Source organism: Cherax quadricarinatus, chromosome 32, assembly GCF_038502225.1.
Source record: "Cherax quadricarinatus isolate ZL_2023a chromosome 32, ASM3850222v1, whole genome shotgun sequence".
Taxonomy (NCBI): Eukaryota; Metazoa; Arthropoda; class Malacostraca; order Decapoda; family Parastacidae; genus Cherax; species Cherax quadricarinatus.
In genome coordinates this window covers 34,206,648-34,350,826 of record NC_091323.1, presented here as the reverse complement: position 1 = coordinate 34,350,826, position 144,179 = coordinate 34,206,648, and the positions used below count along the sequence as shown (strand labels likewise).

General features: G+C 39.0%; 3 protein-coding genes across 12 annotated transcripts in view; 1 reads left to right on the top strand and 2 right to left on the bottom strand.

Annotated features, from left to right (window-relative positions):
• Dnaaf5 (Dynein axonemal assembly factor 5) overlaps nt 1–30,183 on the bottom strand; it is a 55,575-nt gene extending 25,392 nt beyond the window's left edge. The window contains exons 1-8 of the mRNA XM_070090675.1: nt 29,556–30,183; nt 28,736–28,916; nt 15,621–15,763; nt 15,237–15,473; nt 10,851–10,857; nt 9,483–10,006; nt 7,480–7,662; nt 2,929–3,051 (exon numbers count right to left, since the gene is read on the bottom strand). Coding sequence (XP_069946776.1) covers nt 2,929–3,051; nt 7,480–7,662; nt 9,483–10,006; nt 10,851–10,857; nt 15,237–15,473; nt 15,621–15,763; nt 28,736–28,916; nt 29,556–30,183 — 2,026 coding nt within the window. The remainder of the gene's footprint in view (nt 1–2,928; nt 3,052–7,479; nt 7,663–9,482; nt 10,007–10,850; nt 10,858–15,236; nt 15,474–15,620; nt 15,764–28,735; nt 28,917–29,555) is intronic.
• A 13,060-nt stretch (nt 30,184–43,243) lies between these two features.
• Nucleotides 43,244–83,921, top strand: LOC128690233 (heparan sulfate 2-O-sulfotransferase 1). Its single transcript, XM_053778804.2, has 9 exons — nt 43,244–43,334; nt 48,794–48,927; nt 53,089–53,294; nt 55,188–55,273; nt 55,444–55,582; nt 63,782–63,879; nt 71,196–71,353; nt 80,133–80,212; nt 82,530–83,921. Exons 2-9 carry the CDS (start codon nt 48,795–48,797, stop codon nt 82,680–82,682), a joined length of 1,053 nt encoding a protein of 350 aa, XP_053634779.1. The 5' UTR covers nt 43,244–43,334; nt 48,794; the 3' UTR covers nt 82,683–83,921.
• On the bottom strand, nt 55,177–133,468 carry LOC128690100 (uncharacterized). Of its 10 annotated transcripts, none has more exons than XR_011392691.1 (11): nt 133,224–133,465; nt 131,153–131,303; nt 122,810–122,964; nt 115,142–115,198; nt 109,389–109,527; nt 109,084–109,212; nt 104,993–105,122; nt 104,484–104,689; nt 97,416–97,502; nt 96,731–96,855; nt 55,177–55,280 (listed from the first exon to the last, which is right to left on the bottom strand). XR_011392691.1 is itself a non-coding variant. In XM_070090636.1 (8 exons), the coding sequence occupies exons 2-7, from the start codon at nt 131,271–131,273 to the stop codon at nt 105,019–105,021; spliced, it is 705 nt and encodes a 234-aa protein (XP_069946737.1). In that variant the 5' UTR covers nt 131,274–131,303; nt 133,224–133,465; the 3' UTR covers nt 103,181–104,689; nt 104,993–105,018. The 10 variants fall into 10 exon arrangements, 1 of the variants encoding a protein (XP_069946737.1); XR_011392690.1 differs by lacking the exon at nt 55,177–55,280 and adding an exon at nt 70,943–71,361; XR_011392692.1 differs by lacking the exon at nt 55,177–55,280 and adding an exon at nt 82,061–82,079.
• Nucleotides 133,469–144,179: the final 10,711 nt, after the last annotated feature.

Below are 144,179 nucleotides of genomic sequence, written 5' to 3'. Positions count from 1 at the left end.
AAACACTGGCACCCACGGAACAAGTGAGGCGGGCTCAGGCCGCACATGGAAGCATCTCGAACGAATCGCATTGAGCGAGTTTTTTAGCGCTAACCGAGGCAAAATTTTTGCGTTAAAATGTATCGCTAAGCGATTTAACGTTACGCAATGCGTTCGTTAGGCGAGGGTCCACTGTATAACCCTACCGTACACTTTTCCTGGTATACTCAGTAAACTTATTCCTCTATAATTTTTACAATCTCTTTTGTCCCCCTTCCCTATATATAAAGGGACTATACATGCTCTCCGCCAATCCCTAGGTACCTTCCCCTCTTTCATACATTTATTAAACAAAAGTACCAGCCACTCCAACACTATATTCCCCCCTGCTTTTAACATTTCTGTCATGATCCCATCAGTTCCAGCTGCTTTACCCCCTTTCATTCTATGTAATGCCTCACGTACCTCCCCCACACTTACATTCTGCTCTTCTTCACTCCTAAAAGATGGTATACCTCCCTGGCCAGTGCATGAAATTACCACCTCCCTTTCTTCCTCAACATTTAAAAGTTCCTCAAAATATTCTCGCCATCTACCTAATACCTCCCTCTCCCCATCTACTAACTCCCCTACTCTGTTTTTAACTGACAAATCCATACGTTCCCTAGGCTTTCTTAACTTGTTTAACTCACTCCAAAAATTTTTCTTATTTTCATTAAAATTTCTTGACAGTGCCTCTCCCATTCTATCATCTGCTCTCCTTTTGCACTCTATCACCACTCTCTTCACCTTTCTTTTACTCTCCATATACTCTGCTCTTCTTATAACACTTCTGCTTTGTAAAAACCTCTCATAAGCTAACTTTTTCTCTTTTATCACACCCTTTACTTCATCATTCCACCAATCACTCCTCTTTCCTCCTGCCCCCACCCTCCTATAACCACAAACTTCTGCCCCACATTCTAATACTGCATTTGTAAAACTCATCCAACCCTCTTCAACCCCCCACTACTCATCTTTGCACTAGCCCACCTTTCTGCCAATAGTCGCTCATATCTCACCCGAACTTCCTCCTCCCTTAGTTTATACACTTTCACTTCCCTCTTACTTGTTGTTGCCACCTTCCTCTTGTCCCATCTATCTCTTACTCTAACTGTAGCTACAACTAAATAATGATCCGATATAGCAGTTGCCCCACTATAAACATGTACATCCTGGAGCTTACCCATCAACCTTTTATCCACCAATACATAATCTAACAAACTACTTTCATTACGTGCTACATCATACCTTGTATATTTATTTATCCTCTTTTTTCATAAAATATGTATTACTTATTACCAAATCTCTTTCTACACATAGCTCAATTAAAGGCTCCCCATTTACATTTACCCCTGGCACCCCAAATTTACCTACTACTCCCTCCACAACATTTTTCCCACTTTAGCACTGAAATTCCCAACCACAAGTACTCTCACACTTGGTTCAAAACTCCCCATGCATTCACTCAACATTTCCAAAAATCTCTTTCTTTCCTCTACACTTCTTGCTTCTCCAGGTGCATATACGCTTACTATAACCCACTTTTCACATCCAACCTTTATTTTACTCCACATAATCCTTGAATTAATACATTTATAGTCCCTCTTTTCCTGCCATATCTTATCCTTCAACATTATTGCTACTCCTTCTTTAGCTCTAACTCTATCTGAAATCCCTGATCTAATCCCATTTATTCCTCTCCATTGAAACTTTCCCACCCCCTTCAGCTTTGTTTTACTTAAAGCCAGGACATCCAGCTTCTTCTCATTCATAACATCCACAATCATCTCTTTCTTATCATTTGCACAACATCCACGCACATTCAGACTTCCCACTTTGACAATTTTCTTTTTAGTAATCTTTACAGGAAAAGGGGTTACTAGCCCATTGTTCCCGGCATTTTAGTTGACTTTTACAACACGCATGGCTTACGGAGGAAAGATTCTTAGTCCACTTCCCCATGGATATAAAAGGAAAAGTAATAAGACCAAGAACTATTAAGATAAAATCAAAGAAAACTCAGATGAGTGTGTATAAATAAACATGTACATGTATGTGTAGTGTGACCTAAGTGTAAGTAGAAGTAGCAAGACATGCCTGTAATCTTGCATATTTATGAGACAGACAAAAGACACCAGCAATCCTACCATCATGTAAAACAATTACAGGCTTTCGTTTTACACTCACTTGGCAGGACGGTAGTACCTCCCTGGGTGGTTGCTGTCTACCAACCTACTACCTATATACTACATAATACGTACGTAATAATAATTCAGAATGCTGCCACTAGTTGGCACAGCTGATGCCAAAACATTGCTGTAGGAGCAGTTCTCTCATGCTTGCTTGCATTTTTTTTACAGTCATCTGGCCAAATTTCTTTTTTCTAACCATGGGTCCTAAGAAAATAAGTCCAAAGGACAGTGCTGAGAAGAAAAAGACGATTTCCATGGACTTAGCCAGACAATACCAGCTTAGTACATCTACGATATGTAGATACTAAACCTGTATCAGTTATGTTCAGTGATTAAACAATATGTAGATACTAAAGCTGTATCAGTTATGTTCAGTGATTAAAGAAAACAAATTGTATCAGTTAAGTTCAGCGCTCAAACAAAACAATGTTGTTGTTGGAGGTTTACAGGGCCACTGACATCATACGCCACAGCCTCAACCTCTCCCCCCTAAACCTTCCCCATCCTCAACATCCCCGAGCCCACAAAGCTAGGGAAACCCAAACAGCACAATGTTACACAGTACAAGAGTCTACTGTACAGAGAATATAAGATGACAATGTATAAACTACAAGCAATGTGAACTTTTATTTCTGTGCAAAGAAAAACTCAATAAATCTGTTATACAAAAGAGATTAAATATTATGCTTTTTGAAACAATACTTGACCACTCTACCTTCAATTACCCGGATTTCAGACACGCCAATTTTGCAAACACCCTCTAAACAGGCTACAGAGGCTGTTCTCAGAGCTTCAGCTGTAGCACCAGCATGCCATGACAAAAAAACTGCAATGCATTCTGAGGAACAAGCAAAACAAAACAAAAATTCAGCAATTAATTACAGTACCAAACAATAATGAATAATGTTTTGCCCTGAAAATTAATTTCCTCTGTGTGTGGCAAGATTCTGATTTTTTTATATAGACTGAAAGAGTGCATTTTTATGAAACAAATAAGACTAAAGTGAGTGGAATCTGATAAAAATTTATGATTTTATGGTATGGTGAAGCTGGCAAAAAAAAATTTCACTTATTGGTAACAGCAGAATGAATGCACCAGTGATATTTACATTTTACAATTAACTGATGTCAAATTATAATTGTTTTTCAGTTTTATTGTTTTTAATGTTTAACATTATGTACACTAGTTTCTTAAAATATTAGATGTGTTTCAAGGTGTTTTAGTATTTCAAACATGGGAAATGCATAGCTCAACATTGATCCAGTTGGAATATGTAGTTTAAATTGGAACAAATAATAGTTTTTATTCTATTTTTTACTACTTTGGTATTCTAACACCACGTTCAAGAAACACTTATGATATAGGGTGTAAAATTCCTCAAAACATGGAAATAAATCAGTCTGATTATACTGGGTTATCATAGGGTAATTAGTATGTTATACTGAGTATGTAGGTTCAAGGAAATATCTTGGTTATACAGTAGGGCCCCCTTTTTCGGCATTTCGCCTTACAGCATTCCGCTAATACGGCGATCTCAAATTATGACCAAAACTTTCTATACGGCAAGTGGACTTTCAAATACGGCACGGGCCACCCGATTTGTTTACATTCTCCATGAGCACATCTCTATTATGTAATAATAATCACTCTTGGGCACATTAAATGCCTAATTTTACGTCAATATAGACATTTTCATTAACCCTTTCAGGGTTGGTGCCGTACTAGCACGGCTTGCACGCCAGGATTAGTGCCGTGCTAGTACACATAAATTCTAGCGCCTTCAAATCTAGTGAGAGAAAGCTGGTAGGCCTACTTATGAAAGAATGGGTCTATGTGGTCAGTGTGAGAAAAAAAAATCCTACCATGTTTTTGGTTTAAAACAGCTACGTATGCTATTTATGGTTGTATTCTAGTTTTCCTGGTCTCATTTTATAGAATGGAAATCGAGATGATTTTTATTGGTTTCACAATGAAAAGTACCTTGAAATTGAGCTCAAAGTAGCAGAAATGTTTGATTTTTGCCAAAGTTCAAAAGTAATTAAATCAAGCCATGTGTCCAATACACGTCAACTGGTGAGTCTAATATTCTTTCACAAGTGTGCTGATATTATTTATACCATTTCTACACTAATGCAGTAGTCTGCATAACAGTAAATCTTCTATTTTTTTGTGAGAATAAAAATTCAAAGTGGACAGCAAAAGAAATGTAACAAAGGCCTGGGGACATGACTAATGAACAGAGGAATGTTATTTTAGTGCCAGGAATGTCTGTCTTGTTTATTCTGAACCCTATTTGGAAATTGGCATCTTTTGAAATTTGTGTGAAATTGGCAAAATTGCCAATTTCGAACCACTTTATTGGACAGTTGAAATCGGTAAGTGGGTGGTTTCTTGTACTCATTCGACAGAAAAAATGAAGTTCTAGCGAAATAATTATTATTTCTGTCGACTGGAACTGGCTGAAAATAGGGCTCAAAGTGAGTGAAATCACCGATGCATAAACATCTTCAAGACCTCTAACATCGCGAGAGCATAATTCCTTAAGTTTTCCATCAAATTTCATACCTTTGGTGTCATTATGATCGGGAAAAGATTCTCTATCATTTCATAAGAAAAAATAATAATATATATTTTTTTAAATTTCTGACCCTGAGAACAAGTTTTGGAGACGGACTGCCGACCCTGAAAGGGTTAATCCATCTATGATGTTTTCTTCAAAATTATATAAGAAACATGTTACACAGCATATAAACATGCTGTTTATATGCTATAAAGGTGTGGTTGCTGGGTGGAGGGAAAACATTACGTAATGCTAATAATAATCACTCTTGGGCACATTAAATGTCTTATTTTACGTTAATATAAACATTTTCATTAATCTATATTTTCTTCAGAATTATATAAGAAACATGTTACATAACACATAAACATTTTGTTTATATACTGTGGAGGTGTGGTAGCCAGGCGGAGGGAAAAACATTACGTCACTCCCCTTAACCCGTAAACGGTCCAAACGTATATATACATTCACTACCGTACTGCCCCAACTTTTTTGAGAAAAAAAAAAAACATTGTTTTTTTAATAGGAAAAAAGAGCATATTGTACCCAGGCATCCCCAATTATTTTAATATGGCACACAGTGAGTGCTCACACCCATTCTCTCATGTCTAGGTGACTCAGGCTTATCGTGGCAATGTTAAATGTGTGACACATAAAACGTATATATACGTTTGGGGCACTAGCGGTAAAAACGCATATATACGTTTGGACCGTTTACGGGTTAATACATAATGCTTTTGTTTACAATTCTCGGTATGAATTATTCATTACTTCACCCTTTGTTCATGATGGCATCTAAAGGTAGTTGTTAGAAATGATTAAACTCAGTGAACATAGTATGTCGATGGTAATAATATGGCTCTGGGCCACATTAAATATCGTGTAGCTATGTAGGTAGGTGTAGGTATGTACCCCAGGCGGACTACATACCTACATTATTATTATAACCGATACTTATACTTATGTGTACCTGTACCTAAGTAAACTTACACACTGTGCTAGCATGCAGGTACACATTAAAATCACTAAGAGTGTCTTATTAGTCTTGAAGATGCCATATTGATAATGATAATAATAATAACTCAATAATAATCACTGTAAGGAGCACTAAATATCGTATAAAACATTAATATAGACATTTTGCTTAATCCATCTAAATACACCTCGCAATAGAATAAATTAACATAAATACGAGATGTGGAAGCCAGGCGACTTGTGGGACTTGTGGTAGCCAGGCAACTTGTAGGACTTGTGACGAAAACCAGACGCATTCATCTGGTTTGTTTACATTATGTGTGGGTGGGGTGGGGAGGGCTGGCCTACCTGGCTACCCATACGTCCCAACCTGACTTCATACAAATAAAACTCACCTCTCACCTTATATTAAGACTACAAATATTTTAAGGTAATTAATGAGTGTACTATATATGCATTTTATCGCTCTATAGAGCCTAATGTTGTAGTAGGTATAAGTGGCTGGGTAGGATACCATACCTCCCACACGACTTTCTACAAATAAATACCTTTCACCTCTCACCCTACATTAAGACGATTAAGACTACAAATATTTTAAGGTAAGTAATGAGTGTACTGTACTATATGAATTTTATCGCTCTAGGGAGCTTTAAGCATCCTAGTATAGTATGTGTGGGTGGGGTGGCCAGGAGGGCTACTCACCTTTTGCCCTACATTAAGACCAAAAATATTATGAGGTAAATAATGGATGTATTGTGTGTGTATTTTACTTTTTAATGCCTAGTTCTATTGCTAACTTGATATATGTTACTGTAAACTTGTTATCTGGCATTTATATGCATTTATAAATGGAAAAAATGGAGTTCTGCTTTCCGGTGAAGTTTGCTTTCCGGCAGTAGCCTGAAACCTAACCTGCCGAATAAGTGGGGCCCTACTGTATAAACAAAGTAATTTGTGTCCAAAACACCTGTGCACCTTCAAGACTATTATAATATAAATTTACAAGAAAATTTTATATTACCATTATTTTAAGGTGTAATACTTATCGAAACATGGAAATAAGTCACTTTGGCTATACTATTGGGTTATCCTAAGTTAATCTACATAGTGAGCTTTTTTTTGGCTGAATTCCACTATTTGCTGGTAGGGAAGTTGATACTTGAACAACAGGCCCTGGTTTCATTGTTTACCTATTAACATCTGCTCTGGAACAGTGACAAATATTCAATACACTACTGCAACCATTAGTTCTAAATAGGTTTAACATTTTCTCCATGTCTATACTTCCTTCTTGCCACACCTGAAGAGCTTACAAAGGTATTTTAGGTTTGGAATGTTGTATATTACTTTTATTAAATTTCAACTAAAAATTACATTATGGTATTGTATGTTGACTATTCTTTCTCAGCATTCTATCACTTTTAGATAGTATGTAAACATTTTCAACAAAAAATTATTATAAACAGTATAAGTGTTTCTGATATAACATAGTATGTTATATTCTATTTTAAAATCATTACACAATGAAATGCTCATTTCTAAAAACAATAACTTTGTCCTTTATCGTCAGACTTTGTCTGTTGTCCAAATCTTGTCTGTTAAATCCAAAATTCATTAAATTAAGGTCAGTTAAATTGAGATTCTACTGTAATAGCCTTTATAATAAAGATTTGGATTTGACACCACAAGATATCAATCATATTACAAGCTAAAGAAAACTATTTACTAACCTGAGACAAGATCAGGGAGCCATAATCCAAGCTGACCACTTGACTCAAGTGGGTGATCTTCTTGCAACAGAAGCATTCGTAGTTTTGTTAAGCAACGCAAACTGACATATGGATCTTGTTTCTTTGGAACACAGGCTATAAGCACTTTGACAAAAAGCTCCATTTCATAACTTAGGCTCTGACCTGGAAAAAATATTAATAACCATTATCAAAATATAATTATTTCTTGAATTATCATAGCTTGGGCCAGATAGCCTATTGCAGTTCTTCTCTGCCCTCTAGTGTTGAGATACTGCAGCTTAATCTCCATCCTCATTACTCTATCATTAGTCCTGCCCAGGAAGGTCTGAGGTCCAGTAGATCTCTTGCAGTGCTCCTTTGTTTTTTTGGACTACTACTACCACTACTACAAATTCTTTCACTACCATTACACTATTACTTCTATCACTACTAATGCTATTACCTCCATATAATTATTGCCACTACTACTACTTTTACTACTACTATACCTACTTATTTTACATCCACTACTACTACTGTTGCTATTATACCACTTGCTTCTTACCCTGCCCCCACCATATGGTCTTTTGGCATTCTCTATTTTCCTGCCCCAGTTGTGACTTGACAATGCTCCAGGACAGAATAAAACATTGTGATGAGGTTCCTCTCCCAAGTGTGAGTTTTTGAAGAAGAAAATAAAAATAAGCAAATGCATGAATTACAAATCATGCAGTCATCCAAACAAATTCACTGGAAATAGCATTCCTAGAAGTCTCACAAAACAGTAGAAATTGTGAATAATGTAATTTCATATTTTTTTTTTTTTAGCCTCAATGACTGTTTCCTGCCATGGCATGTGACACAAAGAAAACACATTCACTATCATTCATTCAATCACCGGCTTTTCAGAAGTGTGCTGATAACACAATTCACATCCATTGCCCTTTCCAACTCTAGGACTCAAGTCTGGCTACACCACTTTCCCTGAATCCCTTCATAAATGTTATCATGCTCACATTCCAACATCATGCTCATTAAAAACCATTGTCTCCATTCACACTAATCTAACATGCTCACACAAGCCTGCTGGATGGTCAAGCCTCTAAAACTAAGTCTCTTTTACCCCCTTCCTCCAACCATTCCTGGGACCCTTCCTTCCCCTCCTTCTTTTCATCCCACATTAATATACCCTTTTTGTCAACCTATCCCTCTCCATCCTCTCTACAAGCCCAAAAAACCTCAACAACCCCTCCTGAGCCCTCTGAATTATGCCGTTCGTGATCACGCATTGCCTTTAAATTTCCACTCTCCAAATTCTCTGCACATTATTCACACCACACGATGTTGCTCTCAAGCATTACATCTCTACTTTCTCCAGCCTCCTCTTCACTGCAATATTCAAAACTAATGCCTCACATTCATATAAAAGTGTTGGTGTCACTATATTCTGGTACATTCCCTTTTTCACCTCCACAGCAAAAACTTTTCTTTCCATAGATACTTCAACACACCACCTACTGTTTACCCCCTCATGTATTCCATGGTTTACCTAATCTTTCATATTCACACACATGTACAGTAATCTCGATGAAGAAGTGAAAAAGAAGCCTTCCTTTGTAAGCCATGTGTGTCGTAAGAGGTTACTAAAATGCCTGAAGCAAAGGGCTAGTAACCCCTTCTTCTGTATAAATTATTAAATGTAAAAAGAAAAAAAATTTTTTTTTTAGGTCACCTTGCTTCGGTGTGATATGGCTGGTTCGCTGAAAAAAAAAAAAAACTATGTATATACATTAATGAATATGTATGCAGGGTATTTACTGGTTTTGTCACTGAATTACCTATAAAAGAATGCTTATATTAAGAAGGCTAGTGTGATGTGCTAGTTACAGGCATGAGTAGGGATATGGGGCTTGGCAAACTTAGATGGCCCAATATGAAATACTGCATGTAGATGCAGAAAAACTACTCTAGTGTTTTATACTGTAACATGAAAATTACTTTACCTGCTAGCTCCATCAGGCCAACAAACATCAAAAATTGTGGGGTATTTTCAGTCCAGCAATTGGCAGATAATAGTAGTGTCTTCAAGGCTGCATTAAGGTGTCTTTGATATAATTCACTTGTTTCTGCACATTTAGTCTTACTTGCAAAAGCATCCAACTGTTCTAGAGCAGTGTTAACATTATTATCTGCTTCCGAGGACGATGCAATAAACAGTAAAATGCGAAAAATATCAAAACTGACTTCACTTGGATCACACTTGGTTATTATTACTTTAATCAACTGTAGAAGAGCTCTTTGGTGTTCATACTGTGACTTATAAGCTATGTCCTCAATAGAAACAGCTTCAATGATATCTTTAATACTTTCCTGAAGTATATTACTTTTTGTGCCTTCTGCCATGGAAGCCAATATTGTTATTGGATGCTCCCCATTACTAACTGTACTCAACCTGGGTAAGATGAGTGGCAGGTATGTCGCTGGAGGAAGAAAGTGGCCAAGGTCCTTACCCAAGCAAAGCTCAGCACTCGACAAAACAAATACGTCGGCCGTCTCCCACATTTTTTGGCGTTTTTTGTATTATTTGTATTAATAAGTCACAAGGCAGGGTGACCCAAAAATTGGTTGGGAAAAGAAAATCCTCAAAAAGAAAATACTTTAATCATCATTCAATTCTTTCACCTCACTCACACATAATCACTGTTTTTGCAGAGGTGCTCAGAACACAACAGCTTAGCCATGTACGTATCAAGATACTCAACATATCCCTCCAAACTGTCAATATCCCGAACCCCTCCTTTAGAGTGCAGGCATTGTACTTCCCATTTCCAGGACTCAAGTCCGTCTATAACCGGTTTCCCTAAATCCCTTCACTAAATATTACCCTGCTCACACTCCAACAGATCGTCAGGTCCCAAATACCATTCGTCTCCATTCAATCCTATCAAACACGCTCATGCACGCCTGCTGGAAGATAAAGCCCCTCGCCCACAAAACCTCCCTTACCCCTTCCTTCCAACCTTTTCGAAAACGACCCCTACCCCGCCTTCCTTCCCCTACAGATGTAAATGCTCTCCATGTCATTCTACTTTGATCCACTCTCTCTAAATGACCAAACCACCTCAACAACCCCTCTTCAGCCCTCTGACTAATACTTTTATTAACTCCACACCTTCTCCTACTTTCCACACTCCGAATTTTCTGCATAATATTTACACCACACATTGCCCTTAGACAGGACATCTCCACTGCCTCCAACCGCCTTCTCGCTTCACACCCATGTAAGAGTGTTGGTACTACTATACTTTCATACATTCCATTCTTTGCCTCCATAGATAATGTTTTTTGTCTCCACATATACCTCAATGCACCACTCACCTTTTTCCCTCATCAGTTCTATGATTAACCTCATCCTTCATAAATCCATCAGCTGGACACGACACGTATCTGAAAACATTCACTTTTTCCATACTCCTCCTCCCCAATTTGATATCCAATTTTTCTTTATGTAAATCATTTGATACCCTCATCACCTTGCTCTTTTCTATGTTCACTTTCAACTTTCTACCTTTACACACACTCCCAATCTCGTCCACTAACCTTTGCATTTTGTCTTTAGAATCTCCCATAAGCACAGTATCATCAGCAAAAAGCAACTGTGTCAATTCCCATTTTGTATTTGATTCCCCATAATTTAATCCCACCCCTCTCCCGAACACCCTAGCATTTACTTCTTTTACAATTCCATCTATAAATATATTAAACAACCATGGTGACATTACACATCCCTGTCTAAGACCTACTTTTACCGGGAAGTAGGCTCCCTCTCTTCTACACACCCTAACCTGAGCCTCACTATCCTCACAAAAACTCTTTACAGCATTTAGTAACTTACCACCTATTCCATGTACTTGCAACATCTGCCACATTGCTCCCTTATCCACTCTGTCATATGCCTTTTCTAAATCCATAAATGCAATAAAAACTTTCCTATCTTTATCTAAATACTGTTCACATATATGCTTCAATGTAAACACTTGATCTACACATCCCCTACCTACTCTAAAACCTCCTTGCTCATCCGCAATCCTACATTCTGTCTTACCTCTAATTCTTTCAATTATAATCCTACTGTACACTTTTCCTGGTATACTCAGTAAACTTATTCCTCTATAATTTTTACAACCTCTTTTGTGCCCCTTCCCTTCATATAAAGGGACTATACATGCTCTCCGCCAATCTCTAGGTACCTTCCCCTCTTCCATACATTTATTAAACAAAAATACCAACCACTCCAACACCATATCCCCCCCTGCTTTTAACATTTCTGTCATGATCCTGGCAGTTCCAGCTGCTTTACCCCCTTTCATTCTACGTAATGCCTCACTCACCTTCCCCACACTCACATCCTGTTCTTCTTCACTCCTAAAAGATGGTATACCTCCCTGTCCAGTGCATGAAATTACCGATTCTCTTTCTTCGTCGACATTTAAAAGTTCCTCAAAATATTCTCCCCATCTACCCAAAATCTCTCTCTCCCCATCTACTACCTCCCCTACTCTGTTTTTAACTTACAAATCCATTTGTTCCCTAGGCTTTCTTAACTTGTTTAACTCACTCCAAAATTTTTTCTTATTTTCATTAAAATTTCTTGACAGTGCCTCTCCCACTCTATCATCTGCTCTCCTTTTGCACTCTCTCACCACTCTCTTCACCTTTCTTTTACTCTCCATATTCTCTACTCTTCTTATAACACTTCTGCTTTGTAAAAACCTCTCATAAGCTAACTTTTTCTCTTTTATCACGCCCTTTACTTCATCATTCCACCAATCACTCCTCTTTCCTCCTGCACCCACCCTCCTATAACCACAAACTTCTGCCCCCACATTCTAATACTGCATTTTTAAAACTATTCCAACCTTCTTCAGCCCCCCTCCCCCCACTGCTCATACTTGCACCAGTCAATCTTTCTGCCAGTAATTGCTTATACCTCACCCGAACTTCCTCCTCCCTTAGTTTATATACACTTTCACTTCCCTCTTACTTATTGTTGCCATTTTCCTCTTTTCCCTTCTACCTCTTACTCTAACTGTAGCTACAACTAAATAATGATCCGATATATCAGTTGCCCCTCTTTATACGTGTACATCCTGGAGCCTTCCCATCAACCATTTATCCACCAATACATAATCTAACAAACTACTTTCATTACGTGCTATATCATACCTTGTATATTTATTTATCCTCTTCTTCATAAAATATGTATTACTTATTACTAAACCTCTTTCTACACATAGCTCAATTAAAGGCTTCCCATTTTCATTTACCCCTGGCACCCCAAATTTACCTACTACTCCCTCCACAACATTTTTGCCCACTTTAGCATTGAAATCCCCAACCACCATTACTCTCACACTTGATTCAAAACTCCCCACGCATTCACTCAACATTTCCCAAAATCTCTCTCACTCTCCTCTACACTTCTCTATTGTCCAGGTGCACACACACTTACTATAACCCACTTTTCACATCCAACCTTTATTTTACTCCACATAATCCTTGAATTAATACATTTATAGTCCCTCTTTTCCTGCCATAACTTATCCTTCAACATTCCTTCTTTAGCTCTAACTCTATTTGAAACCCCTGACCTAATCCCATTTATTCCTCTCCACTGAAATTCTCTTACCCCCTTCATCTTTGTTTCACTTAAAGCCAGGACATCCAGCTTCTTCTCATTCATAACATCCACAATCATCTTTTTCTTATTTGCACAACATCCACGCACATTCAGACTTCCCACTTGACAATTTTCTTCTTCTTATTCTTTTTAGTAATTATTACAGGAAAAGGGGTTTCTAGCCCATTTTTCCCGACATTTTAGTTGACTTTTACAACACGCATGGCTTATGGTGGAAAGATTCTTATTCCACTTCCCCATGGATATAACAGGAAAAGTAATAAGAGCAAGAACTATTAAGATAAAATCAAAGAAAACTCAGATGTGTATAAATAAACATGTACCTGTATGTGTAGTGTGACCTAAGTGTAAGTAGAAGTAGCAAGACGTACCTGAAATCTTGCGTGTTTTATGAGACAGAAAAAGGACACCAGCAGTCCTACCATCATGTAAAACAATTACAGGTTTCCGTTTTATACTCACTTGGCAGGACGGTAGTACCTCCCTGGGTGGTTGCTGTCTACCAACCTACTACCATATACCATATTTAGGTACCATATTTAGGTACAGTCTAAGCTGCACTTGCGAGCGCAACCACGTGTGAGTTTTTCCAAATAAGAGCAGTCGATCGGTTGATTTTTTGCTTCCATACGCGAGCGAAATTTCCATAAGTGAGCTGACCTCAAGGGAGGTTCCTTGACACTGGTAAGGGGCTCTTAATCTAGGGAATTAGATCTCATTTGTTTGTTGGATTATCTTATTGAAACTTGGGCAATGTATGATGGAAGAATGCTTTTTAACATACACCAAAAATGAAAGAAATCAAACCATAAATAATGGAGTTCACTTCTCAGCAATTAGCCCCCCCTTAGTATTTTCGTATGGTTTTTATTGTTGTATTCTCAAATGACGTCACTGTCCATTCCAATATGCAGTCGTGAATGGGTTGACATTATTTATACAATTATTACAATACTGCAGTAGTCTGCATAACAGTAAATCTTATATTTTTTGTGTGAATAAAAATTACAAATTATTTATATTGTAATAATAATAATAATAGTATAATAATGTAATAATAATAATAGTATAATAATGTAATAATAATAATAGTATAATAACAGTATAATAATAGTATAATAATAACAGTATAATAATAGTATAATAATAACAGTATAATAATATAATAATAATATAGTATGTAGTATTATAATAATACATGTATAATAATAATGTACTACATAATAATAATTATAACAACAGATGGCTTCAATAGGCCATCACTAGATGGCAGTGTTTACCACAGCAAAACGGGAGGGGTTGTGGCCGCCTCCACCTGTTACACAATGACATATTTTATTCATTCTAGAGTATATATCAGGTTTCTGTGTTATTTATATTGTTTATTATGTCATATTAGATGAACTGTGATAGATAAATAAGCCGTATAGATGATATTAGGGAAATTACTGAAGTATTTTCTTGTACCTGGAATTACACTGGAATGGATTAATTGCATTTCAGTTAATTTAAATGAGGAAAACTGACTCTGCAAACGAGCAAATCCAGATGCGAGCAAGGTCACGGAACGGATTAAATTCACAAGTCGAGGTTCCACTGTATTAGGAAATAGATATGTTTGCAATAGATGTATAAAAGGCAAAGTTAATCAAAGAATAGACAAGAAAAAAAGTTGTGTGTAGTGTAGAAGCCTGTGTGAGAGAAAAAAAAAAAGTCTAGCAATTCATGCAAAAAAGGAAAATGTACCAGAGTACAGTGGATCCAAATTACATTTTTATGGGTGTGAGGGTCTTTGAATGTTGCAGCAAGGCAGAGGCTGTGGAGATGTCATGTCTGAGAACAAAGAGAATGAGAACAAAGAGTGCAGAAATAAGATGGTATAAGGATATGAAAAGCATAATTCAGGAATAAGTGGTATTTTTAGTGATGGTTTGGCTACCTATAAAGGATGGAGCAAGATAGGTTGAGCAAGAGGGTGTTAAGTCTGAGTTTGATGGAAGGTGTAGTAGACATACCAGGACTACTTGAAGGCAAAAAATTAGTTTCAATGCTCCACTGACCTGTTTGACAATATTTTCCTCTCGATCACCTGCTGCTAAATGGAGTCCCACAAGAACCTTTTCTGCATACTGAGTTATTCCTAGATCAGCATTGAGAATTAAGACAGCCAAAAGTTTAGCTGCTTGAAACCTGGGTCCTGCCTGCCAATCATCCAAGTCATTCATCAGGCCAGGAAGAATATGATACAGTGCTCGCTGAACTAGAACCCGACACCCAACCCTAGGTCGCACTTCTGAAAAAGAATCTCGTGTTAATTTATTTAGCAAAAAGGAGTTTTAAAATATTGCATATACAAAAAGTAAGAGTAAAGTATTGCAATTTTCATTCCTATAACTTAAGTTAGATAATTTATTAGAATTAGTAACTGTTTATAATTTACCTCCAGAAGGATAGTTTTCCATAGTAATATCAAAATCAATATCTTTCTTCAGCTGATCAATGTTCTCTCTTTCATACTGGAGTCCAACTTTCACCCAGAGTTCCTCAGCCTTCTGTCTCACATCAGCATCATCATCTCTTAGACTGCAATGGTCATTTAAAATGTTGTGAATTATCTACATAGCAATCCTTTTCAAGCTTAACAAAATATTTTGTTTGCCTAAGCAACTGTTCTATTTGTAACTTCTAATTAGTCTATTTTATTTTTTGTTCCAACTTAATTTTTTTTTAATACACTGGCTGTCTCCCAATGAGGCAAATGTGACCTGAAAAAGAAACACTTTCACCCTCATTCACACTACGTATAGCTTTCTTAAATATTATTATTAATTCCCTTATCAGCACAGTGTGCCATTCATCTAACTAACTTCTGAATCTGGAGACACACTGTAGATGTAGGTTACCCAACAATGGGGATAAAAATAAAAACAGTGATTCTATTTACAAAGTCCCACAGTGTGACTTTGTAAATGGTCCAAGTCGGACCGAAATGTTGTTGTAAGCTCCCCTCTCCTATGTGCGGGTTATTTGTGTATTGTGCCTTTTTGTTATTTATTTAAAAACAGTGATTCATTGTAGACAGCATTCCATTTGTTTTCACCAACCTTTTCCAAATGTTTAAAAAAAATTTTTAATGAACAAGGCAAACTAAAAAAAAAAAAAAAAAAAATGGATGAGCTCAGATTGCCAACATAACCTGCTTGACACTCTAGTAAAACTTTTAGATGACATGTTCTCATGATACATGATGTGATGATGTATAGGCACTGACAGCCACCCACATAACTGATGTATGACACATAGTTTGCATCCTGTCACTCATGATTCATTAAAAATTAAATCTGATACTGTACCTCTAACATATTCTAGGTAGTAGGTTGGTAAACAGCAACCGCCCAGGGAGGTACTACCGTCCTGCCAAGTGAGTGTAAAACGAAAGCCTGTAATTATTTTACATGATGGTAAGATTGCTGGTGTCCTTTTTTCTGTCTCATTAACATGCAAGATTTCAGGTATGTCTTGCTACTTCTACTTACACTTAGGTCACACTACACATACATGTACAAGCATATACAGTGGACCCCCGCTTAACGATCACCTCCCAATGCGACCAATTATGTAAGTGTATTTATGTAAGTGCGTTTGTACGTGTATGTTTGGGGGTCTGAAATGGACTAATCTACTTCGCAATATTTCTTATGGGAACAAATTCTGTCAGTACTGGCACCTGAACATACTTCTGGAATGAAAAAATATCGTTAACCGGGGGTCCACTGTATATACACACACCCCTCTGGGTTTTCTTCTATTTTCTTTCTAGTTCTTATTCTTGTTTATTTCCTCTTATCTCCATGGTGAAGTGGAACAGAATTCTTCCTCCGTAAGCCATGCGTGTTGTAAGAGCCGACTAAGATGTAAGAGCCGACTAAGATGCCGGTAGCAAGGGGCTAGTAACCTCTTCTCCTGTATATATTACTAAATATAAAAGGAGAAACTTTCGTTTTCCCTGCCTCGGTGGAATATGGCCAGTGTGTTGAAAGAAGACCCCTAACATATATTACCATACACATTTACTTATTTCTGTAATGATGTTTATGTAGCTGTAACTGGAGTGTGTATACCACTTTTGTTCCTACCATGGCTTCCAGTTTAATAACGGTTTACATTCAGGCAACTGACAATCATGTATTAAGGTTCATTAAAGGCTAGTGACATGGCAGCTGGATAGCAGCCAGTTTATTGGTTATAGTGTGTTGGCTTTGCTTACATAAACCTATGAAAGCGTGTATACATGGTACCTGCAGTTTTATTCTAAATTCAAATTTTGCTTAAAACATAACTGTTAAAATACATACAAAAATCAGTTTTGCGTACATATATGATAACTGAACTGATTGTTTTTATAGTTTCATAGTTAATCTATGTAACATCAACATGTTCACCTCTAATGGCCAGATTTTTTATTATTATTATACTGAGAGGTAATGAAACGTAACTAGGTTCGAGCCAAGGAAGGGGCAAACAAGTCCAATTCCTTGCTCAAGAATCCCTCAGTGGCATTACATAAGCTTCCTTGAAAGGCTAGAGGCCTATAACACATCACATCAATACAGTATGCTAGTTCATTTCATGTAGTGGCCAACATATTCAGTGTGAAATTTCTGATGCCATCATTTATTCTAGCACAGTGTTTTAACGTCGGCTGCTGTTATCAGGAAAAACCATTCCTTCACAAACCCTCAAGAGAAGAGCTTTAAAGGTAAGATATCAGGAAAGCATGGGGCCATTTGATGGGACCATCATGCCCAATCCATCCACCAGCAAACCATCATGTTACTATAATTACTAGTATATACAGAGAATTGCAGTTTCATATCCTGTACCATATTATTGTAGTAAACTTTTGAGAACAGAAAAAGAATTTATGGATATCATGCATACTAGCCATAAATGATAACACCGAAAATAAACAGCAGTTATACATGTCAGCATGATGCTCCTCACACAGCTACTGGTAGGGACAGAATCAGTATTTTTTTACTGGGGACTTAGGGGAGCTAGCTGGTTGGATAGAAGGCTAGCAGGATTTGTGTTCTCAGAGCAAGCACACTATCTTTACTCAAATTGTGTATTACAGATCAAATAAAATAACAATGCTTTCACACTTTATAAGAGTGAAGAAAAACAAATGTCCACATCAAAGATTTTTTTTTGTTTTTTTTAATAATAACAAACCAACTGTCTCCCACTGAGGACGGGTGGGAGATGGCCTGTTTGAAAATTACATCAGTATATAACTTGCTAGGTTAGGTGATCACAGCACTAGGTGTTAGGACAATAAGCCAGTAGTAATAATGCTGCTACAATTCCCAACATTACATTGGGTAAAAGAACACATTCAACTAATGATATTCTCCTGCAGCAACGTTTCGGTCTCTAGGAATTTGTCGAGCTCAACAAGCCCTTGGAGAGCAAAACACTGCCGCAATAAAATGTCTCATCAGTTGCATGTGTCCTGTTACCTAACAAAATATCAGATGGCTTCTGCAGTGTTCCTCCATTCTTAAATTTGTTAGATTATGTATTGGTGGATAAAAGGTTGATGGGTAGGCTCCAGGATGTACATGTTTATAGAGGGGTAACTGATATATCGGATCATTATTTAGTTGTAGCTAAAGTTAGAGTAAGAGGTAGAGGGGAAAAGAGGAAGGTGGCAACAACAAGTAAGAGGGAGGTGAAAGTGTATAAACTAAGGGAGGAGGAAGTTCGGGTGAGATATAAGCGACTATTGGCAGAAAGGTGAGCTAGTGCAAAGATGAGTAGTGGGGGGGTTGAAGAGGGTTGGAATAGTTTTAAAAATGCAGTATTAGAATGTGGGGCAGAAGTTTGTGGTTATAGGAGGGTGGGGGCAGGAGGAAAGAGGAGTGATTGGTGGAATGATGAAGTAAAGGGTGTGATAAAAGAGAAAAAGGAAGCTTATGAGAGGTTTTTACAAAGCAGAAGTGTTATAAGAAGAGCAGAGTATATGGAGAGTAAAAGAAAGGTGAAGAGAGTGGTGAGAGAGTGCAAAAGGAGAGCAGATGATAAGAGTGGGAGAGGCACTGTCAAGAAATTTTAATGAAAATAAGAAAAAATTTTGGAGTGAGTTAAACAAGTTAAGAAAGCCTAGGGAAAGTATGGATTTGTCAGCTAAAAACAGAGTAGGGGAGCTAGTAGATGGGGAGATGGAGGTATTAGGTAGATGGCGAGAATATTTTGAGGAACTTTTAAATGTTAAGGAAGAAACAGAGGCAGTAATTTCATGCACTGGTCAGGGAGGTATACCATCTCTTAGGAGTGAAGAAGAGCAGAATGTACGTGTGGGGGAGGTACGCGAGGCATTACGTAAAATGAAAGGGGGTAAAGCAGCTGGAACTGATGGGATCATGACAGAAATGTTAAAAGCAGGGGGGGATATAGTGTTGGAGTGGTTGGTACTTTTGTTTAATAAATGTATGAAAGAGGGGAAGGTACCTAGGGATTGGCGGAGAGCATGTATAGTCCCTTTATATAAAGGGAAAGGGGACAAAAGAGACTGTAAAAATTATAGAGGAATAAGTTTACTGAGTAATACATATTTTAAGAAAAAGAGGATAAATAAGTATACACGATATGATGTAGGGCGAAATGACAGTAGTTTGTTGGATTATGTATTGGTAGATAAAAGACTGTTGAGTAGACTTCAGGATGTACATGTTTATAGAGGGGCCACAGATATATCAGATCACTTTCTAGTTGTAGCTACACTGAGAGTAAAAGGTAGATGGGATACAAGGAGAATAGAAGCATCAGGGAAGAGAGAGGTGAAGGTTTATAAACTAAAAGAGGAGGCAGTTAGGGTAAGATATAAACAGCTATTGGAGGATAGATGGGCTAATGAGAGCATAGGCAATGGGGTCGAAGAGGTATGGGGTAGGTTTAAAAATGTAGTGTTAGAGTGTTCAGCAGAAGTTTGTGGTTACAGGAAAGTGGGTGCAGGAGGGAAGAGGAGCGATTGGTGGAATGATGATGTAAAGAGAGTAGTAAGGGAGAAAAAGTTAGCATATGAGAAGTTTTTACAAAGTAGAAGTGATGCAAGGAGGGAAGAGTATATGGAGAAAAAGAGAGAAGTTAAGAGAGTGGTGAAGCAATGTAAAAAGAGAGCAAATGAGAGAGTGGGTGAGATGTTATCAACAAATTTTGTTGAAAATAAGAAAAAGTTTTGGAGTGAGATTAACAAGTTAAGAAAGCCTAGAGAACAAATGGATTTGTCAGTTAAAAATAGGAGAGGAGAGTTATTAAATGGAGAGTTAGAGGTATTGGGAAGATGGAAGGAATATTTTGAGGAATTGTTAAATGTTGATGAAGATAGGGAAGCTGTGATTTCGTGTATAGGGCAAGGAGGAATAACATCTTGTAGGAGTGAGGAAGAGCCAGTTGTGAGTGTGGGGGAAGTTCGTGAGGCAGTAGGTAAAATGAAAGGGGGTAAGGCAGCCGGGATTGATGGGATAAAGATAGAAATGTTAAAAGCAGGTGGGGATATAGTTTTGGAGTGGTTGGTGCAATTATTTAATAAATGTATGGAAGAGGGTAAGGTACCTAGGGATTGGCAGAGAGCATGCATAGTTCCTTTGTATAAAGGCAAAGGGGATAAAAGAGAGTGCAAAAATTATAGGGGGATAAGTCTGTTGAGTGTACCTGGTAAAGTGTATGGTAGAGTTATAATTGAAAGAATTAAGAGTAAGACGGAGAATAGGATAGCAGATGAACAAGGAGGCTTTAGGAAAGGTAGGGGGTGTGTGGACCAGGTGTTTACAGTGAAACATATAAGTGAACAGTATTTAGATAAGGCTAAAGAGGTCTTTGTGGCATTTATGGATTTGGAAAAGGCGTATGACAGGGTGGATAGGGGGGCAATGTGGCAGATGTTGCAAGTGTATGGTGTAGGAGGTAGGTTACTGAAAGCAGTGAAGAGTTTTTACGAGGATAGTGAGGCTCAAGTTAGAGTATGTAGGAAAGAGGGAAATTTTTTCCCAGTAAAAGTAGGCCTTAGACAAGGATGTGTGATGTCACCGTGGTTGTTTAATATATTTATAGATGGGGTTGTAAGAGAAGTAAATGCGAGGGTCTTGGCAAGAGGCGTGGAGTTAAAAGATAAAGAATCACACACAAAGTGGGAGTTGTCACAGCTGCTCTTTGCTGATGACACTGTGCTCTTGGGAGATTCTGAAGAGAAGTTGCAGAGATTGGTGGATGAATTTGGTAGGGTGTGCAAAAGAAGAAAATTAAAGGTGAATACAGGAAAGAGTAAGGTTATGAGGATAACAAAAAGATTAGGTGATGAAAGATTGAATATCAGATTGGAGGGAGAGAGTATGGAGGAGGTGAATGTATTCAGATATTTGGGAGTGGACGTGTCAGCGGACGGGTCTATGAAAGATGAGGTGAATCATAGAATTGATGAGGGAAAAAGAGTGAGTGGTGCACTTAGGAGTCTGTGGAGACAAAGAACTTTGTCCTTGGAGGCAAAGAGGGGAATGTATGAGAGTATAGTTTTACCAACGCTTTTATATGGGTGTGAAGCGTGGGTGATGAATGTTGCAGCGAGGAGAAGGCTGGAGGCAGTGGAGATGTCATGTCTGAGGGCAATGTGTGGTGTGAATATAATGCAGAGAATTCGTAGTTTGGAAGTTAGGAGGAGGTGCGGGATTACCAAAACTGTTGTCCAGAGGGCTGAGGAAGGGTTGTTGAGGTGGTTCGGACATGTAGAGAGAATGGAGCGAAACAGAATGACTTCAAGAGTGTATCAGTCTGTAGTGGAAGGAAGGCGGGGTAGGGGTCGGCCTAGGAAGGGTTGGAGGGAGGGGGTAAAGGAGGTTTTGTGTGCGAGGGGCTTGGACTTCCAGCAGGCATGCGTGAGCGTGTTTGATAGGAGTGAATGGAGACAAATGGTTTTTAATACTTGACGTGCTGTTGGAGTGTGAGCAAAGTAACATTTATGAAGGGATTCAGGGAAACCGGCAGGCCGGACTTGAGTCCTGGAGATGGGAAGTACAGTGCCTGCACTCTGAAGGAGGGGTGTTAATGTCGCAGTTTAAAAACTGTAGTGTAAAGCACCCTTCTGGCAAGACAGTGATGGAGTGAATGATGGTGAAAGTTTTTCTTTTTCGGGCCACCCTGCCTTGGTGGGAATCGGCCGGTGTGATAATAAATAAATAAATATTTAGTTGTAGCTAAAGTTAGAGTAAGAGGTAGAGGGGAAAAGAGGAAGGTGGCAACAACAAGTAAGAGGGAGGTGAAAGTGTATAAACTAAGGGAGGAGGAAGTTCGGGTGAGATATAAGCGACTATTGGCAGAAAGGTGAGCTAGTGCAAAGATGAGTAGTGGGGGGGTTGAAGAGGGTTGGAATAGTTTTAAAAATGCAGTATTAGAATGTGGGGCAGAAGTTTGTGGTTATAGGAGGGTGGGGGCAGGAGGAAAGAGGAGTGATTGGTGGAATGATGAAGTAAAGGGTGTGATAAAAGAGAAAAAGGAAGCTTATGAGAGGTTTTTACAAAGCAGAAGTGTTATAAGAAGAGCAGAGTATATGGAGAGTAAAAGAAAGGTGAAGAGAGTGGTGAGAGAGTGCAAAAGGAGAGCAGATGATAAGAGTGGGAGAGGCACTGTCAAGAAATTTTAATGAAAATAAGAAAAAATTTTGGAGTGAGTTAAACAAGTTAAGAAAGCCTAGGGAAAGTATGGATTTGTCAGTTAAAAACAGAGTAGGGGAGCTAGTAGATGGGGAGATGGAGGTATTAGGTAGATGGCGAGAATATTTTGAGGAACTTTTAAATGTTAAGGAAGAAACAGAGGCAGTAATTTCATGCACTGGTCAGGGAGGTATACCATCTCTTAGGAGTGAAGAAGAGCAGAATGTACGTGTGGGGGAGGTACGCGAGGCATTACGTAAAATGAAAGGGGGTAAAGCAGCTGGAACTGATGGGATCATGACAGAAATGTTAAAAGCAGGGGGGGATATAGTGTTGGAGTGGTTGGTACTTTTGTTTAATAAATGTATGAAAGAGGGGAAGGTACCTAGGGATTGGCGGAGAGCATGTATAGTCCCTTTATATAAAGGGAAAGGGGACAAAAGAGACTGTAAAAATTATAGAGGAATAAGTTTACTGAGTATACCAGGAAAAGTGTACAGTAGGGTTATAATTGAAAGAATTAGAGGTAAGACAGAATGTAGGATTGCGGATGAGCAAGGAGGTTTCAGAGTGGGTAGGGGATGTGTAGATCAAGTGTTTACATTGAAGCATATATGTGAACAGTATTTAGATAAAGGTAGGAAAGTTTTTATTGCATTTATGGATTTAGAAAAGGCATATGATAGAGTGGATAGAGGAGCAATGTGGCAGATGTTGCAAGTATATGGAATAGGTGGTAAGTTATTAAATGCTGTAAAGAGTTTTTTATGAGGATAGTGAGGCTCAGGTTAGGGTGTGTAGAAGAGAGGGAGACTACTTCCCGGTAAAAGTAGGTCTTAGACAGGGATGTGTAATGTCACCATGGTTGTTTAATATATTTATAGATGGGGATGTAAAGGAAGTAAATGCTAGGGTGTTCGGGAGAGGGGTGGGATTAAATTTTGGGGAATCAAATTCAAAATGGGAATTGACACAGTTACTTTTTGCTGATGATACTGTGCTTATGGGAGATTCTAAAGAAAAATTGCAAAGGTTAGTGGATGAGTTTGGGAATGTGTGTAAAGGTAGAAAGTTGAAAGTGAACATAGAAAAGAGTAAGGTGATGAGGGTGTCAAATGATTTAGATAAAGAAAAATTGGATATCAAATTGGGGAGGAGGAGTATGGAAGAAGTGAATGTTTTCAGATACTTGGGAGTTGACGTGTCGGCGGATGGATTTATGAAGGATGAGGTTAATCATAGAATTGATGAGGGAAAAAAGGTGAGTGGTGCATTGAGGTATATGTGGAGTCAAAAAACGTTATCTATGGAGGCAAAGAAGGGAATGTATGAAAGTATAGTAGTACCAACACTCTTATATGGGTGTGAAGCTTGGGTGGTAAATGCAGCAGCGAGGAGACGGTTGGAGGCAGTGGAGATGTCCTGTTTAAGGGCAATGTGTGGTGTAAATATTATGCAGAAAATTCGGAGTGTGGAAATTAGGAAAAGGTGTGGAGTTAATAAAAGTATTAGTCAGAGGGCAGAAGAGGGGTTGTTGAGGTGGTTTGGTCATTTAGAGAGAATGGATCAAAGTAGAATGACATGGAAAGCATATAAATCTATAGGGGAAGGAAGGCGGGGTAGGGGTCGTCCTCGAAAGGGTTGGAGAGAGGGGGTAAAGGAGGTTTTGTGGGCAAGGGGCTTGGACTTCCAGCAAGCGTGCGTGAGCGTGTTAGATAGGAGTGAATGGAGACGAATGGTACTTGGGACCTGACGATCTGTTGGAGTGTGAGCAGGGTAATATTTAGTGAAGGGATTCAGAGAAACCGGTTATTTTCATATAGTCGGACTTGGGTCCTGGAAATGGGAAGCACAATGCCTGCACTTTAAAGGAGGGGTTTGGGATATTGGCAGTTTGGAGGGATATGTTGTGTATCTTTATATGTGTATGCTTCTAAACTGTTGTATTCTGAGCACCTCTGCAAAAACAGTGATAATGTGCGAGTGTGGTGAAAGTGTTGAATGATGATGAAAGTATTTTCTTTTTGGGGATTTTCTTTCTTTTTTGGGTCACCCTGCCTCGGTGGGAGACGGCCGACTTTTTGAAAAAAAAAAAAAATTAACATCTAATATAGACAGTGATTTATACCTAAGAATATGTTGTTTATTTGATGATTTTCATCAAAGAAGGCGTTGTTGGTGGCTGAAGGAAATTAAGGCAACATGGGGGCCTTGTGCCACCATTGGCTACCGACTCAAAAATTTTTTATACAAAGAAATACTACAGCCAGCATTCGAACCCATGTTAGATTCTGTCCATGAGTGTTATTTAGTTTCCAACATGACACCTTAACCCCTTGACTGTCGCAACCCCAAATCCTGAGGTGTCTCCTGGTGTCGCAAAATTTAAAAAAAAAAAAAAAAATTCTGATGAAATGATAGAGAATCTTTTCCCGATTGTAATGACACCAAAAGAATGAAATTTGATGGAAAACTGATGGAATTACGCTCTTGCAAAGTTAGCAACCGCAGCGATATTTACGAATCGGTGATTTCGCCCACTTTGAGCCCTATTTTTGGCTAATTCCATTGTTCCAGTCGACCAAACTCATAGCTATTTCTTTAGAACTCCATTATTTCTATCGATTGAGTACAAGAAACTGCCCATTTACCGATTTGAACTACCCAATAATGTAGTCAGAAATTTGCAATTTGGCCAATTTCACAAAAATTAAAAAATATGACAATTTTAAAATAGGGTCCAGAATGAACAATGCAGACATTCCTGGCTTTAAAATAACATTTTCTTTGTTGAATTTTTATTCAAACAAAAAATAGAAGATTTACTGTTATGCAGACTACTGCAATATTGTAATAATTGTATAAATAATGTCAACCCATTCATGACTGCATATTAGAATGGCTACTTGGACATTTATTGGAAAATGACATCATTTGTTTACCTTTGAACATTGGCAAAAATCAAATATTTCCCCTATTTTGAGCTCCATTTCAAGGTTCTTTTCATAGCAAAACCAATCAAAATCACCTCTGTTCCTATAATATGTTTTCCATTCTATCAAATGAGACCAAGAAAATGAGAATACAACCATAAATACTATATGAAAATAGACCACAAGGTCGGCATTTTAATGAAAAAACACGGTTGGAGCTTTTTTCTCATTATGCACTGCATAATGCAGGATTTTTTTTATATGGTGCACACTGACCACACAGACCCATTCTCTCACATGTGGGCCTACCAGCTTTCTCCTGCTTGATTTGAAGCTGCTAGAATTTATGAGTATATATACATCAAAAACGATGGCTCGTAAGACGTATATATATATACAACCAAAACAGTCAAAGGGTTAAACCACTTAGGTACAGATGCTTCATAACCTTTGGTAGCCTGCTTGACTGCAAGCCATGTTTCTTTCTAATGCCAGGCACACCAGTGAGCCTCAAGCATGGTCTCCAGCTATTTCATTCTCCTTCTTTATGTATTTGATTATGTTCATGCACCTGGCTGCTGGTCCAATAGCCTTGGCCAGTTTATATTTATACATTTATTTATTTATTTAGAAATTTTAGCATACAAACAGAGGTACAAAAAATACAGGTAAGAGCAGCATGCCAAAGCCACTTATATGCATAGCATTACGGGCTGGCTTAAAATTAACTTAAGATTAACTAAGCAATGATGAAATCAGTGATAAGACATTATTGTAAACAGATAACTATAAAATACAAATGAGTATTACAAAGACAGGTCATATGGTTGCATGCACTGCTGTTCATTCAGTAGAATGGAGTATTCTGTTAGGTAGTGTATTTAAAAAAAATAACAAAGTTAGGTTTAACATTTGTGTGATATAATTGTGAGTAACATTTAGGATATACAATTTATATGGTTCAGTTATTCAGTATTTAATTGGTTTTGAGTGAGTAAGTGAACTTTGAGAAGAGACTTGAATTTATAAACAGGTAGTGTTTCTTTTATATTTACAGGTAATGAATTCCAGATTTTAGGGCCTTTTATGTGCATTGAGTTTTTGCATAGCGTGAGATGGACACGAGGAACATCAAAGTGTGATCTGTGCCTTGTATTATGGTCATGTGTTCTGTTGAGGTTGGCAAGGAGATGTTTGAGGGGAGGGTTAATATCAGAGTTAAGTGTTCTATGTATGTAATAAGTGCAATAATAAGTATGGATGTTTTGTATGGTGAGTAGGTTGAGTGTTTTGAATATTGGTGGAGTGTGCTGCCTGTAGTGAGAATTTGTTATCATTCTAACTGCAGCCTTTTGTTGGGTAATTAGTGGTCTGAGATGGTTAGTTGTTGTTGAGCCCCATGCACAAATTCCATAGGTGAGATAGGGGTAAATAAGAGAGTGATAAAGGGCCAGGAGGGCTGACTGTGGAACATAGTACCGTATCTTCGATAGTATGCCTACAGTCTTGGAAATTTTCTTAGAAATTTGTTGTATATGTGTATGAAATTTGATTCTATTATCGAGGTGGATTCCTAAGAATTTTCCCTCTGTTAGCTTTGTGATAAGTGATCCGTTTATCGTTATGTTAAGAGGTACATCTGTAGCTCTGCTACCAAACTGAATGAAGTAGGTTTTGTTAATGTTTAGTGTAAGTTTGTTAGTCCTCATCCAGGTAGATATTTTCTGTAATTCGGTGTTTACAGTATTGGCTAGCGTGACTGGGCTCGGGTGAGAGAAGACGTATGTGGTGTCATCTGCAAAAAGTGTGGGTTTGAGTAATTGTGAATCATTTGGTAGGTCATTTATGTATAGGAGAAAGAGAAGAGGGCCAAGGACACTTCCCTGTGGGACACCAACTGTAATTGGTTGTGCGGAAGAGCTTGCCCCATTTGCGTACACATATTGGCTTCTGTTGCTGAGGTAAGACTTGAGGTAGTTGAGGGAGTGCCCTCTAATACCATAGTGTGACAATTTTACGTGGAGCAAGTCATGGTCAACTGTATCAAAAGCTTTACGTAAGTCAATGAAGATCCCCAGTGGGACTTCTTTTTTCTCTATTGCAGTGTATATATGTTCTAGCATGTGTATAATAGCATCATTAGTATTTTTATTAGGCCTGAATCCAAATTGGCAGGGGTTGAGAATGTTATAGGAGATGAGGTAGGAGTGGATTCGTTTATGAATTAATTTTTCGAAGATTTTTGAGAGAGGGTGTAAATTGGATATTGGCCTATAGTTATTCAACTCTGGTCTCCTTCTTTATGGATCGGGGTGACCCTTGCTATTTTGAGAACTGTAGGGAAGGTGGAGGATTCAATGGATTTGTTAAAGAGTGTTGCAATGATTGGTGATAGTACTTGTGACGCTTTTTTGTATATAAAGGGTGGTAAGGTATTTAAATCTCCTGCCTTGTTTTTCAGTGCGTTGATAATAAGGGAGACTTCGTATGGGTTAGTCGGAGCTAGGAACAGTGTGTTTGGGTAGTTGCCAGTGAGGTAGTCATTTGGTGGGGTATCTGAGCTTGGGATATTATTGGCAAGGTTTTGACCTATAGTGGAGAAGAAATCATTGAGTCTGTTTGCTGTTTCTGTTGGTGGGAGTTGGGGTTCATCTGATTTTGCTAATTTTATTTCGCTAATTTTATTCATATATGTATGTGTGTGTGTGTGTGTATGTGTGTAGGTGAGTGTGTAAGACTTGATTTCTTTAAAGTTTTTGGAACTGGTTAAACATCTAGGCCAATGTTACTTGAAAGTAATTCTCGCACAGCCTCTAACTCAACAACCATTTACACTTTGGCACCTAGCCGCTGGTTCAATAGCCTCGGATAAACAATATAGTACTCAATTACCGAATTCTTGTATTAAATATTACCCAAATAGAAGTAAGGGAAGAATACGATGCCAGTACGAATAGCGATCAGGCATCTGTAGTGCTAAAGCTCCACCAACTGCTACCAGTACCAAACGAACTTGTGGAAGATCCATCGCACACTTGGCTAAGGGACCACTGACGTCTTGAATGACACTACCGTCTCCATACAAGAGCAGATCACCTGTGAAATATTATAGGCACTGTAAAATATATCCTTAGAATAGGGTATGAATAACATTTTATAAAATTAGGGTAAGTACATCATATAACTTTTAAGACTGTTTCTGAAATAGTAAAGCATTTGCTAATTAAGACTGTTCCTGCAATTTCTATAGTGTTTTGATATAAAATATATTCAAATAAAGATTTTTCAGTACTGTATATCAATGGACTGAGTATCCATGACCTCACTGACGTTCCCAAATCACCGATTAGTCAGTAATCTTTGATACTGTTCTATATAAACAAATCTACATATTTAGCCAAAGTATTGGTTGCTATTAATCCAAAACGTATAAACTAACCTATACCTAAGTTACATTATTGGATATTATTATTACAATCAAAACTAAACACTAAACTCACAAGGGCCATACAGCACTGCTCATTATTGGATATATTATGTAATTATTATTATAACCATAAGTAAGGTTATATTTCACCAAGACCCAGAGTCTGTCACCTGGATAACTCACCGACATGGAAATTGGGCAAGTTCACCAGATACTCCACAGTTTATTAAACTAAATATTTAATGTACACACTATTAGACAATACATTTAAACACGTGGGTTTCTCTGTAAATTTTAAAAGCTCTTACCCAAGGCATTTAAGGAAGCTATTCTGTTCTTAAAGCGTTGATGGTGGAGAGCTTTGATGAGCGGCTCCACCAGTGACTTAGACTGCATGTGGAACTTCTCTCTCGTAGCTCTGGCATACACACTCACACACTCACTGGATACTTTCCGTACATCTGGACTACCATCCACTACCGTCCTTTTAAGAATATTAACCACTTCGTTCATAAACGGAATTAATTTAGCTTCAAAGCTAAGCGTTAACACTTTAATAATATTGACCAGTATTAGCCTGACCTCTTCACTTTCCTCCAAAAGCGGAATAACAGCCAATCTATGGTGAATAGTAGGAATTATATCAATTAACTGATTTTGCGACACAACGCCTCCTTCAGCAAATTTCAAGACAATATTTGCGGCATTAATTCTATTGATCTCAGATACGTCAGACAAACCAGTCACCAGCAACCTCAATGAAAACCCAAAAATTTCCGATAGGCTGTCCTTATTAAGCTCCCCCCCACTCTCAAAAACAACTTGCTGGTATTTCTCAAGCCCCTTCCTCCTTTTAGCCTTATTGTCACTCTGTATTTCACTCAAAATCGGGTTGAGTTGTGAGAGAGAGTCAGGTTCAGACTGCTGGGTCGCCATGTTGGACTCAACGTAAACAAACATAAAACAAAACACATTAACTTCGCGTTTCTCTCTTCTAAATAATAATAAATATCTTTATTTCTACAAGGTATACAGGCCTAGTTGACATCTGTGACATATTACTATATTGAAAGCCACTTGTTATGCAGAACATTTCCCTCAAATTAATTAAATTTTGTCCCAGGATGCGACCCACACCAGTCCACTATCACTCAGGTACTCATTTTATACTGATGGGTGAACAGGGGCAGCAGGTGTCTTATGGAAATATGTCCCTAATGTTTTCCAGCCGTACCGGAGATTTGAACTCCGGACCTCAGTGTGTGAGTTGAGTGCGCTAGTGCTCCAGCTATTGGCACTAACAGTCGAGTTACAGGACATTTATTTATTTAGTTAGTTAGTTAGTTAGCTAGTTAGCTAGTTAGTTAGTTAAGTTCATTTAGGCACAGGTACACATAATTACAATTATTATACATAGTGTAGATAACCTAGGTTAACCCATAACCTGGAGTTTACCTGGAGAGAGTTCCGGGAGTCAACGCCCCCGCGGCCCGGTCTGTGACCAGGCCTCATGGTGGATCAGAGCCTGATCAACCAAGCTGTTACTGCTGGTTGCACGCAATCCAACGTACGAGTTACAGCCCGGCTGGTCAGGTACCGACTTTAGGTGCTTGTCCAGAGCCTGCTTGAAGACAGCCAGGAGTCTATTGGTAATCCCCCTTATGTATACTGGGAGGCAGTTGAACAGTCTCGGGCCCCTGACACTTATTGTATGGTCTCTTAACGTGCTAGTGACACCCCTGCTTTTCATTGGGGGGATGTTGCATCGTCTGCCGAGTCTTTTCCTTTCGTTGTTTACCTGGAGTTTACCTGGAGAGAGTTCCGGGGGTCAACGCCCCCGCGGCCCGGTCTGTGACCAGGCCTCCTGGTGGATCAGAGCCTGATCAACCAGGCTGTTACTGCTGGCTGCACGCAAACCAACGTACGAGCCACAGCCCGGCTGATCAGGAACCGACTTTAGGTGCTTGTCCAGTGCCAGCTTGAAGACTGCCAGGGATCTGTTGGTAATCCCCCTTATGTATGCTGGGAGGCAGTTGAACAGTCTCGGGCCCCTGACACTTATTGTATGGTCTCTTAACGTGCTAGTGACACCCCTGCTTTTCATTGGGGGGATGTTGCATCGTCTGCCAAGTCTTTTGCTTTCGTTGTGAGTGATTTTCGTGTGCAAGTTCGGTACTAGTCCCTCTAGGATTTTCCAGGTGTATATAATCATGTATCTCTCCCACCTGCGTTCCAGGGAATACAAGTTCAGGAACCTCAAGCGCTCCCAGTAATTGAGGTGTTTTATCTCCGTTATGCGCGCCGTGAAGGTTCTCTGTACATTTTCTAGGTCAGCAATTTCACCTGCCTTGAAAGGTGCTGTTAGTGTGCAGCAATATTCCAGCCTAGATAGAACAAGTGACCTGAAGAGTGTCATCATGGGCTTGGCATCCCTCGTTTTGAAGGTTCTCATTATCCATCCTGTCATTTTTTTACATGGTAAGACACATATGCAATAGTTAGGTATCTTTATTATGAAACGTTTCGCCTACACAGAAGGCTTCTTCAGTCGAGTACAGAGTTCAATCTGTCAGACACTGCAACACAGGGGTATCTTGGTACAGACCTGCAATCAACTTCGACAACTTCCACTAGTGAGAGCGGCTGGATTTGAGAGGGACCTGACCTCTCAACATCTGAGTTCTTACCTCTTCTAGTGACCTACGTCTCACCTCTTGGCGCTATATAAAGCTCCATCCTGTCACTTCATCTCCATATTGTTTCATACTATGGAACAATGCTCTTCTCCAGACTGAGGGACTGACCACCTCAAAACTTTAAGGGTGATGGACTGATTACATCGTCTTCAAGTATCTTCTGCTTCTATCAACTTTTCTGTACTCGACTGAAGAAGCCTTCTGTGTAGGCGAAACGTTTCATAATAAAGATACCTAACTGTTGCATATGTGTCTTACCTAACAACCTGTCGGTATTTTATACCATTTTATTGTTCATTTTTTTACATGCTTGGCTAGGTGTGGGTTCCAAACTGGTGCCGCATACTCTAATATGGGCCTAACGTACACGGTGTACAGGGTCCTGAATGATTCCTTATTAAGATGTCGGAATGCTGTTCTGAGGTTTGCCAGGCGCCCATATGCTGCGGCAGTTATTTGGTTGATGTGCGCTTCAGGAGATGTGCCTGGTGTTATACTCACCCCAAGATCTTTTTCCTTGAGTGATGTTTGTAGTCTCTGGCCCCCTAGACTGTACTCTGTCTGCGATCTTCTTTGCCCTTCCCCAATCCTCATGACTTTGCACTTGGTGGGATTGAACTCCAGGAGCCAATTGCTGGACCAGGTCTGCAGCCTGTCCAGATCCCTTTGTAGTTCTGCCTGGTCTTCGATCGAATGAATTCTCATCAACTTCACGTCATCTGCAAACAGGGACACCTCGGAGTCTATTCCGTCATGTTGTTCACAAATACCAGAAACAGCACTGGTCTTAGGACTGACCCCTGTGGGACCCCGCTGGTCACAGGTGCCCACTCTGACACCTCGCTACGTACCATTACTCGCTGCTGTCTTCCTGACAAGTATTCCCTGATCCATTGTAGTGCCTTCCCTGTAATCCCTGATTGGTCCTCCATATTTTGCACTAATCTCTTGTGTGGTACCGTGTCAAACGCCTTCTTGCAGTTCAAGAAAATGCAATCCACCCACCCCTCTCTCTCTTGTCTTACTGCTGTCACCATGTCATAGAACTCCAGTTGGTTTGTGACACAGGATTTCCCGTCCCTGAAACCATGTTGGCTGCTGTTGATGAAATCATTCCTTTCTAGGTGTGTACTCACCTAATTGTGGTTGCAGGGGTCGAGACTCAGCTCCTGGCCCCGCCTGTGTGTGTGTGTGTGTATGTGTGTGTGTGTGTGTGTGTGTGTGTGTGTGTGTGTGTGTGTGTGTGTGTGTGTGTGTGTGTGTACTCACCTAGTTGTACTCACCTAGTTGAGGTTGCGGGGGTCGAGTCCGAGCTCCTGGCCCCGCCTCTTCACTGATCGCTACTAGGTCACTCTCCCTGAGCCGTGAGCTTTATCGTACCTCTGCTTAAAGCTATGTATGGATCCTGCCTCCACTACATCGCTTCCCAAACTATTCCACTTACTGACTACTCTGTGGCTGAAGAAATACTTCCTAACATCCCTGTGATTCATCTGTGTCTTTAGCTTCCAACTGTGTCCCCTTGTTACTGTGTCCAATCTCTGGAACATCCTGTTTTTGTCCACCTTGTCAATTCCTCTCAGTATTTTGTATGTCGTTATCATGTCCCCCCTATCTCTCCTGTCCTCCAGTGTCGTCAGGTTGATTTCCCTTAACCTCTCCTCGTAGGACATACCTCTTAGCTCTGGGACTAGTCTTGTTGCAAACCTTTGCACTTTCTCTAGTTTCTTTACGTGCTTGGCTAGGTGTGGGTTCCAAACTGGTGCCGCATACTCCAATATGGGCCTAACGTATACGGTGTACAGGGTCCTGAACGATTCCTTATTAAGATGTCGGAATGCTGTTCTGAGGTTTGCTAGGCGCCCATATGCTGCAGCAGTTATTTGGTTGATGTGCGCTTCAGGAGATGTGCCTGGTGTTATACTCACCCCAAGATCTTTTTCCTTGAGTGAGGTTTGTAGTCTCTGACCCCCTAGACTGTACTCCGTTTGCGGCCTTCTTTGCCCTTCCCCAATCTTCATGACTTTGCACTTGGTGGGATTGAACTCCAGGAGCCAATTGCTGGACCAGTTCTGCAGCCTGTCCAGATCCCTTTGTAGTTCTGCCTGGTCTTCGATCGAGTGTATTCTTCTCATCAACTTCACGTCATCTGCAAACAGGGACACCTCAGAGTCTATTCCTTCCGTCATGTCGTTCACAAATACCAGAAACAGCACTGGTCCTAGGACTGACCCCTGCGGGACCCCGCTGGTCACAGGTGCCCACTCTGACGTGTGTGTGTGTGTGTGTACTCACCTAATTGTACTCACCTAATTGTGGTTGCAGGGGTCGAGACTCAGCTCCTGGCCCCGCCTCTTCACTGATTGCTACTAGGTCCTCTCTCTCTCTGCTTCCTGAGCTTATCATACCTCTTCTTAAAACTATGTATGGTTCCTGCCTCCACTACTTCAGTTGCTAGGCTATTCCACTTCCTGACGACTCTATGACTGAAGAAATACTTCCTAACGTCCCTGTGACTCGTCTGGGTCTTCAGCTTCCAGCTGTGACCCCTTGTTCCTGTGTCACCTCTCTGGAACATCCTATCTCTGTCCACCTTGTCTATTCCCCGCAGTATCTTGTATGTCGTTATTATGTCTCCCCTGACTCTTCTGTCCTCCAGTGTCGTCAGTCCGATTTCCCTCAACCTTTCCTAGTACGACATCCCCCTGAGCTCTGGGACTAGCCTTGTTGCAAACCTTTGTACTTTCTCTAACTTCTTGATGTGCTTGACCAGGTGTGGGTTCCAGACTGGTGCTGCATACTCCAGTATGGGCCTAACATACACAGTGTACAGTGTCTTGAATGATTCCTTATTAAGGTATCGGAACGCTATTCTCAGGTTTGCCAGGCGCCCGTATACTGCAGCAGTTATTTGGTTGATGTGTGCCTCCGGTGACGTGCTCGGTGTTATGGTCACCCCGAGGTCTTTCTCCCTGAGTGAGGTCTTTAGTCTTTGTCCACCTAGCCTATACTCTGTCTGCGGTCTTCTTTGCCCCTCCCCAATCTTCATGACTTTGCATTTGGCAGGATTGAATTCGAGAAGCCAGTTTCTGGACCACATGTCCAGCCTGTCCAGGTCTCTTTGCAGTCCTGCCTCATCCTCATCCGATTTAATTCTTCTCATCAACTTCACATCATCTGCGAATAGGGACACTTCAGAGTCTATTCCTTCCATCATGTCGTTCGCATATATCAAAAATAGCACTGGCCCTAGAACTGATCCCTGTGGGACCCCGCTTGTCACAGGCGCCCACTGTGATACCTCTTCACGTACCATGACTCGTTGCTGCCTCCCTGTCAGGTATTCCCAGATCCATTGCAGTGCCCTCCCTGTTACATGCGCCTGATCCTCCGGCTTCTGCACTAATCTCTTGTGGGGAACTGTGTCAAAGGCCTTCCTGCAGTCTAGGAAAATGCAATCAACCATCCCCTCTCTCTTGTGTCTTACTTCTGTTACCTTGTCATAACCCTCCAGGAGGTTTGTGATACAAGATTTGCCTTCCATGAACCCATGCTGGTTTTCATTTATAATCTTGTTCCGTTCCAGGTGTTCGACCACTCTCCTCCTGATAATCTTCTCCATGACTTTGCACACAATACATGTCAGAGACACAGGTCTGTAGTTTAGTGCCTCGTTTCTGTTTCCTTTCTTAAATATGGGGACTACATTTGCTGTCTTCCATTTCTCAGGTAGTTGCCCAGTTTCAAGGGATGTGTTGAAGATTGTGGTTAGAGGCACGCACAGCATCTCTGCTCCTTCTCTAAGGACCCATGGGGAGATGTTGTCCGGTCCCATCGCCTTTGAGGTATCAAGGTCACTTAGCAGCTTCTTCACCTCCTCCTCGGTTGTTCGTATGTCATCCAACACTTGGTGGTATATTCCCTCTTGATGTTCCCTTCTGTGCTGACTTCCCACAGCCCTTCCTGTCTCTACTGTAAAAACTTCCTTAAATCTCCTGTTTAGCTCCTCACATACCTACTGGTCATTTCTTGTGAGTTCTCCCCCTTCTGTCCATAATCTGATCACCTGGTCTTTGACTGTTGTCTTCCTCCTGATGTGGCTATACAACAGTGTGTGTGTGTGTGTGTGTGTGTACTCACCTATTTGTACTCACCTATTTGTGGTTGCAGGGGTCGAGTCATAGCTCCTGGCCTCGCCTCTTCACTGATTGCTACTAGGTCCTCTCTCTCCCTGCTCCATGAGCTTTATCATACCTCGCCTTAAAACTATGTATGGTTCCCGCCTCCACTACTTCACTTTCTAGGCTATTCCACAGCTTGACTACTCTATGACTGAAGAAATACTTCCTAACATCCCTTTGATTCATCTGAGTCTTCAACTTCCAATTGTGACCTCTTGTGTCTGTGTCCCATCTGTGTGTGTGTGTGTGTGTGTGTGTGTGTGTGTGTGTGTGTGTGTGTGTGTGTGTGTGTGTGTGTGTGTGTGTGTGTGTGTGTGTGTGTGTGTGTGTGTGTGTGTGTGTGTGTGTGTGTGTGTGTGTGTGTTTGTGTGTGTGTGTGTGTGTGTGTACTCACCTAATTGTGGTTTCAGGGGTCGAGACTCAGCTCCTGGCCCCGCCTCTTCACTGATTGCTACTAGGTCCTCTCTCTCTCTGCTTCCTGAGCTTTATCATACCTCTTCTTAAAACTATGTATGGTTCCTGCCTCCACTACTTCACTTGCTAAGCTATTCCACTTCCTGACGACTCTATGACTGAAGAAATACTTCCTAACGTCCCTGTGACTCGTCTGGGTCTTCAGCTTCCAGTTGTGACCCCTTGTTCCTGTGTTCCCTCTCTGGAACATCCTATCTCTGTCCACCTTGTCTATTCCCCGTAGTATCTTGTATGTCGTTATTATGTCTCCCCTGACCCTTCTGTCCTCCAGTGTCATCAGTTCGAGTTCCCTCAACCTTTCCTCGTACGACATTCCCCTGAGCTCTGGGACTAGCCTTGTTGCAAACCTTTGTACTTTCTCTAACTTCTTGACGTGCTTGACCAGGTGTGGGTTCCAGACTGGTGCTGCATACTCCAGTATGGGCCTAACATACACAGCGTACAGTGTCTTGAACGATTTCTTATTAAGGAATCGGAACGCTATTCTCAGGTTTGCCAGGCGCCCGTATGCTGCAGCAGTTATTTGGTTGATGTGTGCCTCCGGTGACGTGCTCGGTGTTATGGTCACCCCGAGGTCTTTCTCCCTGAGTGAGGTCTGTAGTCTTTGTCCACCTAGCCTATACCCTGTCTGCGGTCTTCTTTGCCCCTCCCCAATCTTCATGACTTTGCATTTGGCAGGATTGAATTCGAGAAGCCAGTTACTGGACCACATGTCCAGCCTGTCCAGGTCTCTTTGCAGTCCTGCCTCATCCTCATCCGATTTAATTCTTCTCATCAACTTCACATCATCTGCGAATAGGGACACTTCAGAGTCTATTCCTTCCATCAGATTAGATTTTTAGATTTTGCCACCGAAGTGGCTAGTTTATTGCGCACCCCATATCCATCCTGTGGACGGTAGCGCGAGAGCATATGGATACACAAAAGGCCTAGGAACTAGGCCCCAAAGGGTTAACAGGAATACATATGGATTTGTATCAACATATCTATAGTTCACTTATCTGTTACAAGCAAATTTAGGAAATTTGCTTAGTATATCTGGTATCTTAATCTTATTTTCATTAATAAGATATCTTGACATGTCACATAGGTTATTATACTGTCTGTCTCTGTATTCCTCAATAAGTGGACAATTAAGCACATAGTGTTCAAGAGAGTGACCATATGCCTGATCACATAATTTACATTTAGTTTGATCATCATCTGTGTGTCTCCCAAACTGCCAGAAGTACTTGTAACCAAGCCTAAGCCTGGCCACTACAACATCAGTCAGTCTGTTCACATTGCAAGTTGCTCCATAAACATACTTATCTACGTTCATGTTATCATAGTGGGTTATAGATCTACTCAGGCTTCTAACTGCATTCCTATAACAATCATCTTCATTATTTACTTCTCTCCTAATATTATTCCTAATGCTAGACACAGTTATACCAAAGTTATATTCTACATTCTCCTTCTGGATACTCTTCTTGGCTATCATATCAACTTTATCATGAAGGAGTAATCCAATGTGTGATGGGATTAGATTTTGCCACCGAAGTGGCTAGTTTATTGTGCATCCCATATCCATCCTGTGGACGGTAGCGCGAGAGCATATGGATACACAAAAGGCCTAGGAACTAGGCCCCAAAGGGTTAACAGGAATACATATGGATTTATATCTACATATCTATAGTTCACTTATCTGTTACAAGCAAATTTAGGAAATTTGCTTAGTATATCTGGTATCTTATTTTCATTAATAAGATATCTTGACATGTCACATAGGTTATTATACTGTCTGTCTCTGTATTCCTCAATAAGTGGACAATTAAGCACATAGTGTTCAAGAGAGTGACCATATGCCTGATCACATAATTTACATTTAGTTTGATCATCATCTGTGTGTCTCCCAAACTGCCAGAAGTACTTGTAACCAAGCCTAAGCCTGGCCACTACAACATCAGTCAGTCTGTTCACATTGCAAGTTGCTCCATAAACATACTTATCTACGTTCATGTTATCATAGTGGGTTATAGATCTACTCAGGCTTCTAACTGCATTCCTATAACAATCATCTTCATTATTTACTTCTCTCCTAATATTATTCCTAATGCTAGACACAGTTATACCAAAGTTATATTCTACATTCTCCTTCTGGATACTCTTCTTGGCTAACATATCAACTTTATCATGAAGGAGTAATCCAATGTGTGATGGGATCCATAGCAATTGTACATTAATTCCTTTGTCCCTAATTTTTGAGTATCTATACCTGGCTTCCCCAATGAGCATGTTGTTGGAGTCATTATATGAGCCAAGAGCCTTCAATGATGACATAGAATCAGTAATGATGATAGAGTCAAGCTCAGTGTCATAGGTTAGCTTTAGCGCCATTAGGATTGCAAACAATTCAGTTTGCAGTGTAGACGCCCAGTTGTTAATTCTTATGCCTAACTCAACAAATTTATTATCGTTCTTAACTAGGGAGGTGGCAACAAGAGCAGATGCAGCCCTGCCAGAAGACTCCTGTTTAGATCCATCAGTGTATATAACTTGTCCTTCCATCATGTCGTTCACATATATCAAAAATAGCACGGGTCCTGTGTGTGTGTGTGTGTTAGTTACCATTTGGTCCTAGGCACATGTCGATTAGACACTAGGCCTGATGTGTGTGTGTGTGTGTGTGTGTGTGTGTGTGTGTGTATATATATATATATATATATATATATATATATATATATATATATATATATATATATATATATATATATATATATATATATATATATATATATATATATATATATATATATATATATATATATATGTGTGTGTGTGTGTGTGTGTGTGTGTGTGTGTGTGTGTGTGTGTGTGTGTGTGTGTGTGTGTGTGTGTGTGTGTGTGCGTGTGTGAACCAGCAATTAAAATTTGCACCAATAACTCATTATAGTTGTGACCGGGTGTGGATGTGTGAATTGCTCATTACTCTATAATTTGTTCATTTTGCATTAACTCCAAGGTTCGGAGAGAACATTCTCTAGCTAATATCAAAATGGGAGCAGCATAATCAATTAAGGACCTAACATAGGCTATGTACATCATTCTCACCATTCTTACACTAACACCATAGTTGGGGCTGTAGCCAGCAACAGCTTTAAGAGCATTTAGCCTATCTTTGCATTTCTTATTTAGTTGTGATATGGTGGAATATTGCTGCACACTAACAGCACCTTTCAAGGCAGGTGAAATTGCTGACCTAGAAAATGTACAGAGAACCTTCACGGCTCGCATAACGGAGATAAAACACCTCAATTACTGGGAGCGCTTGAGGTTCCTAAACCTGTATTCCCTGGAACGCAGGCGGGAGAGATACATGATTATATACACCTGGAAAATCCTAGAGGGACTAGTACCGAACTTGCACACGAAAATCACTCACTACGAAAGCAAAAGACTTGGCAGACGATGCAACATCCCCCCCAATGAAAAGCAGGGGTGTCACTAGCACGTTAAGAGACCATACAATAAGTGTCAGGGGCCCGAGACTGTTCAACTGCCTCCCAGCATACATAAGGGGGATTATCATACATAGCAGCATATGTGTAAAGTACCTAGAATAACTCAAAAAAGTCAGACAAAGTGACTTATTTCCAGATGGGTGGGGGACGTCGTTTGCTTGTTAATATCTTTGTTTTAGAGGAAGATATGAGGCCTAGACGATTACAAATTGCTTGAACTTCATTAAGAATGGTACTCATCTGCTTATGCCCTGTTGTATGGATCATGATGTCATCAGCATAGTTTATATCCATATGTTTAAGTGAGGCAGGTAGAGCATTTAGGAGAGCATTAATCAGAACATTAAACAATTGATACCACGGGCGGGGATAGTTAGTTAGTTAGTTTAATATGTTTATTATGCACCCCATACCCATCCTGTGGGCGGCAGTCAAAAGATTACAGAGGTACATAATTGGTCCAGGGACTGGACTCCAAAGTTTTGATAGCTGAGCAAGTTACAGAGGTAATGAACTCACAATTTACAAAGGTAATGAACTCACAATTTACAAAGGTAATGAACTCACAATTTACAAAGGTAATGAACTCCAGGTAAGTCTGGTCACAATCATGACAAGTTACAAAGGTATTTACAGATTACAGAGGTACGTAATGGGTCCAGGGACTGGGCCCCCAAAGTTTTGATAGCTGAACTAGGTACAAAGGTAATGAGCTCACAAGTTACAAAGGTAATGAATTCTGTAGAATGGTTACTTACGTTTATACTTTGGCTACAATCATGAACAAATTATAGAGTAATGAGCAATTCACACTTCCACACCCGGTCACAACTGTAATGAGTTATTGGTGCAAATATTGATTGTTGAGTCACACACCACACATACACACACACACACACACACACACACACACACACACACACACACACACACACACACACACACACACACACTTTAGTTTAATATCTTTATGCACCCCATACCCATCCTGTGGGCGGTAGTCAAAAGATTACAAAGGTACATAATGGGTCCAGTGACTGGACCCCAAAGTTATGATAGCTGAACTAGTTACAAAGGTAATGAACTCCAGGTAGATCTGGTCACTAATCATGGCAAGTTACAGAGGTAATTAATCAGCTTCACTCCTATACGGGGATAGAACCCGCGATCAGAGAGTCTCAAAACTCCAGACCGTGTCATTACGATTTCATGAGTCAAGTAACATTAAACAGCATGGGACTGAGAACTCCTCCCTGCGGTGTACCTAGGGGCTTTTCTTTACACTCGCTTCTACAACCTTGGTAGAGGACAGAGGATACTCTATTTTATTTATTTATTTATTTATTTAATAATTTGAACATACAGAGGTACAAAAAATACAGGTAAGAGCAGTATGCCAAAGCCACTTGTATGCATAGCATTACGGGCTGGCTTAAAATTAACTTAACATTAACTAAACAATGATGTAATCAGTGATAAAACAATATTGTAAAAAGATAACAATAAAGCACAAATGAGTATTACACAGACAGGTCATATTTGACAGGTATCCTATTATCCAACAGAGTAAGCTACCACCAATATTCATTTTGGCTAGTTCATGTAGGATAAGCGCTCTGTTTTCGATATCAAATGCAATTTTTTTTTTCAATTCAAAGTTTATTCTCTAGTTTACAGAAATTTGGTTATTGTTTGGTTTACATGTAGTAAAATTGTGATTACAGAGTGTACCACTAGAACGCTTAGCATGGCTAGGCATTTCGGGCATACTTAGTTTTATTCTTAATTGTAAAATATTACAAATTATGAGGTAAGTTGGTATTATGGCTAAGTGACTAAATACTAGTTTATGAGTTTAGCAATGTGAATGCTTTTGTTTTGGCACAGTATATAGTTTCAGTATTGGAGTATCACAGGATTCATTATTTTAAGACTGAGATTAATATTTCTGTTTATGGTCAAATGAGTGAGCGAGTGTAAGTGTGAACCACCAGGTGGTATTCGTGTAGTTAGTTGACGGGGTGTATCAGGGAGATAAGATGTTTTCTAATGGTAGTTTTGAAGGTGATGAATGTGTCTGCAGTTCTAGAGTTCTCAGGTAGGGTATTCCAGATTTTAGGGCCTTTGACATACATTGACATACAGTGTATTGTGTTATGGCTGTAACAGTACATTATGAATGTAACAGTACATTATGAATGTAACAGTACATTATGAATGTAGTAGTACATTATGAATGTAACAGTACATTATGAATGTAACAGTACATTATGAATGTAACAGTACATTATGAATGTAACAGTACATTATGAATGTAACAGTACATTATGAATGTAACAGTACATTATGAATGTAACAGTACATTATGAATGTAACAGTACATTATGAATGTAACAGTACATTATGAATGTAACAGTACATTATGAATGTAACAGTACATTATGAATGTAACAGTACATTATGAATGTAACAGTACATTATGAATGTAACAGTACATTATGAATGTAACAGTACATTATGAATGTAACAGTACATTATGAATGTAACAGTACATTATGAATGTAACAGTACATTATGAATGTAATAGTACATTATGAATGTAACAGTACATTATGAATGTAACAGTACATTATGAATGTAACAGTACATTATGAATGTAACAGTACATTATGAATGTAACAGTACATTATGAATGTAACAGTACATTATGAATGTAACAGTACATTATGAATGTAACAGTACATTATGAATGTAACAGTACATTATGAATGTAACAGTACATTATGAATGTAACAGTACATTATGAATGTAACAGTACATTATGAATGTAACAGTACATTATGAATGTAACAGTACATTATGAATGTAATAGTACATTATGAATGTAACAGTACATTATGAATGTAACAGTACATTATGAATGTAACAGTACATTATGAATGTAACAGTACATTATGAATGTAACAGTACATTATGAATGTAACAGTACATTATGAATGTAACAGTACATTATGAATGTAACAGTACATTATGAATGTAACAGTACATTATGAATGTAACAGTACATAATGAATGAAACAGTACATTGTACATATAAGAGTACATTATATATACTAATAAGACGTAACTTGGAACGTAGGCGCCCCAGGGTAGTCTTGCCAAGTGTCGCAATGTTTTGAAAGACAAGTGGGTGAGCCCGCAAGCTAATTTGCGGTCATAACCCCTATTTTGAGGTGAGATTTCACCGTCCCTTCTTGTATATTGTATACATGGACTTTGATGTGTGTTGAGGTACATAATGGAGGCAAGTTATGCATGCATATAGTGATGTATGGTGGGTGAGAGGTGGATGTGCCGTACCCACGTCCAACCTGATTTATTGACGCATATTTAAAGGTCTTTAGGGAGAAAATTATTACTTAAGCTTCACTCTTGATTGACAGTAATTAGGCAAAAAATAATTGCCTCGGGATAAAGTAGAGGGTTATGATGATGCTGAGGTTTCTGTGGTACAGTTCCCAGTAATGTTAGGTTGTAATGTCTGGTGTAAAGGTCACTTCTATCTATATGCACACAAATGTTTGTCTTTTACTTTATTTATCTGTAGGAACAATTAAAATATTTATTACGTTAGGTATACAGGTGTTTTGTGGCCTTGATAACCAGTGTGCCATAGCACCTTTAACTTCAACTTTCTCATGCTATTTTGTTTTGTTAAATTATCCAAGGTTAAATTATCATAATTTACCACCATTATGTCACCAGTAATCATGTGCGTTATGCAGCCATTGTTTAAATTTAAATTAGCAGTCTGCATACCTAACCTATTTATTTATTTATTAATTTGAACATGATACAGTGAAGTACACAGTTGTTACAGTGTAACATGCCAAAGCCACTTGTATGTAGAGCATTATGGGCAGCTTAAAACTAACTTAAGATTAACTAAGCAATGATATATTCAGTGGTAGAAACATTATTGTAAACAGATAACAATTTTGCACAAATGAGTATTACAAAGACAGGTCATAGGGCCATTTACTGTGTTGCTGAACATTCAGTAGAATGGAGTATTATGTTAGGTAATGTAATTAAAAAATAAAGTTTGATTGGGTCACAGGTTAGACATTTATGAGATACAATAATGAGAAACATTTACGAGATACAATTTCTGATATAATTATTCAGTATTTATTTAGTTGTGGGTGAGTAAGTGATTTTTGAGAAGAGACTTGAATTTATAAACAGACAGTGTTTCTTTTATATTCACAGGTAATGAATTCCAGATTTTAGGGCCTTTTATGTGCATTGAGTTTTTGCATAGCGTGAGATGGACTCGAGGAACATCAAAGAGTGATCTGTGCCTTGTGTTATGGTCGTGTGTTCTGTTGAGGTTGGTAAGGAGACGTTTGAGGGGAGGGTTTATATCAGAATTAAGTGTTCTATGAATGTAGTAGGTGCAGTAATAAGTATGGGTGTTTTGTATGGTGAGTAGGTTTAGAGTTTTGAATATTGGTGGAGTGTGCTGTCTGTAGTGGAAATTTGTTATCATTCTGACTGCAGCCTTTTGTTGGGTAATTAATGGTCTGAGATGGTTTATTGTTGTTGAGCCCCATGCACAAATTCCATAGGTGAGATAGGGGTAAATAAGTGAGTGATATAGGGCCAGGAGGGCTGACTGTGGAACATAGTACCGTATCTTCGATAGTATGCCTACGGTTTTGGAAATTTTTTGGGAAATTTGTTGTATATGTGTTTGAAATTTGAGTCTATTATCAAGGTGGAGTCCTAAGAATTTTTCCTCTGTGAGTTTTGTGATAGGTGATCCGTTTATCTTTATGTTAACCCTTTATCGTGTTTGGCCGGAAAAATTCGGTATTAATTACGTGTTTTGGGGGCGTGTCATACTCCGTGGCCCGCGCGGCCAGCTTCCCGTTCTTTAGTTCCAACCAATCACAAGCCTTCCCTGAGTCTCCTCAGCTAAGTACAGTTCGCTTCTGCCGCCTTCCCATTGGTTGAGAGATCAAAATATAAACAATGGTGGCTTGGCTCCGCCCACACACGCATTTTTCCCTCCACCCTTACTAATCTACTGTTGGATTATACATTCTACAATGTCGGTAAGTACTGATTGTTGTGTTTAGTGCTTACATGAATAGTTTAGGCATATTTTGATATATACCTAAAGTCCGTGTGAAGCATAATATGAGTGTAGCATGCAGTTGAAAAAAGTGCAAACATTTTATACCGAATTATTTCGGTCTTGCACGAGTTTCCGGGAATGTCCAATTTTAGTCAAATAAATATTTATAAAAAAAATTCAATTGCATATATGAACTCTGTAGTGGTCTGGATCTATACAGGAGGTTTCTATTGTCCTTCCAGATCAATGAGAAGTTGTTTTATGGGGAGCAGTCCACCAGCAGGTCGAGGTATGTCTGCGTTTCTGAAGAGAGTGACTCAGAAGCAGAGGTAGATGAACCAGAATTGCTGGATAGTGGTGATGAATACTTGCCACCGGATGCACAGGTGTCAAGTGATGATGAGGAGGAAGAAAGGCCAGCCAAAAAACAGAAATTAGTGAAGAAAAAGTAAGGTATTACGATTGCAACTATTGCAGCCACTCGAAGAAATTGGTCACATCCTCATTCCAGTGTTCTGTATGCAAAGTAAATCTGGATAAAGAGCGACAGAAATTGCTTCAGCGACTACCATACCATCAATTAGCAATATAGAATAATTGGTCATCCAAATGAATCTCAGGAATATAGGGATTGAAAGTTGCATCCCTTTGCAATTTGTCATTGTTGAGATTTCCTTCCTTTTTATATTTTTGTAACAATTAAAAAATGTTTTGATTCAAGTTCCATTTATGTTTTTTATATTGTCTGTTTGTATATTAAATTTAAAAAATTGTTTTGGTGTGTTTTATTAACAATTGCAAGTTTTGCAACATAAAATTTTTTAATCACTTTGTCGGGCGCAGCCGGATATTTTTGGTCTCCGGAGATTAGCAATTGCTCGAAAACTAACCATCAGAAATCAATTTATATGGGATCATTGAACTTGTATTGAGTTACTCTATCCACCATAGGGAGTTCAGTTCGAATTTCAAATTTTCGGACCCCTTGCGCGATGAAGGGTTAAGAGGGACGTCTGTAGCTCTGTTACCAAACTGAATGAAGTAGGTTTTGTCAATGTTTAGAGTAAGTTTGTTAGTACTCATCCAGGTAGATATTTTCTGTAATTCGGTATTTACAGTATTGGCTAGCGTGACTGGGCTCGGGTGAGAGAAGACGTTTGTAGTGTCATCTGCAAATAGTGTGGGTTTGAGTAGTTGCGATGCATTTGGTAGGTCATTTATGTATATGAGAAAGAGAAGAGGGCCTAGGACACTTCCCTGTGGGACACCAACTGTAATTGGCTGTGCTGAAGAGTTTGCCCTGTTTGTGTACACATATTGGCTTCTGTTACTGAGGTAAGACTTTAGGTAGTTGAGGGAGTGCCCTCTTATACCATAGTGCGACAATTTTATATGTCTTTGCAAATAGTACATTGAGATTTTGTATTTACAATAATGGGTTGCGATGCAGAGAGAGCCCCTATTATGCTTAGGCATATGGGCCGACTTAACATTATTGGCTTACAGACTACTTAACACTACAGTATATATATTATTCTTGCTTCCGATTCCCCACCTCTACGACCCCCTCTGGGTTTAACGCTAAGTCTTTATGTAATAATATTAACCTGTGACAACCCTAAAACTGAAATGGAATAATATTAAGATACATTTTGCAGAACAAACTTTTATTGGGACAGTATTTAGATCTGTTCACTTCTTGATCAAGTCCTGACTTAATAAAAGCAGATTTAAACCTGTTTGCTGTAGTGGATTTGATCCTGTTTGCTATATTTGACAGCAAGATTTAAATAGATTTGAACCTGTATGCCATAGTGGGCAGCATGCCATTGAGTAGGTTCCATGCTGGACACTTAGCTGCTTGGCTTGGGAAAAACCTTGTTGAATTAAATGCCCTCTGTCTCCACTGCATGTTAAGAGATAACACAGTAAGTGTCAGGGGCCCAAGACTGTTCAACTGCTTCCCAGCATACATCAGGGGGATTACCAATAGACCCCTGGCTGTCTTCAAGCAGGCACTGGACAGGCATCTAAAGTCAGTATCTGATCAGATGGGTTGTGGTTCGTACGTTGGATTACATGCGGCCAACAGTAACAGCCTGATTGATCAGGCCTTGATCCACCGTTAGGCCTGGTCACAGACCGGGCCGCAGGGGCATTGACCCCCGGAACTCTCTCCAGGTATACAGTGTAATTTAATACATTAATATTTTGATTGTTTCTTTTTAAAAACTGAAATACTCTGTGCCCCTTTCAAAATTATAACCCTCTTAGAAAAACTATACAGTATATCACAAGTTTGGATTAGCTAAGTTTTTGTGGCTAGAATATTTACAAAGATGTTAATAGATGCAAAATTCTCATGTCATTTTTCCATTTTTGAATGGAAGTTTTGTATAGCCTAGAATTCTTTCACAGATTTTATTTCACTACATTACATTAATGTTATTTTATTTTGTCTGTTACATAGCTAGTAGCAGTATATCATTACATTAAGCCAAATGAAGAGTGATTTGGACTTTCAACCTAACATAAAACCTTCTTATATTATTGATCATGAATGTAACCAGCTTAAGAAGTTATGGATGTACACTCAGGTTACAGCCAGCACTAGCCTTTATAACCTTTGCTTTTATTATATTTTCTTAAGATAATGATTTCCATATAACGCACCTTTGTTTTGAACAGTTGGTAGGATTACATAAGCAAAATATTTAAATCTTGGTTATATCTGATGTTGAATGTTATAATCTTTATCATAGTGGCCAGTTCCCATCATGTGTTGTTTTAGGCTTTATACAGTCTATTACATTTTGTACAGGGGATCTTGTAGGTACACTATTCAGAATTCTCTGGGAGATACTTCATCAAGAAGTTTTTAATGTCTAAATTTTTAAGTGCAACATTAATGTACAGTATTTTGATTAAAGGAGGAACCTCAAGTTAGTTTAAATTATGTGTTTCTACAGTACCAACATGGTTCCTTATCACTTCCAGGAAGGTGCCTTTATGCTGGTGAATAGCTCTTGATTCAAAGAATTGGAGCTACTATCATCTTCATTGGACTGAATGTGATTACCTCCCATTTCCCAAGGCACTGCATAGCCCCTGTGGGTTTACCACTATCCCATTAAATAAATAGAGTAAATAATTTTTTTTTATCTCCTGGCTATTAAAAGTTGCTTGTGCAATTTTCTAAGGTTTATCAATAAAACATAAAAGGCTGGAATATTGGATTATTTTCATATGTTAATTGCAGCACTTTACATAAGACTTTATAAGGATGAGCCTCATTGTTTCATTTGTCATTTTTCTAGAACCTTCAAGTGCTCTGTGAAAAATTGAGGCACAAATTAACTAAAGTACGTACAATGTTCAGAATGGGGATAGTGTACACTGATTTATAAATGCTTTAGTATGTACTGTATTGTACAGTAGTTGTAGGTAGGATCACATAAAATACCCACAAGCATTTTTTTTATGCGGTGTAAAAAAATTTAATAACTATTAATTATGTGACTTACAGGTTGTGTATACGTTTTTTTTCAGCATGAACAGCTCTCGAATGAAGAGTTCACGTGTGGTCGTGCTTTTGATGGTGGGTGTGAGTGCAGTGGTAATGCTGTTGTATCTTCACTTAGCAACAGAAGTCGCACACCTTCGAAATACCATACACTCTCATTGTAAGCTGTTATATAATGAAATATCTTGATCTGGTGAAGAATTTTTAATGAGTTTAGGGATTTAAAATATGTATTATAAATATTTCAGTGCTTAGGTTCTCTGTATTACAACTCTTCTAGAAATCTACTCAGGAATTTGTATGTTCACTTACTGTTGTTATGTACAGTGGTCCCTCATTTATCGTCCGTAATCCGTTCCTGGAAGTGCGACGATTATCGAAAATGACGATTTTCGAATCAATTTTCCCCATAAGAAATAATGTAAATACAATTAATCTGTTCCTGACACCCAAAAGTATTAAAATAAAATTTTTTTTACATAAAATATAGATGTAGTACATACACAATACAATGGGACACGATGAATGAAACATTAACAGCATAACACTTACCTTTATTGGCGATTCTTCTTAGTGTATGGAAGACTGGAGGAGGAGAGACATTGAATTACTGTTTGGAAGGGGAATCCCCTTAAATAACAAAAAGGCACAATACCGTGACTGGAACGATACACAAATAACCCGCACATAAAAGACAGAAGCTTGCGACGACGTTTCGGTCCGACTTGGACCATTGACAAAGTCATTGACTTTGTCAATGGTCCAAGTCGGACCGAAACGTCGTCGCAAGCTTCTGTCTTTTATGTGCGGGTTATTTGTGTATGGGAATCCCCTTCCCTCAACACCTCAGGTACCAAGTGCTTTTCTGGGGTTACTTCTCTTCTCTGCTTCTTAATGCCACTAGGACCAGCTTTAGAGTCACTGGAGTCCTGTCTCACAAAAAAGTGCCCAGAGAGCTCTGTTTCTGGCATCTCTGTAAAACTTCCCTAAAATGGGCCAAGACTCTGTCACTGTACAAGTTGCTGATATGGCTTGGAACATCCTTCTCAAGGTGATGTTTCTCCATAAATCTTTCCATCCTACCCCACATTTCAAAAATCTCCTTAATTTCTGAAGAAGGCACCTTCTTCCATCTCTCTTCCTCCTCCTCTGCAGCAAGACTCTGAGCTGCGATCTGGTGCTGTTCCTGCTGAAGCTCTTGCAGCTCCTCAGTGGTTAGCTCTTCCTTGTGGCCCTACACCAACTCTTCCACATTCTCCAAACTCACATCCAACCCCATGGAACTCCCCAATGCCACAATAGAGTTCACAACTGACATAGACTCATACGCCACTTTCATATTATTCAATGATGTTTTTCTTGTATTCAATCACATTTCTCACTTTCTTTACCAAAGGAGCTTTCTTTGGAGCCATGGTAGCTTATTTAGCACTTGCAAGCACTAAAATGAATGGAATATTATGAAATATTTCGTGTGAACAAGTGGGGGGGACCGTCGCTCACTGGTAAACAATGGCACACTGGCTGGGAAGGGAGGCCGAGGCGGCTCAGAGCGTGAGTACGCGTCCCAGACAAAGGACGATTAGCGAGTAAACCGACCATTTGCGAGCCAATGTTTGGACGAGAATAACGTGACGATTTCCGAAAAGGACGACTATCGAGCCGGACGATTATTGAGGGACTACTGTATTTCATTTTACATAAATACTTTTATGCTCTTAGATTATCTTATTAATTGGCACTACAATGTATAAAGTACTTATTATTCTTTAGGATTACAGTATTGTACACCTGTATACCAATTGTATCTCTTCTTGTGTAAATGAAAATTATTACCGAGGTTTTGTATCTCAAGATTACTGTCTTAATTTTTTTTTATAAAATACAGGATTCTTATACACCATTAAATTAATAAGAGGAAGACTATTTTTCATAATACGGTACAGTCTTGTTTCATCTGGTTCAAGAGTTTTTAGATGACAAGATAAATGAAGTATATTATTAATTGTTTAATACTGACCACAGGTGTTTTTTAAATATAAGTAAACCCTCAATTTAATAGACTTCAGGAGTAATGGACAAAATCTGCTAAGTAGAATGTACTTTTAACTTATTATTTTCAGTGTTTATTATGTCAGTAAGTTGTGCATATTGTACTGTATTATACGCACAAAAGTGTTCTGTAGTGTCTTTTTTTTACATTCAGATTTAACTGACTCAGACAATCCTTCCCCAATGCTCCCTCAAAGTATTATTTACCGACTTGGGTAATTTCTTCCACAAAGATAGTGATCCAGAAAAGGAAACAAATTCATTATCATTTACTCAACATCTGTGTTGCCAGAAGTGCACAGATCTCACAGTTCAATTGATCCTGCAAACTGCAACATCTCCACACTTGTTCACACTCCAGCAGCATGTAAAGTCTTAAAAGCTACTTGTCTCCACTTCAGTTTAATAAGCTCACACAAGACTGCTGGATTCTCAAGCCTCTATGACTCAGCCACTTTTACCTTCTCCCTCTAACCTTTCTAGGAATGAGCCCTACCTTTCCTTTCTTTTGATCTAAATATATACACTGTTTTGGTCATCCTGTTCTGCTCCATCTCAAAATGCCCAGACCACTTTAACTCCTCCTCTGCCTCCTTAATTATACCCTTGTGTAACTCCCACAACATCTTCTAATTTCTGTTCTCTGATTTCTCTGCATAATATTTGTACCAAAACATTGCTTTCAAACATGTCTTCACTACCTCCTGCTTACTGCATCTTTTAAAGCCCTGCCTCGCACCCATGTAAGAGAAGAGCGTTACAATAAATCCTCAATCTAACAAATTTCAGAAATTCAGGACAAAATCTAATTGGTCATTTGAATTTGAAAGTCACAAAGTTCATTGCTTATGGAATTACCCATTGTTGTTGCAATGACAGCAAAACATTCTTATCTCTATCCACCACAGTTGCTATTACTAGCCACTTGCTCTTCCCTATTAGTCTGTTCAGTCAAGAGTTCAACTTACCACTGTACTATAGTACATTTCCCTTGTTGCTTTCATATATACTCTTTCAACACTTCATGTAACTTTTTATCCCCCCCCATCTATCTTATGATTTATCTCATTTTTTATAGATCCCTTTGCCAACATGTTCACTCCAAAATATCTAAATACATTCACTTTATGCTCACTCCTTCCAATCTGATATCCAATCTTTCATTGCCTAGACTATTTTATTACTTTCATCACTTTGTTCTTTTCTATGTTCATATTTAATTTCCTTGTTTTTACACACCTCAAATTCTTACACCAATCTTTGCAACTTTTCTTCCAAACTTCTGTGTCATCAGCAAAGATCAATTGTGACAATTTTCACTTTGTATTGGATTCATTAATTTATAATCTCACACTTTTTCCCAGTACCCTAACATTCAACTCTGTTACACATCCATCTGCAAATATGTTAACCATGGTAGAATCACACACCTACTTTTACTGGAAAATAGCACACAAACTACTCCCAAACATCCCCACCTGCCTTTAATATTTCTGTCTTCATCCCATCTATCCACTTTCATTCTAATCAGTGCTTCACACTCTTCCCACACACTCACATCTGGTTCTTCCTCACTCTTACAAGATCATGACATCTGTCAACCCCAGATGCATAAACACTTACTGTAATCTACTTCTTGCATCCCACCTTTATTTTTTTTTTTTTTATTTTATTTTTTTTTTTTTCAACAAGTCGGTCGTCTCCCACCGAGGCAGGGTGACCCAAAAAAAAAAAGAAAGAAAATCCCCAAAAAGAAAATACTTTCATCATCATTCAACACTTTCACCACACTCACACATTATCACTGCTTTTGCAGAGGTGCTCAGAATATAACAGTTTAGAAGCATATACATATAGAGATACACAACATATCCCTCCAAACTGCCAATATCCCAAACCCCTCCTTTAAAGTGCAGGCATTGTACTTCCCATTTCCAGGACTCAAGTCCGACTATATGAAAATAACCGGTTTCCCTGAATCCCTTCACTAAATATTACCCTGCTCACACTCCAACAGATCGTCAGGTCCCAAGTATCATTCGTCTCCATTCACTCCTATCTAACACTACATCTCTTCCTTTTTTTCTATAGGTAATCATTTAATATTCCTTTTATGCCTTCTTTAGCCTTTGTTCTCTTAGATGTACTCAATTTAACCCTATTCATTTCTCCCGTTTGAAATTCTCTTTGACCTTTTAACTTTGTTTTGTTTAGGAAGTATTAATATAATAATATACTATACGAAGTAATTTAAAAAATTTCTTTTCAGCTTCCTTGAGTTACCAGGAAGGTATTCCATCATTAGGCAGCCGTGTGATAGATCCTGACAGCTTAGTGATCATATATAATAGAGTTCCAAAGACTGGATCCACTTCCTTCATTGGGCTAGCTTATGACCTTTGTTCCAAAAATAAATTTAATGTAATTCACATGAATACAACCCGGAACACTCCAACACTGTCTCTAACAGATCAGGTGAGAACTGCTACCATTAGTAGGTGTACTGAAATAATATTTTACTGAGTAGTAGTATTTTGCTGCATGATTACAATTGTGTATATGCTATTTAGTTGACTACCAAAGGGGAGGCATAAGGAATAGTATTTCTTCTATTGATGGTTTAGTTGTTTGGTTTCACACAATTGCTCCTTTTGGCAAATTATTACACTTTTTCCACATTTTTTTCATTTTCTCAATGCATTACATTCATTGTCTTTTTTTTTCTCCTAGTATTTATCAGCTACTTGCTGTTGCTTTCTTTTTTGACATTTACACTTTACAGTACAGCATGTATGTAGGTATGTACTGTATTGATTCTCATTGCATGTAGAGGGCAGCTTCTTTGCCTGTATTAGAGCCAAACCATCATGTAGACTGCTAACTGCCTTTAAGAGGTAAATTGATTAGTTTGTTAAACAAATTCCTAATCATCCTGGCAATAATGCTTAAGTTAGACTGCATGTAGTGAGCACCAACAGCCTGACTGAACAATCCATCAACAGGGAGGCCTGTTTTGGAACCAGCTGCAGGGGGCAGTAATCCCTGGTACCATCTACAAGTGAGCTACAGGTAAACAAATGAGTTTATAATAGTCATCCATTTTTTTTTCCTTTTCGGAATTGGGGACATGGCACCACTTGGTGATGACATGGCTGAAATAAATGTTTAGAAGTCAGTTTTGTTTGTTGCTTGCAGTTCTTATAGCAAGAGGATGTCTTTTAAGTGTTGTTCTCCATTCAGAGTGAGGGTGCTGCTCAAAAACCCTATTTTTTTTAATGGGTTGTTCCTATTTGTCAGTCTAACTCTGGAAATAAAACGGAAGTCCTAATTTGAGTACTGTATGGGGAAAAATGGTATAAAATACTGACACGATGGAAAAATAAACACAAATACACTATAATGTGATCCTTTATTGACAACATTTTGCCCACACAGTGGGAGAAATATTTGTGACTTGATAAAACCCACTGTGTGGGCAAAACATTGTTAATAAAGGATCACATTATAGTGCATTTGTGTTTGTTGTTTCATTGAGTACTGTACCTAATCTTCACTTTCATGTACACCAAATATCTACACTGGTCATTACTTGACCAGTTTTTATCATTTCCACCCACCAAATACTATGTAATCTCTCCATTTACTGCACTTCTATCAGATTTTTTGCTAACTAATATTCCTAATTTAATCACCTTTCTGCAGTTTCATTTTTCTTTCCCAAAGAGCTTCTTATTCAATGCCATAGTTAGGTTATGACACACTATACTTCTATCTGGGTTGTTGGAGGATCATGCCTTACACACCTATTTTTTTTAAATTTTTGGATGCCCCTTTCTTCCTTGTAATCTTTTTATTCACTGATTTTTTTGTGTAGGACTAGCTTTTTCATCATATTCCTTTAGTCTTATCATATTTTCATTTTGTGATCTGTCTTTCCCCTCTCATTCAGGATCCAATTTTTTCTTTTGTTAGCATCTGCTGTTTTATTTTTCTCAGCCCACCAATCACTTTCTAACTTTCATTCCTTTGTACTTTCTGAATTTGTTGAATGTTTCCTTAATCAAAATTATGTTAATGTTTTCCTGATCAACTGAGGAGTCAGCCTACTTCTAGAAAATTTTTCAACTTTTTTTTTTTATACATACTTGAACTAGCATTCAGAGTCCTTCGGTTGAAATTTATGATAGCTTATCAAGTACAGTACTAATCAGTTATAAAAGAGTGGGGAGATATGCAGTGACTAAAACATTTTAGGAAAATTTTGGTAGTGTCACATTTCACAGATGGTGTTAACTTACGAAGTGTGAATATGCATACTGTATAGAGCAAAAAACATGTTTCATTAAATAATTTTTATCTCTGCTGCAGATGCGGTTTGTGTACAATGTATCCAACTGGGTGGAAAAAAAGCCGGGAATTTATCATGGACATCTTGCCTATCTTGATTTTAACAGGTACTGTCTGTGGAGAGAGAACAGGAGTATATTTTTAAATCACACCAAAAGAATTTTGTTCACATTTTTATATGTGAAATTAATGGTAAGCAGTATATTATATTTTGACAAATAAAAAAAATGACTTGAACTTCAGCTGTTATTTACTAAAAATATATTTTTCCATCTAGGTTTGGTGTCAACCAGCAACCAATCTATATTAATATATTACGAAAGCCATTGGAGCGTCTCGTGTCTTATTATTATTTTGTCCGTTATGGCGATGATCTTCGGCCTTATCATGTTCGAAGAAGAATGGGAGATAAAATGGTAAGCTAATAGCATCTATTTCTTTGTTAAAATAAATTAATACATAATATGTGAATCATTTGCAAGTGATTAATTGTTCGACTTTACTTGAAGTTTTTAACGATATTATGTAAATAACTTCTATCCAAAGGAACAACTTTACTGTGGTTGGATATGGGATGTGGATGTTGGAAAAAAGAGCCTTGCTTTAAAAATTCAGTTTTACATACAGGGTTTCCTCATTAAAACTTGTGGTGAAGTCTCTGAGTATTCATCAGTAGTTAACAACAGTCTTAAAATCCATTATTGATACTTGCATTATAATGTATGTAATTCTGCTCTTAATATAGGTTCTGTAAGTCTGCCCCATGAAGATAAAAAAACATTATGGATTATTACAAAAATACCCACGTCATACTCTATTGAACAGTCATCTCTTTTCACTCGTTTGTATTTTTGTCTCATTCGAAGCTTTAGAAACTCTTTTTTGCCAAGTCTGTTGTAGGAGTTTGTTTCATTAATGTTTTTGACTGTTGCAACCCCAAATCCTGAAGTGTCTCCTGGTGTCACAAAGTTTTGGAAAAAAAAAATGAATTTTTTGTATGAAATGATAGAGGATCTTTTCCCGATATTAATGACACCAAAAATATGAAATTTGATTGAAAACTTATGGAATTACGCTCCCGCGAAGTTAGCAATCTCGGCAATATGTACACATTAGCGATTTCACCGACTTTGAGCCCTATTTTCGGCCAATTCCATTGTTCCAGGCAACCAGACTCATAGCTATTTCTTTAGAACTCCATTTTTTTGTATCAATTGAGTACAAGAAACTGCCCATTTACTGATTTCAACTACCCAATATAGTGGTCAGAAATTGGCAGTTTGGCCAATTTCATACAAATTAAAAAAGATGCCAATTTCAAAATAGGGTCCAGAATAAACAATGCAGACATTCTTGGCACTAAAATAACATATCCTCTGTTCATTAGTCACGTCTCCAGGCCCCTCTTATATTACTCTTGCATTCTGTGTTTATTTTTTATTCACACAAAAAATAGAAGATTTACTGTTAGGCAGACTACTGTATTATTCTAAAAATGGTATAAATAATATCAGTGCACTAGTGAAAGAATATTAGTCTCCCCAGTTGACGTGTATTGGACATGTGGTGTGATTTGCTTACTCTTGAACATAGGTAAATATCGAACATTTCCTCTACTTTGAGCTAAATTTTAAGGTCATTTTCATTGTGAAAGTAATCAAAATCATCACTATTTCTGTAATATGTTTTCCATTCTATCAAATGAGACCAAGAAAACAGGAATATAACCATAAATACTAAATGAAAATACACCTCAAAGTTGGCATGTTAATCCAAAAACACGGTCTGAGTTTTTTTTTTCTCATTATGCACTGCGTGCTGCAGGATTTTTTTTATACAGTGCACACTGACCACACAGACCCATTCTCTCACATGTGGGCCTACCAGCTTTCTCCTGCTTGATTTGAAGCCACTAGAATTTTTTTTTTTTTTCAACAAGTCGGCCGTCTCCCACCGAGGCAGGGTGACCCAAAAAAAAAAAGAAAGAAAATCCCCAAAAAGAAAATACTTTCATCATCATTCAACACTTTCACCACACTCACACATTATCACTGTTTTTGCAGAGGTGCTCAGAATACCACAGTTTAGAAGCATATACATATAAAGATACACAACATATCTCTCCAAACTGCCAATATCCCAAACCCCTCCTTTAAAGTGCAGGCATTGTACTTCCCATTTCCAGGACTCAAGTCCGACTATATGAAAATAATACGGCCAAAACAGTCGAAGGGTTAAAGAAGTACCATATCAGTCTCCAAAACTCGTTCTGTAACCTTGACATGGCATCCTGTCTTGCCTACATATGCTTTTCAAGTCTGGTTCTCTTTCAGCTTGCCAAACTGTAAAATCCCTTGGCTTGCCAAATGTCATGGAAACTCCACATATCCTCCCTGAAAACTACATGTCTTAGTAGATTGAATTTATTTTGATTTTTTTGTCCTAGGACACCAGTTAACTCCTCTTTGTCTTCACTCAGCCTGCAAGGGCTAGGTGCAGTACAGTTCCCTACTGCTGGAAGCTACTCTTTTGAGACTGAATGTCTTTCATCATCTGGGATTGCATTTATGTCTAAAGGGCTTTTAGTTGTACCCCTTTGAAAGGCTGTACACACATTCTAATATTTTTTCATTATTGGATTTCTGAGATACCAATTGTCTCCATTATTTTGTTAAGTTCAATGGGTTTAATGATGCTGTAACCCCTAGAATTCTTTCAGACATAAATATTGCTTATATAGTGCAGCATTACAATTTTAATCATCTCTCTATTATGCCCCTTGTATCTACACCTCTAAATTCTTATTTACAGGCAGTTCCTGTTTTACAGTGCTTCACTTTACAGCATTTTGCTAATACATGTACAGCAGTTTTCAGTTATTCCCATTCTTCATTTATTCAGACTTCCTACAATAAATATGTTCACCACTTACTATAATCTAAGGATGAAAATATTTTAAGGTAAGTAATGTTAGTAGGTAGTAGGTTGGTAGACATCGACCACTTAGGGAGGTACAGTGGTACCTCAAGTTTCGTACAGCTCCCAACTGTAACAATTATGTAAGCGCATTTTTATAAGTGCTTTTGTAAGTTGGTTTAGAAAGACACGTAAGTGTATTTTTGGGGGTCTGAAACAGACTAATCTAATTTATATTATTCCTTATGGGAACAAATTCATTCGGTAACGGCACTCGAACAGCCTCTTGGAACGAACTAAGTTTGTAACTTGAGGTACTGCTGTACTACCGTTCTACCAAGTGAGTGTAAAATGAAAGCCTGTATTTGTTTTACATGATGGTAGAATTGCTGGTGTCTTTTCTGTCTCATAAACATGCAAGATTTCAGGTACATCTTGCTACTTCTACTTACACTTAGGTCACACTTCACATGCATATACAAGCATATATATACACACCTCTCTGGGTTTTCTTCTTTTTTATTTCTAGTTCTTGTTCTTGTTTATTTCCTCTTATCTCCATGGGGAAGTGGAACAGAATTCTTCCTCCTGTAAGAGGCGACTGAAATGCTGGGAGCAAGAGGCTAGTAACCTCTTCTACTGTATATATTACTAAAGTTAAAAGGAGAAACTTTTGTTTTCTTTTTTGGGCCACCCTGCCTCGGTGGGATATGGCTGGTGCGTTGAAAAAAAGAAGATCCATGGGGAAGTTTAATAAGAATCTTTCCTCCATAAGCCATGTGTGTTGTCAAAGTCAACTAAAATGCTGGGAGCAGTGGGCTAGTAACTCCTTTACCCACATGACTTACTAAGAAGAAAAGAAAACCGTCAAAGTGGGATATTTGAATGTGCGTGGTTGTTGTGTGAATGGTAAGAAAGAGATGATTGTGGATGTTATGAATAAGAAGAAGCTGAAGAGGGTAGGAGAGTATGAGTGGGGAGAAATAAATGTGATTAGGTCAGTGGTTTCTAATAGAGCTAAGGAAGGAGTAGCAATAATGCTGAAGGATAAGTTATGGCAGGAGAAGAGGGAATATAAATGTATAAATTCAAGGATTATGTGGAGTGAAAGAAGGGTTGGATGTGAAAAGTGGGTTAAAGTAAGGTTTATGCACCTGGGGAAGACAGATGTGTGGAGGAGAGAGATTTTGGGTAATGTTGAGTGCGTAGGGAGTTTTGTACCAAGTGAGAGAGTACTTGTGGTTGGGGATCTTAATGCTAAAGTGGGTAAAAATGTTGTGGAGAAAGTAGTAGGTAAATTTGGGGTGCCAGGGGTAAATGAAAATGGGGAGCCTTTAATTGAGGTATGTGTAGAAAGAGGTTTGGTAATGAGTAATACATATTCTATGAAAAAGAGGATAAATAAATATACAAGGTATGATATAGCACATAATGTAAGTAGTATGTTAGATTATATATTGGTGGATAAAAGGTTGATGGGTAGGCTTCAGGATGTACATGTTTATAGAGGGGCAACTGATATATCGGATCATTATTTAGTTGTTGCTACGATTAGATAAGAGGTAGATGGGACAAAAGGAAAATGGCAACAAGTAAGAGAGAAGTGAAAGTGTATAAATTAAGGGAGAAAGAAGTTCGGGTGAGATATAAGCAACTATTGGCAGAAAGGTGGGCTAGTGCAAGTGTGGGTAGTGGGGGGAGGGGGTTGAAGAAGGATGTGATAGTTTTAAAAATGCAGTATTAGAATGTGGAGCAGAAGTTTGTGGCTATAGGAGGGTGGGTGCAGGAGGAAAGAGGAGTGATTGGTGGAATGTTGAAGTAAAGGGTGTGATAAAAGAGAAAAAGGTAGATTATGAGAGGTTTTTACAAAGCAGAAGTGTTATAAGAAGAGCAGAGTATATGGAGAGTAAAAGAAAGGTGAAGAGAGTGGTGAGAGGATGTAAAATGAGAGCAGATGATAGAGTGGGAGAGGCACTGTCAAGAAATTTTGATTAAAATAAGAAAAAATCTTGGAGTGAGATAAACAAGTTAAGAAAGCCTAGGGAATGAATGGATTTGTCAGTTAAAAACAGAGTAGGGGAGTTAGTAGATGGGGAGATGGAGGTATTAGGTAGATGGCGGGAATATTTTGAGGAACTTAAATGTCGACGAAGAAAGGGAGGCGGTAAGTTCATGCACTGGCCAGGGAGGCATACCATCTTTTAGGAGTGAAGAAGAGCAGGATGTGAGTGTGGGGGAGGTGCGTGAGGCATTACGTAGAATTAAAGGGGGTAAAGCAGCTGGAACTGATGGGATCATGACAGAAATGTTAAAAGCAGGGGAGGGGAGGGGGGATATTGTGCTGGAGTGGTTGTTTTTTTTTGTTTAATAAATGTATGAAAGAGGGGAAGGTACCTAGGGATTGGCAGAGAGGATGTATAATTCCTTTATATAAAGGGAAGGAGGACAAAAGAGAGTGTAAAAATTATAGAGGAATAAGTTTACTGAGTATACCAGGAAAAGTGTATGGTAGGGTTATTATTGAAAGAATTAGAGGCAAAACAGAATGTAGGATTGCAGATGAGCAAGGAGGTTTTAGAGTGGGTAGGGGATGTGTAGATCAAGTGTTTACATTGAAGCATATATGTGAGCAGTATTTAGATAAAGGTAGGGAAGTTTTCATTGCATTTACGGATTTACAAAAAGCATATGATAGTGGATAGGGGAGCAATGTGCCAGATGTTGCAAGTACATGGAATAGGTGGTAAGTTATTAAATGCTGTAAAGAGTTTTTATGAGGATAGTGAGGCTCAGGTTAGGGTGTGTAGAAGAGAGGGAGAATACTTCCCGGTAAAGGTAGGTCTTAGATATGGATGTGTAATGTCACCATGGTTGTTTAATATATTTATAGATGGGGTTGTAAAAGAAGTAAATGCTAGGGTGTTTGGGAGAGGGGTGGGGTTAAATTATGGGGAATCAAATTCAAAATGGGAATTGACACAGTTACTTTTTGCTGATGATACTGTGCTTATGGGAGATTCTAAAGAAAAATTGCAAAGGTTAGTGGATGAGTTTGAGAATGTGTGTAAAGGTAGAAAGTTGAAAGTGAACATAGAAAAGAGTAAGGTGATGAGGGTATCAAATGATTTAGATAAAGAAAAATTGGATATCAAATTGGGGAGGAGGAGTATGGAAGAAGTGAATGTTTTCAGATACTTGGGAGTTGACGTGTCGGTGGATGGATTTATGAAGGATGAGGTTAATCATAGAATTGATGAGGGAAAAAAGGTGAGTGGTGCGTTGAGGTATATGTGGAGTCAAAAAACGTTATCTATGGAGGCAAAGAAGGGAATGTATGAAAGTATAGTAGTAACAACACTCTTATATGGATGTGAAGCTTGGGTGGTAAATGCAGCAGCGAGGAGACGGTTGGAGGCAGTGGAGATGTCCAGTCTAAGGGCAATGTGTGGTGTAAATATTATGCAGAAAATTCGGAGTGTGGAAATTAGGAGAAGGTGTGGAGTTAATAAAAGCATTAGTCAGAGGGAAGAAGAGGGGTTGTTGAGGTGGTTTGGTCATTTAGAGAGAATGGATCAAAGTAGAATGACATGGAAAGCATATAAATCTATAGGGGAAGGAACTAGGGGTAGGGGTCGTCCTTGAAAGGGTTGGAAAGAGGGGGTAAAGGAGGTTTTGTGGGAGAGGGGCTTGGACTTCCAGCAAGCATGCATGAGCATGTTAGATAGGAGTGAATGGAGACGAATGATACTTGGGACCTGACGATCTGTTGGAGTGTGAGCAGGGTAATATTTAGCGAAGGGATTCAGGGAAACCGGTTATTTTCATATAGTCGGACTTGAGTCCTGGAAATGGGAAGTACAATGCCTGCACTTTAAAGGAGGGGTTTGGGATATTGGCAGTTTGGAGGGATATGTTGTGTATCTTTATACGTATATGCTTCTAAACTGTTTAATTCTGAGCACCTCTGCAAAAACAGTGATAATGTGTGAGTGTGGTGAAAGTGTTGAATGATGATGAAAGTATTTTCTTTTTGGGGATTTCTTTCTTTTTTGGGTAACCCTGCCTCGGTGGGAGACGGCCGACTTGTTGAAAAAAAAAAAATATATATATATATATACAGTATATATATATATATATAATTTTTTTTTTTTTTTTTTTTTTTTTTCAACAAGTTGGTCGTCTCCCACCGAGGCAGGGTGATCCAAGAAAGAAAGAAAATCCCCAAAAAGAAAATACTTTCATCATCATTCAACACTTTCATCACACTCGCGCATTATCACTGTTTTTGCAGAGGTGCTCAGAATACAACAGTTTAGAAGCATATACGTATAAAGATACACAACATATCCCTCCAAACCGCCAATATCCCAAACCCCTCCTTTAAAGTGCAGGCATTGAACTTCCCATTTCCAGGACTCAAGTCCGACTATATGAAAATAACCGGTTTCCCTGAATCCCTTCACTAAATATTACCCTGCTCACACTCCAACAGATCGTCAGGTCCCAAGTACCATTCGTCTCCATTCACTCCTATCTAACACGCTCACGCACGCTTACTGGAAGTCCAAGCCCCTCGCCCACAAAACCTCCTTTACGCCCTCTCTCCAACCCTTTCGAGGACGACCCCTACCCCGCCTTCCTTCCCCTATAGATTTATATGCTTTCCATGTCATTCTACTTTGATCCATTCTCTCTAAATGACCAAACCACCTCAACAACCCCCTCTTCTGCCCTCTGACTAATACTTTTATTAACTCCACACCTTTTCCTAATTTCCACACTCCAAATTTTCTGCATAATATTTACACCACACATTGCCCTTAAACAGGACATCTCCACTGCCTCCAACCGTCTCTTCGCTGCTGCATTTACCACCCAAGCTTCACACCCATATAAGAGTGTTGGTACTTCTATACTTTCATACATTCCCTTCTTTGCCTCCATAGATAACGTTTTTTTGACTCCACATATACCTTAATACACCATTCGCCTTTTTTCTCTCATCAATTCTATGATTAACCTCATCCTTCATAAATCCATCCGCTGACACGTCAACTACCGTCCTGCCAAGTGAGTGTTAAACGAAAGCCTGTAATTGTTGTACATGATGGTAGGATTACTGGTGTCCTTTTTTCTGTCTCATGAACATGCAAAATTTCAGGTACGTCTTGCTACTTCTACTTACACTTAGGTCACACTACACGTACATGTACAAGCATATGTATACATACACCTCTGGGTTTTCTTCTATTTTCTTTCTAGTTCTTATTCTTCTTTATTTCTTCTTATCTCCATAGGGAAGTGGAACAGAATTCTTCCTCCGTAAGCCATGTGTGTTGTAAGACACGACTAAAATGCCGGGAGCAAGGGGCTAGTAACCCCTTCTCCTGTGTAAATTACTAAATTAAAAAAGTGAAATTTTAATTTTTCTTTTTGGGCCACCCTGCCTCTGTGGGATACGGCCGGTTTGTTGAAAGAAGAAAGAAGTATCTATAGGGGTGTTAATGTTGCAGTTTAAAAACTGTAGTGTAAAGCACCCTTCTGGCAAGACAGTGATGGAGTGAATGATGGTGAAAGTTTTTCTTTTTCGGGCCACCCTGCCTTGGTGGGAATCGGCCAGTGTGTTAATAAAAAAAAAATCTGTTAATCAAATGCAGATTGGTATTGGTATTTAGCTACTTACGTATTATTGTTTTTAGACTTTGGATGAGTGTGTAGCCATCGAACATCCGGACTGCTCTACAACTCATCTGTGGGTGCAAGTTCCCTTCTTTTGTGGTCACCATGCTGAGTGCTGGTAAGCTTTCCTCGAGTTCTCTAGGGAATGCCTTCTCTCTGCATTTGTTCCTTTGTAAATATACAGTACTTCGCTGCTAATTTGAAGTGTATTTAAAGGTTAGTTTATTTAACCCCATTTCTGGCAGTGCCTGTCATTCCTTATTTTTTCAACTGTATATGTTGTTTCTGATTATTTCATTCTGTTCATATTTTAACTTGCCAAAATGCACATTTATTTCTCCCCAGAACCATATTTCATAATGTAAACCAATTGTTCAAAGGTTCAGTAAGTCATGTTAGATTGAAAAATAAGCAACAGTTTAATAAACTGAAGATATTAGTTTCAGATATTTATGATAAAATTAACTGTAATTAAAATTGGCAAGTTAGTAGTGTCAAGTTTAGTACTAGATTTAATTTTTTTTATCTCATTCTTAAGTGTCTTTTTAACCCTTTCACTTTCGAGATCCCTGCTCACAAACTTGCTCTCGGTGTTAAAGAATTTAAAAAAAAAAATTCTTATGAAATGATAGAGAATCTTTTTCCGGTGGTAATGACAAAAAAAATACGAAGTTTGGTGGAAAACTTGTGGAATTACGCTCTCGTGAAGTTAGCTGTCTTGGCGATATACAGGTCCCCCTCAGCATTCGCGTTTTCAACTTTCGCGGGCTTCACACATTCGCGAATTCCCAACCGCCAAATTCCCAGCTGCCAAATCATATTTAAGTTTACCGCCACGAGTCCTTACTACCCTCCCTCCGACCCCTGCAACTGGCAGCCAGCCCTCCCACCACTGTGTGGTGAGTGTTTTGTTTGTTCATTATTTGCTATTAAACTACAGTATAAATAATGTAAACCCATCCATGACTGCATACTAGAATGGCTATTCGGACAGGTATTGGAAGGTGACATCATGTGTTTACTCTTGAACACAGCAAAGAATCAAACATTTCTGCTACTGCTAATAATAATAATAATAATATTAATATAATAATAATAATAATAATAATAATAATAATAATAAAAATAAATACGATAGAATTGAAGAAGGAAATTGTACAAAAATACGAGGGCTGAAGCAGTGGTGGAGGAAGTGGTTGACGCAGCGTCAGTGTGGCTTTGTTTATGCTGGAGTGAGTATTAGTCTCTGTGCTCTTCCAAACATTTCACAATAATTCATTGTATTTGGTGCTTGTAGATTGAGTGTGACTGGAGTGGTTGAGGCAGTGGTAGAGGCAGTGATAGAGGCAGTGGGTGAGGCAGTGGTAAAGGCAGTGGGTGAGGCAGTGGTAGAGGCAGTGATAGAGGCAGTGGGTGAGGCAGCATTTGAGGCATTGGGTGAGACAGTGGTAGAGGCAGTGATATTTACTAACATATATGTTATAAATAATAATAGTACATTATGAATAACATTTATTATTATTATTATTATAAATGTTATTAATATTAACATGTACTATTATTATTTATAACATACATGTATATGTTAGTAAATACCACTGCCTCACCCACTGCCTCTATCACTGCCTCTACCACTGCCTCACCCACTGCCTCACCCACTGCCTCTATCACTGCCTCTACCACTGCCTCTACCACTGCCTCACCCACTGCCTCACCCACTGCCTCACCCACTGCCTCACCCACTGCCTCACCCACTGCCTCACCCACTGCCTCTATCACTGCCTCTACCACTGCCTCAACCACTCCAGTCACACTCAATCTACAAGCACCAAATACAGTGAATTATTGTGAAATGTTTGGAAGAGCACAGAGACTAATACTCCAGCATAAACAAAGCCACACTGACACTGCGTCAACCACTTCCTCCACCACTGCTTCAGCCCTCGTATTTTTGTACAATTTCCTTCTTCAATTCTATCGTATTTATTATTATTATTATTATTATTATTATTATTATTATTATTATTATTATTATTATTATTATTATGCACCTGGAGAAGAGAGGAATGTAGAGGAGAGAGAGATTTTGGGAGATGTTAAGTGAATGTATAGGAGCCTTTGAACCAAGTGAGAGAGTAATTGTGGTAGGGGATCTGAATGCTATAAGTAGGAGAAACTTTTAGACAGGGTGTGGTAGGTAAGTTTGGGGTACCAGGTGTAAATGATAATGGGAGCCCTTTGATTGAACTTTGTATAGAAAGGGGTTTAGTTATAGGTAATACATATTTTAAGGAAAAGAGGATAAATAAGTATACAAGATATGATGTAGGGCGAAATGACAGTAGTTTGTTGGATTATGTATTGGTAGATAAAAGACTGTTGAGTAGACTTCAGGATGTACATGTTTATAGAGGGGCCACAGATATATCAGATCACTTTCTAGTTGTAGCTACACTGAGAGTAAAAGGTAGATGGGATACAAGGAGAATAGAAGCATCAGGGAAGAGAGAGGTGAAGGTTTATAAACTAAAAGAGGAGGCAGTTAGGGTAAGATATAAACAGTTATTGGAGGATAGATGGGCTAATGAGAGCATAGGCAATGGGGTCGAAGAGGTATGGGGTAGGTTTAAAAATGTAGTGTTAGAGTGTTCAGCAGAAGTTTGTGGTTACAGGAAAGTGGGTGCGGGAGGGAAGAGGAGCGATTGGTGGAATGATGATGTAAAGAGAGTAGTAAGGGAGAAAAAGTTAGCTTATGAGAAGTTTTTACAAAGTAGAAGTGATGCAAGGAGGGAAGAGTATATGGAGAAAAAGAGAGAGGTTAAGAGAGTGGTGAAGCAATGTAAAAAGAGAGCAAATGAGAGAGTGGGTGAGATGTTATCAACAAATTTTGTTGAAAATAAGAAAAAGTTTTGGAGTGAGATTAACAAGTTAAGGAAGCCTAGAGAACAAATGGATTTGTCAGTTAAAAATAGGAGAGGAGAGTTATTAAATGGAGAGTTAGAGGTATTGGGAAGATGGAGGGAATATTTTGAGGAATTGTTAAATGTTGATGAAGATAGGGAAGCTGTGATTTCGTGTATAGGGCAAGGAGGAATAACATCTTGTAGGAGTGAGGAAGAGCCAGTTGTGAGTGTGGGGGAAGTTCGTGAGGCAGTAGGTAAAATGAAAGGGGGTAAGGCAGCCGGGATTGATGGGATAAAGATAGAAATGTTAAAAGCAGGTGGGGATATAGTTTTGGAGTGGTTGGTGCAATTATTTAATAAATGTATGGAAGAGGGTAAGGTACCTAGGGATTGGCAGAGAGCATGCATAGTTTCTTTGTATAAAGGCAAAGGGGACAAAAGAGAGTGCAAAAATTATAGGGGGATAAGTCTGTTGAGTATACCTGGTAAAGTGTATGGTAGAGTTGTTATTGAAAGAATTAAGAGTAAGACGGAGAATAGGATAGCAGATGAACAAGAAGGCTTTAGGAAAGGTAGGGGGTGTGTGGACCAGGTGTTTACAGTGAAACATATAAGTGAACAGTATTTAGATAAGGCTAAAGAGGTCTTTGTGGCAATATATGGATTTGGAAAAGGCGTATGACAGGGTGGATAGGGGGGCAATGTGGCAGATGTTGCAGGTGTATGGTGTAGGAGGTAGGTTACTGAAAGCAGTGAAGAGTTTTTACGAGGATAGTGAGGTTCAAGTTAGAGTATGTAGGAAAGAGGAAAATTATTTCCCAGTAAATGTAGACCTTAGACAAGGATGTGTGATGTCACCGTGATTGTTTAATATATTTATAGATGGGGTTGTAAGAGAAGTAAATGCGAGGGTCTTGGCAAGAGGCGTGGAGTTAAAAGATAAAGAATCACACATAAAGTGGGAGTTGTCACAGTTGCTCTTTGCTGATGACACTGAGCTCTTGGGAGATTCTGAAGAGAAGTTGCAGAGATTGGTGGATGAATTTGGTAGGGTGTGCAAAAGAAGAAAATTAAAAGTGAATACAGGAAAGAGTAAGGTTATGAGGATAACAAAAAGATTAGGTGATGAAAGATTGGATGTAAGATTGGAGGGAGAGAGTATGGAGGAGGTGAATGTATTCAGATATTTGGGAGTGGATGTGTCAGCAGATGGGTCTATGAAAGATGAGGTGAATCATAGAATTGATGAGGGGAAAAGGGTGAGTGGTGCACTTAGGAGTCTGTGGAGACAAAGAACTTTGTCCTTGGAGGCAAAGAGGGGAATGTATGAGAGTATGGTTTTATCAACGCTCTTATATGGGTGTGAAGCATGGGTGATGAATGTTGCAGCGAGGAGAAGGCTGGAGGCAGTGGAAATGTCATGTCTGAGGGCAATGTGTGGTGTGAATATAATGCAGAGAATTCGTAGTTTGGAAGTTAGGAGGAGGTGCGGGATTACCAAAACTGTTGTCCAGAGGGCTGAGGAAGGGTTGTTGAGGTGGTTCGGACATGTAGAGAGAATGGAGCGAAACAGAATGACTTCAAGAGTGTATCAGTCTGTAGTGGAAGGAAGGCGGGGTAGGGGTCGGCCTAGGAAAGGTTGGAGGGAGGGGGTAAAGGAGGTTTTGTGTGCGAGGGGCTTGGACTTCCAGCAGGCATGCGTGAGCGTGTTTGATAGGAGTGAATGGAGACAAATGGTTTTTAATACTTGACGTGCTGTTGGAGTGTGAGCAAAGTAACATTTATGAAGGGATTCAGGGAAACCGGCAGGCCGGACTTGAGTCCTGGAGATGGGAAGTACAGTGCCTGCACTCTGAAGGAGGGGTGTTAATGTTGCAGTTTAAAAACTGTAGTGTAAAGCACCCTTCTGGCAAGACAGTGATGGAGTGAATGATGGTGAAAGTTTTTCTTTTTTGGGCCACCCTGCCTTGGTGGGAATCGGCCAGTGTGATAATAAATAAAATAAAATAATTATTATTATCATTATTATTATTATTATTATTATTATTAGCAGTAGCAGAAATGTTTGATTCTTTGCTGTGTTCAAGAGTAAACACATGATGTCACCTTCCAATACCTGTCCGAATAGCCATTCTAATATGCAGTCATGGATGGGTTTACATTATTTATACTGTAGTTTAATAGCAAATAATGAACAAACAAAACACTCACCACACAGTGGTGGGAGGGCTGGCTGCCAGTTGTGGGGGGTCGGAGGGAGGGTAGTAGGGACTTGCAGTGGTATTTAATAACATACATGTTGTTAAGGCATAACGCATGTGTATTTACGTAGTACAATTTATGACGTTTTCATGTATTTTATGATTGTTCATGGTTCAACAAGTTAAGTAAGCAGTATTGTATTATATTTCCCTACAATATATTGGGGCACCAAACATTCACGGTTTTTCAATATTCGCGAGGCTCTTGATCCCCTAACCCTCGTGAATGTTGAGGGAGACCTGTATACGCATCAGCGATTTCGCCCACTTTGATCCCTATTTTCGGCCAATTCCATTGTTCCAGTCAACCAAACTCATAGCTATTTCACTAGAACTCCATATGTTCTATTAACTGAGTACAAGAAACTGCCCATTTACAGATTTCAGCTACCCTATAAAGTGGTCAGATTGACAATTTGGCCAATTTCACACAAATTTCAAAAGATGCCAATTTCAAAATATGGTCCAGAATAAACAGTGCAGATATTTCTGGTACTAAAATAACATTTTCTCTGTTCATTAGTCACATCTCCAGGCCCCTCGTTTATTACTCATGCTTTTCATTTTGAATTTTTATTACTGCAGACTACTGCATTATTGTAATAATTGTATAAATAATGTCAACCCATTCGTGACTGCGTATTAGACTGTCCAGTTGGACACGTATTGGATGGTGAAGTCATTTGTTTACTCTTGAACATTGGTGAAAATCGAACATTTCTGCTACTTTGAGCTCACTTTCAAGGTACTTTTCATCATGAAACCAATCAAAATCATCTCTCTTTCTGAAATATATCTTCCATTCTATCAGATAAAACCAAGAAAATGAGAATACAACCATAAATACCATACGAAAATACACCTCAAAGTCGGCGTTTTAAACCAAAAACACGGTTGGAGTTTTTTTTTTTTCTCATGCACTGCGTGCTGTAAGATTTTTTTTGTACTGTGGATACTAACCACACAGACCCATTCTCTCACATGTAGATCTACCAGCTTTCTGCCACTAGATCTGAAGCCACTAGAATTTTGGCGTAATACTACGGCACCAACACTGGCTTGTAAGCCATAGTACTACAGCACTGACAGTGAAAGGGTTAAACTAAAATTTAAAAGACAAATGCAAGGTTCTGATGATTTTTTTTTTTTTGTAATGAATTGATTAAAAGTCACTATATATGTTCTGAGATTTGTGTTAGTCAGTTTCATACATCAGAATTTGTGAACATTTGTGTTTATTTCCCAGAAAAATGTAGAGAAAGTCGCTAAAAATCACTTCTTGAGACTACCACAAATTATTATCTTCAGGTTGAGGGATTTAATACTGACAGTTGATGGGTAAAACATTTTATTCTTGGAATGATAACATTTACAGGTAAAAATATTTTACCTTGGCTACTGATTAAACTCTAGGTCTTTCAGACATTGCATGAATTGTAATTAAGACTTGGGAATAATGAAGAATACGGTAATGTATGTGGAATTATTCACAACTCACATAAGCATTGATGTAGATATGGACAATTGAGAGGAGTTGCCATTGTAATGGTTAGTAATGACTTAATTAATATTACATAGTATGTACATGTATTTTTTATTAATCTCAGGAGCTGTGTTATACAGTATGTGTTTGATGAAAACACAACTTCCCAAATCTAAAAGAACATCAGTGATGTTGCTTTAGATTTGGATTCTCTGTCCATAATGGCAGGCTACAGAATGAAGGGTATGTGTATACACCTTACCTCAAACAACATGGGGCTCAGTGGAGCTTAGTATGAAATTCAAAACTTGGTACCTCACACTATCTGTGGAGTTTACAGTTCAAAGTTATAACAGTTATTCTTATAACATTAGAATTGCAAGGACTTATAATAATAAATGTAATTAGATATAGTTAAAACATTAGAATTATAGGGACTTACAATAATCTTTCTCTTTCAACACACTGGCCGTATCCCTGTATACCGGAAACCTTGCATGTTTATGAGACGAAAAATGGACACCAGCAATACTACCATCATGTAAAACAATTACAGGCTTTTGTTTTACACTCACTTGGCAGAACGGTAGTACGTACCTCCCTGGTTTCCCGTAGGAAACCAGATTAAAATGCTTTCTTTATAGGCTGCTTATTTTGAAGCTAACTAAAAGGGTCTAGTTATCTCTCTTTAGTAAATGACCAAAACACAAGGGTTCTTTGTATATATAACTTGTTATTTAATATTTTTCATTAGAAACTATCCAGTGTAATTACTGTATTTTCCTAGGGTTCCAGGATCTGGCTGGGCTCTTGATCAAGCCAAGAATAACCTACTTCACAGTTATTTTCTGGTTGGGGTTACTGAGGAAATTGCAGATTTTGTAGCCATGCTCGAATACTCACTGCCACGATTTTTCAGAGGTGCTTACGACCTCTATCTCTCAGGTAAGTATCTGGGAATATAAATGTATGTAAAACATTTTGAATTACATGGGATATATTTATAATAAGGTGATATGAAGGGAGATAAGGGTAAAATATGGCAAATTTTTAAGATGGCATAATTTATGTATATCGTATTTTTAAGTGAAAAAAGCTAAATGGGTAGCAAAATTTTCAGAAATGGGATTAGGTCATGTGTACCTGAAAACATTAGAACTAAAGAAGGAGTAGCAGTAATGTTGAAAGAGAATACAGGTCTCCCTCAACATTCACGAGGGTTAGGGGATCAAGAGCCTCGCGAATGTTGAAAAACCATGAATGTTTGGTGCCCCAATATATTGTAGGGAAATATATTACAATACTGCTTCCTTAACTTGTTGAACCATGAATAATCATAAAATACATGAAAACGTCGTAAATTGTACTAAATATATACATGTTATGCTTTAATAACGTATGTTATTTAATAACATGTATGTTAATAACATGTATGTTATTAAATACTACAGACTCCACCACTGCCTCCACCACTGCCTCCACCACTGCGAGTCCCTACTATCCTCCCTCCGACCCCCGCAACTGGCAGCCAGCCCTCCCACCACTCAGTGTGGTGAGTGTTTTGCTTGTTCATTATTTGCTATTAAACTACAGTATAAATAATGTAAACCCATTCATGACTGCATATTGGAGTGGCTATTAGGAAAGGTATTAGACGGTGACATCATGTGTTTACTCTTGAACACTGCAAAGAATCGAACATTTCTGCTATTGCTAATAATAACAATAGTAATAATAATAATGATAATAACAATAGTAATAATAATAATAATAATAATAATAAATACGATATAATTGAAGAAGGAAATTGTACAAAAATACGAGGGAGTGGTTGACACATCGTCAGTGTGACTTTGTTTATGCTGGAGTGAACATTAGTCTCCCTGCTCTTCCAAGCATTTCACAATAATTCAGCAATTATTATTTATAACATATATGTTATAAATAATAATAGTACATGTTGTTATTAATAACATGTATTATTATTAACATGTATGTATTTAATAACATATATGCTATAAATAATAATAGTACAGTACATATTATTAATAACATGTATTATTATTAACATGTATGTTATTAAATACCATTGCCTCAATCACTGCCTCTACCACTCCAGTCACACTCAATCTACAAGCACCAAACACAATGAATTATTGTGAAATGTTTGGAAGAGCAGGGAGACTAATGTTCACTCCAGCATAAACAAAGTCACACTGACGATGTGTCAACCACTCCCTCATATTTTTGTACAATTTCCTTTTTCAATTATATTATATTTATTATTATTATTATTATTATTACTATTACTATTGTTATTATTAGCTGTAGCAGAAATGTTTAATTCTTTGCAGTGTTCAAGAGTAAACACATGATGTCACCGTCTAATACCTTTCCTAATAGCCATTCCAATATGCAGTCATGAATGGGTTTACATTATTTATACTGTAGTTTAATAGCAAATAATGAACAAACAAAACACTCACCACACCGAGTGGTGGGAGGGCTGGCTGCCAGTTGCGGGGGTCGGAGGGAGGGTAGTAGGGACTCACAGGTGGCGGGAAACTTAAATATGATTTGGCGGCTGGGAATTTGGCGGTTGGGAATTCGCGAATGTGTGAAGCCCGTGAAAGTTGAAAACGTGAATGTTGAGGGAGACCTGTATAAATGTATAAATTCAAAGATTATGAGATTAAAATAAGGGTGAGATGTAAAAAGTGGGTTATACTAAGTGTTTATGTACCTCAGGAAGCAGCTCAGATGAAAATTTACACACACACATAAGCTATTAAATCTCTGCACCAAATTCACCTTAAACCAGCAAATATTAGAGCCTGCAAGACTAGAAAATATACTGGACTTCATCTTCACTAACAACGATGCTCTGATACTTAATATAACCGTATCAAAGACAATACACTCAGACCACAACATAATAGAGGTACAGACGTGTATGCACAGGGCTCCTAACCAGCAAAATGTGATCAGTCATGAAGGTGTCTTCACAAAATTCAATTTCAGTAACAAACATACAATGGGAACAAGTCAACCATGTTCTAAATGAAACAAGCTGGTAAGATATCCTAAACAACATAGATCTGAACCTAAGATATCCTAAACAACATAGATCTGAACCTTTGCCTAGAAAAAATAAACTGGTTCTTGAGATCTGCTCAAGGCACATCCCATTAAGAAAAAGAAAGATGTTCCCTATACAGATGAAGGCGAAGAGTCACAGAGTTGCTGAGAGGGGCCAATACAGTGGAATCTCTACTTACGAGTTTAGTCTGTTCTGTGACCTTGCTCGCATCTCGATTTGCTTGTTTGTTGAGTCAATTTTCCTCATTTAAATTAATTGAAATGGAATTAATCCGTTGCAGTGGAATTCCAGGCATGACAAAATAGTTCGGTATTTCTCTAATATCAACTCTACAGCTTATTTATCTACCAAAATTCGTCTAATGTGACATAATATAAATAACATAGAAACCTGATATAAACTCTAGAATGAATAAAATGTCATTATGTGTCAGGTGGAGGCGGCCATAACTGCTCCTGCATTGTTGTGGTATTCACTGCCATCTAGTGACGGCCTGTCAAAGCCGTCTATTATTATAATTGTAGTACATTATTATTTTTTTTTTTTTTTTTTTTTTTTTTTCAACAAGTCGGCCGTCTCCCACCGAGGCAGGGTGACCCAAAAAAGAAAGAAAATCCCCAAAAAGAAAATACTTTCATCATCATTCAACACTTTCACCACACTCGCACATTATCACTGTTTTTGCAGAGGTGCTCAGAATACAACAGTCTAGAAGCATAAACATATAAAGATACACAACATATCCCTCCAAACTGCCAATATCCCAAACCCCTCCTTTAAAGTGCAGGCATTGTACTTCCCATTTCCAGGACTCAAGTCCGACTATATGAAAATAACCGGTTTCCCTGAATCCCTTCACTAAATATTACCCTGCTCACACTCCAACAGATCGTCAGGTCCCAAGTACCATTCGTCTCCATTCACTCCTATCTAACACGCTCACGCACGCTTGCTGGAAGTCCAAGCCCCTTACCCACAAAACCTCCTTTACCCCCTCTCTCCAACCCTTTCGAGGACGACCCCTACCCCGCCTTCCTTCCCCTATAGATTTATATGCTTTCCATGTCATTCTACTGTGATCCATTCTCTCTAAATGACCAAACCACCTCAACAACCCCTCTTCTGCCCTCTGACTAATACTTTTATTAACTCCACACCTTCTCCTAATTTCCACACTCCGAATTTTCTGCATAATATTTACACCACACATTGCCCTTAAACAGGACATCTCCGCTGCCTCCAACCGTCTCCTCGCTGCTGCATTTACCACCCAAGCTTCACACCCATATAAGAGTGTTGGTACTACTATACTTTCATACATTCCCTTCTTTGCCTCCATAGATAACGTTTTTTGACTCCACATATACCTCAACGCACCACTCACCTTTTTTCCCTCATCAATTCTATGATTAACCTCATCCTTCATAAATCCATCCGCCGACACGTCAACTCCCAAGTATCTGAAAACATTCACTTCTTCCATACTCCTCCTCCCCAATTTGATATCCAATTTTTCTTTATCTAAATCATTTGACACCCTCATCACCTTACTCTTTTCTATGTTCACTTTCAACTTTCTACCTTTACACACATTCCCAAACTCATCCACTAACCTTTGCAATTTTTCTTTAGAATCTCCCATAAGCACAGTATCATCAGCAAAAAGTAACTGTGTCAATTCCCATTTTGAATTTGATTCCCCATAATTTAATCCCACCCCTCTCCCAAACACCCTAGCAATTACTTCCTTTACAACCCCATCTATAAATATATTAAACAACCATGGTGACATTACACATCCCTGTCTAAGACCTACTTTTACCGGGAAGTAGTCTCCCTCTCTTCTACACACCCTAACCTGAGCCTCACTATCCTCATAAAAACTCTTTACAGCATTTAATAACTTACCACCTATTCCATATACTTGCAACATCTGCCACATTGCTCCTCTATCCACTCTATCATATGCCTTTTCTAAATCCATAAATGCAATAAAAACTTCCCTATCTTTATCTAAATACTGTTCACATATATGCTTCAATGTAAACACCTGATCTACACATCCCCTACCCACTCTAAAACCTCCTTGCTCATCCGCAATCCTACATTCTGTCTTACCTCTAATTCTTTCAATTATAACCCTACCGTACACTTTTCCTGGTATACTCAGTAAGCTTATTCCTCTATAATTTTTACAGTCTCTTTTGTCCCCTTTCCCTTTATATAAAGGGACTATACATGCTCTCTGCCAATCCCTAGGTACCTTCCCCTCTTTCATACATTTATTAAACAAAAGTACCAACCACTCCAACACTATATCCCCCCCTGCTTTTAACATTTCTGTCATGATCCCATCAGTTCCAGCTGCTTTACCCCCTTTCATTTTACGTAATGCCTCACGTACCTCCCCCACACTTACATTCTGCTCTTCTTCACTCCTAAAAGATGGTATACCTATTATTATGTGTATTAGTTTTATTATTATTATTATTATTATTATTATTATTATTATTAATTAGTACGTACATATTCTTATAATAATACAGTGGACCCTCGACCAACGATATTAATCCGTTCCAGAGAGCTTGTCCTTAGCCGAATTTATCATTAGCCGAATTAATTTTACCCATAAGAAGTAATGGAAATCCAATTAATCCATTCCAGACAGCCAAAATTATTAAAAAAAAAAATTCATGAAATATACATTTCCCTACAAAGAAAACAATGAGACATGCACAATAGCTACATAAATAAATGCTAAAATGACACTTACCTTTATTGAAGAGTATTGATGAGTGATGAGACACTTTTTCTTGAACACACTGGGATTTTCAGAGTGATACATGAGTAAAGGCTTCACTTTGCAATCCCCACTAGCATTACAACACAACATGAGAGTTAGCATGTCTTTTATAGGCTTGTGTCCTGGGAGGGCCTTTTCCTCCTGAGTAATGTAGGTCCTGTTTGGCATTTTCTTCCAGAACAGGCTTGTTTCATTACAATGGAACACTTGTTGGGGTTAGAATTTTTCAGTTTCGCCACGCCTTATCACACTGTGTATGCTACTACGATTCTTAAATCTCTCAAACCAACCTTTGCTGGCCTTAAATTCACCAATATGAGCACTAGTTCCAGGCATTTTTTCCTGTTCACCTGGGTGTTAGTTGACTGGTGTGGGTCACATCCTGGGGAACAAGATTAAAGACCCAAGTGGAAATAAGTTAGTCCTCGATGACGCACTCACTCTCTTGGGTTATCCTGGATGGCTAACCCTCTGGGGTTAATTGTTCCTCAGTAATTGCTTCTCGTTAAGCCACACCTACAACACACACTTCACATCTTCGAGTAGTACACCTGACGGTGGTGCAGCAGCAGCTGATGGTGGTGCAGCAATAGCAGCAGCTGACAGTGGTACAGCAGCAGCTGACTGTGGTATAGCAGCAGCTGACGGTGGTATAGCAGCAGCTGATGGTGGTACAGCAGCAGCTGACGGTGGTACAGCAGCAGCTGATGGTGGTACATTAGCAGCCGACAGTGGTGCAGCAACAGCAGCAGCTGGCCATGGCACAGCAGCAGCTGACAGTGGTACAGCAGCAGCTGACGGTGGTGCAGCAACAGCTGACCATGGTACGATAGTATTTTGATAGTATTTCTCACCCTTTTTACCACAGGGTTGGCACTAGAAGCTTTCTTTGGGCCCATGGTGGCTTATTTAGCAGTTACAAGCACTAAAAATAATGGAATAATACAAAACATATCGCATGTATGCATGAAACTCTCCGCCATGGCTTGTAAACATTGGCACACTAGCTGAAGACAGGGCAGCTGAAGTGCTCAGGCTGGACGGCGGAAGACGGACGCATTCGGGACGAATGTCCTTACCTGAGTGTTTCATCGTTGTTGAGCCAATATTTTTATGTAGAAACGCATCGTTAGGTGATTTTATCGTTAGATGATGCCAGTGTTTGTTGAGGGTCCACTGTACTCATGCTTGCCATTTGGAATTTTTATTCACACAAAAGATAGAAGATTTACTGTTATGCACACTACTGCATTATTGTAATAATTGTATAAATAATGTCAACCCATTCGTGATTGCGTATTGGAATGGTCAGTCAGGCAGGTATGGGATGGTGACATCATTTGTTTACTCTTGAACATCACCAAAGAATCGAACATTTCTGCTACTTTGAGCTCAATTTCAAGGTAGTTTTCATTGTGAAACCAATCAAAATCATATCTATATCTTTAATATATCTTCCATTCTATCAAATGAGACCAAAAAAGTGAGAATACAACCAAAAAAACCATATGAGAATATACTAAGGGGCGGCTAATGGCTGAGAAGCGAACTCTGTTATTTATTGTCCGATTTCTTTCAATTTTGGTGTACTTTAAGAAGCATCTCTCCATCATACATTGCCCAAGTTTCAATAAGATAGTCCAACAAAGAACTGAGATCCAGTTCCCTAGATCAAGAGCAAGAGCCCCTCACCAGCGTCAAGGAACCTCCCTTGAGGCCCACTCGCATCTTGAAATTTTACTCGCATCTGGAAGCATAAAATCGACCTACCAACTGCTCATATCTTGAAAAACTTGCACGTTGGGGCACTCGTAAGTACAGGCTCCACTGTATATCTGATATACGAAGGGAGGCATTGGTTAATGAAATTGCAATATCGAACTTAAACTGAAGGAATCTTACAGGAGACAAGAATCACAGGAAGAACTAAAAGCCAAAAGGAAATTGAAATAACCCAAAATACTTCTTTTATGCCAAATCTAAGGGAAAAGCAACATCCAGCATTGGGCCCTTGCTTAGGCAAGATGGGACACACACAGATGACTGTCAAGAAATGAGTGAGATACGAAGGTCCCAATACGACTCAGTGTTCAACAAGCCACTGCCCAGACTAAAGGCCAATAATCCAAATGATTTCTTTGTGAACGATACCCAAAATTTGGTCATCTCAAAAATCTTGGATATTACCTAACACCGCAAGACTTTGAAAAGGCAATAAATGACATGCCCATGCACTCTGCCCCAGGCCCAGACTCGTGGAACTCCGTGTTCATCAAGAACAGCAAGAAGCCCCTGTTGCGTGCCTTCACCATTCTATGGAGAGGGAGCATAGAGACAGTGGTCATCCCACACTCACTAAAAACAACAGACATAGCCCCACTCTACAAAGGTGGCAGTAAACCAGTTGCAAAGAAATACAGACCAGTAGCACTAACATCCCATATCATAAAAATCTTTGAAAGGGTTCTAAGAAGTAAGATCGCCAACCACCTAGATACCCATCAGTTACACAACCCAAGGCAACACAGGTTTAGAGCAGGTCGCTCCTGCCTGTCCCAACTACTGGATCACTATGACAAGGTCCTGGATGCTGTAAAGGATAAACAGAATACGGATGTAGTATACACAGACTTTGCAAAAGCTTTCGACAAGTGTGACCATGGTGTAATAGCACACAAAATGCGTGATGATGAAAAGTTGGTAGATGGATCTACAACTTCCGGACAAGTAGAACACAAAGAGTAATAGTAAACAGAGTAAAGTCTGAGGCAGCTACTGTGAAAAGCTCTGTTCCACAGGGCACAGTACTCTCTCCCATTCTATTCCTCATCCTCATATCTGACAGACAGAGAGATGTAAGCCGTAGCCCTGTGTCTGCCTTTGCTGATGACACCTGGATTGCCATGACAGTGACTTCCATTGAAGACACTGCAAGACTCCAAGCGGACATAAACCAAATCTTCAAATGGGCCACTCGGAACAATTTGAAGTTCAATGAGGAGAAATTTCAACTACTCAGATATGGAGAACTTGAGGAAATTAAACCTGTATCAGGGTATATGACAAATTCTAACCATACAATAGAGTGAAAAAGTAATACGAAGGACTTGGGAGTGATAATGTCAGAGGATCTCGCCTTCAAAGACCACAACAATGTATCTACCGCATCTGCTAGAAAAATAATAGGATGAATTATGAGAACCTTCAAAACTATGGATGCCAAGCCCATGATTCTCTTCAAATCGCTTGTTCTCTCTAGGCTGGAATACTGCTGTACACTAACTGCTCCCTTCAAGGCAGGGGAAATTGCTGACCTGGAGATTGTACAAAGAACTTTCACTGCACACATAAGTATGATAAGGCATCTAAATTACTGGGAACGGTTGAAGGCCCTTGATCTGTATTCTGTATTCCCTAAAGTCAGTGCCTGACCAACCGGGCTATGGTTTGTACATCAGTTTGCATGTGGCCAGCAGCAACAGCTTGGTTGATCAGACCCTGATCCACCACGAGGCCTGGTCTCAGACCGAGCTGCTGGGGCGTTGATCCCCAGAACCCTCTCCAGGTAAATGACTCATTTAGGGAAACCAATTAGTATCTGGATTTGAGTTCTGGAGGTGAGAAGTAGTGTCTGCACTCTGAGGGCTGAGTGGGAACACTGTAGATCAGGGGTCATTTGAATGGGATGTCTGTGTGTTTCTGGCAAGACAGCTGTTGAATGAATGATGGTAAATTTATTTCCATTTTTTTATGGGAAAATGGACCATGTGTTAAAAAAATGAGATGTGTATTTGTTGTAGGTTTCTCACCTTTCTTTATAGGTTCCAAGTCTCATCTAAGAAAAACTGTTAAGAAAATCCAACCTTCTGAAGAAACTATAGCAAAACTTCAAAATACTAAGGTAAGATAGATTATGGTATTGCATTTTACACAGTAAAATATTTTTTCTTTTCATAAGAACATAACATAAGAAAGAAGGAACACTGCAACAGGCCTACTGACCCATGCAGAGCAGGTCCATGTCCCCCCCCTGGATTAGACCAATGACCCACCCCCTGGATTATCCCAATGACCCACCCAGTCTGGTCATCCCCACTCAAGGATGGAGCACTGTACCAGACCCAGCAGCACAAGCTAGTCAGGTCCAACTCACACCCGCTCATGTATTTATCTAACCTATTTTTAAAACTACACAATGTTTTAGCCTCAATAACTGTACTCGGGAGCTTGTTCCACTCATCCACAACTCTATTACCAAACCAGTGCTTTCCTATATAATTCCTGAATCTGAATTTTTCCAACTTGAAGCCGTTGCTGCGAGTCCTGTCTTGGCTGGAAATTTTCAGCACACTATTTACATTCCCTTCATTTATTCCTGTTTTCCATTTATACACCTCGATCATATCTCCCCTAATTCTATGCCTTTCGAAAGAGTGCAGATTCAGGGCCTTCAGTCTATCCTCATAGGGAAGATTTCTGATACATGGGATCATCTTCGTCATCCTCCTTTGTACGTTTTCCAGAGCATTTATGTCCATTCTGTAATACGGTGACCAGAACTGAGCAGCATAGCCTAAATGAGGCCTAACCAAGGATATATGGAGTTGAAGAACAACCTGAGGACTTCTATTATTTATACTTCTAGATATGAAGCCAAGAATTCTGTTAGCTTTATTGCAAACACTAATGCACTGTTGTCTTGGTTTTAGGTTACTGCTAACCAGAACTCCTAAATCCTTTTTGCAATCGGTAGTATTAAGATCTACATTATTTAGTTTATATGTGGCATGGTTATTTTCCTGTCCAACATTTAGAACTTTGCATTTGTCAATATTATGATTGTATTGATCTGTTATCTGTGAAAAAAAATTCTTATAGATACATGGCAACATTTAATCTCCCACATGTGCTTCCTTAACCTGCCTACCATGACCATTTGGAGAAAATAATTTCTTGTACAAGAGGAATGTGTCAGTGTATATTGATACCAATACATTTATATGGGTGTGAAGCATAGGTTTTAACAGTTGCAGTGAGGAGGAGGAGGAGGTTGTATGAAGTGGAGGTGCTGTGTCTGAGGGCAATGTGTGGTGTGAATATTATGCAGAGAATTTATAGCTTGTAGATTAAAAGGTGCAGGTTACTAAAAGTATTATCCAGAGGGCTGAGGAGGGGTTATGGAGGTCGTTTGGACATTTAACCCTTAAATGGTCCAAACATATATATACGTTTTTTCAGCATCTGAAAGTATGTAAAAAAATGTAGATCTTTTTTGTTTTACATTTGAAAATGTGTAAAAAAAACTTTTATCTACATTTTTTTTTGTTATATTTGAAAATATGTAAAAAAAAAAGTAGATCTACTTTTGTAGCACTACGAATTTGAGCGTCGATCTGTTTGGACCGTTTAAGGGTTAAAGAGGATGGAGTAAAATAGGATGACTTGGGTGTATAATTCTGTTGTGGAGGGAAGGCAGGGTAGGGGTCATCCTAGCAGTTGTTGGAGGGAGAGAGTTCAGGAGGTTTTGTTTGCAAGGGGCTTGGACATCCAACAGGCATGTGTTAGCTTGTTAGAAGAAGTGAGTGGATGCATGTGGCTTTTATGACTTGATGTACTGTTGGAGTGTGAAAAAGGTACTATGAGTGGACTCGCAGAAATCAGTTGGCCGAACTTGAGTTTTCAAAGTGGAAGGTACAGTGCCTGCTCTGGAGGAGGGGTGGGGACAGTACAGTTTGGAGAGGCATCAGAACTGTAATGTCAGCGATTCTCTGGGAAGACGGTGATGGAATGAATAATGGTGAAAATGCTTTTTCTTCTTTTTTGGATCACCCTACTTCAGTGGGAGATGGCTGATGTGTTAAAAAAGTAAATCAGCAATTCATCAGTATTCACTCACTAAGATGGTCTGTAAGGTAAGATCTTCAATTGTGTTTATGTACTTTCACTTCCTCTTTGTTTTTTTTTTTTTTTAACAAGTCGGCCGTCTCCCACCGAGGCAGGGTGACCCAAAAAGAAAGAAAATCCCCAAAAAGAAAATACTTTCATCATCATTCAACACTTTCACCTCACACATAATCACTGTTTTTGCAGAAGTGCTCAGAATACAACATTTTATAATCATATACGTACGTACAAAGATACACAACATATCCCTCCAAATTGCCAATATTCCAAACTTCTTGTTTTATAATAAATAATGATGTGTACTGTGATTTCAGGTTTGGAGGTTGGAAAATGAATTTTACAACTTCGCATTAGATCATTTCCATTTTTTACGGAAGAAGACACTAATAGAGACTGAAGGTACTGGACGTTTGATGGACAGAGGACAGAAGTTTGCGTATGAGAAAATTAAACCCAGAAAAAGCTAGGGTACATTATAAGGTAAAATTTTACTAATGAAGCATTTAAGGTAATTGTTTTCAGTCTTTTTCTTTGTAATCAACCAATAATTACATGCAATACACTGAAGTGCCTATATCATTATTTAATAACAGTTCAGACCTTTATTTTTTCATTAGCTACAGTGTGAGAAGCAAGTTCTTGTGTATAGTACTGTATAGTACTTTACAGCAGTCTTGCACTTAATATTGAGACAGTACAATGATGATATGCATGTTGTCTCAATATTAATTTTGTCTTTCCTCTTTCTTGAGCTAAGCTATTCTCAGGATTTTGATATTGTCTCAATAATATTTTTTGTCTTTCCTCTTTCTTGAGCAAAGTTTTTCTCAGAGTTTTATTATAATATTTTGACAAGTATTATTTTTGTATGTTTTCTATTGAGTATAATATATTTTGGAGGTGCAGTAAAGATTTATTTTCTTCATATACTGCTTACTATTTTTCAGGCATGATTCCATATATAACCTTTATTTCCACATTCAGTTGCACCAAGTGCAAACATATATGTAAATAAAATAGCACTGTAATAATTTCTGTTTATTTATTAAATGTTTTAAAGTTGTTGAAGAATTGCTGATTGTCTCTTTGATAGGATATCAGTATATATGCATTATATATATTGTTTGACTTCTTTGTATCCACAGATAAGAATGTAAAACTGGTATGATAGTATTATGTAGGATTTTGCACAGTTTCTGCACAGTTGAGAATTATAGTATTATATAGTATTTTGCACAGTTTGTATAGTTGGGTAATACTGGGACATTTTTATATATTGCACATGAGTTATTAGTAAAATATTTGTGATGGTGTGCTTCAATGCTATGTATCTTTAAGAAGGTCAGTTTGTGAGCAAGAAGTTATCCAATGCAAATTTTATATTATCTGTTTTATATTCCAAATATTCTTGGAAAGAATTTCCCAGTTCCTTTGCTATGCATATAATACCTTTAAGTGTTTATGCTTATATCATGGTCTATAACAGAAGTCACCAGCCTGCAATCCTTGGGCTACATGCAGACCTTTAACAGATTTTGCATGACTCAAAATGTTTCAGATTTAACTGATCTGTAGACTGCACTACAAGGTTAATTTTGAATCAGGATTTATATCCAAAGATCAGGATTGTCAGTAATTAAGTTTGTATTTATATTTATTAGAATACTGACTATATTAAAATTGTGATTAGTTTTCACTCTGCATCACTTTGTTTTTGAAGTATGAGACCTTTAGAAATTATTATGACCCAGTTGAACAAAAGAAGGTTGGTGACCCCTAACCTGTAATATTTGACTAATTGGATTTATACACATATCAGATTAAAGTGGTAAAAGGTTTACTGTTTTCCCAAATTTCTTGTAAACACAAGCTGATATTTAGTGAAGCTACTCCATTAATGATGCCAATAACTAATAAAGAATACAGTACATCCAGTCACCTGAGGAAGGAAAGGAGGGAGGCAACATTAGTGCAGCAAAAGTACCTAATTAATCTAATTTCATACTGTATTAATGTACCCTTCCAGTAATGCATTACTGATTAAAGTATGAACTTACACGGGTCCTCACAGATAGCTTTTAAATACTACAGTACCTTATTCTTTACGAAAAGTGTATGAAAGATATACAAGTATTCCCAACAGCGTGCATGTTTTAATACACCAGCCCTCTCATTCACTTGTTCACACACTGTTGCCCTAAGAAGTAGGTTTTTCAACACTTGAGTCATCTCCACAGCTCTATTTTTATGGTAAGCAGAAAGAAAAAGTTTTGGAGTGAGATTAACAAGTTAAGAAAGCCTAGAGAACAAATGGATTTGTCAGTTAAAAATAGGAGAGGAGAGTTATTAAATGGAGGGTTAGAGGTATTGGGAAGATGGAGGGAATATTTTGAGGAACTGTTAACCCTTTCAGGGTCCGTCCCGTAGATCTACGGCTTTACGGTGAGTGTCCAAATTGTAGATCTACGCCAAAATTCTAGTGCCGTCAAATTTAGCGCAAAAGCGCTCATAGGCCTACATGTGAGAGAATGGGTCTGCGCCATGGGTGTGCGCTGTAAACAAAAAATCTAGGCACCTGCATAGCATTGTGGGAACGCCGGCTCAGTCACCCTTGTTCACCATGCCTCGTCGCAAGTCAGCTCTCACTCCCCGGAAAATTGGGACTCTCCTCTTCCTGTCTGATAGTTCTGACACTGATGGAAGTGGAAATGAAGACGAATTCTACGGCTTTGATAAGTTAGTGACCGAAAATAATGACCAGGATATCGATAATGGTGCAGAAAACCCCGACGATCCTCGACCTTCTACCTCTGGTGTGGGCACTCGTGACTCACGGTCGGGTGTTCCTAAACGTAAGAGAAAACTAATATTTTCGCGTGGCCAGGCCTCTGACTTCAGTAATGACGATGATTCTGACGTGGATTGTGATTTTATTGCGCTCGACGATCATTCGAGTAGTGATAGTGAGGAATCATATTCACCAGTGAAGCGTCGGTATGTTCGCCGCCGCATGCGCTCGGGTAGTGTACCCTATGCTGTGCCCAGACGGGTACACGGAGTACATCCCGGAGTACATCCCGTGGCCCTACACCCATTTTAGGTAGTGATAGTGAGGATGATGTGGCTACACTTGGCATGGACGGGCCACAGGCATCAGTGGATGGTGTAGTGGTGCTAGTGGTGGTAGTGGCACCGCCATGCGTGACTCACCGTGCCACGCGGGGACCCACGCTGCTGACTCGTCAGTTCAAGGACAAAGCGGAGCGTCAGCCACCAGCCCGCCACAACCACAACCAACCGTACAACCAGCCTATGATGTCCAGTATCCACCACAAAACTGTATGTGGGATTGGCAGCAAAATCCCAATTTTGTTCCCAAGCCTCACCACTTTGATGACTCTCAAAGTGGAATTCTACCTACCTGTCCCCTTGGAACCACGGCCAATGAACTGGAATTCTTTGAATTATTCTTTGACCAGCCATTGATGGAAATTATTGCCAGGGAAAGTAATAAGTATTTTCAGTACACCATGGCAAATACGATCTTATCACCACAGTCAAGACTACACAAGTGGAAAGAGACGACTGTTGCAGAAATGTATTTGCTTTTTGCAACAATAATGCTTATGCCTCACGTCTATAAGCATAATATAAAAGCATACTGGTCCACAGATCGGCTAATTTCTACCCCATCCTTCAGTGAAATAATACCAGTGAATAGGTTTATCTTACTGTTACGTATGTTGCACTTCTCTGACAAAACCAGTCCTGACAGAAGTGACAGGTTATACAAGATTAGAAATGTTTTCATGTATCTCAAACAAAAGTTCAGGATATACTTTTATCCATTCAAGAATCTTGTAATTGACGAGTCTTTGATTTTGTTCAAAGGTAGACTGTCATTCAAGCAGTATATACCGAGCAAGAGGAACCGCTTTGGTATAAAATTGTTTGTACTCTGTGATTGTGACAGTGGCCTGGTGTTGGATATTGTTGTATACACGGGTAGTAAAACATTGAAAGATACCAAGATGTTATTGGGTATCTCAGGTGACGTAGTGAGAAACATGATGGCACCTTATCTTGGTAAGGGCCATACATTATATACCGATAACTGGTACACAAGCCCATTACTCAGTGATTTCATGCGAGTGAACAAGACAGATGTGTGTGGCACAGTGCGTTCTAATCGTAAACATATGCCCAGGCTCAATGCAGGTGTTTGTGGTGATGACGTGCAGGTGTTTACTGCCAATGACATCATGGCATTACGGTGGCATGACAAACGAGATGTCACATTGTTGACAACCATTCACCGTAATGAAATGCAAGACAGTGGCAAAGTTGATCGAGTGACTAATGAATGTATTCGAAAACCAGTGTCAGTGATTGATTATACACAAAACATGCTCTTGGTTGACAAGTGTGACATGCAGATTGGTTTTGTTGACTGTGTTCGTAAGAGTTACAAGTGGTACATGAAACTTTTCTTCCATCTCATGGACATTTCAATGCTGAATGCATATAATATGTACCAAATAAAGACTGGTAACAGACCACCGTATGGTGAATTTTGTTTGTCTGTTGTCAGACAACTCATAATGAAGTACCAGGTAACAACACCTGCAATACAACATGGTCCTCGAATTCATCACGATATACCCAAGCGTTTGAGGAGAGAAGGTGATCATTTCATAATACAGCTTCCTTCAACTCAAAAGAAATTTGCTCAGAAGAGATGCATTGTCTGTGCACAAACAAAACGACGGCAACAAAGACGCAAAGACACTCGGTTTATGTGTGAGGAATGTAAGGTGCCTCTGTGCATGGTGCCTTGTTTCAAGGAGTTCCACAAGCTCCAGCAGTTCTAAAACCATGTCCAGTGATTGTAAATATGTAAATATATGATAGAACATTAGTATTATACAATATTTGTGCATGTTTATTGTAATAAACAACAGTGGTAAACAATAATATGATAATAACTTTAGTGCGGTTATTGTGTTCAATACAGTGAGTTTATATATATCAATTATATACAGTATTGGTCTCTCAGGCCCCAAATGTTAGTAGGAATAGAAAAAAATTGGAAAAGAAAAGAAAAAACAACTAAAACAACAAAATAATACAATACGTGTATGTGGAATTCGTCGATGTTGCCACCACCACATCATTTTCTATAAACTTCTTGGCACTGTATCTCGGTAAGTACTGATCAGATTCTATTTTTTTTTGTTGTTTTATTACCTTCACAAAAATATGCTCTTTAATTCTGTAAGAAAACATAATTTTTTTTTTTTTTTCAAAATTTCTTGGACACTGGTGCGTGACTTCAGATTTTGGCCTTGGACCCTGAAAGGGTTAAATGTTGATGAAGATAGGGAAGCTGTGATTTTGTGTATAGGGCAAGGAGGAACAACATCTTGTAGGAGTGAGGAAGAGCCAGTTGTGAGTGTGGGGGAAGTTCGTGAGGCAGTAGGTAAAATGAAAGGGGGTAAGGCAGCCGGGATTGATGGGATAAAGATAGAAATGTTAAAAGCAGGTGGGGATATAGTTTTGGAGTGGTTGGTGCAATTATTTAATAAATGTATGGAAGAGGGTAAGGTACCTAGGGATTGGCAGAGAGCATGCATAGTTCCTTTGTATAAAGGCAAAGGGGATAAAAGAGAGTGCAAAAATTATAGGGGGATAAGTCTGTTGAGTATACCTGGCAAAGTGTATGGTAGAGTTATTATTGAAAGAATTAAGAGTAAGACGGAGAATAGGATAGCAGATGAACAAGGAGGCTTTAGGAAAGGTAGGGGGTGTGTGGACCAGGTGTTTACAGTGAAACATATAAGTGAACAGTATTTAGATAAGGCTAAAGAGGTCTTTGTGGCATTTATGGATTTGGAAAAGGTGTATGACAGGGTGGATAGGGGGGGCAGTGTGGCAGATGTTGCAGGTGTATGGTGTAGGAGGTAGGTTACTGAAAGCAGTGAAGAGTTTTTACGAGGATAGTGAGGCTCAAGTTAGAGTATGTAGGAAAGAGGGAAATTATTTCCCAGTAAAAGTAGGCCTTAGACAAGGATGTGTGATGTCACCGTGGTTGTTTAATATATTTATAGATGGGGTTGTAAGAGAAGTAAATGCGAGGGTCTTGGCAAGAGGCGTGGAGTTAAAAGATAAAGAATCACACATAAAGTGGGAGTTGTCACAGTTGCTCTTTGCTGATGACACTGTGCTCTTGGGAGATTCTGAAGAGAAGTTGCAGAGATTGGTGGATGAATTTGGTAGGGTGTGCAAAAGAAGAAAATTGAAAGTGAATACAGGAAAGAGTAAGATTAGGTGATGAAAGATTGGATATCAGATTGGAGGGAGAGAATATGGAGGAGGTGAATGTACAGTGGACCCCCGGTTAATGATATTTTTTCACTCCAGAAGTATGTTCAGGTGCCAGTACTGACCGAATTTGTTCCCATAAGAAATATTGTGAAGTAGATTAGTCCATTTCAGACCCCCAAACATACACGTACAAATGCACTTACATAAATACACTTACATAATTGGTCGCATTCGGAGGTAATCGTTATGCGGGGGTCCACTGTATTCAGATATTTTGGAGTGGACGTGTCAGCGGATGGGTCTATGAAAGATGAGGTGAATCATAGAATTGATGAGGGGAAAAGGGTGAGTGGTGCACTTAGGAGTCTGTGGAGACAAAGAACTTTGTCCTTGGAGGCAAAGAGGGGAATGTATGAGAGTATAGTTTTACCAACGCTCTTATGTGGGTGTGAAGCATGGGTGATGAATGTTGCAGCGAGGAGAAGGCTGGAGGCAGTGGAGATATCATGTCTGAGAGCAATGTGTGGTGTGAATATAATGCAGAGAATTCGTAGTTTGTAAGTTAGGATGAGGTGCGGGATTACCAAAACTGTTGTCCAGAGGGCTGAGGAAGGGTTGTTGAGGTGGTTCGGACATGTGGAGAGAATGGAGCGAAACAGAATAACTTCAAGAGTGTATCAGTCTGTAGTGGAAGGAAGGCGGGGTAGGGGTCGGCCTAGGAAAGGTTGGAGGGAGGGGGTAAAGGAGGTTCTGTGTGCGAGGGGCTTGGACTTCCAGCAGGCATGCGTGAGCGTGTTTGATAGGAGTGAATGGAGACAAATAGTTTTTAATACTTGACGTGCTGTTGGAGTGTGAGCAAAGTAACATTTATGAAGGGGTTCAGGGAAACCGGCAGGCCGGACTTGAGTCCTGGAGATGGGAAGTACAGTGCCTGCACTCTGAAGGAGGGATGTTAATGTTGCAGTTTAAAAACTGTAGTGTAAAGCACCCTTCTGGCAAGACAGTGATGGAGTGAATGATGGTGAAAGTTTTTCTTTTTCGGGCCACCCTGCCTTGGTGGGAATCGGCCAGTGTGATAATAAAAAAATAAAATATATGTAGTAATAATTTTGGAAGACAGTAAAACTCTTGTTTGGCAGCACATTATTATAATTATGTTTATGTGGAAACAGTTTTGGCAACAAAGAATGCATGACATTAAAAATAAATAGGTGTTCCTCCTTTCTTTTCTATTGCAGCCTCAAGGCAGATATTCTTATCACTAGAAACAGCAAAGTAACATGCTAGCCTGTATGTAAATATTGCATTTGTTTTCAAATTTATTGTTGTCACTTGTTTTGTGTTACATGGATTTTGGGTGAGTGGTAGTGTGGGGCCCCCCCAGTTGCCTGCTAACTAAAATTCACATTAATGTTATTGGAAAGCTTTAAAAATCAGGAGTTTAAAGACAGAATCAGAAACTTCACTTTTTCAGTATGGGTAACACACTTTCATATTTAAGTTTCTTAGGACCAAACAGAGCTGGGCAGTTATTATTTTGAATAATTAGACACATGCAGAAGCTGGAGATCTTTGTTATGTAGATATTTTGTTAACCAACATGCATATACAAACATATATATACACACACCCCTCTGGGTTTTCTTCTATTTTCTTACTAGTTCTTGTTTATTTCCTCTTAATCTCTTTGGGGGAAGCGGAATAGAAGTCTTCCTCTGTAAGCCATGCATGTTGTAAGAGGCAACTAAAATGCCAGGAGGAAGGGGCTAGTAACCCCTTCTGTATACACTACTGAAGTTAAAAAGAGAAACTTTTGTTTTTCTTTTTGGGCCACCCTGCTTTGGTGGGATATAGCTGGTTTGTTGAAAGTAGTAGTTTTGTTAACCAGTGGCTTTATCAGCACAATCTATGAACAAAAAATTGAATCTGAAGAGGTTGAAGATGAGATAATCAGTCCCTTAGCCTAACAGCAGGTGTTCAGTACTGTAATCTTGATGAATCTGATGAGTTTAATTCATCAAGACTGGTACTGAACACCTGCTGCTAGACTGAGGGACTGATTACCTCATCTTAAACTTCTTCAGTCTTTTGTTTTTGTTCCTGTATTGTACTCATAGCCACTGGTTGGCAAAACATCCACATAATACAGATACCCAGTTGTTGCACATGTCAGATTCTTCAACTTGTCAGCATGATATACCATTGATGTTATGATTATTATTTTACATTAGCTTTTATATAGATAAAAGTCTAAACATTTTTCTTGGTTGGATGCCATTGTACAGTGTTATTATTTTCTCTTTTTTTTTTTCTGAATATAACAATACAACAGCATCCAGCCAAAAGAAAATAAGACTTGATAAATGCCTGTAAAGGGGCTTGCTGCCTGTTCACACATTATGCTCTAGATAAGTATAAGACACATGGAGGATCACACCTGGTTATGTACAGAGAGTTATTAGCATATTTGGCAAAACTGTGATACAAAGATATTTTTTTAGTACCTGAAATGCTAATGCTTAAAGAGGATATATTAAAATAACTAAATTTTGTTTGTTGATAGTGGCCTCAGATATATTTTGCTTAGCTAAGAGAGAGTGAATGAATGAGAGAACAGCTAGTTAGTGAACCTACATTCTCATGGGAGAGAGAGAGAGAGAGAGATTGATTGATTTTACCATAGGTTAATATTGTTTTCTTGCTAAAACATCTCTGTACAGTGAATTATGAGACTGTGTAGAACACTGAGAAGATTTATTGGTTAACAATTATTGGGTTAGGATTACTTTTATAGGAACTGAAAAGAGCAGACATTATGAAACTAATAAAATGATGATGCTATTCATCTTCTCTAAGCACTAGCATATCACTGTTACTAGAATAATTTGATTCTGAAACACTTAAAACTAGAATATTTGGACATATTGGAAAGATAATGTATAACATGACCATGATATTTTAAATTCTGTTGTAGAGTAACTGGCAGAGTTTGATTTACTCCTGGCAAACAATATTGCTTTAGTTGGTATGGAAATTGAATGCTCGAGTTAAGTGGTGCATCTTGCTTGCACATTCCTGGGAGACTTACTCATTATTGTTACAACTAGTCACTTCAGTAGGTTCTTGAACTCTGAAAATTAAAATGTTTTAAGAAGATTCAAGAATTTGGGTATTAACAGCATTTGCTGTCAGAATTTATATATTTAATATTCATATATCAACAGTATAAAAATCTGGAATTTTAATCTTGCCAAATTATTGAGACTTGTATACATAGTAATGTATATTATTTTGGGGGAACAACGCTATTTTGGATAAATAATATCAAAGGGAGTTGTACATATTTATTGTATGGACTGTATCCCACCATGAACAAAATTGCCCACTCCAAGAAAAAGGCTAGAGAGTATTTATGTCTTATGTCTGCAGTTGCTTTCTCATAGTGAGATACAAAAATGTATATATATCTTGTTTGACTGGATGCATTTTTTTATGACATACCAGCAGAGATGTGGTGATATCCCAGAAAATAGCATAAATCCGTTTTTAAACTTACGCTGGTCTCTTCAGGAAGATTCAAGCTCAGGACTACTGGATCACTAGGCTGGTATAATAACTATTTCTGTGTTTTACTCATGTAGTGTATGGATAGGGTTATGTGGTACTTTATAACACTCAATTCCAATAATTGTGATAAACCAGAGGATTGTCCAGTCTTACAGTAGTTTCTACATATGCTAGCTTGAGTTTCATGTATTATTTGTATTATTATGAATGTCTGTTTATAGTTTTTGTTTTATTTCATCAGCATCCAATGTACACTCATGTAATTTTATAGCTAACTGGAGATGACATGCAACCTGACACAACATAAAGAGTGAGGAAATACATCACCTATGTTTGACCATAGTAAATTTTTCCATAAAGCTCACCTTGATAGTATGTTTTTAATAGAACTCTATTCACATTTTTTAAATACTGGTCGGCCATCACTGATCCGGCAATCACTAATCCTGATACACGGGGTATTTTAAAGGTAGTATGAGGTGGTTAGCTGTTGGGTTAAGTTTATTCTAACCTAACCACTCTCTGATCTGGAAAAATCCCTAATCCAGCACCCTACAGGTCTCCATGATGCTGGATTAGTGATGGTTGACCTGTACTACTGCTTGGTTTTGGACTGAACATCCGTGTTGTAAAGTTTTAAGGTGATCATGCATGCAGATATTTCTATTCAGAGATTTGTATGACCTGGGGAAAGCTGGCTACAGTATATGGCATATACTGTAGTGGTACTAAACATCAACAGGTGAGTATGTGATTACCACACAGTAATCACATACTCATCTCCAAATGCTTCTATATCAAGAAGCAAAGGAACAAGGAATTTAAGCGTATTTTAAACTGATAAGATATGCATTAAATGGTTGTTCTGGAAAGAACATCATACGCATCTTCTCTGGAAGGAGTAGATAGTATACTGTGTCAAATGCCAGCTTCCCTCAGGTCTTGTTTAAGTTTATTTAAGCCTTAAACGGTCCAAACAGATCGACGTTAAAATTCGTAGTGCTACAAAAGTAGATCTACTTTTTTTTTTTTACATATTTTCAAATATAACAAAAAAAAATGTAGATAATTTTTTTTTTTTTACACATTTTCAAATGTTGAAAAAACGTATATATACGTTTGGACCGTTTAAGTTTTTATTTAGGTTTGGGGTATATAACTTGCATTTCTAAATCAACATGGAAAGACATCTACAGTACAATGTAAAGTGTCAAAACTTCACTACTTCAATGAAATAAAATTAATTGGGTAATGTCAGCCCCCCCCCCCTTTTTTTTTTTTTTTTTTAACAGTACATGAAATGTCAATTTCAGGGACATCACTTTTGTATTGTGTGAAAATATGCTTGTGAAATTCCCTTTCCTAAGATTAAAATTTATTCCAAATACATTATGAACCCAGTCTGATCATTCATTTCATGTTTATAGATGCGAGTTATATTTTACCACAACAGCAGTATCCCACCATGGTAGCGTGATTCAAGGCAGTAAACACATCCACCATCACAAATATATTAGTTGCATTGCAAAGTTTGTGGACATTACACTTCAAATGGCCCGCTGAACCACAACATCCCCATCCATCCATTCATTAGTGCAGGTAGTGCACTTCCTGCCTTCTCCCCCCCTCCCCCTCCATCTCCCATCACTGTGATAGCTATACAGCAGCATTCAGTATTACATAGATTTGTTTGTGGCTCAAAAAGAGAACTACAAATTTTCATAAAATTCTTAACTATTTGTTGTGTGCAGAGACTACCTGTTATTATGAATGCAGCTTAAAAAATATTAAAGTATTTAATCAAAGAGTAATTGCTACAGAAATCCAATTAAATAAATTACTGATTATATCACTCCCATTTTCAGAGCTGATATTTATAGGTCCATTACAGTACTGTACACTTTTTCTTCTTCTTTCAACAAACTGGCAGTATCCCACCAAGGCAGGGTGGCCCAAAAAGAAAAACAAAAGTTTCTCTTTTTAAATTTAGTAATTTATACAGGAGAAGGGGTTACTAGCCTCTTGCAACACGCATGGCTTATGGAGGAAGAATTATATTCCACTTCCCCATGGAGATAAGAGGAAATAAACAAGAACAAGAACTAGCAAGAAAATAGCAGAAAACCCAGAGGGGTGTGTGTATGTACGTGTAGTGTGCCCTAAGTGTAAGCAGAAGTAGCAAGACGTACCTGAAATCTTGCATGTTTATGAGACAGAAAAAAAGGACACCAGCAATCCTCCCATCATGTAAAACAATTACAGGCTTTCGTTTTACACTCACTGGCAGGACAGTAGTACCTCACTGGGCGGTTGCTGTCTACCAACCTACTACTGTACCTAGGAGTACTGTACACTTTTTTTTTCTTTTTTTTTTAACAAGTCGGCTGTCTCCCACCGAGGCAGGGTGACCCAAAAAGAAAGAAAATCCCCAAAAAGAAAACACTTTCATCATCATTCAACACTTTCACCTCACTCACACATAATCACTGTTTTTGCAGAGGTGCTCAGAACACAACAGTTTAGAAGCATATATGTATAAAGATACACAACATATCCCTCCAAACTGCTAATATCCCGAACCCCTCCTTTAGAGTGCAGGCATTGTACTTCCCATTTCCAGGACTCCAGTCCGGCTATATAAAAATAACCGGTTTCCCTGAATCCCTTCACTAAATATTACCCTGCTCACATTCCAATAGATCATCAGGTCCCAAATACCATTCGTCGGGTTTATGTATATTTTTTGTAAATTAACATACTGAAACTTGTAATGGAACACTTAAATAAGCACTGTTACCACTTGTCTCCATTCGTTCTTATCTAACATGCTCACGCATGCTTGCTGGAAGTCCAAGCCCCTTGCACACAAAACCTCCTTTACCCCCTCCCTCCAACCTTTCCTAGGCCGACCCCTACCCCGCCTTCCCTCCACTACAGATTTATACACTCTCGAAGTCATTCTATTTCCTTCCATCCTCTTTACATGTCCAAACCACCTAAACAACCTTTCCTCACTCCTCTGGATATTAATTTTGGTAATCCCGCACCTCCTCCTCATTTCCAAACTACAAATTCTCTGCATTATATTCACACCACACATTGCCCTCAGACATGACATCTCCACTGCCTCCAGCCTTCTCCTTGTTGCAACATTCACTGCCCATGTTTCGCACCCATATAAGAGTGTTGGTATAACTATAGTCTCATACATTTCCCCTCCTTGCTTCCATGGACAAAATTCTTTGTCTCCACAGACTCCTAAGTGTACCACTCGCCTTTTTCCCTCATCAATTCTATGATTCTGTTATAAGTTCTAGACTTTAATTTCTAGTTAAGACACAGTTTAACAATAAATCATCTGGAAAGGATAGTAGAGTGTAATATTACATTTGTATTTCAAATACTTGAGTAAATCATTATTTCTTTAAAATATATTGGATTTATGTATTGTATGTTCCACAGAAATTGGGCCCCCATTTTCTAATAATGAGAGAAAACAGTCACAGGTATCATCTTGTAAATCAGTATTAATATCTCAGAGCAGTCATTGCATATTCTTTTTCAGGGGTGAGGGTGTCTTAATCCAAGGACTGAACTTATCCTCCCTTCCTTTGAATCAAACCTGAATGCTTCCCATTCCCAAGTGCTATACGATCCCCTACAAGTTTATAATTTTCTCCTCTGTTTAAATTGGTTAAATTTAGTCATAAAATTGTAATTTTGAAGTCTTGTATAATTAAGAGAAATTCCCAGATCTTTGGAAATAATATACATCTTTTTGAATGAACTTAAAGTTGAACTACAGTATTTATTTTTTTTAACAGTACCACCAAGAATTTCATATAAAGAGTGAGTTTGTAGATAAATGTTTTGAGTAAAATCGTTGTATGACCCTAGTAAGTTAGTGCTTTTGTTTTAATTTGAGTAAAAACACAAGATTTACAATGTGTTACACAAGTGACTAAGCTTGGATTGTTATAAGCTATTACTTAATCAAGTTCATGGTACAGTACGTATATGCAAGTATATTAATTTTACCCTCCTAATGTTTGTAAAACAAAAAAAAAGGTAATATCTTTAATTATTAAAATGTAATTTTTTAATTCTTTGTCATGTATAGTACAATACCAGATTATTCAAAGCTGTTTAGTATCCACAAAGGATAGCATTTGTAAAGGGTTTGAAGTCATTTTTACATTGTTAAATGTTCAAATGTTTTTGTAGTAACCACCCACTATAAAAATATTTTTGTCATTGAAATGGTACATTGTTACCATGATGTCCAACTAAACGTGATATTTGTATTTTGTATCATTTATTGAGAATGCTGAATCCAGAACCTAATCTTTCCCATTTACTATGGTAACTAGGATTGTTTTGAATGAATTTGTTCTAAATGACTTCTTTCTTAGAAATGCAGTCCTTGTTTAGAGTAAGGGAGCACTTTGGTCATACTGTATTCTGTAGCCAAACTGCTTGGCAAGTCAAAAAAAACATTTATGCCGAAGAACTGCATTAAAAAATTAACAAACAGAACCAACACGACATTATTCATTTTGACATTTATATTACTGTAATTTGTAAAGTGGTTTCTTTTCTTGAAGTATAATCAAAGTGTACTTACATTCTATGTAGTGTACCACATACAAAATCACCTCCTGAAACATGAGCCACCAGGTATTTTGACACATTCCAGTGTTGGGAAGCAAAATCTGAATTTTAGCTTCTTGGTGTAGCAGTTTCCACTAACTGTAAAAATATCAATATCTATTACTCATTATTGTATATATATATATATATCAATATTTTTGATTACTGATCACAAGCCACAATACTGTGAATCTCATCCCATTTCATCTATATCATAAGCTTAATTTTCATGCTGTCTGATGTAGTGCTGTATAATGACAGCTGTGCTTTTCTCAGGCTAATTTATATTTGAGTTTTGGTGTTAATCATAACTTTTTTACCAGATTCTTTTCAAATTTTGTAATTGAACTTAGCTCTTCAGTTGACTGAGAAGTATGCATCATCATTATAAAGTTAACAATTCATGAATCACTGATATTTACTAGTCATATTAGTGGTATTAATATGATGCTGTTAAAATGTAATTTTAAATACAACTTAAAATAAAGTAAATCTGTATATAATTTATATCAAGCTATACTGGTGTATATACAATCATGACTTTTTTTTTTAATTTTAAAGGAATAATGGCATATGCAGCAAAAGGAAATAGTGCAATATTTCACCCACATGAGACTTTATCAAATATAAAGAAAGATCAGAACTAGCAGTATACATACATGCATATAATTTATATATTTTGCTGAGGAGTTGAGTGCTGGGTAAGGTTAAAGTTGAGCTGTCCCATCCTGTGTAGGTAAGGTGACCTGTCAGGCAATGTCAAATTGAGGTCAGGTAATGTTGGATATTCCCTGAATAACAATGTCAGGTTCTGGTAATTAGTGATTTTTGTTTCAAAATCTTTTTAGTAATAAGTTTTGATAAAATGTATTTACTTCTGTTCTGTGTGATGGTGTTAGAGACAAGTATAGCTGCTGATTCAAGATATAATTACTTTCTTTGTTGCTTGCTTGGTTCAAGAGATGCACTTAATTTCATTTCATGTGTTATCCATTCTCTTGACATGTCTATATTCTTATCAGTTTCTCCTATGTACATGTGATTGCTTCCCCCATGTGGCCTCTTCAAGGGGGGCTCCTTGGGAGGAATTAGACCTGTTGGTCTCCTTCCTCAGACCAAACCTAATTACCCCCCAATCCCCCCTTCCCTATCCCATCCTCCCCACCCTCCCTTTTCCCTTTCCTCCTCCCCATCCCTCCCTTATTCCCTTCCTCTTTTTGGCCTGTAGGATTCTTCCCACAGGCATGCTGGTTCCTAGGTAGGGGGAAGAGTACTGGGGTCCATCCCATTCCGTTGAGGTTCTTGGCGGTGGCGTAGTTTGCCGTGGAATCTGGATCGCCTGGGGATGTCCCGATCCCTCTCCTGTATCCCGGAGGGTGGCTTCGGGCAACGGGTGTATTTCTGGAAGCCTCCTTTTGGACTCCGGGGGTGGTGGCCGAAGGAGGTATGCTTTGTGGCAGATATCCGGCCGCCCTCTCTTTCGTCCACCGAGGTAGCTCGGCAGATGTGAGGTTGCTATCTCGGATTGCTGGTTTACTGGCATGAAGGGTAGGGTATGGCACGGGTTCCATGCTGCATCTGCGCTACTTGCGGTGCTGAGGTCCTCTTGGGCGTGGAGGGAGATTTCCAGCCTTTTCATTCCTCCTAGGAACTATTCCTCCCCACTCCCCCCCCCCCTTTTTTTTTTATTTTTATTTTCTTTTTTTTTTTCTTAAAAACAAAAAGAAAAGAAGTAACCTAACCACGGAGAACCCAATCCACGAACCTACTACCCCCGGGCCCCTTCTTGATACCGCACCCCATTCTGACCCTGCCTCGTTTTTTGACCACTCTTTGGACACTCCTGATGCCCCTGTACCTCTTGATGGTGCTGTTTCCTCACCCGCTTCAGGTATCGACAAGACCTCATATGACACCTACCAATTGCCCCTCTACTTCTCAGAAGTCCAAAAAATCCCCTTTGCTCAGATCTACTTTGCCCCCTCCTTCCCTTCCCCCTCCACATTTTACCTTTCCAGTCTCTGTACCTGGTTCTTCCCCTCTCACTGGCTCTATTACAAGTGTGGAGGTTCACCCTCCTCGTTGTGCGCCTTTCTTCCCTGTCCCCTCCCAGGTTTCTGCCTCTTCTGTCCCCTCCCACACTTCTTCTCCAGTTCCCAACATGCTTTCGTCCCCTCCTACTTCAGTACAGTCCATTACTGTCGCAATCTTTACTCACCCTCCTCCTTCTATCTCCAATATTGTCTCCCATACAACATCTTTGAATTCAGAAACACTTGAAGCTATATCAGAATATATTGCAGAGACTAAAACTTCAATGGACACTGATCCACCTCCTGTTCCTTCTCTTCCCACAACTCCATTCTTTGCAACGGTTCGTTCCTTCGCTGCTTGAACGTTTTCCGGTGCCACCGCACGTAGACTTTTCTAACTCCTCTAGTCCATAAGCGCCCTTACCTAGAGATTCCTGGTATTTTCCTCGTTGCCAATCATGGCCTATTTACAGTGGAATATCCGTGGCCTCATGGGTAATCGGGGTGAGCTTCAGATGTTGCTTTCCCAGTTTTCCCGTTAGTGTTTGCTTACAAGAACCAAAATTACACTCGGCTATTTTCCAACCCATCTCAGGCTATAACTTATTATATTCTTCGGATCCTTTTTCAGATGGGACCTTTAATGAAAGTGCCCTTCTTCTACACAATGATATTCCGTACCGTCAACTATTTGTTCATACCTCGCTGCATTACACTGCAGCCTGTATCCACTTGAATGAGTGGTTTACAATATGTTCTTTGTATCTCTCTCCTTCTCGGGCATTCTCTATCCCAGATTTTGCCTTTTTTGTTTCATCCTTACCGCCACCACTAATGTTACTTGGCGATTTTAATGCCCGCCATTTCCTCTGGGAGGGGGGGATCTCATTGTGACTCGTGTGGCATTCAGTTGGAGGAAATCTGCCATTGTTCTCCCTTCCCGCAAACCGGGCACTACAGGACATGATGCCTCCCACTATCGCCCCATCGCTCTTACTAGTGCAGTTTGCAAAGTGATGGAACGTCTCGTAAATCGACGTTTGATGTGGTATTTAGACACACAACAGTCTCTCCGCTAGTCAATATGGCTTTCGTAAGGGTCGTTCTACCATAGACCCCTTACTACGCTTGGATACGTATGTTCGTAATGCCTTTACGAATAATCACTCAGTTATTGCCATATTTTTTGACCTTGAGAAGGCATATGACACAACTTGGAGGTATAATATTTTGGCCCAGGCCCATTCCTTAGGCCTCCGAGGCAATCTACCATCCTTCCTTAAGAACTTTTTAACTGACAGACATTTCCGTGTTCGAGTCAATAATGTTCTTTCCCCGGACTTCGTCCAAGCTGAAGGTGTCCCTCAGGGATGTGTTCTAAGCACAACACTTTTTCTCCTTGCTATAAATGATTTGGCCTCTGTTCTTCCACCCAATATTTGGTCATCACTCTATGTTGATGACTTCGCTATTGCTTGTGCAGGCGCTGACTGTCATCTTATTGCAGTTTCTCTCCAGCATGCGGTCGACCGTGTTTCCACTTGGGCCACCACGCATGGGTTTAAATTTTCAAGTACCAAAACTCACCAAATTACTTTCACTAGACGTTCTGTTATCTCTGATCATCCTTTGTATCTCTATGGCTCCCGTATCCCCGAACGTGATACAGTCAGGTTTCTAGGCCTTCTCTTTGACCGTCGGTTATCCTGGAAACCTCACATAACCTCTCTGAAGGCAACTTGTCACAGCCGGCTAAACCTTCTTAAAACCCTTGCTCATCTTTCCTGGGGAGCTGATCGTCGAACTCTGCTTCGCCTACATTCAGCCCTCGTTTTATCGAAACTCGATTATGGTGACCAGATTTATTCCGCGGCCTCTCCTGCTACTCTCTCTAGCCTTAACTCTATCCATCACCAAGGATTATGTTTGTGCCTTGGTGCTTTTCGCTCTTCCCCTGTTGAGAGCCTCTATACAGAAGCGAATGTTCCATCCTTGTCTGATCGCCGTGATGCCCATTGCCTTCGCTACTATGTACGCTCTCACGATCTACACAATCCTTCCATTTATAGAATGGTCACCGATATTAGTAGACATTCTTTATTCGTTCGCCCCCCGTTTGCTCCGTCCCTTTTCTCTTCGCCTACATTCACTCTTGTCTTCCCTTCAGTTACCACCTTTATATGTTCATGTAGCATCTCACTTTTCCCTACCCCCCCCCTGGGAAGTTCCAGCTGTTCGGGTCTGTTCTTTCTCACTCCCTTGCTCGAAAGCTCAACTGCCTACGGTGGCTTCCCGCTCTCTTTTTCTTGATCACTTCCACTCCCATTCTCATGCCACCGCTGTGTACACAGATGGCTCTAAGTCTTCAGACGGCGTTAGATTCGCAGCAGTGTTTCCGGACAGCGTCGTGCGGGGACATTTACTATCCTCAGCTAGCATTTTTACTGCTGAACTGTATGCCATTCTTGCAGCACTTATTCGTATCGCATCTATGCCTGTGTCATCATTTGTAGTAGTCTCAGACTCCCTTACTGCTCTACAGGCTATACGAAAATTTGATACATCTCATCCCCTAGTTCTCCGTATCCAACTTTGGCTACGCCGTATCTCTACCAAACATAAAGATATTGTTTTTTGTTGGGTCCCTGGTCATGTCGACGTACAGGGCAATGAACAGGCAGACACTGCTGTGCGGTCAGCAGTACATGACCTACCAATTTCCTATCGAGGTGTTCCATTTCTGGACTATTTTGCTGCAATAGCTACCCACCTTCGCACCCGTTGGCAACAACGTTGGTCAACTCTGCTCGGTAACAAACTTCATTCTATTAAACCGAGCATAGGTTACTGGCCGTCTTCTTGTCATCAGTGCCGAGGTTGGGAGACCACTCTCTCCCGCCTTCGCATTGGTCACACTCGTCTTACTCATGGGTATCTCATGGAGAGGCACCCTGTTCCTCTCTGTGAGCAGTGTCAAGTTCCAGTATCGATTAGCCACATTCTGTTAGACTGCCCTCTCTATCAACAAGCACGCAGAATTTACCTCCAACGTCGTCTTCGTTCTACTACTCTCTCTTTACCTTCCCTTCTTGCTGATGGACCCTCCTTTAATCCTGACTCTCTCATTGACTTCTTGACAACGACTGATTTACTCCACAAACTCTGATGATACTTTTCGCACTCCCCTCAGCCCTTTCTAGTTCAGTCTCTTGCTGCTCTTTACCCTTTCACCATCCACTGCCCAGCTGTTATCTGTAACCTATTACTCATCCATCTCCCTTTTGCCACCTGATGCCCTCGCTTCCTTCCTGCCCTGCAGCGCTGTATAGTCCTTGTGGCTTAGCGCTTCTTTTTGATTATAATAATAATGTTCTTTCTCACTCTCTTTTTCTTGACCACTTCCGCTCTCATTCTCATGCCATTGCAGTGTACACAGATGGCTCTAAGTCTTCTGATGGCGTCAGATTCGCAGCATTGTTACCAGTCAGTGTCGTGCAAGGACATTTACTATCCTCGGCTAGCATTTTTACAGCTGAATTGTATGCCATTCTTGCAGCACTTATCCGTATTGCATCTATGCCTGTGTCATCACTTGTGGTTGTCTCAGACTCCCTTAGTGCTCTACAGGCTATAGGAGAATTTGATACACCTCACCCCCTAGTCCTCCGTATCCAACTTTGGCTATGCCGTATTTCTACCAAGCATAAAGATATTGTTTTTTGTTGGGTCCCTGGTCATGTTGACATACAGGGCAAAGAATAGGCAGACACTGCTGCGTGGTCAGCAGTACATGACCTACCAGTTTCACATAGAGGTGTTCCATTTACGGACTATTTTGCTGTAATAGCTACCCACCTTCACACCCACTGGCAATGACGACGGTTTAATCTACTTGGTAGCAAACTTCATTCTATTAAACCGATTATAGGTTACTGGCCATCTTCTTGTCATCAATGTCGAGGTTGGGAGACTACTCTCTCCCGTCTTCGCATTGGCCACACTCGTGGCCAAGAGGCAGCCTGTTCCTCTCTCTGAGACGTGTCAGGGTCCAGTATCGGTTAGCCACATTCTGTTAGACTGCCTTCTCTATCAACGAGCACGAAGAATTTACCTCCGTCATCTCCGCTGTACTTCCCTTCTTGCCAACAACTGACTTACTCCACAAACTCTGATGATGATACCTTTTGCACTCCCCTCAGCCCTTTCTACCCCTGCATTATCCACTGCCCCGCTGTTCTCCGTAACCTACTAATTATCCCTTTTTGCCACCTGATACCCCTGCTTTCTTCCTGCCCTGCAGTGCTGTATAGCCCTTGTGGTTTAGCGCTTCTTTTTCATTATAATAATAATGGGAGGCATTCAGGCTTAACTGAAGGGAAAGAAAAGGCCAATTCCTGGTATTAAGAACCCTCACCAGTTTTGATGCTGATATTTATTGTACCCAAATTTGCAAAGTAAAAATGGACCATTAAGATACAAATCCACAGACAATCTTATGACATTTTGGTTTGACTTGGAACGTTAACTAGGGTGACTAGCTAATGCTCCAAGTCTCCTATGTACAGGTTATTTCTGCACTGTGCTTTTTTTTATTAGAATAAGATATCCCTTTTTTTTTTTTTTAATTGTATAAAGTCCTGTGGGAGCAAGTCAACATTCTCATCAAAACTAATCTTTCACAGACATCTACCAACAAGTCCACTCCCAAATATCTGAACACATTTAGTTCCTCCATACTCCCTCCTTCCAATCTGATATCCAATTTTTCATTACCTAAATCATTTGTGACCCTCACTTTTAATTTCCTCCTTTTACACATCCTCCCAAATTCATCCAACCTTAACTTCTGTTCAGAATCTTCTAAAAGCACAGTGTCATCAGCAAAAAACAACTATGACAACTCCTGTTTTGTGTTAGATTCTGCATATTTTAATTCCACACCTTTTTCCAACACCCTAGCATTCACTTCTTTTACAACCCTATCTATAAATGTTAAAACAACCATGGTGACATCACACATTCCTGCCTAAGGCTTACTGTTACTGGAAATTAATATACAACCTTGGGTTTTTTTGGGGGGCAAAACAAAACTTCACTGGAAATCAGCTGTGATGACCAGTTTGATCAATTCCCACAAACTAATGTATATAAATAAATATATAGATTTCTGAAGGCTACAACAGATTTTGTAAGCACCTTAGCCCACCTGACATTTGCCAAACCTCCAAGGCTATGCTGTGCCTAAGGGTTTTGAAGGTAAGAAAAAACTGATACAGGGAAACTGGCATGATAGAACCAATTGATAAATTACTTCTCACAAACCTGAAAAGAACTTATATATCACTTTCTCTGAAGGCTACAATGATTTTGATGACCCAGGCCTGAAATGGTCCATTTCTAGTTTTCTGGATGATACCTTCAGCCCTTTCTACCTCAATCTCTTGCTACCCTCTACCCCCGCAGGGGATACCCTGCCCTGCTGTTTTCTATAACCTACTGATCATCCCTCCCCCCTTCTGCCGCCCAATACCCTCGCTTCCTTCCCTACCCTGCAGCGCTTCGCACTTCTTTTTGATTATAATAACCTAGTTTTCTGGAAGCACTTTAGCCTGCATGAAACAGTCTTTATGGAGGGACCATGAGTAGGATCAAATGCCCACCTGACATTTACTTGCATGGAGAGCTACTCATTACCTGTGTGAAGACTGTCAGGTTATGCTTAGTCATCCTTTGATCTATATATTAAGGAGCATGTATACTATTTCCTTAATGGTACCTCAACCGGAGGGCCCAAGAAAGAAGATGAACGTCACCCCCCCCACCTGGGGGGCCACCACCGGGTCACCATCTGGAGAAGACCTGGGCTGGAAGTACCAGCGAATCAACATGAATGAATGAATCTGGAAGGATCAAGTTATACTGTGTATTAATTTTTATAATATATAATGGTTATATAATACAGTATTTTACACTCATAACAAAGTTAAATACCACACTTAAGTTTATTATTATTATTATAATCAAAAAGAAGCGCTAAGCCACGAGGGCTACACTTAAGTTTAAAACTTGAGTATCTACAAAAACACGAATGAATCTGTAAGAATTTGTTACCACAGATTGCCTTTATATATTTATAATGGCTAATGTTTGTACAATAATCATTTCTAATATTAAATCATTATTACTAACAAACATTACTTAACTGTTCATTATTCATCTAAGCAGTTTTCTATGACATAGATGTATTCACCAGCAGAACAGAGATATGGATCCATATACTCCAAATTTCTATAAGGAAACACAGCAAACGTCCCATTCCTAAAATAACCAAGCCTGAAAATACACAAGAGATTTAGTTATTGTATTAGCAAAAGCAATTCTGTATGTATAACAAGCTGCCTCTGAAGCTGTATAAACTAAAAAATGTGTAACCCACAACAGTCCCCAACATTTTAGTTACCCTGTGTTACAAATTTTGAAGATAAAAATTCTCAAGTTTGAAAAAGAGATTTTTTTTAAGCAGTACAGTAGGGCCCCATTTATACGGCTGGTTAGGTTCCAGGCTATCGCCGTAAAGCGGAAACCGCCGTAAAGTGGAACACCCTTTTTTTCCCACTTACAAATGCATACAAACACTAGATAACAAGTTTACACTAACATATATTAAGTTAGCAATAGAACCAGGCATCAAAAAACAATAAAAAAGTACAATACACACATAGTGCACTCATTACTTACCTTAAAATATTTATAGTCTTAATCTAGGGTGAGACAAGTAGTATTTATTGTAAGAAATCAAGTGTGGTATGTATGGTAGTCAGCCAGGCTACCATACCAGGCCACCCCACCCACACATACAATTCTATGATACTTAAGCATCCCAGAGCGATAAAGTGTATATACAGTTCACTCAATACTCACCTTAAAATATAGGGTGAGATAAGTAGTATTTATTGTAAAAAATCAAGTGTGGTATGTATGGTAGTCAGCCGGCTACCATACCAGGCCAACCCACCTACACATAATATTTTATTACATTTAAGCATCCCAGAGCGATAAAATGTATATACAGTTCACTCATTACTTACCTTAAAATATTTGTAGTCTTAATGTAGGTTCAGGAGTAAGTAAATGAGATAAAACGAATAAATGAGAGAGAGAGAATGAGTGCATGAGAGAGTACAGGCGCAGAGTTATGTAAACAAACCAGGCGAACGTAAGTTTTGTAAACTAAGTGTAAACGTCTGGTTTGTGTACAAGTTACATTGTGTACAGGTTGTCTCTACATTGATACGGTAGAATAAATAAAGAAGAACACTCCCATTCTCATGTAACATCATTTTGAGAAGAAATGATGCTCTGAGTGAAGGCAATGGAAATAAGTCACTCTGACTTTGTTGGGTTATCCTAGGTTCTCTACACATATGTTGTTATGTATGATAATCTATGTAACTGTATTTGTGTATACCTGAATAAACTTACATACATACGAAAGGAATAATTTTCTACAGTTACCCCCAGTAACACATTTTCTCTTATGTTAGATTAGAGAAAATGTTATTCTTGGCGTCCCTTGTACAAGTTATCTGGCTACCACATCTTTTTATTTATTTATTTATTTATTATAAATTTGTGCACACATACAGAGGTACAAAAAAATACAGATAAGAGCAGTATGCCAAAGCCACTTATACTATGCATAGCATTACGGGCTGGCTTAAAATTAACTTAAGATTAATTAAGCAATGATGAAGTCAGTGATAAAACATTAATGTAAACAGATTACTATAAAGCACAAGTGAGTATTACAAAGACAGGTCATATGAAGGATTCTGTTAGGTAGTGTATTTAAAAAATAATAAAGTTAGATTGGGTTTTAGGTTTAACATTTATGTGATATAATTGTGAGAAACATTTAAGATATACAATTTATAAGGTTCAGTTATTCAGTATTTATTTGGTTTTGGGTGAGTAAGTGATCTTTGAGTAGAGACTTGAATTTATAAACAGGTAGTGTTTCTTTTATATTTACAGGTAATGAATTCCAGATTTTAGGGCCTTTTATGTGCATTGAGTTTTTGCATAGTGTGAGATGAACACGAGGAACATCAAAGAGTGATCTGTGCCTTGTGTTATGGTCATGTGTTCTGTTGAGGTTGGCAAGGAGATGTTTGAGGGGAGGGTTAATATCAGAGTTAAGTGTTCTATGTATGTAATAGGTGCAGTAATAAGTATGGATGTTTTGTATGGTGAGTAGGTTTAGTGTATTGAATATTGGTGGAGTGTGCTGCCTGTAGTGAGAATTTGTTATCATTCTAACTGCAGCCTTTTGTTGGGTAATTAGTGGTCTGAGATGGTTAACTGTTGTTGAGCCCCATGCACAAATTCCATAGGTGAGATAGGGGTAAATAAGAGAGTGATATAGGGCCAGGAGGGCTGACTGTGGAACATAGTACCGTATCTTCGATAGTATGCCTACAGTCTTGGAAATTTTCTTAGAAATTTGTTGTATATGTGTATGAAATTTGAGTCTATTATCAAGGTGGATTCCTAAGAATTTTCCCTCTGTTAGCTTTGTGATAGGTGATCCGTTTATCATTATGTTAAGAGGGACATCTGTAGCTCTGTTACCAAACTGAATGAAGTAGGTTTTGTCAATGTTTAGTGTAAGTTTGTTAGTCCTCATCCAGGTAGATATTTTCTGTAATTCGGTATTTACAGTATTGGCTAGTGTGACTGGGCTCGGGTGAGAGAAGACGTATGTAGTGTCATCTGCAAATAGTGTGGGTTTGAGTAATTGCGAAGCATTTGGAAGGTCATTTATTTATGTTTATTTATTCTATTGTAGGGTGTATTTATCATCTTTTTATGTTATGTATCGTGTTTATTATATAATTTTGAAAAAAATATCATGGATGGATTAATGAAAATGTGTATATTAACGTAATATACAACATTTAATGAGACTCGGTGATTATTATTATTATCATTTCTAATATGGCGTCACTTGTGCAAGTCGTCTGCTACCACATCTCATATTTATGTTTATTTATTCTATTGTAGGGTGTATTTATCATCTTTTTATGTTATGTATCGTGTTTATTATATAATTTTGAAAAAATATCATAGATGGATTAATGAAAATGTGTATTTAACGTAATATACGACATTTAAATGAGACTCGATGATTATTATTATCATTACTAATATGACGTCTGGAGACATAAGACACTCTTACTGATTTTAATGTGTACCTGCATGCCAGCACAGTATGTAAGTTTATTTAAGTACAGGTATACATAAGTATAATTATCAGAGTATATATAAAATATGAAATAACTTTTAAAAACATTTGAAATTTTGGAGTTTCCAGACAAAATGGAGAGACTTAGTGCTTACTGAGCTCACGAAGAATGTAAACAAACAGGGTGGGGCGCGGTGACCGTATTAGAAAGTCAGGTGGGGGAGCCGTATAGCGAGTTTTGGTCATAATTTGAAATGACCGTATTAGCGGAACGCCGTAAAGTGAAATGCCGTAAAGCGGGGCCCTGCTGTACTATGAAAACAAAAATTAAATCAAATGATCATTACAGTTGTATGGTATGGAAAGAAAAGAGGAGGGGTTATGTATAAATTCAAGAATTATGTGAATTAGAATAAGGGTGGGGTATGAAGAGAGTTTATGTACCTGGAGAAGAGAGGAATGTAGAAAAACAAAGAGTCTAAGAAGTCTTAAGCAAGTGTCTTGCACAAGAGAGATGAAAAACTAATCACCAGCCAAAACTGCTAACTTTGAACCTGCATAATTCCATAAGTTTTCCATCAAATTTTGTACTTTTGGTGTCACTACCTTCAGAAAAAAAGATTCTCTCCCATTTCAGATTTTTTTTTATAAAGTGGACACTGAAAGCAAGATTAATTTCAGGTGTCTGGACAGTGAAAGGGTTAAAATACTGATGTACAAATGTGGTTCAAAATTCATCATCAAAGCCACTTACAGATTTTTCTCAAAAATGATTCATATATTTAAGAAAATACATAGTCACATTGAACATGGGTTGAAATGAGTATGTGGGGTCAAAATCAAATCCATCTATAAATCTGTACTCAAATATACTTGATGGATTTACTAGACCCCACACTTTTCATTCCGCTTTCTTACATTTAGCTCTTTCTATGAATAATAATGCTCCTGTATGAATTTCAACATTCCCCAATTAATACGAGACATTATGCTGAATTAAGACACTGAAAATCTGTTAAATTTAAACTAAATATGTAAATAGTTACTGACCCAAAGGCTGCACAAACTTGGGAAGAAACCAAAGGTGAGACCCAAACAAATTGTACTGATATCCAATGATCCACACTGGCAGCCCATGCAGACCAGCAATCACCCACACTCCCCATGGATTCCGGAAATCTGCAAAAGCAAACCTCAAGGGCAATTAATCTATGTCATTCACAACAGATTCTAAAAGCTGAGAGCCAAGCTTCAATACATCTAATGCCATGCACAATCTCAGTGAATGTTAAAATGCAGTTACAAAACTTTTGATCTATATATTATTTTTTCAAAAATACAGCCATTACTCTTACTTTTGGCCAAAGTGCAAGAAACAATGGATGACATTATTCCTTTTTCTCCATGACCAGCAAGAGAATCCTGCCACTTAGTACCCAAAGTGTGATTACATACAAATGCTGTCCACTCTATTGCTGACACCAAGTACATCATCTGAAAACCCATATTATTATCAGTTGTTGCCCATGTGCATTAGTTTCCTTGAAAATACCTAAGCTAAACACATCGATTAATTCAGGGAAACAAATTCTGAAAAGAGAGCAGCCAGACATTTTTTTAAACCTGCAAGTCATGTTGGTGCTTGGGAATGGGAGGCATTCAGGTTTGATCCAAGGAAGGGGAGGATAATTTAAGTTCCCTGGATCAAGATTCCCCCCCCCCCTCACCTGCATCAAGGGACCTTTATGGGATAAATCACAATATTAATCATCACACTTTTTTCCTTTTTTCTGGATAAAAGTATGTATGTACTTATTTGTGCAGGAGAGTCCCTACTAACAGATCTCCACAAAGAAATTGCAAAGACTCTGGGACCTCTCAACCTTTTCAAAAATTAAATAATTTCAACCACATTAAGATCACTGTATAAGAAACACTAACCATAGCACTTATTAATAGCACCTTTGGGTTCAACTATGATTAATGAAATTCTTCAGAATAAATAAAACAACCTGAAGAGGATGAACAAAGAACTGGTAATCAGGACATTTACAAAGATAAAGATGTTTATTTTGCTACCTTATATATTGAGGTTACAGTGGATGGTTTTACAATGTGTGGTTACAGGTTACAGTTTTAGGAAAGCATTGTATTACATATTCTAATGAAAACTCATTATGGAAAGTATTTTGGGCAGACCTTAAAAATTATAGTTTTTGAATGTATAATTAGGCTGTGTTATGAATAAAGATGGATATTTTTTTCTGTGAGGTATTTGACTTTGCCCTCATTCAAAGGGGGGTGCCATGATGTTAAAGAACTAAGATACTGGAGCGACCCTCGCCCCTCCTAAACCAAACTTGATTACTTCCTATTTCTCAGGTGTTGCATCATGCTTACAGATTTAGCTCTGCCCAGACTAACTTATTCCCAAAGGCATATTACCCTCCTGCTACAGCCCCAGCAAATACAAAAAGCTCTAAGTCAATATTCATAAAAACACTGATCCTTGCTTTAACCCTTTGACTGTTTCGGTCGTACATACATGTCTTGCAAACCAACGTGTTTGATGTATATATACTCAAAAATTCTAGCGGCTTCAAATCAAGCGGGAAAAAGCTGGTAGACCCACATGTGAGAGAATGGGTCTGTCTAGTCAGTGTGCGCAGTATAAAAAAAATCCTGCAGCAAACAGTGCACAATAAGAAAAAAAAAGCTCCATGTTTCTGGATTAAAACACCGATTTGTGAGGCATATTTTTGTATAGTTTTTATGGTTATATTCTCGTTTTCGTAGTTGCATTTGATAGAATGGAAAACATTATAGAAATGGAGGTGATTTTGATTGGTTTTACTATGAAAAGGACCTTGAAATCGAGCTCAAAGTAGGGGAAATATTTGATTTTTGCCGATGTTCAAGAGTAAACAAATGATGTTATTATCCAATAAATGTCCAACTATCCATTCTAATATGCAATCCTGAATGGGTTGACATTATTTATACAATTATTGCAGTAGTCTGCATAAGAGTAAATCTTCTATTTTTTGTTTAACCCTTTGAGGGTTTTCGTCGTACTAGTACGTCTTACGCGTAGGGGTTTTCGACGTACTAGTACTCATAAATTCTAGCGGCCTCAAATCTAGTGGGAGAAAGCTGGTAGGCCTTCATATGAAAGAATGGGTCTGTGTGGTCAGTGTGCACAGTCTAAAAAAAATCCTGCAGCACACAGTGCATAATGAGAAAAAAAAACTTTGACCATTTTTTTTTAATAAATCAGCGACTTTGCAGTGTATTTTCGTATGGAATTTATTGTTGTATTCTAGTTTTCTTGGTCTCATTTTATAGAATGAAAGACATTTTACAGTAATTGAGATGATTTTGACTGATTTTACAAAGAAAGGTGCCTTGAAATTGAGCTCAAAGTAGCAGAAATGTTCGATTTTTACCAAACTTCAAAAGTAAACAAATCGTGCCAAGCGTGCAATACACGTCAACTGGTGAGTCTAATATTCTTTCACAAGTGCACCAATAATATTTATACCATTTTTTACACTAATGCAGTAGTCTGCATAACAGTAAATCTTATATTTTTTGTGAAAATAAAAATTCAAAGTGGAAAGCAAAAGAATATAAGAGGGGCCTTGAGACGTGACTAATGACTAGAGGAAATGTCATTTTAGTGCCAGGAATGTCTTTCTTGTTTATTCTGGACCCTATTCGGAAATTGGCATCTTTTGAAATTTGTGTGAAATTGGCAAAATTGCTAAATTCTGACCACTGTACTGGATAGTTGAATTTCATAAATGAGTGGTTTCTTGCACCCATTCGATAGAAAAAATGGAGTTCTAGCGAAATATTCATGTTTTTTGTCGACTAGTACAGTGAAATTGGCCGAAAATGGGGCTCAAAGTGGGCAAAATCGCCGATGCGTAAACATCGCCGAGACCGCTAACTTTGCGAGAGCATAATTCCGTAAGTTTTCTATCAAATTTCAAACTTTTGGTGTCTTTATGATCGGGAAAAGATTCTCTATCTTTTCATAAGAGAAAATAATTTTTTTTTTTTAAATTTGGCCGACCCTGAGAACGAGTTTCGGAGAGGGCCTGTCGACCCTCAAAAGGTTAAATAAAAATTCAAAATGGAAAGCAAGAGTAATGTCAGAAGGGCCTGGAGATGTGACTGATGAACAAAGAAAATGTTATTTTAGAGCCAGGAATGTCTGCACTGCTCATTCTGGACCCTATTTTGAAATTGGCATATTTTTTAATTTGCATGAAATTGGCCAAATTGCCAATTTCTGACCACTTTACTGGGTAGTTGAAATCGGTAAATGAGAGGTTTCTTGTACTCAATCGATAGAACAAATGGAGTTCTGAAGAAATGGCCATGAATTTGGTTGACTGGAACAATGGAATTAGCCAAAAATAGGGCTCACAGTGGGCGAAATCGCCGATTTGTAAATATCTCCGAGGTTGCTAATTTCGTGAGAGGGTAATTCAATAAGTGTTCCATCAAATTTCATACTTTTGGTGTCATTACCATCGGGAAAAGATTCTCTATCATTTCATGAGAATTTTTTTTTTTTTTTCAAATATTTTGCGACACCAGGAGACACCTTAGGATTTGGGGTTGCGACAGTCAAAGGGTTAAGAATGGCATTAGAACCAAGCTACCCTTCCAATATGATACTTATTCCTATTCTCATGTTGCATCAAGTACATTACAGTAACGAGGAGGAATCTCTTCAATAACATGAGACAGCTTACCACTGGAAACAAATTTCTATTTTCTGAAATTCTAGCAACACCAGAAACCTGCCTATGCCCAAAATACTCTTCAAAGCCAGGCATTAACTTTCATGCAACCCACAGTGAGGAAAAGGAGATCAGTTCCATGCCATTCCAGAGAGTAACAGTTCAGAGACTGTCCCGTCCCACTAATGGAGGTGTTCACTGCCAAGATGGTCCACAGTCAAATTCACAACTGTTTGTTGCTTGCTCACTGGGAGACAGAGGGCACATACAAGCACACATGCACACACACATTGATATAACATACAAAATACTCATTAAAATTGATAAGGTAGGCAGGGACAGGTTATTTCAGGCGAGAAACAGGAACTCGGGGACACAGCTGGAAGTTAGAGACACTGATGAGCCACGGGGATATCAGGAAGACTTTCTTCAGTCTCAGGGTGGATGAGTAAGACATGTGCTACTGTTGGGTATCTTTACTGCTGAAACATTTTGCGTACACGGTAGGTGTCCTCAGTCAAATACAGAGGAAAATAAATATGGGGAATGCAGGAGCAGTGGGGAAGCAAAGTTGATGTGGTCAATCCATCAACCTTAAAGTTCTTGAGGTGGTCAATCCCTCTGCCTGAAGAAAATTTCAGCTCCATGGTCTGGAACAAGGTGAAGCTGAAGCACAAGAATGGATCTCATACATATAAGTATTGTCTTACTTATTGTCTGATACACCAACCCAAAAGTACCTTGGTACAGAGGACATCTTCCACAATTTTATCGCTTAACCACCAGTTGTGAATGAGAAGGGTTTGACTCGAGAGGGACTTGCACAGCATAGGCCAGTAGGCTTGCTGCAGTGCTCCTCAATTTTTACTTTCTTGTTGCTACTAGCAGGCCCTGCTTCTGCAACATCAAGACTTTCTACACCTCACCTTTGGCAGTATACGAGATCCATTCTCATCCTTCACACTGTTCCATACTATGGAGCTGAACTCTTCTTTGGGTAAAGGGACTGACTACCTTAATTAAGAACTCCTTTAAGGTCAATGGACTCATCACATAGTCTTTGCCTCATTCCTGCTCCTGCTGTCTCCATATTTATTCTCTATTTGAAAAAGACTGCCATATAGGTGAAAGGTTTCAACATTAAAGATACCCAACCACTGCATATGTGCCCTACTCATCTGCTTGTTGATACTGTATACCATTTTCATGATTAAAGTCTTAATGTGGTTGAAAAAAGGAATGATCTCTATGAAGAAGTGGTGAAGGCAGGCTCCATACATGGATTTAAAAGCAGATATGCATGCACACACACACACTTACCTTACTCTGCTCTGGTGGCCTGGTGGTTAACGCTCTCGCTTCACACGGCGAGGGCCTGGGTTCGATTCCCAGCCAGAGTAGAAACATTGGACGTGTTTCTTTCCACCTGTTGTCTATGTTCCCCATCAGTAAAATGGGTACCTGGGTGTTAGTCGACTGGTGTGGGTCGCATCCCGGGACACTGACCTAATTTGCCCGAAATGCAGAGCATAACAAGGGAGTTTCTATATAGAAGTATGTCATTGTTGTCAGCTAGGACTGTATACCTTGTACATGTACTTGTAGTAAATAAAGATATTATTATTATTATTTACTCATACTGTGCATAACTGAGACAACCAGACAAACACAGAAGATGCATACAATACACAGCAGCTTTAGATGCATTTCACCCAACTGTTTGAGATTTCTCATCCAGACTAATCTCTCAGTGCTTGCAGCTGAAGCTACAAAACTCACATCACAACAAGACTAGTCATCCATTCCACCATAATGCTTACTTCAGCTAATGTCAATGAGCCAACTTCACCTGTTTTACTACATTTTCCTCATTCGCAATCTTTTAAGCCTCCATCACATTATGGGACATATCTCCCACACAGTACTCAACAAATCCCCTGTGGTACCGACATCAGTTTCTGATGCCCAACAACACATGTCTGCCTCCTGACTACTTCACCTCTGGCCTGTAGCTGCATATTTACATTATCCAATTTTTATTTTCCTAATAAATTTTGGTCAAAACGTCAGTTACCTTTCCCAACACCTTAACCCTAAAATATATACAAAATAAATGGAACTTCAATATGTAAAACAAAAGAGTGAATTTGAGAAGTAAAAATTACAAAGAGTAGAGTGAATCAGATTAAAAAAAAAACAAAAGAAACATGCTACATATAAGATAACTTCAATTCTGAGAATGTCACTATTCCAAGAAATAAAAGAAAATGACAAAAGAATCCAAAGCCACCTACATAATGTTTTAAAGTGAAAGTGACCAAGATACTTAGTACCTAGAAAAGTGCTGTACTTACAGGATGAATAAGAGTCCAGAGCAGACCCCGACTCAGGTTATCAAGCACAACATCAAACTAAAAAATGAGCGCAGAACACAATTAATACCTTAAAAGGTATAATTCTCTAAAAAATTATCATATATTGAGAATCAAGTGCAATACAGTACTGTACGTATATCATCCATAAAAAGTATTCATTTATAGTGTAAATAATAATAAATTATACAAATACATATCTAGATCTTTCAATATATATACATATCTCTCAACAAACCAGCTGTATCCCACTGAGGCAGGGTGTCACAAAAAAGAAAAACAATATACTATATATAAATATATATATACAGTGGACCCCCGCTTAACGATCACCTCCCAATGCGACCAATTATGCAAGTGTATTTATGTAAGTGCATTTGTACGTGTATGTTTGGGGGCCTGAAATGGACTAATCTACTTCACAATATTCCTTATGGGAAAAAATTCGGCCAGTACTGGCACCTGAATATACTTCTGGAATGAAAAAATATCGTTAACCGGGGGTCCACTGTGTATATATATATATAATATGAGAAGTTTTTACAAAGTAGAAGTGATGCAAGGAGGGAAGAGTATATGGAGAAAAAGAGAGAAGTTAAGAGAGTGGTGAAGCAATGTAAAAAGAGAGCAAATGAGTGAGTGGGTGAGATGTTATCAACAAATTTTGTTGAAAATAAGAAAAAGTTTTGGAGTGAGATTAACAAGTTAAGAAAGCCTAGAGAACAAATGGATTTGTCAGTTAAAAATAGGAGAGGAGAGTTATTAAATGGAGAGTTAGAGGTATTGGGAAGATGGAGGGAATATTTTGAGGAATTGTTAAATGTTGATGAAGATAGGGAAGCTGTGATTTCGTGTATAGGGCAAGGAGGAATAACATCTTGTAGGAGTGAGGAAGAGCCAGTTGTGAGTGTGGGGGAAGTTCGTGAGGCAGTAGGCAAAATGAAAGGGGGTAGGGCAGCCGGGATTGATGGGATAAAGATAGAAATGTTAAAAGCAGGTGGGGATATAGTTTTGGAGTGGTTGGTGCAATTATTTAATAAATGTATGGAAGAGGGTAAGGTACCTAGGGATTGGCAGAGAGCATGCATAGTTCCTTTGTATAAAGGCAAAGGGGATAAAAGAGAGTGCAAAAATTATAGGGGGATAAGTCTGTTGAGTGTACCTGGTAAAGTGTATGGTAGAGTTATAATTGAAAGAATTAAGAGTAAGACGGAGAATAGGATAGCAGATGAACAAGGAGGCTTTAGGAAAGGTAGGGGGTGTGTGGACCAGGTGTTTACAGTGAAACATATAAGTGAACAGTATTTAGATAAGGCTAAAGAGGTCTTTGTGGCATTTATGGATTTGGACAAGGCATATGACAGGGTGGATAGGGGGGCAATGTGGCAGATGTTGCAGGTGTATGGTGTAGGAGGTAGGTTACTGAAAGCAGTGAAGAGTTTTTACGAGGATAGTGAGGCTCAAGTTAGAGTATGTAGGAAAGAGGGAAATTTTTTCCCAGTAAAAGTAGGCCTTAGACAAGGATGTGTGATGTCACCGTGGTTGTTTAATATATTTATAGATGGGGTTGTAAGAGAAGTAAATGCGAGGGTCTTGGCAAGAGGCGTGGAGTTAAAAGATAAAGAATCACACACAAAGTGGGAGTTGTCACAGCTGCTCTTTGCTGATGACACTGTGCTCTTGGGAGATTCTGAAGAGAAGTTGCAGAGATTGGTGGATGAATTTGGTAGGGTGTGCAAAAGAAGAAAATTAAAGGTGAATACAGGAAAGAGTAAGGTTATGAGGATAACAAAAAGATTAGGTGATGAAAGATTGAATATCAGATTGGAGGGAGAGAGTATGGAGGAGGTGAACGTATTCAGATATTTGGGAGTGGACGTGTCAGCGGATGGGTCTATGAAAGATGAGGTGAATCATAGAATTGATGAGGGAAAAAGAGTGAGTGGTGCACTTAGGAGTCTGTGGAGACAAAGAACTTTGTCCTTGGAGGCAAAGAGGGGAATGTATGAGAGTATAGTTTTACCAACGCTCTTATATGGGTGTGAAGCGTGGGTGATGAATGTTGCAGCGAGGAGAAGGCTGGAGGCAGTGGAGATGTCATGTCTGAGGGCAATGTGTGGTGTGAATATAATGCAGAGAATTCGTAGTTTGGAAGTTAGGAGGAGGTGCGGGATTACCAAAACTGTTGTCCAGAGGGCTGAGGAAGGGTTGTTGAGGTGGTTCGGACATGTAGAGAGAATGGAGCGAAACAGAATGACTTCAAGAGTGTATCAGTCTGTAGTGGAAGGAAGGCGGGGTAGGGGTCGGCCTAGGAAGGGTTGGAGGGAGGGGGTAAAGGAGGTTTTGTGTGCGAGGGGCTTGGACTTCCAGCAGGCATGCGTGAGCGTGTTTGATAGGAGTGAATGGAGACAAATGGTTTTTAATACTTGACGTGCTGTTGGAGTGTGAGCAAAGTAACATTTATGAAGGGATTCAGGGAAACCGGCAGGCCGGACTTGAGTTCTGGAGATGGGAAGTACAGTGCCTGCACTCTGAAGGAGGGGTGTTAATGTTGCAGTTTTAAAAACTGTAGTGTAAAGCACCCTTCTGGCAAGACAGTGATGGAAAGAAATATATATACACACAAAACAACCACTGCAAAAGAACAATGAAATTCCAAGCGCTTTCGTGACCTCTCACATTGTCAAGGAACTATAAAAACAATACATCAAAAGAAGGCATATAAAGGTCAAGATCACACCTCACCATCACATCCCACAACAAAGTATACACCTGACATGCAACGACATCCAACTCATAGGAAAGGAACACTGCAGCAGGCCTGTTGGCCTCAACTAGGCAGGTCCTCACAGCATCCCACTAACAAAGCACTCTACCCAAGAAATAAGATTTACTATTTGTCCAATGCATTATTAAATTCTTCCCAAATTTTATTAATTATAAATGAATCTAATTTATATAAATCAAAGGAAATATTCATATTATTTTCAAATCTGCTTTTTATAAAACATGGTTCAATTACATTCCTTTTGACTATGGACTTGCTTGATACAACTTTCTCAACTTTTTGAAAGTCAATTGGATGGTTAAAATCTCTCACATGAATAAATAAGAGCATTAGAATTTTGTCCAGTTCTAATGCTATATTTATGTTGTTTTAATCTTAGTTCGAGACTTTTACCAGTTTGACCATAATAAACTATCACAAATTTTACATGGGATCTTATAGACACATCCATCAGCATTTTGGGGGAATTCTTGATCAAAAGTTTTTTTTACTGTATCACGATTTTTAAATACAACTTTGACATTAAAAGTCTTAAGAAGAGAAGGAATATCAACCATCTTCTTAAGACTTTTAATATCAAAGTTGTATTTAAAAATCTTGAGACTTATATTAGCAGTGTGAGAGGGGGAGCCCAGACTGCCTGTGTTGCCTGTTCGTAGACCTAAGCATGGAGTGAGGAGGAAGCCGGGAGCGCAGCGCTCGCATGCGGCATCAGGTGACGTCACACAAGCTAGTCACTGAGCCCAGCAAGGGATCAACTATGTAAAACATATAGATGGTACTAACTATGATACTCAGATAACATATACATATACAGGGGATCAGCAACTATGCTGACAAATTAGCCTCCCCTTAGCGGTATTTTCATATGGTTTTTATGGTTGTATTCTTGTTTTTTGGTCTCCTTTGATAGATTGGAAGATATATTACAAAACTAGATATGATTCTGATTCGTTTCACGATGAAAAGTACCTTGAAATTAAGCTCAAAGTACATACCAGGAATGTTCGATTCTTTGGCGAAGTTCAAGAGTAAGCAAATGACATCACTGTCCGTTCCAATATGCAGTCGTGAATGTGTTGACATTATTTATACAATTATGTATTACAATAATGCAGTAGTTTGCATAACAGTAAATCTTATATTTTTTGTGTGAATAAAAATTAAAAATTATTTATATTGTAATGATAATACATATAATAATAATAGTATAAAACTATAATATAATAATACATATAATAATAATAGTATAAAATTATAATATAATAATACATGTAATAAAATAGTGTATGTATAATAATAAATGTATACGTAGGGCCCCACTTATACGGCAGGTTAGGTTCCAGGCTATCGCCGTAAAGTGGAACACCCTTTTTTTCCACTTATAAATGCATACAAATACTAGATAACAAGTTTACACTAAAATATATTAAGTTAGCAATAGAACTAGGCATCAAAAAACAATAAAAAAATACAATACATACATAGTGCACTCATTACTTACCTTAAAATATTTAGTCTTAATCTAGGGTGAGATGATTAGTATTTATTGTAGGAAATCAAGTGTGGTACGTATATGTATGGTAGCCAGCCGGGCTACCATACCAGGCCAACCCACCCACAAATATTCTATGATATTTAAGCATCCCAGAGTGATAAAATGTATATACAGTTCACTCATTACTTACCTTAAAATATTTGTAGTCTTAATGCATGGTCAGGAGTAAGTAAATGAGATAAAACGAATAAATGAGAAAGAAAGAATGAGTACATGAGAGAGGACAGGCGCAGAGTTATGTAAACAAACCAGGTGAACGTAAGTTTTGTAAACAACAAAGTGTACACGTCTGGTTAGTGTACAAGTTACATTGTGTACAGGTTGTCTCTACATTGATATGGTAGAATAAATAAAGAAGAACACTCCCATTCTAATGTAACATCATTTTGAGAAGAAATGATGCTCCGAGTGAAGGCAATGGAAATAAGCCACCCTGTCTGACATTTTTGGGTTATCCTAGGTTCTCTACACATATGCTGTTATGTATGATAATCTATGTAACTGTATTTGTGTATACCTGAATAAACTTACATACATACGAAAGTAATAATTTTCTACAGTTACCCCCAGTAACACATTTTCTCTTATGTTAGATTAGAGAAAATGTTATTCTTGCCATCACTTGTACAAGTTATCTGGCTACCACATCTCATATTTATGTTTATTCTATTGTGGGGGTGTATTATCTGTATATGTTATGTATCATGTTTATTACATAATTTTGACCCCTCAAGGAAGGTTCCTTGATGTTGGTGAGGGGCTCTTGATTTAGGGAATTGGATCTGTGCTCCAGTTCCCCAAATTAAGCCTGAATGCCTTCCACATCCCCCCCCCAGGCGCTGTATAATCCTCCGGGTTTAGCGCTTCCCCTTTGATTATAATAATAATCAAAGGGGGTTGTAAGAGAAGTAAATGCGAGGGTCTTGGCAAGAGGCGTGGAGTTAAAAGATAAAGAATCACACACAAAGTGGGAGTTGTCACAGCTGCTCTTTGCTGATGACACTGTGCTCTTGGGAGATTCTGAAGAGAAGTTGCAGAGATTGGTGGATGAATTTGGTAGGGTGTGCAAAAGAAGAAAATTAAAGGTGAATACAGGAAAGAGTAAGGTTATGAGGATAACAAAAAGATTAGGTGATGAAAGATTGAATATCAGATTGGAGGGAGAGAGTATGGAGGAGGTGAACGTATTCAGATATTTGGGAGTGGACGTGTCAGCGGATGGGTCTATGAAAGATGAGGTGAATCATAGAATTGATGAGGGAAAAAGAGTGAGTGGTGCACTTAGGAGTCTGTGGAGACAAAGAACTTTGTCCTTGGAGGCAAAGAGGGGAATGTATGAGAGTATAGTTTTACCAACGCTCTTATATGGGTGTGAAGCGTGGGTGATGAATGTTGCAGCGAGGAGAAGGCTGGAGGCAGTGGAGATGTCATGTCTGAGGGCAATGTGTGGTGTGAATATAATGCAGAGAATTTGTAGTTTGGAAGTTAGGAGGAGGTGCGGGATTACCAAAACTGTTGTCCAGAGGGCTGAGGAAGGGTTGTTGAGGTGGTTCGGACATGTAGAGAGAATGGAGCGAAACAGAATGACTTCAAGAGTGTATCAGTCTGTAGTGGAAGGAAGGCGGGGTAGGGGTCGGCCTAGGAAAGGTTGGAGGGAGGGGGTAAAGGAGGTTTTGTGTGCGAGGGGCTTGGACTTCCAGGAGGCATGCATGAGCGTGTTTGATAGGAGTGAATGGAGACAAATGGTTTTTAATACTTGACGTGCTGTTGGAGTGTGAGCAAAGTAACATTTATGAAGGGATTCAGGGAAACCGGCAGGCCGGACTTGAGTCCTGGAGATGGGAAGTACAGTGCCTGCACTCTGAAGGAGGGGTGTTAATGTTGCAGTTTAAAAACTGTAGTGTAAAGCACCCTTCTGGCAAGACAGTGATGGAGTGAATGATGGTGAAAGTTTTTCTTTTTCGGGCCACCCTGCCTTGGTGGGAATCGGCCAGTGTGATAATAAAAAAAAAAAAAAAAAAAATAATAAAAATAATTTTGAAAAAAATATCATGGATGGATTAATGAAAATGTGTATATTAACGTAATATACGACATTTAATGAGACTCGGTGACTATTATTATTATTATTATTTTCTAATGTGACGTCACTTGTGCAAGTCGTCTGCTACCACATCTCATATTTATGTTTGTTTATTCTACTGTGGGGTGTATTTTATCATATTTATATGTTATGCATCATGTTTATTATATAATTTTGAAAAAATATCATAGATGGATTAATGAAAATGTGTATATTAACATAATATACATTTAAATGAGACTCTGTGATTATTATCATTACTAATATGACATCTGGAGACCTAAGACACTCTTACTGATTTTAATGTGTACCTGCATGCCAGCACAGTGTGTAAGTTTATTTAGGTACAGGTATACATAAGTATAATTATCAGAGTATATATAAAATATGAAATAACTTTTAAAAACACTTGAAATTTTGGACTTTCCAGACAAAATGGAGAGACTTAGGGCTTACGGATCTCACAAAGAATGTAAACAAACCAGGTGGGGAGAGGTGACTGTATTAGAAAGACAGGTGGGGGGAGCCATATAGTGAGTTTTGATAATTTAAAACAGCCGTGTTATCGGAACGCCATAAAGTGGGGCCCTACTGTAATAATAATGTACTATAGCTGCCTTCACCTGTTACACAATGACATTTTATTCATTCTAGAGTACATATCAGGTTTCTAAGTTATTTATATTGTTTATTACGTCATATTAGATGAACTGTGATAGATAAATAAGCCGTATAGATGATATAAGCGAAATTATTCAAGGAGTATTTTGTCCGGTCTCCAGATAAACTCTCGTCCGCCGACGATACCACCACATGAATGACATATTTTATTCATTCTAGAGTATATATCAGGTTTCTATGTTATTTATAGTGTTTATTATATATTAGATGAATTATGATAGATAAATAAGCAGTATAGATAATATTAGGGAAATTATTGAAGTACAGAATTCCCCTGAATGGATTAATTGCACTTCAATTAATTTAAATGAGGAAAATTGACTCTGCAAATGAACAAATCCAGATGCAAGCAAGGTCATGAAACAGATTAAACTCGTGAATGGAGGTTCCACTGTACAGTATGTACAGTATATACAAACTAGCACACCATAGACATACAAACTATGTACTATAGTATATACAAGCTAGTACACTAGACATACAAACTACAGTATGTATGGTATATACAAACTAGTACACAATAACATACTGACTACTAACCCAAGATCCAAATAGTGAACACTGATGTAGTTTTCGAGCTGCATACCCATCAACACCATCCAACATTATTGAGATGGAGTAGAAGACAACAAATGAAGCAGGGGAGGTTGGTAGGATGCAGAAAGCAACCAGAAGGAACAAAAGACGTATGTAACCTGCCAATGTTTGATGTCAATTAATAATTATACTGTACAGTATTACTGTCACGTGCCACACATCAACGCTGTGCTTTATTTAATCTCATGTTGTTTTGTTCATCATAGCCCTTGCAGGAGAAGAAAAAGAGCACCAAAAGAAAATGCACATTGAAGGGTTTAGCAGAAGCTTTTGCAGACTCCAACAAGTTCCTTAAAATGTGTGAAAATGCAGACCTCAACACCGAAAGGCTTTCATTAAAAGAGAGGAATGTTCATGGTACGTTAACTGATTACAAGCAAATCTATGATGAAAAAACAAACAAACCATATGGCCTAGGTGTGCAATAGGCTGTACCATCTAGGATTGTGCAAGTACACTATGACATTCACACAACAATGAAATCATCTAACGATGCATTTCTCACAATGTAACCCTGTCGTTAAGCAATGCATGGCTCTACTTTATTCACTCAACGTAATGCAACATTAATTTACTATCAATCAATCAATGGATTATATGTACTAGAATTTAGAAAAATTAAATTAAAATAGTAATGAAGTATATGTAGAATGTCAGATATATAAATGGTTAATCAATAAAATAGGAATTCTATCCTGTATAATAGTTCATGTGTATGTGAAAAGGTCACAATAACATTTTAAACAATACAACTACTTCAAAGGGAAGGTACACTGCAGCTGAAGGGCTCATGATCCAAGGAAATTGAGCTACCTTTTCCTCCCTTAGAACAAGCTTGACAACCATCCCATCTTCAGGCATTATGCAGCCCCCTATGGGTTTAGCACTTCCCTTTGAAAAAAGTAATAATAAAAATAATAAACAAAGGCTACAGGATCATGTACATGTTAAGCCACATCGTTCTGAAAATGCTATAACTCAATCAGTAAAAAGTTTCACTACAGAACTTTTAGCCAAAGGAAAAAACCTAAAGTGTGAACCCATTTTGTTGCAGTACAGAGAGGCTGTTGGAGCATGAGCAAAGTAATACATGTATTTATGAAGGGATTCAGGGAAACCAGACTTGAGTCCTGAAGGTGGGAAGTACAGTGCATGCACTCTGAAGGAGGGGTGGAGGTGGGAATACAGAGCCTGCACTCTGAAGGAGGGGTAGAGGTGGGAATACAGTGCCTGCACTCTCAAGGAGGGGTGGAGGAGGAAAGTACAGTGCCTGCACTCTCAAGGAGGGGTGTAGGTGGGAAGTACAGTGCCTGCACTCTGAAAGGGGTGGAGGAGGGAAGTACAGTGCCTGCACTCTGAAAGGGGTGGAGGAGGGAAGTACAGTGCCTGCACTCTGAAGGAGGAGTGGAGGTGGGAAGTACAGTGCCTGTACTCTGAAGGAAAGGTGGAGGTGGGGAGTACAGTGCACTCTGAAGGAGGGGTGGAGGTGAGAAGTACAGTGCCTGCACTCTGAAGGAGGGGTGTAGGTGGGAATACAGTACCTGCACTCTGAAGGAGGGAAGTACAGTGCCTGCACTCTGGAGGAGGGGTGGAGGTGGGAAGTACAGTGCCTGCACTCTGAAGGAGGGGGTGGAGGTGGGGAGTACAGTGCCTGCACTCTGAAGGAGGGGTGGAGGTGGGAATACAGTGCCTGCACTCTCAAGGAGGGAAGTACAGTGCCTGCACTTTCAAGGAGGGGTGGAGATGGGACATACAGCACCTGTACTCTGAAGGAAAGGTGGAGGTGAGAAGTACCATGCCTCCTCTCTGAAGGAGGGGTGGAGGTGGGAAGTACAGTGCCTGCCCTCTGAAGGAGGAGTGAAGGTGGGAAGTACAGTGCCTGCACTCTGGAAGGGTGGAGGTGGGAGGTACAGTGAATGCACTCTGAAGGAGGGGTGGAGGTGGGAAGTACAGTGCCTGCACTCCGAAGGAGGGGTGGAGGTAGGAAGTACAGTGCCTGCACTCTGAAGGAGGGATGGAGGTGGGAAGTACAGTGCCTGCCCTCTGAAGGAGGAGTGAAGGTGGGAAGTACAGTGCCTGCACTCTGGAGGGGTGGAGGTGGGAGGTACAGTGAATGCACTCTGAAGGAGGGGTGGAGGTGGGAAGTACAGTGCCTGCACTCTGAAGGAGGGATGGAGGTGGAAAGTACAGTGCCTGCACTCTGAAGGAGGGGTGAAGGTGGGAATTACAATACCTGCCCTCTGAAGGAGGGGTGGAGGTGGTAAGTAGTGCATGCACCCTGAAGGAAGGGTGGAGGTGGGAAGTACAGTGCCTGCACTCCGAAGGAGGGGTGGAGGTAGGAAGTACAGTGCCTGCACTCTGAAGGAGGGATGGAGGTGGAAAGTACAGTGCCTGCACTCTGAAGGAGGGATGGAGGTGGAAAGTACAGTGCCTGCACTCTGAAGGAGGGGTGAAGGTGGGAATTACAATACCTGCCCTCTGAAGGAGGGGTGGAGGTGGAAAGTAGTGCATGCACCCTGAAGGAAGGGTGGAGGTGGGAAGTACAATGCATGCACTTTGAAGGAGGGGTGGAGATATGCTGCAGTTTCTAAACTGTAGTGTTGGCATGCCTCTGGCAAGACAGTGATGGAGTGAATAATGACAGCATTTCTTTTTCAGGTCACCCTGCCTTTTTTGGGAAATGGCCGATGTGTAATATAAATATAAAAATAACAAAGCTAGCTAGCTTTACAGCTGTTTTCTAGTAGAATGATTTTTATATAAATGGATATTCAATAATTAATGCAGATTAGAAGAGGAAACAATTACCATTCATAACTTTTTTTTTTTTTTTTTTTATTATCACACCGGCCGATTCCCACCAAGGCAGGGTGGCCCGAAAAAGAAAAGCTTTCACCATCATTCACTCCATCACTGTCTTGCCAGAAGGGTGCTTTACACTACAGTTTTTAAACTGCAACATTAACACCCCTCCTTCAGAGTGCAGGCACTGTACTTCCCATCTCCAGGACTCAAGTCCGGCCTGCCGGTTTCCCTGAATCCCTTCATAAATGTTACTTTGCTCACACTCCAACAGCACGTCAAGTATTAAAAACCATTTGTCTCCATTCACTCCTATCAAACACGCTCACGCATGCCTGCTGGAAGTCCAAGCCCCTCGCACACAAAACCTCCTTTACCCCCTCCCTCCAACCCTTCCTAGGCCGACCCCTACCCCGCCTTCCTTCCACTACAGACTGATACACTCTTGAAGTCATTCTGTTTCGCTCCATTCTCTCTACATGTCCGAACCACCTCAACAACCCTTCCTCAGCCCTCTGGACAACAGTTTTGGTAATCCCGCACCTCCTCCTAACTTCCAAACTACGAATTCTCTGCATTATATTCACACCACACATTGCCCTCAGACATGACATCTCCACTGCCTCCAGCCTTCTCCTCGCTGCAACATTCATCACCCACGCTTCACACCCATATAAGAGCGTTGGTAAAACTATACTCTCATACATTCCCCTCTTTGCCTCCAAGGACAAAGTTCTTTGTCTCCACAGACTCCTAAGTGCACCACTCACTCTTTTTCCCTCATCAATTCTATGATTCACCTCATCTTTCATAGACCCATCCGCTGACACGTCCACTCCCAAATATCTGAATACGTTCACCTCCTCCATACTCTCTCCCTCCAATCTGATATTCAATCTTTCATCACCTAATCTTTTTGTTATCCTCATAACCTTACTCTTTCCTGTATTCACCTTTAATTTTCTTCTTTTGCACACCCTACCAAATTCATCCACCAATCTCTGCAACTTCTCTTCAGAATCTCCCAAGAGCACAGTGTCATCAGCAAAGAGCAGCTGTGACAACTCCCACTTTGTGTGTGATTCTTTATCTTTTAACTCCACGCCTCTTGCCAAGACCCTTGCATTTACTTCTCTTACAACCCCATCTATAAATATATTAAACAACCACGGTGACATCACACATCCTTGTCTAAGGCCTACTTTTACTGGGAAAAAATTTCCCTCTTTCCTACATACTCTAACTTGAGCCTCACTATCCTCGTAAAAACTCTTCACTGCTTTCAGTAACCTACCTCCTACACCATACACTTGCAACATCTGCCACATTGCCCCCCTATCCACCCTGTCATACGCCTTTTCCAAATCCATAAATGCCACAAAGACCTCTTTAGCCTTATCTAAATACTGTTCACTTATATGTTTCACTGTAAACACCTGGTCCACCCACCCCCTACCTTTCCTAAAGCCTCCTTGTTCATCTGCTATCCTATTCTCCGTCTTACTCTTAATTCTTTCAATTATAACTCTACCATACACTTTACCAGGTACACTCAACAGACTTATCCCCCTATAATTTTTGCACTCTCTTTTATCCCCTTTGCTTTTATACAAAGGAACTATGCATGCTCTCTGCCAATCCCTAGGTACCTTACCCTCTTCCATACATTTATTAAATAATTGCACCAACCACTCCAAAACTATATCCCCACCTGCTTTTAACATTTCTATCTTTATCCCATCAATCCCGGCTGCCTTACCCCCTTTCATTTTACCTACTGCCTCACGAACTTCCCCCACACTCACAACTGGCTCTTCCTCACTCCTACAAGATGTTATTCCTCCTTGCCCTATACACGAAATCACAGCTTCCCTATCTTCATCAACATTTAACAATTCCTCAAAATATTCCTTCCATCTTCCCAATACCTCTAACTCTCCATTTAATAACTCTCCTCTCCTATTTTTAACTGACAAATCAATTTGTTCTCTAGGCTTTCTTAACTTGTTAATCTCACTCCAAAACTTTTTCTTATTTTCAACAAAATTTGTTGATAACATCTCACCCACTCTCTCATTTGCTCTCTTTTTACATTGCTTCACCACTCTCTTAACTTCTCTCTTTTTCTCCATATACTCTTCCCTCCTTGCATCACTTCTACTTTGTAGAAACTTCTCATATGCTAACTTTTTCTCCCTTACTACTCTCTTTACATCATCATTCCACCAATCGCTCCTCTTCCCTCCTGCACCCACTTTCCTGTAACCACAAACTTCTGCTGAACACTCTAACACTACATTTTTAAACCTACCCCATACCTCTTCGACCCCATTGCCTATGCTCTCATTAGCCCATCTATCCTCCAATAGCTGTTTATCTCTTACCCTAACTGCCTCCTCTTTTAGTTTATAAACCTTCACCTCTCTCTTCCCTGATGCTTCTATTCTCCTTGTATCCCATCTACCTTTTACTCTCAGTGTAGCTACAACTAGAAAGTGATCTGATATATCTGTGGCCCCTCTATAAACATGTACATAACTTATTATCACATTATATAGCCTCCATTTTTAAGTTTGAGTAGAAAAAGATATAAATGCCGGGTGGATTTTCAAGTTACGTTTTGAACCTGACACTGTGGTCTATGATACAAAATTTCTTTTATTCTAGAGACAACATACAGCCTTTTGTTGTTCATTTGATATATAGTGAATTTATCAAGCAAAACAGTGCAAACAACCAAAGAAAATTTTTTTGAAGAGATTAATTCGAGTACTAAACAAGTAACTTTAAATTCCTTCTACTGCTGTGAGGTATTTCTCTCAAGGAATACACACTTAGATTTCATACTATGCCTTATTTTGGCTATTGAGGTATTCTGATTAGTATACAGCCTCTCCTCACTTAACGACAGAGCTCTGTTCCTAAGACCACATCGTTAACAAATTCGTTGCTAAGTGAGGAGCATACTATAACGGTAGTGGGTTTGTGTCAACCATCTTTGATACTGTTTTAATGTCACTTTTGCACCATTTATAACATTTCTAGTATATTTTTAAATGTTTATACAGTAGTGTACTGTATATTGAAATAAACAGAATAGAGGAAATCAGCTCTAATATACATTAATTAGAGATGAATACTGGTCAGAGAGACTATTTTAAGTCTGAGGCATCAGTAAACAAGTACATCGCTAAGTGAGGAGAGGCTGTACACGAGGACTCCGCTTTACAGCATTTCGCTGATGCAGTGCTTTTCAATTATACACATTCTTCATTTATTCAGCCTTCCTACAATAAATATATTCAACCCTCACTCACTGTAAATTAAGGATGAAAATATTTTAAGGTAAGTAATGTGTTTTCCAAGGGGAAGTGGAACAGAATTCTTCCTCCGTAAGCCATGTGTGTTGTAAGAGGCGACTAAAATGCCGGGAGCAAGGGGCTAGTAACCCTTTCTCCTGTATAAATTACTAAATTTAAAAAGAGAAACTTCTGTTTTTCTTTTTGGGCCACCCTGCCTCGGTGGGATACGGCCGGCGTGTTGAAGGAAGAAGTAATGTGTGTACGTACTGTATATGCATATTTAAGGCTGAGTTCTATTACTCAGTTAACATATTATAATCATATTATCAGGCTTTTATACACATTTGAAAGTGAAAAAAAAGGCTTTTTCTACTTTATAGCAATTTTGCTTTACAGCAGTAGTCTGGGACCTAACATGCTGTATAATTGGGGCCCTCCTATAGTTATCATTTTTTTAACATGCTGGCCGTCTTCCACCGAGGCAGGGTGACCCAAAGAAAAGAAACTTTTACCATCATTCACACGATCACTGTCTTTGCAGAGGTGCACAGATACAAGAGTTTAGATGTCACTCTAAACAGTAAATAGCCCAAACCCCTCCAGGACTCAAGTCCGGCTAACCAGTTTCCATGAATCCCTTCATAAAATGTTACCATCCTGCTCACACTCCAACAGCTTGTCAAGTCCCAAAAACCATTTATCTCCACTCACTCTTATCTAACACACTTCCATATGCTTGCTGTATGTCCGAGCACCTCGCACACAAAACCTCTTTTACTCCCTCTTCCTGTGCTTTCCAGGGATGACCTTTACACCTCCTTCCCTCCACTACATATTTATACTTGTCATTTGCAGGATTAATGGCCTAAGTAAAATTTATTTTCCATAGCATTACCTAGTTTTACATGTTTTTCTATCATACATGAAAAAGTTTACACAATTATGCAATGCATTTCGGGCAAACTTAAGATTAAACTTACAATAAACTATCTATAGAACCAACGCTTTTGTTTTAATACACCATCCGTTTCCTACCAAGGTAGGATGACCCAAAAAAACAAGAAACTTTCAAAAGCTGGTATACTGTATTACATATACAGTATACCAGTATATGAGAATTTAATGAATTTATAAGAAGCAAGGAGAAGGAATTATGTACAGTGTAAGAGACTGGCTTCAAATCCAATATACCAAAACAGCAGATTATTTTTTACCATAGTCATCAAGCTAAAGAGACATAACTTATCCAGAGAACCTGGAGAGACTTGGAAGGCTAATCTCCATGGAGACTGAGGAACGATCATAATAATTTCTGTTAAATCTTTAAAAGAAAGATGTGTAATTTAGATTGCTGAGACTAAATAATTCAGCACTGTACAATAAAAATGGTCATACTTAAAGACACGTAACTACACACAAGCTAAACAATTATTATAATCACAGGAAGTGCTAAACCCATATATGTACATATAAAAAAATCAACACACATCCATAGAAAAATATCAGCATGAAACAACCAATAATGCAGATAAAAGTCACATAAAATAATAAGTAAATGCACTCACAAAAATTAAAAAAAAACCTTCACCCATTTAACCCTTAAACTGTCCAAATGTAGGTCTATGTTTTTTCAACATTTGAAAGTATGTAAAAAAAACATAGATCTTCTTTTTGTTTTTTTACATTTGAAAACATGTAAAAAACTGTGATCTACGTTTTTTTGTTATAATTTGAAAATATGTAAAAAATGTAGATCTACTTTTGGAGCACTACGCATGTGAACATAGATCTGTTTGGACAGTTTAAGGGTTAAATAAAAGCTAAAAATAGTCTTTATAGAGAAAGGGACTGAACACTTATCAGCAATAAAAGACTGAACACCTTATAGTAACCTCTCCACTTCCTTCTGCAGTCTCTAGCATAAAAATCATTTCTGTAGCCACATGAAAAAGTCTGCTTTACAGGCACATTATGGCAATAAGATACTCTGGTGTGACAAGTGTCTTATTCATCAATTCATCAACTCGTAAGTACTGCATGCCATTTTAAGAGTTAATACTGAACATAACTATGAAGCTCTACAAGCAATAGAGTGCAAGTAGATAAAGTTAGTTAATTTAAAAATTTCTTCCAAATTAAGATGATTTTACTGTACTCAACTAAAATTCCGTTATATACTTACCAATTATATTTGGAATGTAGAGTAAAACCCTATAGTCAGGTTTGTTTTCCCCACCAATACGTTTACTTGTTACACATGGTTGATTATCATCCAGTCTCCTCCTTGGTTCTGAGCTTGCCATTTTTTCTTTTTATGTAACATCTGAAGCATCCTAGAATAATAAGATAAGATTTTGTTCTGATTTTTAACCCTGGAGGGCTAGCCACCCAGGATAACCCAAGAAAGTCAGTACCTCATAGAGGGTTTGTCTGTCTTATTTCCACTGAGGTCTTCAATCTTGTTCCCCAGGATGTGACCCACTCCAGTCGACTAGCATGAAAGAAATTATTTATAAAATCCTTAGTACATGTACTGTAATAGCCAGTTCAAGTAATACAGTGGACCCCCGCATAACGATCACCTCCGAATGCGACCAATTATGTAAGTGTATTTATGTAAGTGCGTTTGTACTGGTATAACATGGGGGTCTGAAATGGACTAATCTACTTCACAATATTCCTTATGGGAACAAATTCGGTCAGTACTGGCACCTGAACATACTTTTGGAGTGAAAAAATATCGTTAACCGGGGGTCCACTGTACTTTAATAAGTTTATTTAGGTACAGTTACACAAGTACAATTATGATACATACCTAGCACACCTGGAGGTTGGTTAAAAATCTTGGGTTCGATCCCTGGCTAGTCGCAGTATTGTTATTCACTTTAAAACCACTTGTTTTGTGGATCCATTTACATAGTAACATGTGTAAATTACCTACAAACCCCTCCCCCCCCCCAAAAAAAAAAAAGTCTGACAAAGTGACTTATTTCCATTGGGTTCCTTGACCATCTACAATCCTGTAATAGACAGAGCTTTTAAGTACTGTACATACAGCACTCATAAATTCCTTATAGAGGAAAATGAGAAATACAGGTGCCTAAAGTGCCACATCTGTTATTTGAAATAAGGTAATAGAAAGCAAGTTATCTTAATATGCAAAATAACCCCAGTGAAAAAAATGGTAATATTCCAAGCACTTTTGTGATTTCTCACATTAACATGGAACAGATTTCTAATAAGTAAGTTTATTTAGTCATAGGTACACATAAGTGCAATTATCATAGTGTAAATTACCCAGGATAACCCAAAAAGTCAAGTGAGTTATTTCCATTGGGGTCCTTTAACATTTAAATTATTATAATTTAAAGAAGTGCTAAACCACAATGGATATACAGCGCATTTTTTTAACATTTAAAATTAATATAAAACATGTCAAGCTGAGTGATCTGCAACATGGTCTAGTAAGTTATTCAGGTACAGGTATACATAAATACAGTTACATAAATTATCATACATAGCAGCCTAGTGTAGATTACCCGGATTATTATTATAATCAAGGGGGAAGCGCTAGACCCGGAGGATTATACAGCGCCTGGGGGGGGGGATGTGGAAGGCATTCAGGCTTAATTCGGGGAACTGGAGCACAGATCCAATTCCCTAAATCAAGAGCCCCTCACCAACATCAAGGAACCTTCCTTGAGGGGTAGATTACCCGGAATAACCCAAAATGTCACTTTGTACGAGACATTTCCATTTGGGTCCTCATACTAATGTAATTGTGATGAGATATAAAAAATTTTGCCTATACTGATACTCAATTTTTGGCTGATACTGATACCATCAAAATTAGCATATACCCACTGATAGTGAAACCATTAAAATTAGCCAATACCGATACTATCAAAATTAGCTAAGGATATCCCAAGATGTGTCATGGATATCCCAGGATTAGTAATTTTATTTAGGCACAGGTACACATAAGTACAATTATATTAGTGTAAATTACCGGGGATAATCCCCCCCCTCCAAAAAAAAAAACGTGAAAGTGACTTATTTCCTTTCCAAATATTCCAAAATATGTCATGGATAACACAGGATGTCACATATATCCCAGGATATCATGGATATCCCAACATGAAATCGTGAATATTCCAAAATGTGGAATGGATAACATCCCAGGATGTCATGGATATCCCAGTATGAATCATGGATATCATTGATTGTCATGGATAACCCACAAAGATAAGTACCACGGATATCCCAGGATGAGTCATGGATATCTGGATGTGTCACGAATATTCCAGGATGTCATGGATATCCCAGGATGTGTGGCAGGTAGGTGAAGATGTTGTACAGTAGAGTTGCTGCAGCGTCACCTTCGTTCACCTTCAACCAGACAGTGACTAACCTAACTCACTCAAGCAAACAGTGACGCTACATTACACTGCTTCACTACACTGTACTGAACTACACTGCTACACTAAACTATACTAAACTACACTACACTGCTACACTAAACTATACTAAACTACACTATACTACACTACACTGCTACACTAAACTATACTAAACTACACTATACTACACTACACTGCTACACTATACTACGCTACACTATACTACACTACACTGCTACACTATACTACGCTACACTATACTACACTACACTGCTACACTACACTGCACTACACTACACTGCTACACTATACTACACTACACTTCTACACTATACTACACTACACTGCTACACTATACTACGGTACACTATACTACACTACACTGCTTCACTACACTGCACTACACTACATTGCTACACTATACTTCACTACACTGCACTACACTACACTGCTACACTACACTACACTGCTACACTACACTGCTACACTATACTACACTGCTACACTATACTACACTGCTACACTACACTGCACTACACTACACTGCTACACTACACTGCACTACACTACACTGCTACACTACGCTGCACTACACTACACTGCTACATTACACTGCTACACTGTACTACACTACACTACTACACTGCTACACTACACTGCACTACACTACACTGCTACACTATACTACACTGCTACACTATACTACACTACACTGTTACACTATACTACACTACACCGCTACACTATACCACACTACACTGCTACACTATACTACACTACACCGCTACACTATACCACACTACACTACATTGCTACACTACACTGCTACACTTCACTGCTACACTATACTACACTACACTGCTACACTATACACTACACCGCTACACAATACTGCACTACACTGCTACACTATACTACACTGCACTGTTACACTATACTACACTACACCGCTACACTATACCACACTACACTGCTACACTATACTACACTATACCACACTACACTACATTGCTACACTACACTGCTACACTTCACTGCTACACTATACTACACTGCTACACTTCACTGCTACACTATACTACACTTCATTGCTACACCTTACTACACTACACTGCTACACTAGACTACACTACATTGTTACACTATACCACACTACACTGCTACGATATACTAGTAGTCAACAGAGGAAAGTCCGAGGCAGCTACGGTGAAAATCTCTGTTCCACAAGGCACAGTACTTGCTCCCATCTTGTTCCTCATCCTCATATCCGACATAGACAAGGATGTCAGCCACAGCACCGTGTCTTCCTTTGCAGATGACACCCGAATCTGCATGACCGTGTCTTCCATTGCAGACACTGCAAGGCTCCAGGCGGACATCAACCGAATCTTTCAGTGGGCTGCAGAAAACAATATGAAGTTCAACGATGAGAAATTTCAATTACTCAGATATGGTAAACACGAGGAAATTAAATCTTCATCAGAGTACAAAACAAATTCTGGCCACAAAATAGAGCGAAACACCAACGTCAAAGACCTGGGAGTGATCATGTCGGAGGATCTCACCTTCAAGGACCATAACATTGTATCAATCGCATCTGCTAGAAAAATGACAGGATGGATAATGAGAACCTTCAAAACTAGGGAGGCCAAGCCCATGATGACACTCTTCAGGTCACTTGTTCTATCTAGACTGGAATATTGCTGCACACTAACAGCACCTTTCAAGGCAGGTGAAATTGCTGACCTAGAAAATGTACAGAGAACCTTCACGGCGCGCATAACGGAGATAAAACACCTCAATTACTGGGAGCGCTTGAGGTTCCTGAACTTGTATTCCCTGGAACGCAGGCGGGAGAGATACATGATTATATACACCTGGAAAATCCTAGAGGGACTAGTACCGAACTTGCACACGAAAATCACTCACTACGAAAGCAAAAGACTTGGCAGACGATGCAACACCCCCCCAATGAAAAGCAGGGGTGTCACCAGCAAGTTAAGAGACCATACAATAAGTGTCAGGGGCCCGAGACTGTTCAACTGCCTCCCAGCATACATAAGGGGGATTACCAACAGACCCCTGGCAGTCTTCAAGCTGGCACTGGACAAGCACCTAAAGTCGGTTCCTGACCAGCCGGGCTGTGGCTCATACGTTGGTCTGCGTGCAGCCAACAGTAACAGCCTGGTTGATCAGGGTCTGATCCACCAGGAGGCCTGGTCACAGACCGGGCCGCGGGGGCGCTGACCCCCGGAACTCTCTCCAGGTAAACTACACTATACTACACTATGCTGCTACACAATACTACACTACACTGCTACACTATACTACACTACACTGCTACACTATACTACACTACACTGCTACACTATACTACACTACACTGCTACACTATACTACACTACACTATACTACACTACGCTGCTGCACTACACTGCTACACTATACTACAATACACTGTATGCTACACAGTACACTAAACTACATAGTACACTACACTACAGTACACTGCACTACACAATACACTACACTACAGTACACTACACAGTATACTGCACTACAGTACACTACACTACGCCATACCATACACTACACAACTACACTACACTGCTACACTACACCGCTACACTACACTACACCATTACAATACACTACACAGTATACTACACGCCTACACTACACTACACCATACCAAGCAAAAGACTTGGCAAGAAAAGCAATATGTCCCCAATAAAAAGCAGGGGCGTCACGAGTATGCTAAGAGACAACACAATAAGTGCCTCGGACCTAAGACTGTTCAACTGCCTCCCAGCATACATAAGGGGGATTACCAATAGACCACTGGCTGTCCAAGAAGCGCCTGGACAGGCACCTAAAGTCAGTACCTGACCAGTCGGGCTGTGGTTCCTATGCTGGATTGCATACAGCCACCAATAACAGCCTGGTTGATCAGGCCTTGTTTCACTATAAGGCCTGGTCATGGACTGGGCTGCGGGGGTATTGATCCCCAAAGCCTGGTCCTTGTCTCCTGGTATACTCCAGGTAACTGCTATTATGACACAGCTCATATTACTATATTATTATTATACGTATTTAGAGGGAAGCACTAAACCCATAGGGGTCATGCTGCACCTTAGGGAATGGGAGACAATCAGGTTCAATCCAAGGGGAGGACAGGTACAAATCGTATAATTCCTTGGATCAAGAGCCCTCACCAGCATCAAGGAACCTTTTGAGGGGAGCACTCTTATTATAGTTACTATTACGTATTATTATAATCATAATTATTATTGGTTTTATAGTATTATAATTATTATAAGTACATATTAGTAACAATTATAAAAGCACTAAACCTGTAGGGAAAAGCCTCTAGGAAATATGGGAGACCATTAGGTTTGATCCATGAAAGGGAAGGGTAGGTCCAATTCCTTGGATCAGAAGCCACCCTTGGATCATGAAAGCTACCCTTGACAATAAAAATTATGGAAAACACATTTAAGACAGCCTAAAGCATCAAGATTTATTTTCATTGGTTTCTTGTACATAGCTCGGTGGTAGCATCTCTGGCTCAAAACCAAAGGGTGTGGGTTCGATTCTGAGACATTTTTTAATGGTTTAAGGGTAAGTATATCAATACAAGGGGTGCCAATACAGCATTGCTCTCACAGTAACCTTGATAATGTCTACTTCTTCAGAGTTTCTCTCTACATTAGGCACTTCTGTATGTCATCTTATATTTGACAAGTACCTATATCAGTATTCTTCCTCCATAAGCCATGTGTGTCATAAGAGGTGACTAAAATGCCAGGAGCAAGAGGCTAGTAACCCCTTCTCCTGTATACATTACTAATTTTAAAAAGAGAAATTTTCGTTTTTCTTTTTAGGTCACCCTGCCTTGGCATTATTATTATTACAATCAAGGGGGAAGCGCTAAACCCGGAGGATTATACAGCAATGTGGAAGGCATTCAGGCTTAATTTGGGGAACTGGAGCACAGATCCAATTTAAATCAAGAGTCACCAACATCAAGGAACCTTCCTTGAGGGGCCCTGCCTTGGCGGGATATGGCCGGTTTGTTGAAACAAAAAAAAATTTATTACAAAAACTTAAAATGTAATTAAAACTTAAATTGTACAATTACAGATGTATACCAACTGCCCACATCATTATTAACAATTATAATACATATTGCTCTCCTCCCTAACTTAGTTGCACTCCTGATGCACTTTTAGCATTAAATCAAAATTGATTTAAAATAATTACTGTCTTTGGAACAATCAGTTAATCCATTCTAATCTTTTATTACTGTATAAAAGAAGGTAAAAAGACACTATGTGCAAAGCAGACCTTTATTTATAGACTATTTCTAAACAGGTGAAAAAATGCTGTAGTCTACATATCAAGAGTCCTCGAGCAGGAAACATGACGTAATCTATATCAAGAATCTTTGAGCACAAATATGAATGTAAGAACCACAACTTGGACATTATGTGTGCTAAATAGAAAAAACAGTAATATCTCATGGCTTGGACATACGTTGAATGTATTGTTAATGAAGCAAACATGGCCAGATGATACTTGGTCACATTCATACACAATTCCTGCATCAAGGCATAAATCAGAGAACCTTTAGTATCGCCAATCCACCTGCTAAACTAACATTACAAGAAAAAAAAAGGCATCAACAAGTTCAAGTAGTGCTGTCATCCACAAGCACACGAATAGATGACTACACATACAGGACAATGAATTCTAATATCAGTCCTGCCCTGAAACTCTTTCTTGATAGTTGCCATATATCTCACATGCATAATACTAGACACAGAAGTCTCTATAATATTCCCCGTGTTCGGCTTAATCTTTGCAAAAACTCAATGTGCATAAAAGGACCTAAAATCTGGAACTCTCTACCTAAAAATTCCAGTCTCTTTCTGCCAGTCACTTTAAAATCTTTCCCTAATGTAGTCTTAACAACAATTAATTCTTTCAACCTGTATTGCCCCTGTCCTTGTCTATCATTCCTATGTTCTTATTCTCTTATACTTGTAATTATAAATTAGTTATAAGTTTGCCCGAAATGCTTTGCATAACAAGGGGTTTTCTATAAAGTAGTTATGTACCTGCCACGAGCCTACCTGGAGGGTATTCCAAGGGTCAATGCCCCCACAGCCCGGTTCATGAACAGGCCTCCTGGTGGATCAGGACCTGATCAACTAGACTATTACTGCTAATTGCATAATATATTTATTTAAAGAAATAAATAAAGTTTGTTTTGTAACCTCTTTTCAATTTCTGCATATAAGTCATATGGTACTATTCCCCACATTAATGAAACTATATTTAGAAAGTTTATAAATAAAAGTTTGTCCTGCACATAAGTGTCTTTTACTACATTTGTGGGTAACTCTTGCCATTAAACATAAAAGATGTTTGATGCTTGGCCATTTACAGTGGCCACTATAACTTTATGTTTGCCTCCATCTGTTATTATACATGAGGGCCGTGCTTGTACAGCAGGTTAGGTTCCAGGTTACTGCTGTAAAACAACAATTGCTGTACAGTGAAACAGCCTATTTTTGCTTTCAAATACATATAAAATCCTGAAAACATGTTTAAACTATCATATATTAAATGAGCAACAGAGCTAGAACTCAAAAATGCATATACACTACACACATTATATACCTTAAAATATTTTCAGCCTTAACACATAGTAAGTGGTGAATATGTTTATTGTAGGAAGTCTGAATAAATGAAGAATGGGTAAAATTGAAAACTGCTGCAAATGCTGTAAAGTGAGGCCCACCTGTATTTATTCATTGGAAATCAGTAAACCCATAGCAGTCATACAGCTTTTTAAAAATGGTAAATAACAAGGCTTGATCTGAGGAAGGGAAGGGTTGCTCCAATTCCTCAGATCAACATCCCTTCACCAGCATATGTGGATCATACACCTGGGATATTGGGAAGTAATTAAGTTTGATTCAGGGAGAAGGAGAGTAGCTACTATTCCTGTGATAAAGTGCCCTTCACCAGCATCAAAGCACCTTCCTTGAACAGACTTCCCTAGTACTGTCCCTTGATGATTCAGGCTCCTAATCTTCACAAGATTTAAGGCAAGATATTCTGGATTCAATCTGTCAGCAGTTCTATAGATGAGGTTTAGCTTCTGCTTTGTCAATGTATGTCACTTTCATTAAAACATATACATATGAGGTTAATAAATGATTTATGTAATGAAGGATTGGATATAAGACTGGAAGGAGGGAGTATGGAGGAAGTGAATGTGTTCAGATATTTGGGAGTGAACTTGCTGGCTGATGGGTCTATGAAAGATGAGGTGAACCATAGAATTGATGAGGGGGAAAAAAGTGAGTGGTGCACTGAGTCTGTGGAGACAAAGAATATTATCCAAAGAGGCAAACAGGAGAATGTATGAGAGTATAGTGGTACCAACACTCTTATTTGGGTGTGAAGTATGGGTTGTGAATGTTGCAGCAAGGAGGAGGCTGGAGGCAGTGGAGACGTCATGTCTGAGGGCAGTGTGGTGTAAATATTATGCAGTGAATTCGTACCTTGGAGATTAAGAGGCAAGATTATTTTTTTTATTATCACACCGGCCGATTCCCACCAAGGCAGGGTGGCCCGAAAAAGAAAAACTTTCACCATCATTCACTCCATCACTGTCTTGCCAGAAGGGTGCTTTACACTACAGTTTTTAAACTGCAACATTAACACCCCTCCTTCAGAGTGCAGGCACTGTACTTCCCATCTCCAGGACTCAAGTCCGGCCTGCCGGTTTCCCTGAATCCCTTCATAAATGTTACTTTGCTCACACTCCAACAGCACGTCAAGTATTAAAAACCATTTGTCTCCATTCACTCCTATCAAACACGCTCACGCATGCCTGCTGGAAGTCCAAGCCCCTCGCACACAAAACCTCCTTTACCCCCTCCCTCCAACCTTTCCTAGGCCGACCCCTACCCCGCCTTCCTTCCACTACAGACTGATACACTCTTGAAGTCATTCTGTTTCGCTCCATTCTCTCTACATGTCCGAACCACCTCAACAACCCTTCCTCAGCCCTCTGGACAACAGTTTTGGTAATCCCGCACCTCCTCCTAACTTCCAAACTACGAATTCTCTGCATTATATTCACACCACACATTGCCCTCAGACATGACATCTCCACTGCCTCCAGCCTTCTCCTCGCTGCAACATTCATCACCCACGCTTCACACCCATATAAGAGCGTTGGTAAAACTATACTCTCATACATTCCCCTCTTTGCCTCCAAGGACAAAGTTCTTTGTCTCCACAGACTCCTAAGTGCACCACTCACTCTTTTTCCCTCATCAATTCTATGATTCACCTCATCTTTCATAGACCCATCCGCTGACACGTCCACTCCCAAATATCTGAATACGTTCACCTCCTCCATACTCTCTCCCTCCAATCTGATATTCAATCTTTCATCACCTAATCTTTTTGTTATCCTCATAACCTTACTCTTTCCTGTATTCACCTTTAATTTTCTTCTTTTGCACACCCTACCAAATTCATCCACCAATCTCTGCAACTTCTCTTCAGAATCTCCCAAGAGCACAGTGTCATCAGCAAAGAGCAGCTGTGACAACTCCCACTTTGTGTGTGATTCTTTATCTTTTAACTCCACGCCTCTTGCCAAGACCCTCGCATTTACTTCTCTTACAACCCCATCTATAAATATATTAAACAACCACGGTGACATCACACATCCTTGTCTAAGGCCTACTTTTACTGGGAAAAAATTTCCCTCTTTCCTACATACTCTAACTTGGGCCTCACTATCCTCGTAAAAACTCTTCACTGCTTTCAGTAACCTACCTCCTACACCATACACTTGCAACATCTGCCACATTGCCCCCCTATCCACCCTGTCATACGCCTTTTCCAAATCCATAAATGCCACAAAGACCTCTTTAGCCTTATCTAAATACTGTTCACTTATATGTTTCACTGTAAACACCTGGTCCACACACCCCCTACCTTTCCTAAAGCCTCCTTGTTCATCTGCTATCCTATTCTCCGTCTTACTCTTAATTCTTTCAATTATAACTCTACCATACACTTTACCAGGTACACTCAACAGACTTATCCCCCTATAATTTTTGCACTCTCTTTTATCCCCTTTGCCTTTATACAAAGGAACTATGCATGCTCTCTGCCAATCCCTAGGTACCTTACCCTCTTCCATACATTTATTAAATAATTGCACCAACCACTCCAAAACTATATCCCCACCTGCTTTTAACATTTCTATCTTTATCCCATCAATCCCAGCTGCCTTACCCCCTTTCATTTTACCTACTGCCTCACGAACTTCCCCCACACTCACAACTGGCTCTTCCTCACTCCTACAAGATGTTATTCCTCCTTGCCCTATACACGAAATCACAGCTTCCCTATCTTCATCAACATTTAACAATTCCTCAAAATATTCCTTCCATCTTCCCAATACCTCTAACTCTCCATTTAATAACTCTCCTCTCCTATTTTTAAGAGGCAAGATATTATTAAAAATATTATCCAGAGGGCTGAGGAGGGGTTAGTGAGGTGCTTTGGACATTCAGAGGATGGAACAAAATAGAATGACTTAGAGGGCGTGTAAATCTGTAGTAGAAGGAAGGTGGGGTAGGAGTTGCTCAAGGAAAGGTTGGAGGGAGGGGAATAAAGGTTTTGCATGCAAGAGGCTTAGACATCCAGGAAGTGTGTGTGATCATGTTAGATAGGAGTGGAGGCAAATAGTTTTTATGAATTTACATGATGTAGGAGTGTGAACACAGTAAAATTTCTGAAGGGATTCAGGAAAGCCAGTTAGCTGGACTTGAGTTCTGGAGGTGAGAAGTACAGTGCCTTCACTCTGGAGGGGTTGTTAGGTAAGACACACATGCAACAGTTAGGTATCTTTATTTCGAAACGTTTCACCTACACAGTAGGCTTCTTCAGTCGAGTACAGAAAAGTTGATAAAAGCAGAAGAGACTTGAAGACGATGTAATCAGTCCATCACCCTTGAAGTTTTGAGGTGGTCAGTCGCTCAGTCTGGAGAAGAGTATTGTTCCATAGTCTGAAACAATATGGAGTTGAAGTGATAGGATGGAGCCTTATATAGCGCCAGGAGGTGAGACGTAGGTCACTAGTAGAGGTAAGAATGCAGACATTGGGAGGTCAGGTCCCTCTCAAATCCAGCCATTCTCACTAGTAGAGGTTGCCGAAGTTGATATCAAGTCTGTACCAAGATACCCTTGTGTCAGACACTGCAACACAAGGGTATCTTGGTAGAGACTTGAAATTAACTTCGACAACCTCTACTAGTGAGAATGGCTGGATTTGAGAGGGACCTGACCTCCCAACGTCTACATTCTTACCTCTACTAGTGACCTACGTCTCACCTCCTGGCGCTATGTAAGGCTCCATCCTATCACTTCAACTCCATATTGTTTCAGACTATGGAACAATATTCTTCTCCAGACTGAGGGACTGACCACCTCAAAACTTCAAGGGTGATGGACTGATTACATCGTCTTCAAGTCTCTTCTGCTTCTATCAACTTTTCTGTACTCGACTGAAGAAGCCTACTGTGTAGGCGAAACGTTTTGAAATAAAGATACCTAACTGTTGCATATGCGTCTTACCTAACAACCTGTCGGTATTTTATACCATTTTATTGTTCACTCTGGAGGGGTGGGGATATTTGTAATTTTGAACTGTATTATTGGCACTCCTCTGGGAAGACAGTGATGGAGTGAGTGATGGTAAGTGTTTCTTTTTTGGGTCACCCTGCTTGTGTGAGAAATAGCCAGTGTGTTAAAATAAATAAATATATGGATTTAGAAAAGGCATATGATAGAGTGGATAGGGGAACAATGTGGCAGATGTTGCAAGTATATGGAATAGGTAGTAAGTTACTAAATGCTGTAAAGAGTTTTTATGAGGATAGTGAGGCTCAGGTTAGGGTGTGTAGCAGAGAGGGAGATTACTTCCCAGTAAAAGTAGGTCTTAGACAGGGATGTGTAATGTCACCATGGTTGTTTAATATATTTATAGATGGGGTTGTAAAAGAAGTAAATGCTAGGATGTTGGAGAGAGGGGTGGGATTAAATTATGGGGAATCAAATACAAAATGGGAATTGACACAGTTACTTTTTGCTGATGATACTGTGCTTATGGCAGATTCTAAAGAAAAGTTGCAAAGGTTAGTGGACAAGTTTGGGAGAGTGTGTAAAGGTAGAAAGTTGAAAGTGAACATAGAAAAGAGCAAGATGATAAGGGTATCAAATGATTTAGATAAAGAAAAATTGGATATCAAATTGGAGAAGAGGGGTATGGAAGAAGTGAATGTTTTCAGATATTTGGGAGTTGACGTGTCAGCAGATGGATTTATGAAGGATGAGGTTAACCATAGAACTAATGAAGAAAAAAAGGTGAGTGGTGCATTGAGGTATATGTGGAGACAAAAAACATTATTTATGGAGGCAAAGAAGGGAATGTATGAAAGTATAATGGTACCAACACTCTTATATGGGTGTGAAGCTTGGGTTGTAAATGCTGCAGTGAGGAGGCAGTTGGAGGCGGTGGAGATATCCTGTCTAAGGGCAATGTGTGGTGTAAATATCACGTAGAGAATTCGGAGTGTGGAAATTAGGAGAAGGTGTGGAGTTAATAAAAGTATTAGTCAGAGGGCTGAAGAGGGGGTTGTTGAGGTGGTTTGGTCATTTAGAGAGAATGGATCAAAGTAGAATGGACATGGAGAGTATAAATCTGTAGGG

Bases quoted from the DNA above. Each gene is read 5' to 3' on its own strand.
- LOC128690233 (XM_053778804.2), top strand. From the start codon at position 48,795: ATGAACAGCTCTCGAATGAAGAGTTCACGTGTGGTCGTGCTTTTGATG. The intron at 71,354-80,132 runs GTAAGTATCTGG...CTTTCTTTATAG, and splicing joins TTACGACCTCTATCTCTCAG to GTTCCAAGTCTCATCTAAGA. The intron at 80,213-82,529 runs GTAAGATAGATT...CTGTGATTTCAG, and splicing joins CAAAACTTCAAAATACTAAG to GTTTGGAGGTTGGAAAATGA.
- LOC128690100 (XM_070090636.1), bottom strand. From the start codon at position 131,273: ATGGCAAGCTCAGAACCAAGGAGGAGACTGGATGATAATCAACCATGT. The intron at 122,965-131,152 runs GTAAGTATATAA...AAACATTGGCAG, and splicing joins CTACATTCCAAATATAATTG to GTTACATACGTCTTTTGTTC. The intron at 109,213-109,388 runs GTAAGAGTAATG...TTGCTTTTGCAG, and splicing joins TTCTTGCACTTTGGCCAAAA to ATTTCCGGAATCCATGGGGA.